The 135,363-nt window shown below is 40.1% G+C and overlaps 20 protein-coding genes, 1 non-coding gene and 1 pseudogene across 30 annotated transcripts in view; 9 read left to right on the plus strand and 13 right to left on the minus strand.

Moving 5' to 3' along the window:
- Positions 1 to 11,699: 11,699 nt before the first annotated feature.
- Positions 11,700 to 15,404, plus strand: LOC115735956. Of its 2 annotated transcripts, XM_048272749.1 has the most exons (14): positions 11,702 to 12,052; positions 12,146 to 12,293; positions 12,386 to 12,466; positions 12,618 to 12,700; positions 12,803 to 12,915; positions 13,039 to 13,149; positions 13,330 to 13,439; positions 13,648 to 13,849; positions 13,917 to 13,994; positions 14,098 to 14,151; positions 14,246 to 14,332; positions 14,474 to 14,631; positions 14,915 to 14,992; positions 15,213 to 15,404. In XM_048272749.1, exons 2-13 carry the CDS (start codon positions 12,244 to 12,246, stop codon positions 14,919 to 14,921), a joined length of 1,134 nt encoding a protein of 377 aa, XP_048128706.1. In that variant the 5' UTR covers positions 11,702 to 12,052; positions 12,146 to 12,243; the 3' UTR covers positions 14,922 to 14,992; positions 15,213 to 15,404. The 2 variants fall into 2 exon arrangements, with proteins under 2 accessions (XP_048128705.1, XP_048128706.1); XM_048272748.1 differs by lacking the exons at positions 14,915 to 14,992; positions 15,213 to 15,404 and having other exon boundaries at positions 11,700 to 12,052; positions 14,474 to 14,899.
- Positions 15,405 to 15,603: 199 nt separating this feature from the next.
- LOC115735958 (organelle RRM domain-containing protein 2, mitochondrial-like) lies at positions 15,604 to 17,313 on the minus strand. The gene is made up of 4 exons (XM_030667435.2): positions 17,042 to 17,313; positions 16,652 to 16,720; positions 16,238 to 16,344; positions 15,604 to 15,890 (listed from the first exon to the last, which is right to left on the minus strand). Exons 1-4 carry the CDS (start codon positions 17,190 to 17,192, stop codon positions 15,792 to 15,794), a joined length of 426 nt encoding a protein of 141 aa, XP_030523295.1. The 5' UTR covers positions 17,193 to 17,313; the 3' UTR covers positions 15,604 to 15,791.
- Positions 17,314 to 17,758: 445 nt separating this feature from the next.
- On the plus strand, positions 17,759 to 22,071 carry LOC115735819 (5-oxoprolinase 1). The gene is made up of 2 exons (XM_048272258.1): positions 17,759 to 17,832; positions 18,153 to 22,071. The coding sequence occupies exon 2, from the start codon at positions 18,201 to 18,203 to the stop codon at positions 22,008 to 22,010; it is 3,810 nt and encodes a 1,269-aa protein (XP_048128215.1). The 5' UTR covers positions 17,759 to 17,832; positions 18,153 to 18,200; the 3' UTR covers positions 22,011 to 22,071.
- Positions 22,072 to 22,555: 484 nt separating this feature from the next.
- On the plus strand, positions 22,556 to 22,629 carry TRNAN-GUU. Its single transcript has one exon. It is a non-coding gene; the product is annotated as a tRNA-Asn (tRNA).
- A 404-nt stretch (positions 22,630 to 23,033) lies between these two features.
- Positions 23,034 to 25,932, minus strand: LOC115735766 (annotated as a pseudogene).
- An 832-nt stretch (positions 25,933 to 26,764) lies between these two features.
- On the plus strand, positions 26,765 to 29,777 carry LOC115735764. Its single transcript, XM_030667160.2, has 4 exons — positions 26,765 to 27,711; positions 28,162 to 28,407; positions 28,529 to 28,620; positions 28,792 to 29,777. Exons 1-4 carry the CDS (start codon positions 26,977 to 26,979, stop codon positions 29,570 to 29,572), a joined length of 1,854 nt encoding a protein of 617 aa, XP_030523020.1. The 5' UTR covers positions 26,765 to 26,976; the 3' UTR covers positions 29,573 to 29,777.
- Positions 29,778 to 30,346: 569 nt separating this feature from the next.
- LOC115735763 (transcription factor bHLH84-like) lies at positions 30,347 to 32,547 on the minus strand. Its single transcript, XM_030667159.2, has 5 exons — positions 31,788 to 32,547; positions 31,412 to 31,660; positions 31,234 to 31,299; positions 31,084 to 31,149; positions 30,347 to 30,952 (listed from the first exon to the last, which is right to left on the minus strand). The coding sequence occupies exons 1-5, from the start codon at positions 32,394 to 32,396 to the stop codon at positions 30,854 to 30,856; spliced, it is 1,089 nt and encodes a 362-aa protein (XP_030523019.1). The 5' UTR covers positions 32,397 to 32,547; the 3' UTR covers positions 30,347 to 30,853.
- A 13,363-nt stretch (positions 32,548 to 45,910) lies between these two features.
- Positions 45,911 to 51,739, minus strand: LOC115735893 (zinc finger protein-like 1 homolog). Its single transcript, XM_030667327.2, has 9 exons — positions 51,442 to 51,739; positions 50,900 to 50,980; positions 49,886 to 50,006; positions 49,668 to 49,762; positions 48,790 to 48,861; positions 47,497 to 47,715; positions 47,249 to 47,357; positions 46,737 to 46,923; positions 45,911 to 46,259 (listed from the first exon to the last, which is right to left on the minus strand). The coding sequence occupies exons 1-9, from the start codon at positions 51,463 to 51,465 to the stop codon at positions 46,172 to 46,174; spliced, it is 996 nt and encodes a 331-aa protein (XP_030523187.1). The 5' UTR covers positions 51,466 to 51,739; the 3' UTR covers positions 45,911 to 46,171.
- Positions 51,740 to 53,921: 2,182 nt separating this feature from the next.
- On the plus strand, positions 53,922 to 57,832 carry LOC115735821 (mitotic checkpoint protein BUB3.2). Its single transcript, XM_030667242.2, has 9 exons — positions 53,922 to 54,184; positions 54,286 to 54,416; positions 54,618 to 54,700; positions 55,239 to 55,505; positions 55,739 to 55,814; positions 56,253 to 56,333; positions 56,878 to 56,956; positions 57,091 to 57,191; positions 57,386 to 57,832. The coding sequence occupies exons 1-9, from the start codon at positions 54,065 to 54,067 to the stop codon at positions 57,471 to 57,473; spliced, it is 1,026 nt and encodes a 341-aa protein (XP_030523102.1). The 5' UTR covers positions 53,922 to 54,064; the 3' UTR covers positions 57,474 to 57,832.
- A 391-nt stretch (positions 57,833 to 58,223) lies between these two features.
- Positions 58,224 to 61,592, minus strand: LOC115735820 (ATP-dependent Clp protease proteolytic subunit-related protein 1, chloroplastic). The gene is made up of 9 exons (XM_030667241.2): positions 61,321 to 61,592; positions 60,702 to 60,817; positions 60,311 to 60,514; positions 60,074 to 60,178; positions 59,876 to 59,938; positions 59,549 to 59,660; positions 58,954 to 59,015; positions 58,712 to 58,894; positions 58,224 to 58,624 (listed from the first exon to the last, which is right to left on the minus strand). The coding sequence occupies exons 1-9, from the start codon at positions 61,547 to 61,549 to the stop codon at positions 58,538 to 58,540; spliced, it is 1,161 nt and encodes a 386-aa protein (XP_030523101.1). The 5' UTR covers positions 61,550 to 61,592; the 3' UTR covers positions 58,224 to 58,537.
- Positions 61,593 to 62,660: 1,068 nt separating this feature from the next.
- On the minus strand, positions 62,661 to 64,892 carry LOC115735895 (probable N-acetyltransferase HLS1). Its single transcript, XM_030667330.2, has 3 exons — positions 64,577 to 64,892; positions 64,223 to 64,425; positions 62,661 to 63,745 (listed from the first exon to the last, which is right to left on the minus strand). The coding sequence occupies exons 1-3, from the start codon at positions 64,769 to 64,771 to the stop codon at positions 62,896 to 62,898; spliced, it is 1,248 nt and encodes a 415-aa protein (XP_030523190.1). The 5' UTR covers positions 64,772 to 64,892; the 3' UTR covers positions 62,661 to 62,895.
- Positions 64,893 to 75,689: 10,797 nt separating this feature from the next.
- Positions 75,690 to 81,637, minus strand: LOC115735833 (QWRF motif-containing protein 2-like). The gene is made up of 6 exons (XM_030667258.2): positions 79,846 to 81,637; positions 79,329 to 79,448; positions 78,251 to 78,367; positions 78,054 to 78,143; positions 76,355 to 76,462; positions 75,690 to 76,250 (listed from the first exon to the last, which is right to left on the minus strand). Exons 1-6 carry the CDS (start codon positions 81,295 to 81,297, stop codon positions 76,188 to 76,190), a joined length of 1,950 nt encoding a protein of 649 aa, XP_030523118.1. The 5' UTR covers positions 81,298 to 81,637; the 3' UTR covers positions 75,690 to 76,187.
- A 3,075-nt stretch (positions 81,638 to 84,712) lies between these two features.
- LOC115735834 (40S ribosomal protein S29) lies at positions 84,713 to 86,223 on the minus strand. The gene is made up of 3 exons (XM_030667260.2): positions 86,052 to 86,223; positions 84,999 to 85,098; positions 84,713 to 84,903 (listed from the first exon to the last, which is right to left on the minus strand). Exons 1-3 carry the CDS (start codon positions 86,111 to 86,113, stop codon positions 84,895 to 84,897), a joined length of 171 nt encoding a protein of 56 aa, XP_030523120.1. The 5' UTR covers positions 86,114 to 86,223; the 3' UTR covers positions 84,713 to 84,894.
- A 2,413-nt stretch (positions 86,224 to 88,636) lies between these two features.
- LOC115735716 lies at positions 88,637 to 90,317 on the plus strand. Its single transcript, XM_030667110.2, has one exon. The coding sequence runs from the start codon at positions 88,792 to 88,794 to the stop codon at positions 89,854 to 89,856; it is 1,065 nt and encodes a 354-aa protein (XP_030522970.1). The 5' UTR covers positions 88,637 to 88,791; the 3' UTR covers positions 89,857 to 90,317.
- Positions 90,318 to 90,761: 444 nt separating this feature from the next.
- On the minus strand, positions 90,762 to 93,604 carry LOC115735720 (PXMP2/4 family protein 4). Its single transcript, XM_030667115.2, has 4 exons — positions 93,126 to 93,604; positions 92,609 to 92,837; positions 91,440 to 91,564; positions 90,762 to 91,296 (listed from the first exon to the last, which is right to left on the minus strand). Exons 1-4 carry the CDS (start codon positions 93,459 to 93,461, stop codon positions 91,174 to 91,176), a joined length of 813 nt encoding a protein of 270 aa, XP_030522975.1. The 5' UTR covers positions 93,462 to 93,604; the 3' UTR covers positions 90,762 to 91,173.
- A 1,960-nt stretch (positions 93,605 to 95,564) lies between these two features.
- On the minus strand, positions 95,565 to 102,605 carry LOC115735713 (leucine-rich repeat protein 2-like). Of its 2 annotated transcripts, XM_030667105.2 has the most exons (8): positions 102,416 to 102,466; positions 97,779 to 97,893; positions 97,434 to 97,566; positions 97,250 to 97,321; positions 96,922 to 97,065; positions 96,760 to 96,831; positions 96,595 to 96,666; positions 95,565 to 95,883 (listed from the first exon to the last, which is right to left on the minus strand). In XM_030667105.2, the coding sequence occupies exons 1-8, from the start codon at positions 102,449 to 102,451 to the stop codon at positions 95,817 to 95,819; spliced, it is 711 nt and encodes a 236-aa protein (XP_030522965.1). In that variant the 5' UTR covers positions 102,452 to 102,466; the 3' UTR covers positions 95,565 to 95,816. The 2 variants fall into 2 exon arrangements, with proteins under 2 accessions (XP_030522965.1, XP_030522963.1); XM_030667103.2 differs by lacking the exons at positions 95,565 to 95,883; positions 96,595 to 96,666; positions 96,760 to 96,831; ... (2 more) ...; positions 97,434 to 97,566; positions 97,779 to 97,893 and adding exons at positions 98,843 to 98,966; positions 99,079 to 100,957; positions 101,231 to 101,403; positions 101,479 to 101,634 and having other exon boundaries at positions 102,314 to 102,605.
- A 1,622-nt stretch (positions 102,606 to 104,227) lies between these two features.
- On the plus strand, positions 104,228 to 107,756 carry LOC115735718 (probable E3 ubiquitin-protein ligase RHY1A). 2 transcript variants are annotated; one of them, XM_030667114.2, is made up of 4 exons: positions 104,228 to 104,626; positions 106,116 to 106,297; positions 107,088 to 107,563; positions 107,594 to 107,756. In XM_030667114.2, the coding sequence occupies exons 1-3, from the start codon at positions 104,411 to 104,413 to the stop codon at positions 107,530 to 107,532; spliced, it is 843 nt and encodes a 280-aa protein (XP_030522974.1). In that variant the 5' UTR covers positions 104,228 to 104,410; the 3' UTR covers positions 107,533 to 107,563; positions 107,594 to 107,756. The 2 variants fall into 2 exon arrangements, with proteins under 2 accessions (XP_030522974.1, XP_048128531.1); XM_048272574.1 differs by having other exon boundaries at positions 104,229 to 104,626; positions 107,088 to 107,756.
- A 1,463-nt stretch (positions 107,757 to 109,219) lies between these two features.
- LOC115735715 (probable protein phosphatase 2C 63) lies at positions 109,220 to 113,519 on the plus strand. The gene is made up of 4 exons (XM_030667108.2): positions 109,220 to 109,761; positions 110,431 to 110,801; positions 112,188 to 112,424; positions 112,843 to 113,519. The coding sequence occupies exons 1-4, from the start codon at positions 109,494 to 109,496 to the stop codon at positions 113,116 to 113,118; spliced, it is 1,152 nt and encodes a 383-aa protein (XP_030522968.1). The 5' UTR covers positions 109,220 to 109,493; the 3' UTR covers positions 113,119 to 113,519.
- A 1,139-nt stretch (positions 113,520 to 114,658) lies between these two features.
- Positions 114,659 to 116,200, plus strand: LOC115735721 (zinc finger SWIM domain-containing protein 7). 5 transcript variants are annotated; one of them, XM_048272011.1, is made up of 6 exons: positions 114,659 to 114,751; positions 114,882 to 114,903; positions 115,021 to 115,126; positions 115,317 to 115,424; positions 115,515 to 115,659; positions 115,850 to 116,200. In XM_048272011.1, exons 1-5 carry the CDS (start codon positions 114,691 to 114,693, stop codon positions 115,614 to 115,616), a joined length of 399 nt encoding a protein of 132 aa, XP_048127968.1. In that variant the 5' UTR covers positions 114,659 to 114,690; the 3' UTR covers positions 115,617 to 115,659; positions 115,850 to 116,200. The 5 variants fall into 5 exon arrangements, with proteins under 5 accessions (XP_048127968.1, XP_048127965.1, XP_048127966.1 ...); XM_048272008.1 differs by lacking the exon at positions 114,659 to 114,751 and having other exon boundaries at positions 114,762 to 114,903; positions 115,784 to 116,200; XM_048272009.1 differs by lacking the exon at positions 114,659 to 114,751 and having other exon boundaries at positions 114,762 to 114,903; positions 115,855 to 116,200.
- Positions 116,201 to 116,333: 133 nt separating this feature from the next.
- On the minus strand, positions 116,334 to 120,190 carry LOC115735712 (pentatricopeptide repeat-containing protein At5g02860). Of its 2 annotated transcripts, none has more exons than XM_048272004.1 (3): positions 117,609 to 120,190; positions 117,335 to 117,572; positions 116,334 to 116,542 (listed from the first exon to the last, which is right to left on the minus strand). In XM_048272004.1, exon 1 carries the CDS (start codon positions 120,088 to 120,090, stop codon positions 117,613 to 117,615), a length of 2,478 nt encoding a protein of 825 aa, XP_048127961.1. In that variant the 5' UTR covers positions 120,091 to 120,190; the 3' UTR covers positions 116,334 to 116,542; positions 117,335 to 117,572; positions 117,609 to 117,612. The 2 variants fall into 2 exon arrangements, with proteins under 2 accessions (XP_048127961.1, XP_030522960.1); XM_030667100.2 differs by having other exon boundaries at positions 117,335 to 117,496; positions 117,552 to 120,190.
- A 2,307-nt stretch (positions 120,191 to 122,497) lies between these two features.
- On the minus strand, positions 122,498 to 132,038 carry LOC115735717 (2-methoxy-6-polyprenyl-1,4-benzoquinol methylase, mitochondrial). Of its 2 annotated transcripts, XM_048272005.1 has the most exons (10): positions 131,960 to 132,038; positions 125,634 to 125,645; positions 125,491 to 125,598; positions 125,190 to 125,316; positions 125,033 to 125,094; positions 124,275 to 124,433; positions 124,036 to 124,180; positions 123,579 to 123,650; positions 123,120 to 123,228; positions 122,498 to 122,760 (listed from the first exon to the last, which is right to left on the minus strand). In XM_048272005.1, the coding sequence occupies exons 3-10, from the start codon at positions 125,582 to 125,584 to the stop codon at positions 122,659 to 122,661; spliced, it is 870 nt and encodes a 289-aa protein (XP_048127962.1). In that variant the 5' UTR covers positions 125,585 to 125,598; positions 125,634 to 125,645; positions 131,960 to 132,038; the 3' UTR covers positions 122,498 to 122,658. The 2 variants fall into 2 exon arrangements, with proteins under 2 accessions (XP_048127962.1, XP_048127963.1); XM_048272006.1 differs by lacking the exon at positions 125,634 to 125,645 and having other exon boundaries at positions 125,491 to 125,594; positions 131,963 to 132,029.
- A 2,966-nt stretch (positions 132,039 to 135,004) lies between these two features.
- The window catches only part of LOC115735714, a 2,921-nt gene continuing 2,562 nt past the window's right edge, over positions 135,005 to 135,363 (minus strand). The window contains exon 4 of the mRNA XM_030667107.2: positions 135,005 to 135,363. This exon is cut by the window's right edge and continues 899 nt beyond it. The gene's annotated coding sequence lies outside the window, so the exon portion shown is untranslated.

Here is a 135,363-nt window from a genome sequence, read left to right on the forward strand (position 1 = left end):
AAAGTGAAAGATATAGTGTCTTCGATCCCCCAGAGCCAAGCGTGGTGATAGAGGCTGACTGCCTCTCTGTAGTACGATGGGTTTTAGGCCTAGAGGAAAGCCCATGGTCTGTGAGTGTGATCATCAACGATTGTAGAGTCTTGCTGGACCAACTCGGACGGGTTTCTCTTTCCCATTGTCCTTGTTCCGCAAACCAAGCCGCCGACCGGGTGGTAAAGCCCATCGCACCGATTCCCTCAATCCAAAGTGGCTCTTAAAGCCCTCGCAATACCTCTGGTCATTGTTATATTTGGATTGTGGAGACTCAAATGTCACCATTTCTGACTATGAATGAAAGCAGTATGTTTTTTTGTCCAAAAAAAATTCCCATGCTTTCAGCTGCACAGAATTTGCACCTCATTTTGCAACCAACCTACAACATTACGAGTTAAAGGCATAGAAAACACCTCTTCGTAGAAAAATAAAAAAGATCGAAAGAAACAAAAACAACGGCAATTTTGTTGTGACAAATCTTTTAGGACTTCTTCTTCTTCTTCTTCTTCTTCTTTTTTTGGAATTAGGTCATCCATTATGTGCATAGGAAAAATCATTGATAAGAAAGAGTTTGGCAGTGGTGCGCAAAATACTTTAAAATAATCATGTTTTGATTGTGTTAGAAAGTTGTTGATGTTCAATTTTTTTTGGCAATTAATCCATAATTTGCTAAGCTACGTGGAAAAAGCTAGATTTCAAGGAAATTTTCTCATCGAGGAGACTAATTACGTACAATGGTAAATTTCATTTAGAAAAATAAAAATCTTAATATACATGAAAATAGACTGTGTTTAAAAAGGAAGACACATAATATTCGTAATCATGGCAATCAGGGAAAGTGAATCAATTTACCATCTACCACTTTAAATTTTAGTTGGATATTTAAGGGCATTTTTTTCTCTTTTCACTAAGAGCGGTGAATTTACTCGTTCAGGGAGTTGAAATAGCCCGACTGAGTAATATAACATAAGACTTATAGCTCATTGGATTAGTAATTCCTTCATTTTCAGTCAAATCATTTGCCAAATAGGAAAAAAAAAATTGACCATTTATATTGATTACGCTGTGGAAAATCCTGGTAGTGTTCATGGGATTATGCATTTGCATTCCTGATTATGTCAAGTTCTTGCCACTAATGGAAAATTCGTAGGCGGAGCTGGTTTTGGAATTGCAGGTTTTCTTGATTTAGTATAAATGAGAGCTATGCTTTCCTATTCAAAGAGCCATTGGAAATGGCAACTTCGCCTGAAAGAAAGGCATTGCTGCCGGATGGCCTATTATGTTCCAATGTTTTCTCTAACTTACTACCTTTCTTTTTGACATTGTATGTACTATATTAAGCTTATTTCTTTACTTAGGAAGGTGCATCATGGAGCGCGGTTCAACAACATTCCATTTTGTTATGTCCTGTATTTCAGCAGCCTAATAGCATGTACGGGATGATACGGGAATGTTTTTTGCCCATAATTTGCACTGTTAGGAGACATTTGAATTAAGGATGTGTAGTGAGGCCGTTTTTCAAAAGATGATTTAGACTTGAAGCTGAAGAAGTTTCACCTTCCAATGACATGCCGTTCGGTGTCCGTCGCCGACGAAATCACAATATGAAATAATCGATAGAGATGCGTGTTTTAAGCTAAATTGTGTGGTGACAATCGTTCTAAATATATGGCATGCATATGAGAACATTTTGTCACATTTAAGAATTAGAAAGATCAAATTCGAAGATCTAACAAAACATGTTCCCTCAAATTAAATTGAAGCTCGAAATGCAATCTCACTTAAACGTAGCCAGGGAATTCCCCAATAATGACGCCGAAAGCTTCACTAACAAAGGCCTCTCCAGTTAGCAACATCAGTGATAGAGAACACTCATTCCAAACATGAAAAAAATAAACACGAAAGATGTAATGTCACAAATTTTTTTTCTCTTCTTAATCATATTGGTCTTTGGAGCTTTGATGTCAGGAATACTCAACTTGTGAGACGAAACTAATTATGTTAATGTACAAATAGAAGCTGCATTTAGTCTGCGTGATTAATTCATAGTTTGCTTGAAATAATTACAAGAACCATGGAGATAAGGGAAATAGCATAAGAGAAGTGGGGCAACTCCATTAGACCATACATAATCTTTGAGTCATTGTACGAATTGAGATGTCATTTTTAATCATGTAAATTTTAATGACAACTCTCTCTTTGTTTCTTTCTTTTAATGCCTGAGTCATGTCTCATGCAACGCGAACTGTCTCACCACAGGGTATTTTTACATATTACACGCATAGTGACATATCTTGGAGAGAGTTTGTTTTGTTTACGCTTGTAGCTCAATGGTGGGCCTGATAAGATCTCTCCTCTCTGTCTCTCTCTGAGCTCGCACCTTTAAGGCAACTTAGGTGGCAGCTACAGTTACGTTCATGTCTATTGATGTTGTGCTAAATTCATATGGTTTTCTGTGGATTTTTGGGGTTATTATATGGTCAGAAAAGATCAATTTTCACATGATAATTTGATAAATAAGATTAACTATTTAGCGGTAATCTTCAAGAACTGTTCCAATCTTAAAAATCAATTTCTAAATGAATGTTGTATCCGCCAGAGTTGGGCCATCTAAAAGAAGTGTTCCAATATCAAACTGAAGTTTGCACTTCAATTGCAATTTTTGAAAGTCCAATTGTTCAAAACAGCCCCCTGTGGCAATGTAGATGGCTTCGCCCACGTCAATTGCAATTATTAAGGGAACTTAATACATTAGGCGAAACAAAACATCGCATGACTGAGCACTAGTCTGCATCAAGGAAAAGTTAAATATCTTTCTAGGATTAAAGCTGTCGTTTTTTTTTTTTTTTTATAGAATAGGTGATGAGAATTTGATGCCTAGGCCCGTATAATAGTCGCTGTATACTTTAAAGATCCTTTCCCTTAAGACCGTTTAAAATTTAACTTCAGCTCTTTACATTTGCTTCATTCAAACTTGATAGATTGGGGATATTACAACATGTCATGTCACGTTGTGATATGTAAGCATTTTAAAGAAGCACGAATAGACAAAAAAAAATCTTATGCCACTTCTGGAATTCATAATTACTCAAAAATAAAAAGAAGTTAATCCAGCATAATAATAAAAATCAATCAAAAGAGTAAATATAATGACAAATAAATAATTTTCAATATCAACTGCTAATAATAGAAATTCGACTTTTGTACTCAAGCATGACAAAAATTCACACATCTAACAAAATTTCACAACGATCCGAAGCCCAGGAAGGTCATTCGGGAATTGCAGCTAGAGCCTTGCAAGTTGCATTCTCATAGCTAAGAGTGCTTTAGCATCCTCTTTAAATTTACGATTTGATCACTCCGAGTGACAATAGGAAGCAGTGAGGCACATGGTTGAATATCGAATTGACTATTTCGGACACCGCAATGCCCCGATTCACCATATATGCACGTTAGTTGATAGAATCTCTACAGTAAAATTCTTCCAGGAATGACAATTACATATCCCAATGAACTCCAGATGACTCAAATTAGGATACTTATGGAGTATCACAACAAGGAACCTATCTTCTAATTGCATGTCATGTGTTCTTAACTTTAATTCATCGGGATCGGAGAATACTGGAAGAGAATCTAGAAGATCCGATCTCTCATATAGAAACTAAATAAGAAAATATAGAGTTAACCCACACAACCGTTAAGAGCTTTGAGATTTTTTAGACGAAAGAGCCTACGTTCATGAAACATAAAAAGACAAAACTCGGTCAGTGTTTCATAGTCAAGACACAACTGGGCAACACATATTCAAGCAATTCTCCATATAAGCTTCTCGACTCTGCGATTTATCGCGGCTGTAATCACAAAAGAGGTTAAACACTTTAAAGGGAAACTCATGGAGTGACTCCACAAAATTCATGAAATGTGTCTACTTTGGGAAATTGTATTAGTAGGCATCGAGCCTAGGATTGTTTCTAGACAAGTGCTCCCACCTTAAGAAGTGCGAAAGAAGCTCTAGGAGAGAATGCTTTGTATTGCTCAAGTGTTGAATGAATACAAATGAGGGAGATGACACATCTATTTATACTAAAAAGTCTCTCATTACAACCGTTGATCAGCTTTGGATCTAATGGCTTAAATTGTATCTCCCCATCTAACAACTACCGCCATTAAAGACAATAATTCTAGAACATGGGGATAATTACCATATCGTCCCCCCTTAAGAATACTCTAGAAGACTCAAGAAAATCCTAGAACCCAACACGCTTGTGGTTCTCTCGGGCAATGTGGTCGGGCAATTAGCTCACGAGACCTTCAGCCCATGACACATACAGCTTGCCCTTGATTTGAGTTCATGCCTTGAGCTTTTTGAAATAGAGGCCCTTGAGAATATAATGAAGGGAAAAAATCATCAAAAATCCCAAATTATACCCATTGTGACATATTTACTCAAACTTTTTATTGTGACAAAAAAAGGCAAACTAATACCCGAGTGATACATTTACTCTCCGTTAGGTTCTGTTAAAAATCACCCTTAAAAATCTAATGGGGCACTGATGTCAGTGCCCCATCGGTGCCCCATTAAAAAATTTAGAATAAAAATTAAAACAGAAAAAAAAAAAAAACCGAAAGCAGTGTTATTTGGATTGGTGTTCATTGTCTTCAAGCATTCATCTGGGGAAGGGGTTATAGGTGACCACGAATCTAAGGTCGCTGCAGTGACTATGAGCCTTATTCGATGTTCAAGAGCGAGATTTGGCTCTAGTCGCCCACATCCAAAGGTTCTCTTTTTCTTTCATTTTTCCTCAATTGTGCTCAATAAGCTCAATTTTTACTAGGGTCAAAACTTTAGCGTGACGAATTCAGAGAATAAGATCTAAACCCAAATTTGTGTTTTGTTTGGGGCCAAGCTCGCCCAGATCTGGAGTAGCCGAGTTGTCCATGTAACTCTATTTCCTTCTCTTTCTCACCAGCTTCTACACTGCTGGAGCTACTCTCCATGTCTTTAACCCATTTCTACTTACCATCAATACAGTAATTGTTGAACCTTTTCCCTCTCTCGAAGCCACGGAATTTCGCCGTTTCATGGAATATGCGCGGTGATCAGAGTACCGAAGTCTATGGATTGATTTTGCTAGAAGTTGACCGATGAAAGCACAGGAAAAATGTTTGAGCAAAAAAAAAAAAAAGAAGTAGAGGAAAACTGGAGGAGTTTACCAAGAAAGATGAACACTAAAGGAACGAGGAAGAAGATTACAACAAAAGAAAGAAGGAACGGAAAAAAAAAAAAATGAATTGTACGCAGTCGGATATCCGATCGCTCTGTGCAGCGTCGGACGAGCACTTGAAGAGGATGAACAGTGCTTCCAATGTGAACATTGCTTTGAGTTTCTTTTAGCTTTTGTTTCTATTTTAAATTTTATGATACAGCGCTCCGGCGCCACTTCATATTTTTAATGCTGATTTTTTACGGACTTTTAACGGAGGATAAATGCGTCACTCAGGTATTACCACTAAATTTTCTCGATCCAAAACGGAATGAATTTAACAGTCATTTCAACTTTTTATTTTATGCAAAGTTCTTAGAATTTATCTTTTGTACTTACTCATTGGGAAAATGTAACGGCGATTTTGTTGTGATGTATCTTTTAATATCTTTTTTATTTAATTAGTTCATCCATTATGTGCATATGAAAAATCATTAATAAGAAAGAGTTTGGCAGTGGTATGTAGCACTTAAACATAGTAATGTTTTGATTGTGTTAGAAAGCTGTTGACGTTCAATTTTTTTGGATTTTTTTGGCGGTTAATCCTAAATTTGCTCAGCTATGTAGAAAATACTATGTTTTCTAGGAAATTATCTCATCGAGGAGGCTAATTACGTACAACGGTAAATTTCATTTAGAAGAACAAATCTTCTAATATGCATGAAAATACATTGCGTTTAAAAAAAGGCATAAGATATTCTTAATTATGAATATCAGGGAAACTGAATAAATTTACCATCTACGACTTTAAATTTCACTTGAATAATTAAGGGCATTTTTGTCTCTTTTTACTAAACGCGGTGAATTTACTCGTAACGGGAGTGGAAATAGCCCGACTGATTAATATAAGATAAGAATTATAGCTCATCGGAATAGTAAGTCATTTGTTTTCAGTCAATTCAAGCAAATTGAACTCCAGTAGAAAGATATAGAGAGGAGATATCCCTCGGATAATACATTTGTAATGCCCCCAATAAAAATAAAAGGTAAAAGGTTGTTTCCTGTAATCAATTGCCAAATAAGAAAAAGAAAAATTGACCATTTATATTGAGTGCGCTATGGAAAATCGTGGTACATTTATGGGATTGTGCATTTGCATTCCTGATTATGTCAAGTTCTTGATATTAATGGAAAGTTCATAGGTGGAGCTGGTTTTGGAATTGCAGGTTTTCTTGATTTAGTATCAATTAAAGGTGTGCTTTCCTATTCAAGGAAAAGTATCCAAAATGTCCTAGATATATTACATGGCAGCCATTTTATTCATAAATATTTCAATTGTACCAACATAGTTCTAAACTTTTTAATGATTTGTCAATTTAGTCCTAAACTTTTTGACAATTTGTTAATATAGTCATTTCGACTAATTATCCAAATAGTAGGCTTAGGACCAAATTAACAAATTTTCAAAAGATTTAGGATAAAATTGACGAATCGTCAAAAAGCTCAGAGCTTTTTGGACAACTGTCTCCTTGTTCAAAGAGGCACAGAAATGGCAACTTTGCTGGAAAGAAAGGCACGAAGATGACTTTATATATAATTTGTATGCACACATTCTAAAATGCTTCGAATGTTTCTATTATAGTAAAACTGAAAATTCTTAAAACTCGCAAGATTTGACAAAAAAACAAAAAAAAAAGAGTAAGTAATTCACTTCAAACTAAAAGAAAATTACAAAAACTAGATTTTCCAGAAATTTACAATTTTTCTTTATCTGACTTGCTAACTTTCCTTTTGACACTATATGTAGAATTATGGTATTTGTTTACCATATTAGCCTGTTTCTTTACTTAGGAAGGTGCACCACGGAGCGCGGTTCAACGACATAAATTTCGTTATGTCATATATTTTAGAAGCCTAATAGGGTGTACGGGAATGTTTTGCCCATTATTTACACTGTTAGGAGAAATTTCAATTAAGGATATGAAATGAGACCGTTTTTCAAAAGAAGATTTAGAGTGAACCTACTTTGATAAGATTCTCGAGTGATAAACTTAATCTCAGATAAATCCCCTAGCACACTGGCCAACGAGCCCGTGCATCTCTCGCCCATCTCCGGTGAGATGCCTATGACAAACATGGGCACACCGGCTGGTGAAAATTTGGCCGGCCAATGAGCTCAATACCTTATTGGAAAACTATAGACACTTTAGCATCTCTTTTCGAGGCAAGGTCCAATCTTTGACTTTCTTTGGAGAAAGCGGTCCACTTTAGATTTTTATTCGAAATTTCCTCCTTATTATTAAGATGTTGAAGTTGGTAACCGGCAATGAATAAATTCTTGAATGGACATCTATCCAATTCCAAATTTGAGAGAGAGAGAGAGATCGAATTTGGAAATGAATAGCCAAAATCAATTCTCTTACGTAATACTCTTATGAAGTATATCTTTACGTAATTTATTTTCCCAAACCGGATATAAAGATGCATCAACAGAATTTTATTAGAGCAATATATTTTTATCTCCTGCATACGTGCTTTGTTCTGTGAACAATGATATGAAAAACATATAACATGAGAATAGTAAGTCCTTGGACGTCGGTTTTTTCTAATCGGAATTATACAAAAAGAAAATCTTTTGAGAAAAAAATCATAAAAGTGGTTCTTTTTTAGGGAAAAGATTATATAGAATAAGTAGGGGAACGCCAGCACCAACTTTCCTACAGCTCTGTTGGCTGCGAGTGCTCCCTCTCGGAACCCAGGTCTGGAGTTCGAAAGTTGGTATAGAAAGGGGGAAAAATACACTTAAGTGCCATAACTTTTAAAAATCGTTCATTTGAGTATCATGTGAACGATTTTGCTCTAACTTAGCATTTAAGTGAATATTGTGGCATTTAAGTAAACGTTTTGAAAGCACTTTTGTTTTGCTCAATTTTTCTTTTTCAATGTCTTCCAGTTCAAGAAAATATTTTTGTTTTCCTTTTTTCCTGTCAAGATCTTCAAGTTCAAGAAAAATATCTGCAGCAAAGAGAAGAGGAAGTTGCGATGCTGCGTGGTGAGGCTCGACCCCGTGGATCCTTGATTTGCCACGTGCCCATCATCTCTTACTAAGTAAACGTAGGGAAAATTTCAAAAAAGGGCACCAAGTATCTTTATTTTTTCAAATAAAGGCTTGAAGTGAATTTTATTTCAAAGAAGGGCTTGAAGTGCCATTATTGTCTCAAAGAAGGGTTTGAAGTAACTATGGTTATTTCAAATAAGGGCTTGACCTCATCGACCAGCCAAATTTTCCAGCCGATCAAGGGCATTTCTATAAAAATATAAATTTAACCTAATTTTTTGTTAAATTAAATTAAAAGAAAAATAGAAAGTTGAAAAAAAAGAAGAAGAGGAAAACAATCGGGAGGACTAACCTCCCACTTGTGGCCGTCGCCTCACCAATGGTGGGGTGGCAACTATGGCCTCCGGGGTCGCCGTTGACCCCGCCGACCAGCCCTCTCCAAGATCCGGGCAAGGGTCACCAGCCCTCTCTCGGGTACGGCCGAGGGCCACTACCATCTGTTGGGACCGGATCGGGGTGAGTTGCACCGTCTACCTTGGTTCGTTCCCGGCCAATGGCCGCAGCCCTCGGCCGGACCCGAGCGAGGGCCACCGACCCTCTCCCGGCTTGTCTGTCGGCGAGGTCACCGAGGCACCGACAACCCCAATGGCCATAGCCACCGCCCCACTAGTGGTGGGGCGACGGCCGATATATCTCCCGCTTTTGTTCTTTGTTTTTTTTTTTTTCAGTTTTTTTTTTAAATATCTTAAAAAACAGAAAAGGGGAAAAATAAAATAAAATAGTAAATTATCAAAATGCCCCTAGCTAAAGTAATTGAGACTAATATAATTACTTCATGGCCTTATTTGAAATAATGTGCACTTCGAACCCATTTTTGAGACAATGAGAGTAGCCTCCTCCAAATTCCCCTCGAACAACCAAAGAATTCACTCCAGAGCCCGAATTTCCACTCCATCAATCGCACCAATCTCCCAACTAAGAGCCACCGAACTTCAAGAACCCCAAAGCAGAGACCACCAACAATAACTTCCCAACCATGGCTGACATAGTCAGCGCCTCAACAGCGCAGAACCTTGACATTGAGCTGAAAACGCTGGGACCCTTTTTCAGAATCACGGCCAGGAGATTGGACACCCAAGGAGAGCTCGGGAGGGATGAAGGTCTGATCAGGGTCTGGACAGGAGGGAAGATTCTGCACCTGGATTCGATCAGGTTGAGGAGAGAGACTCCGGGGATGGAGAGATCCATATTCGGTATAGGGCTGTTCATTGGAGCTGTGGCCGTAAGGCATGGGCACGAGTGTGGTTCCAGGAGGGCTGAATTGCTGGCCGTCAATGACTCCGACCTTTACCATTCCAAGGTTCCTCTTCTTGTCTCTCTTTCTGGTTCACGTTCTTGACGAGTTAGGCTCCAAAAGTTTTGACCTTTTTCAAGGTTTATTCAGATTCGTCCCTTGGTGAATCATAGGACTGCCTTGTGAATGTCAAATGAAGTATGGATGGCTAAGAATACCCCTCCACCTCTCTCTCTCCCCGAATTGAATTTGATCACATGATCATGGTTGACTGATAATGCTCTTGCCCATTTCTTAAAAATGGTTGAATTTGATGGAAAAGTGAAGAAAGAACTCATACTGTGACCTGCATCCCAAGTTAAGTTATTTTGAGGAAGACATGGATTATTATCGAATAGGGAATTCCACCTATTTGCTGGACAACAGCCACATAATAACTATGCCGTTGTCGAAAGTCAGGAAGCATGAGCATTCTCATTCCAGTGAAAAGTTAGTCACAGCTTGCCCAATTTTTTTTACCAATAAATCAATATTACCCGAAAATTCGCAGCCATCATGATCATAGAAAATGAAAATGCCCTTCGATCAAGTCCTTTTTTGAAGCAAAGTCCAATTCAAGCTCTTATTTGAGAAAATAAGAGCATTGCGAGCTATTGTTTGAAATTTTCCCTAATTCTTGCTGAAAAATAGTGATAATAAGAGCTCAATTTTTTCGCAATCATCTTTGTAACTACTTATATATTCATGGAAAAAAAATTCATTGGTCTCATTCTCTAAATATTGTAATATTTTTGTTGTACTTATTTCGTTGGATCATCCTTTTTGCAAATTATTTAACAACTACTCACAACTGCTATGATCAATTCACAAAATAATCATTCAATTTCTCTCAAAATATTTTGATTTCTTCACTATTCATGTATAACATTATGTGTGTCTCAACACCGATATAAAATTAAAGATGTGATAGGAATTGATGAGCTCGAGAATCCTTTGATTAGTATTGAATGAAAATATATCTCATGCAATTGATTAGACGCATGGCCTTAGACGGTTAAACCGATGAAGTCACATGTTCAACTCCCAATGACCACGTCTTGGGGGATTTACCTGGTGGTATTGGCAAAAACTCCCACCACCCCGAGAAATAGTTCATTGCACGTGGGAAACCTCGGTTATCATATATATATATATATATATATATATCATGCAAATTGACTAAATTGGCATAGGCGATGAAAATTATTCTCACCAACCTTTTTTTTTACCTTACCCAAAAAAAAAAAGAGCAGTCATTTTTTTTTTTTTGGTAAGGAAAAAAAGAGCAGTCATTCCATTCTCTTTATTCCATATTAAGCAACACTGCCCTATTAGACATATTAAATAGAATGAGGTCAATAGTAAAATGCCCAATACAAAGACCTTACCTAAGTATATGTAAAAAAGGGAAAGATATTTCTCTATTTGAATTTTTCAAATGTCATTGTAGGGTAAAAAAGATTCAAATTTTAATAATGAAGCATGTGAAAGATAAGATGTAGTTACAAATTTATGTGTTTGTCCATTCATAAATATTTATTAGATAAGTCTTTAAGGATATTCGAGAATGAAAAGAATCAAGATTCTTTAATAATAGGTGTCCGCTTCTCTTTATACAAGAATATAGATAACTTATCTTTTACAAGATTGAATCGACATCATATTTACATATAAAAAAAAAAAGAAAATCAACATTGTATGGATGTATTTACAAGTGAGATTCTGGCTGTATTGACCACATTCATTTGGTTATTCTTTACTTTGGGACCAAATTGGTTAGTGAGCAAACTTATGCACCTATTAATACGAAAAAGGGGTTTGTTTCTAGAAGCCCAATTTTTCGCATATTTTGAATGGAAATTCGAGTTTCGACCGAAAAAAAAAAAAAACGGAAATTTCGAGAGAAGTGCTTAAATTGTCGCAGAAGTATAGTGCATGGACTAGAATTATAAACAATGTATAAACACCAAAAAATAAAATCCCCCTAAAAATAGAGGGCCAAATAAGGTAATTTCCCTTCTATCTTGTTTTCTCACCTCTAGGTTCAAATCAAGATAACCTAATCTGTAAAGCCCCCAAAAAATTGCTCTCGATTAGATTTCCTGTTCAGAGATTCAACCTAATCCGACAAAGATCCAATCTTTACGGGCATCATCAGACAGTGAAGCTGAAGCCCTAGTCGGACACGGATTCCGACCCGGAAGCTGCTTTCAAGTCGGGTACGAATCTAATCGAAACCGAACTAGAAGTATCTCAGAACCTCAGCCGCCTCCCTCGCCGTCGCAAAATATTTAATTTCGCATGTCGTCCAAAGGTCAGATATCGACATACCATGTTTTTTCGGGTGAAAGCTGTCAAGTTCTTGTCGACGTTCCCCTGTCTTTCCATTCGCAGAGCATTCAGTGAGCATGGCACTTCAGAAGCGTGAGTTTCTTCTTCCCTGCAGTAAGTCTGTCGAGCGAATTTGTCTGAAAATAACAAGGATGTGAAGGCAAAAGGCATCGCTGAACGGTGCAGGTTCGGGCTGAGCGAGGAAAGGCGGCGGGTTTGTGCATCGCGACTCCGCGGACGCGGACGGGGGAGAGGGCGGAGTCGTGACGAAGAGGACACCGAGAATGCCGAGGTCGACGTTGGGTTATCACTTAGAGGAGTTGTTCAAGAAGAAGTAGGCAACTTTTATGTCATGTGCTTTGTGTTTTTTTTTTTTCCTCTGTTTTTATGCGAGACAGTGAATGATTTGGTGTTTAATCATTCAAGGGGGTCGGTCAGAGAAGATGCATTGACCTCTATAATCCAGACATTCAACCAGCAGATTGAGTATGAATTCGTCGAGAATAGGTGAGTGAATCATGTGTATCTCACTTTCATGGTGCAATTCCCAAATTTTAATTACTTAGTTTAGGTGATAATTATGCGGGCATTGCTTTGTTCATCATGAGCAGACTTGTTTACCTGGTGATCTGTTTTTTTCTGTGTTTGTCCTTCGAAGCTTTGCTACTTTGCTCTACCGATTCCGGAATTGTGCGAAGAGTGGTACGTCTAAGGAGGTGGCCTTAGCGTGTCGTGCAATTGGTGAGTTATATTGTACACATTATATATACGCGCGCACGTATAAAACATATTTATTGGTAGATTCGGCTAATGACGTGTGCCTTACTTGATGTTTCTATGTAGGGTTGCTGGCGATGACAACCAAATGCAGGGACAAGGCTCACGAGCTGTACGAAGAATCTGTTTCCTTATTTTCCATGGCACTCAAACCTCATTCCAAGAAACACTATTGCGAGGTACAGTCATTGGAAGAATGGATCATGAGCTACAATAAGGTCTTCTTGGTTGAGACGGATATCGCAATTGAATTTCAGTTAATTCTGGAGGATAGAGAATTAACCTTGCGATCACATATGCAGATGGTGAATAGCTTGGTGGTGGTTACCTACTTCTGTGCAGATGTTTCGGTGGAGACTGAAAAGTCTATGCAGATTTTGTGGGATTTCATTCACCAAGAAGGTGTCACTAATGTATGCATGCACCTAAAGCTAAATTGAAACTCAGTGGTATCTTCTAATAATGATATAATTGTGAAATCATCAAAACTTTCAATTGCTTTGTATGTTTATGAGACACAATTGCAATCGATGGCATTCTTCTTAAAGAAAGCAAAGCCTGAAGCTTTAGTACTTGCTCTTTTTGTTGGTTAGAAGTCTGAGGATGCTGATGCAATATCCATTCTTGTTGCTGCAATATCTGCATGGTCTTGCTTGCTGTCAACGCTTGATGGATGGAGAGTCGATAGCAAGCGATGGAAGGGGTGAGTGAGGATATACCCAACTGTCTTCTCATGTTTATCTACTGTTCACATTTAATCCCTGCAATTACTTAGCTGATGCGTGTAGCATCGATTTTGTTTTCTCTTAACCGATGTTGAGTTACTATTCTTTTAGCTCATCTATCTAATTTATTACCGTACTCGTTGCGTTTACTTATTTATTTATTTATTTTTTGGCGATTTGATTCAGGGCTATACCTTACTTCTTGAGCCTACTAAAGACCAACTATATTGAATCCCTTCAACTGGTAGCATGTGAAGCGTTGTTTTTGATACTGGAAATTGGATCTCTCCGTAAGTTCTCTGACGAAACCGAGGCTTGCGATGACATCGCAAAGCTATTGAGGAGTACAGTCTGCAGCATAAATCCAAACTTCATCAAATATTCGGAGGTAACAATCTTACTTTACGCGGACCTGGACCTGGGGTTTGAGTTTGATTTGAAGTTGTTGATTTCAGAAGGACAAGTTCCCAAAGAAGAGTATAGCAGTTGGCAGACAAAGAGTAGTGTTATCAACATGGTCAGAGTTCATACAGGTACCACTGCTGCTTTGTAGCTCCTCTTCTTTTCATTTAATTTTTCATTGAAGAAGAGGCTGCTTATGATTCACCGACATTTTTTATTCCTATGACTTGACAGCTAAATTTCCTGAAGCTGTTTTTAGGACAAGAAGGATTCGTCACTCATATGCTTGTAAGATTCTGATTTTAGTTCCTAGAGTTGTATTTCCACTTTTTCTGCTTTGTGAACCATAATGATAGCCGACATTTTTTCTCTCTCCAAACAGGGAAACAAACTCCTCAGAGATGTGTTCGAGTTCATTAACCAAGATAGTCCTTCGGACACTCGCCTCGACGTACCAGAAAGAGAAGAGGTTCGCAGGACCGTTGATCTCTTATAATGACATAACTGCAGAATTGCTAATCTCTTATGAAGTCATAATTTACAGTTTCTAGCTCAAAAAAATCTTTAGGCATGTGGATAAGCAAAACTGACCAATATTAACAATTTGCAGGTGGTTAAGAAATACTTGCTTCCGGGTCGAAAGCCTAAAGCTAGAGATAAAGCAAGAAGCAAAGAGATCGATCTTTCTTTCTCTTCCAGCAAGGCAAAACTAATCGATCATGTACTAAACCGAGACCATGCTGACAAATACAGTCCTCGTTTCTTTCGGTTTAGAGAAGTTCCTCGTCATTTATTCAAACGAAATAACTGCTTTATCACAACTAGCAATATCCAAATCACGAATCCTAAGTACTCGTTCGCAGCCTTTGCAAAGGGGGAAAAAGAAAACTTCCACCAAATGCATTCCTAAGTACCAACCTATGAAACTGCATTTGAGGAAATTTTCTTCTTTTGCCAAATAGAAATCTAGCCATTTCACTGTTAGCTTCAGGAATTAGCCTTCTACATTGTAACGCAGACTTGTGAAATTTTATTTGCATCTCCTTCTCAGAGAATGAACAAGTCGGCGAATTCTGCTAAAAGCAAAGCAAAGACACAGCTCTTGAACAAGAACCGAACATTGTCACAGGTAGGCTCATCTGACCTCCGCTGCGATGCTACGTCTGCTGATCTTGAGCGTCACATTGGCTTAAACGACACTATCTGTTAACTTATCCTTAGAATTTGATAAGTTTTGTGGGGCTAACAAGCACAAGACCCTGCACTTCTAGTTACTTTCCCTGACTATGCACGTAAAGGCCTTAATCTTGCTGCTAATCCCTCACCACTTGTAATTGTTCTTTTTCCAGGAAAGGAACATTGGCCATTTCATTTCTGAAGATTGAAAGTCCATATACTAAGACATGCAGATTAGTCGGCTACTCACAGAGACTATCATAATTTCTGAGAAATCTCATTCTTTTTGGTCATTATTACCATTGTTATTGTAACATAATTTACTCTTGCAAGCTAACACCATGCTTTTCATCGCTTATGGCCAACCTTTCCAGAAATGAGCAATACGCCCACTTCATCAGTTCTTATCATTCTGCATCAGTAAGCAACCGTGAATCACATAACTTAGCCAAAAGACATCTTCCGAGTATTTTCAATTATTTCTGGTGCGCAACCAAAAAAAAAAAAAATCCATACCCAATTCGAAAGCAACAAACAAAAGCGACAGCTTCAGCACCCACAAGCTTGTCTTAAATACCTCTTAAACGCCAAAATAACAGTAAATAATTTAGATAAAGAAGACCTCACACTTGGATTCAAAGAATAATATAGCAAGGTCAGTGACTTAACAAGTCCAGTGCGGGTGCTTGAACAGAATACAATTCACGGCCTTAGTTCATGCTAATACAGGCCTGTATCAACACCGAAAAGTTTCAATATCCGCTCCTCGAATTGTATGTGTTCTGAGATGTCGCCTGTCTAGGGGGAGGAGGTTTTGCATATTCAGCAAATACTACCCATCCATCAATAAACTGCATCACGGTAAATGGAAGATGACATGGCATAAGTTATTGCATTCCAATTAAATTCAATGACATGGATAGCAAACTTCGCAGGACACAAGTAAATAGGACACATTTTAGTCTTTTCTTTTTTTAATATTAGCAACAAAGTTGGATTTCATGTAGGAATAAACCATTGCCAAAAGGCACGTTAAGTCACCAAGTCAGTCTAATTCTGCAGAGTTCATGGATTCAGATTGGCCTATCGCTTAGTTCATGTCTGAAGTTACATCAGGGAATGTTTAAATTGCAACCAATTCATCAGTGATCACAACAGATAGCCAGACAAAATACAAGATATGCAAGCAAGAACGAACCTTTGCATCCAGTCCTTTTATTCCTTCTGCAGCATCCTCTATCGATGAATACTTCACAAAGCCAAATCCTTTTGAGTAGCCATTATTCCGATCTGTAACCACTCTGGCTGTATAAACACAAAGCTGCTCGTGTTAATAGCTTGATTTCCAAGCACTCAATGTAATGGGAAAGGATGCGAAAACACGCACACCCTTCACCCCAGTCCGTTGGGTATTTCAAAATGGGCAAGGCGATAAACACATGGAAAGGAGACTGAAAGCTGCGAAAAAAGAGGATGAAAAACCAGCCACCTCATGAGGCGTGTTTATCACTAGCCATAGTTATACGCAGTTACGCATGTCAGTGTGTACACGCTCGAGTGTCATGTGAGACTCAGTGTGGACAATATCTTTTGGACGAATATGTAAGATTACCATAAACAACTTGGCCAAACTTTGAGAATTCCTCGCGGAGCTTCTCCGATGTTGTTCTCTTATTAAGCCCTGTAGTACAATAAAGGGCAAAATGCATGAGTTCATCGACATAGCCACGAGGCAATAAATCAAATGGTGAACTTGAAGACAATTACATCCAACGAATCTTTTGAAAAGGACTGCCCAGATATGTTCAAGACTTGTAAGGTAGGGAATAGCAACAATAAGCAGAGTTAAAATTCTACTCCTCTCCAACGGAAAAGAAGCAGACACAATCGAAGTCCGCGAAAACTACGCGCTAAAGTACAGAGACTAGAAAACACGAGAGATTTAAGCAAACACCCAGATCAAAAAATTGAACAGGCCGAGAAAAAAATCAAGACTTTTTACCTGAGACGAAGAGAGTATCGGAAGGAATAGGCGCAGGCTTGTCGCTGGCGGCGGCGGCGGCGGCGGCGGCTGTAGCCCTGGAAGCCGGGAGATGGGAGTCGAAGATCGAAGTGGAGAGAAACCTTCTCGCGATTCCGAGTCTCAGTGCCATTTCTCGACGGAAAAGATTGACAGATGCTACGCTGCGCGATGGGTGGTTCGAGAGGTCGGTAAACCCTAAAACCCTGAGAGAAATGGTTGGTTTGAGAGGTCGAACCGATGTTCACTTCGGGGGAGGTGAAGCAGTTCGTTCATTTGGGGGCTTTCATGGGCTTTTGAAGCGGAAAAAAGCCCAAAGGGAGCTTACTTCTGGCGGATGCCTCCGTGCATCTTACATATTAAAACATTAAAATTAAGACAAGTTTCAAATTATAACAAATTAACTTTTTGACCGTCAAACTTTTCATATTGATAATTTGACAGATTTTTCGACCGAAAAAGAATATTCACAAATTTGCTTTTGATTAGCTTTCGTCAAATTTTAGCGTTAAATTGATTGTGGACGTGGATGACATGTAATGATCGTGACAAGTCTAACAGAGGTATCAATTTGAGATTTTTTTTCTTTGATATTATTTATAGGATCCTTGAGAGGATGACAAGGTGTCTGTCCACTTCGACCAGTTCCGCTTATTATTATTTTTTTCATTCGACCGTCAAATCAGACAGTGGATTAGCAGGGAATCGGGTCAGTGTTGTTCACAACCTCTCCACAAAGCTTCTCTCCCCCTCTTCCCTGCTCGTCTGCAAGGCAAGGCTCCTCATGTCCTGCTCTAATTTTTGGAGTTCTTCTTTTCCACTGATCATGTCTTTGTTTTCAGTCGTCCATCAGTTGTAGATCGCTCTGTAATAAACCAATCGATGTCGCGTCGAAGAATACCAGTTATAGTGATTTCTCAATCCGTGAGTTCGCGCAATCTAGTTTCTTGAAATTTTTGACTCGGTTTAGATTTCAAGGTTGAAGACAATAATACCCTGCAATCAAGTTCTGATTTTGCTCATCAAGGCATGTTCTTTGTGCTGGGGCTTTGTTGACATCTTCTTCTTTTTTTCCAAATGGGAATCTCGCGGGACTGTTTTCTATTATTGGTAGTCTGATCTCTGAGATTTGACTGTGGATATGGGGAGGGCAGCTGTCGATAAACTGCGATTTTGCATTGATAGAGGAGGGACTTTCACGGATGTTTACGCCGAAATTCCGGGTGAACTGGACGGCCGAGTTCTGAAGCTCTTGTCGGTTGACCCGGCGAACTACGACGATGCTCCGGTGGAGGGGATTAGGAGGATTCTCGAGGATTACACCGGGAAGAAAATCCCTCGCACGTCCAAAGTGCCGACGGATAATATCGAATGGATAAGGATGGGCACGACAGTGGCAACAAATGCTCTCCTGGAGAGAAAAGGGGAAAGGATTGCTCTGTGTGTGACGCAGGGTTTCAAGGATCTGCTGCAGGTAGGTAACCAGGCTCGGCCTAAAATCTTTGACCTGACTGTGTCGAAACCCTCAAACCTTTACGAGGAAATAATAGAAGCTGACGAGAGAGTTGAGCTTGTATCCGGTAAGGAGGAAGATGCTCAACATTCGTCCTCCAGATTGGTGACGGGAGTCTCCGGTGAGCTCATCAGGATATTGAAGCCACTTGGTGAAGAGGCTTTGACTCCTTTACTAAAAGGATTGTTGGACAAAGGAATTAGCTGCTTGGCTGTAGTCTTGATGCATTCTTACACTTATCCAGATCACGAAATAGCTGTGAAGAGTTTAGCCGTAAAAATGGGCTTCAGACACGTTTCCTTATCTTCAGCTTTGACTCCGATGGTTCGAGCAGTTCCTCGAGGCCTAACAGCCACTGTGGATGCATATTTGACACCTGTCATTAAAGAGTATCTGTCGGGGTTCATCTCCCGGTTTGATGAAGGGTTGGACAAGGTGAATGTGTTGTTTATGCAATCGGATGGTGGACTAGCACCCGAAAGTAAGTTTTCGGGTCACAAAGCAATTCTATCAGGTCCAGCGGGTGGCGTGGTTGGTTATTCACAAACTCTATTTGGGCTTGAGACAGACAAGCCCCTCATTGGGTTCGACATGGGAGGCACATCTACTGATGTGAGTCGGTATGCAGGGAGCTATGAGCAAGTTTTAGAGACCCAAATTGCCGGTGCCATAATCCAGGCACCTCAGCTAGACATAAACACCGTTGCTGCAGGCGGTGGGTCAAAGTTGAAGTTTCAGTTCGGAGCTTTCCGGGTTGGCCCAGAATCAGTGGGTGCACATCCTGGTCCAGTGTGTTATAGGAAAGGAGGGGAGCTTGCAGTTACAGACGCAAACCTGATTTTAGGTTATGTTATCCCTGACTTTTTTCCATCTATCTTTGGCCCAAATGAGGATCAACCTTTAGATATCACGGCAACAACGCAAGCATTTGAGAAGCTTGCTAAAGAAATTAATTCCTATAGATTGAGCCAGGATTCATCCGTGAAGGAAATGTCTGTCGAAGAGATTGCGCTTGGATTTGTTAATGTGGCAAATGAGACGATGTGTCGTCCAATACGTCAACTGACTGAGATGAAGGGCCACGAAACGAGGAACCATGCTCTTGCTTGCTTTGGAGGAGCTGGCCCACAGCATGCCTGTGCAATTGCTCGGTCTTTGGGGATGAACGAGGTAATAATACACAGATTCTGTGGCATTCTGAGTGCATATGGAATGGGTCTGGCAGATGTTGTTGAAGAGGCACAGGAGCCGTATTCTGCTGTTTATGGTCCTGAGTCGATTGTAGAGGCTTCATGTAGAGAAGCTGCTCTGTCAAGACAAGTAAAACAAAAACTACAAGAGCAAGGTTTCAGAGAGGACAACATTGCAACAGAGACATATCTAAATCTAAGGTATGAAGGTACAGATACTGCCATCATGGTGAAGAGGCACGCTACCGAAGATGACTCCAGATTTGACTATGCTGAAGAATTTGTGAACCTCTTTCAGCAAGAATATGGATTTAAGCTGCAGAATAGGAACATCCTCATATGCGATGTGAGGATTCGGGGGATAGGGGTCACGAATATTTTGAAGCCAAGGTCCTCAGAACCTGCTTCTGGTTCTCCTGAAGTTGAAGGCCATTACAGGATCTACTTTGGGAATGGTTGGCATACAGCGCCGCTTTTCAAGCTTGAGAATCTAGGTTATGGGCACAGTTTGCATGGTCCTGCTATAATCATGAATGGGAATAGCACTGTCATAGTAGAACCAAACTGTAAAGCAACAATAACCAAGTATGGCAACATCAAGATTGACATTGAGTCAGCTATTAGTTCAATCAAGTTAGCCGAAAAGGTTGCAGATGTCGTGCAGCTGTCAATTTTCAATCACAGGTTTATGGGAATAGCCGAGCAAATGGGACGAACGCTGCAGAGAACTTCCATATCAACGAATATCAAGGAACGTTTAGACTTTTCTTGTGCTCTTTTTAGTCCTGATGGGGGACTAGTTGCTAATGCTCCTCACGTTCCTGTCCACCTAGGAGCAATGTCAAGTACAGTCCGCTGGCAGCTAGAGTACTGGGGCGACAATTTAAGTGAGGGAGATGTTCTGGTCACTAACCATCCCTGCTCCGGTGGAAGCCACCTTCCTGATATTACTGTTATTACACCCGTTTTTGATAAAGGGAAGCTGGTATTTTTTGTTGCAAGCAGGGGACATCATGCTGAGATCGGGGGCATCACTCCAGGAAGCATGCCACCCTTTTCTAAATCCATATATGAAGAGGGGGCAGCAATAAAAGCATTTAAGCTTGTCAAGAAAGGGATCTTTCAAGAGGAAGGAATTGTGAAGTTACTTTGTTTCCCCTGTTCTGATGAATCGGAGCATAACATTCCGGGCACCCGCAGGCTTCAAGACAATTTGTCCGATCTTCATGCACAAGTAGCCGCAAACCAGAGAGGAATTTTACTGATAAAAGAGCTAATTGAGCAGTATGGTCTTGATACTGTTCAAGCTTACATGATGTATGTGCAAAACAACGCGGAAGTAGCTGTGAGAGAAATGCTCAAGTCAGTTGCTGCCAAAGTTTCATCTCAATTAAACAATACTAGGAACAAGGATTCTGTCATTATCGAAGAAGAGGATTACATGGATGATGGTTCGAGAATACATCTTAAACTTACTATTGATTCTGTTAAAGGAGAAGCCGCTTTTGACTTCAGTGGGACCAGTCCAGAAGTCTATGGGAACTGGAATGCACCCGAGGCCGTGACAGCTGCTGCAGTCATATACTGCGTACGGTGTTTGGTTGACGTTGATATACCTCTTAATCAGGGATGTTTGGCTCCGGTCAAGATTCTCATTCCAAAGGGTTCGTTCCTTTCTCCAAGTGATAAAGCTGCTGTTGTAGGAGGTAATGTTCTGACTTCGCAGAGGGTTACTGATGTTATACTCACCGCGTTTCAAGCATGTGCATGCTCTCAGGGTTGCATGAATAACTTGACCTTTGGAGATGACACGTTTGGTTATTATGAAACAATTGGGGGCGGGAGCGGGGCTGGTCCAACTTGGGATGGTACCAGTGGGGTCCAGTGCCATATGACCAACACGCGCATGACCGATCCCGAGATCTTCGAGCAGAGATACCCTGTTCTTCTGCACAAGTTTGGACTCAGAGAAAATAGCGGAGGGGCTGGGATTCGTAAAGGGGGCGATGGTCTTGTAAGGGAGATAGAGTTCAAGTCCCCAGTTGTAGTTAGTGTTTTGTCGGAGAGGCGTGTTCATGCTCCTAGGGGGTTAAGAGGAGGTAAAGACGGAGCACGCGGAGCAAACTTTCTCATTACAAAGGACGGGCGGAAAATTTACCTTGGAGGCAAAAACACCGTTCAGGTGCAGCCAGGAGAAATACTTCAGATACTCACTCCTGGCGGCGGCGGATGGGGCTGTCATCAGTAATTTTGCCAGTACGGAGAAAATGTTACTTTGTTTTCTGCGCGTTAAACAATTAGGTGTATTGGCAGAGCTTCTCTCATGATACAATCATCTTCCCGCTGAGCCCCATTTCTTCTCTGTCCACAGAAACGAATTCTTCTACTAATCTGATTAGGTTCTTTGAGCATTTGTACTTTAAGTACTTCTATCCAAATGGTGTTTGAATTGAAGTTTTCAAGATTCCCCTCATGCTCCTTTGGAATGAGCTAGCTATTTGTTCTATCGTTTTGGAAACTAAATAGTTGGGTATGTTATGATGACCTCATAATATTGACTTGAGAGAAAATCTGAATGCTTGATTTGTAACGAGTGTGATATAATTTCAGATTCACACGAGGAGACAAAAGAACATCCAGAGCAGATCCTCTCCGGCTAATCTTTTCGTATTTTCTTCATAAACACTTTAACTGCGCAGTTCAAATGCTGATATATATTGCCCTGCATGTTGAAGAATCAGTTTGAGCCCTCTTTTTGATAAATAATATTTATGTCGACCAGGGATCGCAAAAGCTGGAGTAGCTCAGTTGGTTAGAGCGTGTGGCTGTTAACCACAAGGTCGAAGGTTCAAGCCCTTCCTCTAGCGCTCCCTTCCTTTTTTGTTCCTCCTCTGCTTTTAACTATCGGATTTTTCTGTGCTGAAAAAGAAAAGGGAGCGATTTGATCACAATGTAATGTCCCAGTAAATTCAGATCTCGTAGCAATATTGACTAACATGGTGACGAACTGATACATATATTCAGCCTTACCAAAAAAAAACTGATACATATATTCAGCTCTGAATCTGATAGCACCAAATTCTCTTTCCTTGAAGTCATGTCTCAAATTTCTAGTGTTGGGACTTTTTCTTGTTCTAGTACGAATGCAGATGAAAAAAATTAGCTTCTTCAGGTGCTGATATGAATACTAAATCAATTTCCCTCGAGTTCGGTTCATCTTGTCTCTTCCTACCGGATATAGAAGCGAATTTCTCGCTCGGAGAGCCAACTACTAGTGTAGTAGCGTGTGCCGCCCTGGGACCCGAAATCTATTCCCTTCCTTGTCAGCATGACTCAGCTGCTTGCACACGTCCACCCTCACCGTCACCTTCTGTGTCTTGCCAATCTTCACTTCCACTCTCTCAAAACCCACCAGTTGCTGAATCGGCACACCAGTTACTAATCCCTGCGAGCCCGGCGGCTTCCAAAACACTTGCAAGTCCATACATTTAATTGCTGTGATGTCAATAGCTTGAGCATTGGAGTTCAGGGGTATTCGGACTTTGGTGCTGGAAAAGAGAATGTTGTGCGGATCAGATGCGGATGCCAATTGGACCAGTATAGTTGACGGGGCGGATATGATGAAAATGGAATAGGAGTAGCAGCTCAGTCCGTGGCCAAACTGATAGACGGAATTTCCTGTGTAAAAACGGTAAGTTCTTCCAGGGTAGGTAGTAGAGGTGTTGGCTCTCATGTTCATGTCTGTCATCGGTAATTGATCGGCATACTCTTGTGGATACCATCAAAGGGGGACCTTCCACCTAACAAAATTGCTAGTAGATTGTCAGTCTGCACACTGACAGCCCAAACAACTACAGTGCGTGCACGCACCGGTGCTTTCATGAGGGGTCATGATCGGCAAGTTGTACCAGCATAGTTGCTTATCATGACCTCCGTGGCATCAGCAGTTGGTCCTATAACAGACATGTTTTATGTGGTACTTTTGGACAGTGGGAATGCTCCCTTGTTGGCAAGGACTATCCCTTGCTTTGCAGCATCTAGTGCCAAGTGTTGATTTTGGTCGGTACATACATCCCATGGACCACAATTTCCAAATGGGAGAGATTTAGGGTCTCCGTCAAAGAAGCCAAGTCTCATGAGGACTGCAAAGATGTATACCAAGGCCTGATCCACAACAGACTCATCCACCTTCTTCTGGCCAACCGCATTTTGTGTGTACTTGCTTAGAAAATTCCCACAGTTCATGTTTAAACCTGCATAACACAGCATAAACGTCTCCAGACATTCAACACGGGTATGATGTTATCGTGTTTCCCTCGGAGACCAGCTGTTATGATGGCATTATTTAACATTGTCAATACCTGCTTTTAGGATAAGGGCGACTGCATCCTCAGGTGTAGCAGTGTAGTGGATGCTATTATAGTAAACCTCAATTGAGTTGTAGTCGCAGACAATATAGCTGTTGGAGATACAAAAGGTTAGGCATTGACTATGATATAATCTTCATTTAGACTACTTGCACATTCTAGTTTAAATAGTTGTCTTAAGTCTCCAGTTTGCATTGTTCCTCATTTCTTACTGGACTAGACAATAAATGATGGATTCGGCAACCAGGTTTTTTTAACAGAAATTATACCGAAAAAACAAAAGCACTTAGTTTCATATGTCTGTAGTAAGTCCAGATATGATCATAAGCTATCCTATCTGATTAAGTTTCTTTTCAAATTTGCGATTTACTTTGTTTATGGAGGACTTCTGTGCTGTGCTATGCAAAAGATTTAGAGAAAAAATATGTAAGTTTCTTGTCCAGATGATTTATTGTTGGTGGAACTTCTTTTGCTGATGAACGATAAGTTGCACAATCTTCCCTTCATTGAATCAATGCAGAGGCCACTTAGTAAGTTGAAATGTTTTCTGTTTCACGTTCTGCTACTTAATCACTAGTTATTTGACTGAAAGTTGATAAGACTGTGAATTTGAGGATAGAAACACAAACCCGTCGAGACCCCATCGATCTCTGACCATTCCTTTGAGCAGGTTTGGATCGGCACTGGTAGGAACACCGTTCACCCCATTGTAAGAACACATAACACTACTAACACGTCCCTCCTCTGTGCAGATCCTAAATGGTGGCTGATATGTGTCCTGCATGTCCTGTTTTGTCACCTGCAAGGAGGAACAGTGCTCAACTTTTAGGGAAGAAATGGCACTTTATTGACAGTTTAGCCTGAGATTTTTCTTTTTTCAGTCCAAGCTAATGCAATCAGTACACTTTTCCATACCTGCACATCAAAATGCAATCGATCTACACAGTTCCAGCTATCCACATCATAAGCCGTATAATGCTTGCAGCAACTAGAAAAAACCTTGAGCCTGTTTTCGGTATAATTTCCACCCTCCACCACTTCTTGTAGTCCTCTCAGATAGTTCACCTCATATCTGGATACAACCATCTTCTCCTGGTGTTTCTTGGCCACGCCCCCATCGTGGGTCCCGGAACACATTGACATTGGGGCTCCAGTATGTGAGCCCCGCTTGACCAACATTGTGCGTGGCTCTAGCCTTGGTCGACACGACCTGGCTCGTCTTATAACAAAGTGTGGTATTAAAACTTGCAGCCAAGAGTATGACTGCAGGAAAGCTTGTGGCCTCCAGCACTGTTACATTGAAAAAGACGGCCCCGACACTTGCTACACCATGAAGCGCCTCGGACCACCAATTGTATGGTGGCACACCGACCCGGGAAATGCCGGTTGCACACAGTTCACCAATTGCTGCACCTTTTTGTGGAGGGCGAGAAGCAAGACTAGGTGTTTGGCGCAGTCTTGGTAGGATAAAGAGGTATAGCAAAAGGGAAATTGGCTGGTCTCTGGGGCACTTTTGTCACATGCATGTTGCTGAGAAGTGATTGGGACAATCAGAATGAACGAAACACAAAGAGATAAGAGACGCTGGTTCTCGAAAAGATGCGTATTTACTGCTTTGCTTGTAGTCGGGATGTCGCAAGCACTTTTTGCAGTGAATTTATAGTAGATGGAGAGACATTTTTTTCCTATGCGCTGTGCAAAAATAGAAGTTGCTCGTAGATTCAGAATAAAGAGTTTTCCCTGTCTAGGAGTGATGATGCATAAATGCATTGGAAAAACAAAAGCCTCTCTTTTCCTCCGCATTAGTCACCAAACTTACAACCCAAAGGTTAGTCTCGAGCATTCTCTGAAACTTGACTCGAAGACATAGCTAGATGAGACTTGTCATCCTAAGCCACTGTCCTAATTGCTACCAACTCTCACAGGAACTCTGCAACCAGAGATAGACATGAATCCTAGTTTTGGTATGTTCTGTTATAACTGACAAGTTGGCTTTTCAGGGAAGTCTTGCTAATTGCCAGCATGAGGAAGCTCCGAGTTCTGAGTCATAGTTATGCTATCACTAGATGATAATTCCATCCACACTTTTTGGCGATTAAGACATGTAACAAATGCATCCTGAAATGGTTGTCTGTCATATGACTCACATCCTAGTCCCCGCTTGATCAATTTTTCTGTTCTTAAGCTGATAAAACAGAGCGACACTGGTGGCTCTATTCATCTAAGCGCACCTTTTCAACATATGTTCCTTATCTTTTAGATTTAGGTGTAGGTCTACAGGAAAAAACTAATTGCTGCGGTCCTTGTGGCTTCCAGCATAGCACAACATCATCATAGTCATCACTACCTTCCATCAAATAATTAGGTTAATTCAATATTTTGACATCTTAATCCTTAAAGATGACAAAGACCAGGGCAATCCATCCAGCCGTCTCTTGTTCAAATTTGACCTTCAAAAATATAAATTTGACCAGAGTCCGCTCAAAATCCACCGACCCGTGAGTGGAAATCCAAAAGAAATGGATAAACTCTTAACTGTTTTAACGGCCTGTACCTCAATCGACACATTTCGTGCAATCCCAAGCCAACTAGGAACCACAAATTCTCGTCCATCGACACTCTTTCATCTTTCGGGTCTTTGCTGTGTCACAGGCTAGAACAGCTCGTTCTTCCGAATCCCATAGAGAACCGAAAAAACAAAAATCCATCTTTTAAGACGATGCATTCCTTGTCACAGCGCATTCTATCCCCAAAACCAAATCTTTTTCTTGACCCAAGAAGGGACAAGTCAAAAGTTCATTGTGAACCTAATTTGATTTGCGGCGTTCAATCGAATTCCGAGACAAAATGTCAATCTTGAATCCCGGGGTCCTTGTCAGGCTTCTTGAAGGCATGAAAGGGAAGGAAATGGCCTGCGAAGATCGAAAAGCTGCGCTGTTACAAATCAGAAGCATAATGCCTGTCTTGTCCGAAGGGGAGCTCTGGCCTAACGGGGGATTTTACGTGAAAGTTTCTGATGCTTCACATGCCATGAATGTTTCTTTGCCTCAAGAACAAGATGACTTGATTCTATGCAACAAATTACAGCTTGGCCAATATGTATATGCTGATAAGATGGAGCCGTCGGATCCTGTTCCGGTGCTCAAAGGTGTGAGGCCCATTCCCGGCAGAAATTTGTGCAGTGGGGCTCCTAACGATCTTGTTCCTCTGGAAAATCTGGTGGAGATTTGGGCAGCATCTGATCCTGAATCAATAAAAGAAATAATTGATTCTACAGAAGAGAAACCAAAGCAGTCTGTGAATACTTCAAGGGCCAATGTAACTAGGAAAAATTGTGGAAGAGCAGCAAATGGCGTATCAAGAAAATGTGGTGTTGGTAGGACATTGTCTGATCCGGATGGTTTGCTTGGATGGGACAAAAATAGTGATTCTGATAGCACGATATCGTCATGTTCGGAGACTTCAACCACAAAGAGAAGAAGCTGGAATGGAGTGGACAGCACGAGAACAGATATTTCGAAATCTCGGATTCTCAAGCACAAATTAAAGTCCATATCAATCAGCCATGACCGTTGTAGACGTGTGAGTCTCAGTATGTCTTTTTTTATACGTACAACTGAGTAGAAAGCTAACGAGCATGAGAGAATTAATCCGCTGTTGTGCTTGATTAACCTCTTGTCTTGTGATTAATTGCCTATTCAATTCAGTTTTATAGGTCTCTTTGTGATTGCATTGTGTATTTAGGACAGTCCATGGGATCTAACAAATTTGCTTTGAAAAATGTGCTATAAGAGTTGGATCTCATGAATTTGAAGCAGGTCAAATTGATATTTCTGCAGAAGTATAAAAGTGATTCACTAATCATCACCTGCAAAATGCAGATTCTAGAAGGAACCGATCTTTTGTGATACGAAAAATGATTCCATTATTCCAGTATACGCTAGCTTCAAGGGACTGTCAACTGATTTCCTTCAAAATTTACATGACTTCAAAAATCACTCCTTTTCTTTTCTTTTCTTTGGGTATCGACAGGTTTCTCCAGTCCAATCCCTGCATGAGGGCTCTTCTGACAGATCAAACTCCAAAGTGATAAATAAAAATATCAGTGTGGCTACAAAATCCATCAGGACATTTAAGAGTAGGAACTCAGGAACACCAAAAAAAGGTGAAGTTCCCCTGGATCCAGCAGCATTGTTTAGTGCGGTACTAAACAGAACAAGAACAGAAGACAAAATTCTATGGTCCTCTCTTCCCTCAGCTTTAATGAAGCTAGGCAAGGTACTGCGATCTTGAAACGTATGCAAAGTCATTTGGTTCATTCTCTTCAAGTGAATTTCATAAGCACAAAAAGACATGAAACGATTTTCTTAATGCACTCATTCGATTCATGTTCCCTCAGGAGGTATTAGAACAAAGAGATGCAGCTTTGCTTGCTTCTGTGGCGGCTCTTCAAGAGGCTTCTGCGGCTGAAAGATTGCTGAAATGCCTCGGGTATGTGAACATAGGTATTATAGTATTGCATTTTGCATGTAAATTCTGTTTTTTTGGCATTTTTCACTGTGGATACGAGAAACAAAAGTTCACCGGTTAGTGTAAAAATTTCCTGACTATACGAGAAACAGCAAAATCTGTCTGACGACTGTTCTTTTCTGGAAATTTCAGTGCATATTCAGAACTTCAGTCATCCAATTCAGAGGAAGAGCAGCCATCAGTTGATAAGTTTTTTAAGCTTCAAGATGACATGGCTCACAGTCGACTAGTTATTCAGTCACTGAACAATGCTACTCCAACAAGAGCAGCCGAAATCGAGCCCAATAGTGCCAATTCCACAAGGGAAGCTTTTAAGCTTGCATTAGATAGGAAAAGAAATGCAAGTTTGTGGATTAAAGCAGCTATGGCATCTGATCTAGTTCCATTATCTATGACCGCAAGATCTGGCCTTCCATCTATTGAAGCCACTAAAGCTTTCAAACGGTCTTGTGTTGGATCTGCTGACAGTGTGCCAACAAGAAAGCACAAGAACTATGAGGTAATGAGTGGGGTGACATCTGAGAATCACAAACTTGAATGGTCAAAAGGAAGTCCTTCAAGTGCAACAGCTGATTTAGCCAATGCCCTGCAAGATGAATTCAGAACATTGTTTCTGGCATATGTGGAGCGGTACTTAGACGGGCTTAAGAGCCAATTCTCCATAGAGTCTATATCAAATAGCCAGACAATCCATGTGATGCGTCAGATCAAAAGAGTGAGTGATTGGTTGGACGTCATGGCGAAAAAGGAGGCTAGTTATGCAAAGATCGGATGCAGAGGGAGTTCCGAGTTGGAGGATCCAGAATTCGAGGTCTACAGCAGGGTTAGAAACAAAATTTATAGGATTCTGTTGATGCATATCGAGAAAACTGCCCTGGCATGGGAAAGTACGAATACAGCTGCAGAAACTTGAGTGCTTCAACAAAGAAGCTGCTTTTGACTCCTGTAGCTAGATTGATGGGCTTCCATAACCGGAGATAAAACTTCATGTATCTGTTATCCCCATTGCAACTTTTGGAATGTTGGGGATTGACACCTTGTTTGTTTTTGCACATATGTAGCAGATGTAATTATCTTCTCCTGCTGACTGTATCTTCTTCCATTATGGAATCGCTCATGTTCAAATTGGTGAATTGGGTTTGGTGTATTTCTCACTCAGGATGTTACTTAGCTGTTTGATCCTTCATTTCTGCTGTAACAGTGCATCATCGTTGATATCACACCAATCTGATTTCTGAATAACCAAATTTTAGGTTACCATGAGTAAGTTTGATTAAGGGTATGTAAATACAATGAGGATTCCTTTTGAATATGGAAGAGTTGATAACATTTTCTAATCAAATCTGGGTGTATACTTCAACTAAGCACTTCACAAAGCAGGGTCCAGTCAATTATGATGACTAGTTTTATCATCAAAGTCGCAGGAAGAGTTCCCGGCCTCATTTTTTGCTGATTAAGCAATCGGTGCTGTGAAGATTTCCTTGGAGTTCTTTTCTATTCAAGAAGCAAAGAAGCGTGCAGATGCAGGTTACCCTACTCTCTTTTTAAGAATGTGGACTAAAAGATGGATGGATAAAGAGAGAAGAAAAGGCTCACAGGTTGTTTCTATTCCTTTAATTTCTGTCTTCACAGAACTATGTAGAAAAGGGCAAGCAACAGAAAGCTGATTGATCCTGGCACTGCTGAGTGCTGGTAAAGAATGATCACCAGAACATTTTATTCACATTCAAGTGTAAAGTTTCCTCATTTGCAGATGAGAATAAAGCATATCAAACATACACCAGTGGAGTATAATACATGGGTCGTCCTTCTCAACTAGCAACTTTACACGAGGCATAGAACCGGTCTCCTAGCAGGAACACCTAGCTTTTCGAGACGGATACTTGGCATTTATGGAGGAGAATGGCTGAACTGAATTTATTCAATCACCCTTGGTAATCACCTGTCTCCCAGCAGGAACCCATAGCTTTTGAGGCGTATACTTGGCATCTATGGAGGAGAGAAGGCTGAACTGAATTTATTCAATCCCCCTAGATAATCACTGCTAACGCATCATCCATCAACGAATCTCAGAACCAGTTAAGTGAGATTGGTCCTTCCACGGTTATTAAGTGATATGCCTTATAGAAGACGGACAGAGATTCCTTCTTTTCATGAGAGTTTCAGTTGCACGATAACAACCTCTTCCATTACTTTACAGTGAGCAAGATTTACTTAGCTTCAAATCAAGTCCAATGTCCATTCCGTTATACGCAATCGGTGCATACATCCACAAGTCATCAGAACTCAAGAGCTGTACAGTTTCACACACAAGAAAACAATATCAATGTACATATCTTATTTTTCGGAAGCTTCGTGGTATGAAAGGTGCTGTAGGATGATATTGTATAATATAACGTAACTTCTTTAATCTTTTGGGCTTACCTTTATTTGCAGCTGTAGAAACTGAACATATTGAACAGCTTCTTCAAGCATTGTGCTAATGTCAACCTGCGACCAGAAACAACAGTTAAACATGACACTAGATTTTACTATTAAAGACATGAATTATGATGCAGGATATTGCCCAATTACCTTAGTTCCATTTGGAACAAGGTTCTGTAAGATTCTGAGGCGCTCATTTATGCGCTCTCTTCTTTTCTATAAGATGAAAGCAATGATCTGTTACTTTATTGTTCTTGGAGATGAAAGATCTGTCAAGAAAAACATTCTGGGATTGGACAAATATATAGCTTTATTTTAAAGTACTTACTCTTGCATAGAGAGACTGCGGATCTGTCGCCGAGCCCCTGCTGGCTCTGGTTTTTCCATTAGGATGGAGAGATGCAGTTGCATTTGGACTCAAACTGGAAGTAGCTCCTCTGTTCAGCTCCAGAGAAGAGCTAGAATCATCCTCTGAGAAGCAAGTACTCGAGCTCTGCCCACCAGGACGAGTTTCAGGTATTTTGCTTGGAAAATCAAGTGTCGGGTCTTTCCTTAACCTGACACTTCTCATGTTTTTCTGGAACGTCAGAGAAATAGAATCATAAGGAACCCGAAATTATTATTAATTTACGCAGTAGATCATCGAAAAAGCAGTATCCCGGATGCAAACTAGTTATTCCTGGACATGTACAATTTTTACTCACCTCTCCTAGGCTCCGAGATCTTTTCCTAGTAATGTCATTTGAATCATCCCTATCATCCTCTTTCGCAGCTGATATCCCTGGTTGAATCTCAGACCACCATTCGAGCTGCAAAGAGTTCTCCATAAAAGCCATTTCGCGGGGGCTCCCACGAGACTCATCACCTTCACTCATTTCTCGGTTCAGTGAATCATCCCCTTCAATGAGACGAGAACCGGTTTGTCTCACATTGCTCATGGAAAGTTCATTGCACAGGGAGCTACTACTAGTGGCCAGAATCGGATTCGAGTCACTCAAATAGTAGTTGCTATGACCTGAACTAGGGAAAAGGAAGCTACTGACACTGTTATGAAATTCGTCATGTGGAGAAGAAGAATGTGAAGTGGGAAAGAGAGTATCGGAAGAACAGAATGCACTTCCGTCAACCCCTGCTAGGCTCACAGATCCATAGGTCGGTAGATATGCGGAATGCAATGCCTGAGAGCCTCCATATTGCTCGGCTGGTAACGAATACTTATCGAGCCATTGAGCCAAGAGGTCAGACTCTTCAGTGAAGTACATTCCACTGATTAAGCCCCATTCGACCTCAGAATTAGCCCGAAAAGCTTCCATTGTAATTAGTAGAAGCTTTGTGGGAGAATAAGATTGCTATTTTTCTCAGTTGTGAATGACAGGAGAAGCTTGAGCAGCTCAAAGCTTTAAGAGAAATAGGATCCACAACACATATTTATATGATACCAAGAATGTGGCAAAGGATTGACTTTCATTTTGCATTATAAAATCATAGTGATTATATTCTTTTTTCCTGCTAAGAGGAGGAACTAACTCTTCAAGCCATGGTCGGATTAGACTAATGCATACCTCTTCATTGTCATTAAACGTCCCTGAGCTTAGCTAAATAACAGCAACACGATCACTTCCAAAGTCAGATACAATCATTGAGGAGAACTGAGTAGCTGTGATCTATTAGTATCATATAAACTGATCAATTATTTGAACGGAACACGGGTACGATTCGGTAAAAGAGGAAGAGTTGAGTTATGACATCTGGCAACAGAGAACCGGCCGGTCTTCTCGAGTACAATAAGCTCAAATTAATTATGGAGAAGCAGGGCATCAAGGACGGTGCGAGATCACAGAAATTTGTGTGAGATTCTTAGAACTGCCTGGACCAGACAATAGATCATCTAACTCAGATCCTTGCCTCCTCAAAGTGCTGTCTCTGATCAAAACAATTTTTCTGCGGCTTTCGTACGTGACAACGCGATTTGCTGCTTCTTTCTCAGTTACATGCATCTATGATCACATTACTAAAGTGCATAATAGTCTTAATAGATGCACATTGTGCTGACGATTTACTATCCGGGAATGAATGAAACATCATTTTCTGTTAAATGATGTTGCTTCTTTATTGCATTATCAATTCAAACATGCCCTTGGCCTCAGTTTTAACTTTCCTAAGTTACAAATTCCAATTAAATTTATAAAAAAAAATTTACCACCCACTATCATGCATGTCATCATGCATGCATCGTATATGTTGGATTTTAACATCGATGAATTTAAACTAACCTCTATTGATGCTCGATTGCGGACTTGCTCAAGAACGTTATTGAATCACCGACACGTCCTCTAAGAATTTTCAACCCACGATGGTCCGAATATGATTACAGGGAAAGATATTCACGTTCCACAAATTGATTCTCTTTGTAACGAAAGAACGATGTTCGTTTCTGTCGTTATGTTTCGTCTAACGTCGGTTAGCCCCTAAAAGTTATCTATATTATTTATAGATAAGAAATCAGCCATTCAAAAGGTACCTCTTCGCCGGGGCCTCTCTCAATCGCACCCTATCTTGGACGTTATCTTACACTACACATGTGGGGGAAAAATGCGGGGCTACAGCTACTCATCAAAAATAGCACCTCAGCTCTCAGCAAAAGCTAGGACACCTGATAATACCCAGTCCGACACTCTATTGACGGACGTAATTAGCACAATTTACTAAACAAACACTAACAGTAAATGTGTCCTAATTTTATATGGGGGAATTAGCTAGGGACATCTATGTCATTTCCGAACTATTAATAACACATTAACCACACCATCAAGTATTTAATTAATGTATGTTAGGAACCCTAGCAGCAGGCCATCTCAGAAACCCTAGCGGCCATCCCCATAAAGCTTCCGCAAACAAAAACGGATTGAAACTCAGAGTAGAAGTTCGTCTAGATAACAAGAAAGAAAACCATTGGATTCATTTTTTCTCAGCTTTTAACTAATATCAGCTGCTACTCTGGAATTAATGAGAAGATGAACGAAACTCAAGAAAGAAACCCTAATTCTTTTCTTTTTCTTTTTCTTTAACAGATGAACTAACAAGGAGAAGAAGAAGAAGAAGAAGTCCTCCATGCACATCCTCCAAAGTCCAAACCTAAGATTCTGGCGATCATTTCGCTTCATAAAGAAAGCCCAAGGAAGCTTCAAACTCTAGAGATGAAAGCGACCCTACCAAGAAAAACTTATTTTCATGGGAGAACACATTAATAATCTTAGTTCTCAGCCGGCCATTGTTGCACGATCTCTTCTCTCGAGAGTCCATAAGTTCATTCTGTTAGAAGAACAAAAAGAAAGCAACCAAATCTTGGCCTTTGCAGTACACTTTGGAACAAAATATCTAACTCTTATCTGATCATATCATCTTTTTCGCGTGCAAATATCTTTGATGTCCCTTCATTGTTTTTATGTGTGATTATCGTTTCATGTATTTGCCGACTTGCATTGTCCCGCGAATCATTTGTTGCAATTAAAAGCCTTTGTCTACAGAAGTTGAGAGCTTGCAGATAAAACAGTAGCATTCTATCGTGCGAACTGTACCGCTTGATCTCTTATAAGCATTGATATAAAGACCAGGGTTATTTTTTTCGGTTTCTTTACAGGCTCCACACACATATAAGATGTTTCGATCGACATCGTCATGGTGATTGGTGTTGAATATTCTTCGGCCTCCTGGCATGAGACATCTCTTGATGCTTTGAACTTGGGCCACGTTATTTTTCTTCATGTTTTTCGCCCGATCAAAATGGAGGAACCAAAGGTTGTTGTTTCTTGTTTATTCATGCGAATACTTTGATCCACGGAGGTACCCATAACTCTTTGCCTGTTGTCTCACAGACAAAAGGAAAGGCCGAAGAGATATCCGAATCTCAATCTCAGATAGCCGCATCTCATCGATGCACTTTGATTCCATCTTATGTCTTTGATCATTCATTGTCAAGTATTAAATGACCAGCTATACTCTGTACTGGCCTCAGGAAGATCGAAAAAATTCCTCACAGAATTATCACTAAACAACATTTTTTGGGGTCATCTCGGTATTCATCAAGATCATTTGTTTCCTATGTTTCTCGCCCATAGTCGAGTATACCAAGAGGAATGAGAGTTCAACAGAGTGTAAAACAAAACAAAACAAAACAAAAGAATTCTTGTCTTTGAGTTTCACCCCTTTTGAAATATGTCTATATACAAATTCCTAGACAAACGCACATCAGTCTTCCTGTGACCAAATACCACTTGAAAATCAAGTGGTTAAAAAAACCAAATTTTGCGAAACATTTATAGAAATGTTCTTCCAATCTTTAGGGGAAAAAGGTACAATTTGACATCTTTTCAAGTATAAACGAAGCTTTTCATTAAAAAAAAAAAGTAGAAATGAAACTAGATAAGAAGATGTTAGAATAAGTCGCAATCTTTCAAGCACTCCATAGCTAGGAGGGAAATAGCTGGCCAAGTTTTACCAATTTCATGAAGTTGCCAGATATCAATAGCAACTTGATAAAGAGTGTCTTTCAAAGTTGTTATAATTTTTACTCAGATTTTGTGAGAAATGAAGTTAACAGAAAAAGGGGAAGAAATGCTGCACAGAGGAACCGCTTGCCCGTTTAGGGTATACAATATTCTATACAAACTTGCACTTAGAGATCATGTTCCTTTAACGTAAAGAAGCTACAAATTTTCCAACATCTTGTTGATAATTAACAGAGAAAGAGGTTAGGAACCTTAAAATAATATGTTTCATCACGGATCACACTTCGGAACCGCTTCTATATTTCGACATTGAGAGATGCGTATGTGTCATTAAGTTGTGGTCTGAGAACATGTTTTACAGGCGAATGCAATGGTTGTATGGGGCTGATATCGAGATGCTGAATTACAGTATTGCTAATGCCTAGAAGAACATGACAGGGCAATTAATTCAAGATTCATTTATAAACCCCACTTAACAGCATCAACTTCATTAAGGTGACGACCACCTCGTGGTGATTCTATCCAGAAAGATTATTAGGAAAACGTGCAATAAATGAAGAAACATGCTTGTGAAGTATTGATTCCATTTAGATTCTGTCGACAAGGATCCACGGGACAAGAGATTGAGAGTATATTTTTTACTCCTCCACGCTTATGACATGATGAGTAGCCTCACAGAAATATGATCTGTAACACGCGAGAGTGAGTAAACGTTGCTTTACCGAGTACCTAATAATAAAATTCATCTTTATGATTTAGTTAAGATTCGAATGAGCTCATGGCAATTTCTATGTACCATAGCACCTGCTTTAGTAATTTAAGTTTTATCCATCTTCTAGAGCATGTATAATGAGCCTTAGCTGCGTGTGCTCAAGGGCACGCGTTTACTTGCTGATAGAAACAATTTGCACAATTTTTTGTTACCATAAGGTATCGAACCATAGGATGACAAAAATATGACCTCGATACCATAGTAATTGAATCGTATTAATGTGATATAAACATCGATTTTTCTCTGTATTTCTGTATAATATAAAGAAGAGCATGACCGATTGAGTAAGCGCTTCTTTTAGGGGCAAGATTCATGCATGCCATTGATGAAGATTGGAATCGCATAAATATAGTATCGATTTTGTTGGTGTGTTAATGGCGAGTACTATATTTATTCTTGAATTGAACTGTACAATTGGTGGCGTGAAAAGAATTAATTCATGTTCATCTCACTACTTATTGAAATCAGAGAATCTGAAGGCACAAGCATTTATAGTGCAGATTAGATCATCAGATTTGATCATTTAAGATGCTCTCAAAAAATGATTTGTTGCTTTATGGAAAGAAGATAAGGGTTTAATTTAACAAAGATATCATGTACTTGGCGCAAGAGTGTCCTAGTATAATGCATGTACATTGAATGCAGATGGACGAACATCAAGGTGAAGTAAATATAGGAAGAAACATTCTACAATTTATGATTTAGCGAAGAAAACAGTTCAATTGCGCTTGATTTTTTAACGAAAACATATAAACATGTAATGTCAACTTCTTTGGCTTAATCACATGAGTATATTCATAATGACATATATAAGAAGAAATTCATGTGGTGTTAGGTTAGTTTGCTTTGACTAATGAAACACAAGCGAACGTGTTTACACATAATTTTGCTTATCTAGAAAAGCTAAATAAAAATCTAGAAATGATTCAGAGAAATGTCTTATGATGATAACATTTCATGCAATGGTTGAGGGAGAAAAATGCCTTATGGTAAAAATTCTGTTCTCGAGAACAATTTCTTAGTATAAATAATTTTTTCTAATTCTATTCTCGAGAACAGGGAAGCAGATTTTTTTTTTTTTTTTTTTGCTTATGGCTTTTGTTTCAAATATGCTCCTTGGCCGCTAATCTGTTCCCTAGAACAGAAAAACTAACTAACGTTATCAAATAAATTTCTGTTCTTTTTCTGTTTCTGAGAACAAAAAAAACAGAAATCGGAGGAATAGGAGTGTTACCAAACAAGCCCTCAAAGCCCGGGAAATAATTGGACAAAGGAGTAATGGAGAACCCCAGAAATTAGGATCGAATAGTACTTATTGACAACCTCAAATAGAACCCAAGGTTCTTCCTCGTGCAAGCCCATTATAAAATGTTGAAAAGGAACACTTCATTTATCGAATGCCTAACAAATACAAAGATTCAGAATAAGTTGATGATATCTGCTGCTTTTTTTCAGCTTTTTAAATGATGATGGTCATAATAATAATAATAATAATAATAATAATAATAATAATATCAAGATGTCTGATAAATCAATGTTGGTTCTTTTTCCCACTATTGTTTTTATCAATATATAAAGAAATTCTGGGAGTGATGTCACGGGATGTCATCAAACATTATTTTATCCCAATGTGCAAGGATGACAATAAAACCACGACGATTTGCCGCGTGGAAACTTATGTTTGGCTTGAGTTGACTTGGCCATGGGCATTTATAGTGTTTAGTTAATGTAGTTGACGATGCATTTGGATGGGACGAGTCCCTGAACTTTCACCATATCTCGTGGAACTCGATCCATTTGAAAAGCCAGGTTACACTACTGAGAAAAAAATCTAATTATATTCATATACATGAATATATGAGACTCACCTGATTCAAGGTTTTCGATATGTACGCACGGTTGGAGTCGAAAATATATATCTTCATCTAAATGCCTAGCTATGCAACCAATGTTATTTTCCCTTTCCAGGGCCTTTTGAAAAGGTAATGTTCATTCTCTAGCAAGAGGGTCTCCATATGCATGCATGAACTCATCAACCTTGGCCTCGGACTGATAGCATCAACTTCTTCATTCCCATATTCAAATAAATCGAGAGCACTAAATGGGATATTCCTTTTTTATGCTAAATTGAGCATAAGTTTGAAAACTTGAGCAAAGTCATAAATTTGACATTTGAGCTAATGCTTTTCCTTTTTCTTTTTTTGATCGGAGACATTTGAGGAAATGTCAAAACCTTAAAAAAAAAAAAAATTTATGGTAATGTCAAAGCCATTTGTGCTAGCTGTTTAATGCAAATGTCAAAACTTTGAATTTTTTATGAAAAGCCAAAGGCATTGTGCTAGCTGTTTGATTTTACAAACGATGATGAGTATAAGACTGATTTACTAAGAATGGTTCACCAAATTGTTGGTACTAAAGTGATGGAGAAAATATAATTGAATGGTGACTCCCTCGCAATCTACCACTTTATTTAGTTTATCAAGGAGTAGTACAAATGGTCGCTAGCATTATTTGTATTGATCGAGTCACCAAATATATGGTTTCTAGAGACGTTCAAGTCATTCTCTATGATACCTAACTTTTTAGTATTATATGATTTTCTTGACCGACGTGTGCATACACTATACAGAGATAATTTGAGATTATATTTTTAAACAATGAAAAAATTTTAATAAAGACAAATTATCAGCTAATTTTTCATGCTCAATCATTTGAATAATTGTAGCAATGAAAAAATAGTACATATTCTTAATGAACTAAGTGTCCAAAGAGCATTGTAAAGCAACCAATTAAGGAAACTTTATAGTTTTCAATGTATTGATTGCCCTCGTGTTATGCACATCGAACACCTTAAAATCAAATTATTCCACCTAAAGGATATTTAACATGTGCTGCAGAAGCACTCGAACAGGAGCGATGATATTATACCATACTGAATTAATAACTTAAGTAATGCAATTCTACATCTACATTAGTCATAAACCCTAATAGCAATGTAAAAATCTAGCTAACATGAAAAACCAGATTCCAGTGCCATAAAATAGCCAGATTCCTGCAACTCCTGATTCATTCATATGCCAAATTAGTTATTGTAATAACTTAATCTCGAGAAGATCTGAATGATCAGTCTGATCCACGAAGGCTTTGTTCCTATTGGCCGTGCTTTAAATGAACCCAGTGTTTTATTTAGCCAGTCGTGGCTTAATTTGTAACTCCCAGTTCATTCTTCTAAATCGAGCAATTGTGTTCATTTATTGCTTTGTCGACTTTGATCACTGAACTTGGGCCATCTTATGGCCGCGGTGGAGAGATGTCCACAACATGGTCCACGTACTATATTCTATTCTCTTACATTACTTTAAACAAAGACGTGTGGGAGCACTATATTTTATAAGAAAACAACAATTTAGTCCTCACAAAAGCAATCTTTTAATATCTCGAAGTTGCACGTATGGAGAGATTCTAGTCAAACCCATCTAACCCTAGTTTGATTTACTTCATTTAAGATGAGTCAAAGTGAAGTTTGATTTTGGAAGCATATGTTTCAACAGGAGGGAGAAAAAAATTATGTAAGGAGTTCCAATTTTAACTAGGGTTTGGCTTTGTATGTGGTCCATCATTTGCAGAAATTAGGGAACTGATTGTTATTTAATGGGGATTCAATTTTCTTAAACCTCTTAATCAATGCTTAGTTGGGGAGTTATTGCGATTAACAGAGAAGGCATGTTCCTAATGCAACTAATTAAAACAAGACATCCACCTGATCAGAAGATGGATGACATCAATGATGATGCACTCTGTTTCTCTCTTTTTACCTAGCTAAGTAGCTAGCTACAAAGAAATGTAAATTTCCGCCAAAGGGAAGTACATAGAAATATCAACAAAAATGAAAAGGCTTAGTGAAGCTACAAGTTGGAAATCTTCGCTTGTGATCATGATTTGCAGGATGAATACTCCACCAAAGGAAGCAAACCAACCGCAGTAGTTTGTTTGATAATCTATCAATTGCTGTATGAGTTTGCAGTTGCAGTGAACGAAACTTTGGTTGGCATATTCAGGTCACTAATAATCCATTAATGGAGCATAATTTTCGTTAGTTTAGTATCAAATTGACATAACATTAACTCCCTATTGACTTGCCTCCACAACCTTATTGGTCGAGCTTATATAACAGAATGTAAGCTATCACTATATTATTCATCTGGGGTTAAATTTGTCCTACTAATGATTAGTTACCTTTGCTGTGAGTCAAACAATTCAATAAACTTGAAATTTAAGGAGGATATACCTCATTCAATCATATGTTCAATTCATTTTAGAATTCAATCATTGTGGACACTTTGCTAATCACGATTAGTACTCGGCTCTGCGTCATCTCTAGCATCAACAAGGTTAACTATATGTCTCCCAATCTATTTGACTCATCATTCTTCAAAGTACAGCTTGCAATCGAATTCAGCAACTGTGAGGTTTTTTAAATTCAGAATAATTCCCTACTCCATCTAATTATGAATACATTGGTCAGATCGGATCTTCGTGCAAGCATCATGCCTATACCAGCTGCGAAACATGCGGAACTACCGCGAGAATTGATTACTTTCTTTGACATGTTCAATCCTATTGAAATACCTTATAGCCATGCTGATTCAGTTCAGACATTTCTTATGTTAGTCACAACTTAGCACTAATCTCTCTAGATATAGCTAAAAGTTCAACGTTGGATTAACCCCATCAACTGATTCAGAAGGGAAGATTTTGTCTTGTTTGTTTTGATCGCAAGATGGTTAATTTCCATTTATTGTGTTTTTCATCATATCTGCTCTAATAATTTAGAAAGGAGAAGCTAATGCAGGGAAATCAACTAGGGTGATGACAAATCGACAACAACACGGAAAGTAAAAGAAAAAAAAAAGCCAAGCAATCTGCATACTTCCCGATCAGTTTGATCAGTAAACGATCACAAATAAACTTACCAACTAGGGAAAGAACTCCAATCAGTGCATAAAATTAGGGTTTATAACTCATAAATGCATAATATTTGGGTGTGAGCTGAGTTCAAGTGAAGAGGTATTTGCTGTTGGGATGGAGTTCATACTCAATTGATAGAAAGGCATAGGGGCCACGCTCGGTGGGATTCTCTGTCGGACGTTTGCCTGGTTTAAAGATAAACCTTGTATCTTGATTTCTCTTTTTTCCCTTTATTCTCTATTTCGTTGTGTTTGTACATCTAATCCTAACACTTGCATTGTTTCTTTTTTTGAAGAAGAAGCATTATTACTTCCATGAGTAATTGTATAATTAGGTAAGTAATTTACTTTTTCCATGACAAATGACTACATTGAATGTCATATCAAAGAACTAGAGGCATTCAATGTACCACATGGGAGTTCCTACATGAAAGCAAGTTCTTTCCGACAGATTCAGCTATTAAAAATGAAGAAGAAAATTTCAAGCCCTTTAAATGTCAACATATATACTTATAATATTAAGGGGGGCTTTTTGAGCAACGTGGTGGGACTGAGAGAATAAATGTTGATCAACCCCCATGTCCTAATGTCAACATATATAAGTTTTCTATAGTTTAGAAACATTGAACCGTTCCCACATGTACTTGCTTGAGATCAACATCTCCAAGAAGCACCAAACCAATCATCAAGCTGGTGATCCACACAAAACCCTAATTTTTAAAAGCCAAGCACAAAATTGTTCATCAACATATCCCTCTGCCATAACACGAAAGGTCACGTGAATTTGTGGAGAAATTGTTCTTCATTTGATAGCTCTCTTTGTCATTTTAATATTTACTAAGTTGGTCGGTTATATCGACATATTCTAGTTGATAAGTAGCATATTTTTGTCCTTCGAAATATAAAAAAGACTTTTTTTTTGTGCCGGCAAATTTAAATAGATGTTTATAAGTGTCAAAAGTTATTATACAAAACAATCTAACCGATACTTTTATTTCGCTAATTTGTTGATGATTTATCAATACTTTTGATAAAATTGTCAAGCATTATACTAGCTTTCTAATTTTTATTTATGAACTCATCGACATTTTGAGTTCAGTTCTTATTAAGGAAATCTGGGATGAGAAGTGTTGCACCCCCTCGAAATGGATGCATGCACATCAAACCTCCTATGGTGGCTGCCAAAGCTCCGAGTGAACCCTAAATAGGCCATGGACTTGGATCTACCAAATGATAAAAATGCCTTTGAGATTCAATCATAAACCACTTTTACATAAACCTTCTAACCTAAAATGCCATGACATACCAAATTTTTCTCCGTTTAATTAAGTAACCAACTAGTTTTGAATTATCAACATCCATTTGATGTATTTACGGACATTTATTTGGTTTTGTCTAAACTTTACCAATTTTTCAAATGAGTTGTTAAACTTTCATTTACGTTGGTTACCTACCCCATTAATTACCATTCCTTTCTAAAAGTTACAAATCTTAATTTGAGTAACTTATTAACTATTCTCCTATTAAGTGACCAATTATTTTTTGGATACCAATTTTCATTTGAGTTTTTTTACCAATTTTTATTTGGGTTCTTTTTTCAATCACCAACCTTTTCGATTTGTTATCAACTTTGATTTTTTCTTTCTTCCCAAGGCCTTAAATTCACCAACTCTTCCATAAACCTACCAACATCATTTGAATGATTTATGAATTGTGCTCGATTAAGTTACCAACTAATTTTGAGTTATCAACTCTCATTTGAGTCCCTTATCAATGTGTATTTGTTTGTTTTTTGAATTTACCAACTTGTTTATTAAGTTACGAACTTTCATTTGCCTCACTTACCAACCACTTTGATGATTCACCAACTTTGTAAAAATTACCATCTTTTTGTGTTTTGCTAACTTTTCTACAATGTAGTTATTGACTAATTTTTAATTATCAACTTTCAATTGAGTTACTTACCAATGTTTGTTTTTTTTTTTTTGTAAATACAAACTTTCATTATGATTTACCAGCATTTATCTTTCTAACTAAAGTCTTGAATTCACTAACTCCTATATCAAATTACTCACATTAATGTATTCATTACTATTGCAATAACATCAATTCAGCTTGGTACTTTTCCCGTACAATAGGTTTAGAAATTTTTTGGTACTTTTCCCCACTTATGAGCAATATCCAAAATGTGAAACTGCACCTTCATTAAAGTAAGTTTCTTCCCATAGTGCTTTGTGATGACAATTAGTAGTTTACAAGCCACATCGAATTGGAAGATTCTTTTTAGTTAGAAGGGACAAAAAAGAATTTCAATCCACTTCTTCATTTCTTTTTACTCCCTTTGACACTAATTTATTGGTGGTCCATGGCAGTAAATGCCCGACGTGAACACGATCTTCCTTATAGAAAGAAGGAAACAAGAATATTCCCCAAGGATTTAAGAAATTGGTTTCAGCAAACATTTCCATGCCATATGTGAGAGGACAACTTTGTACCTTGGTAGTGCAATGCAATGCCTTCTGTCCGATTGATATTCTTCGTTACTTTGATTTTACTCCTTTATTATTAATATTCTTTGGGACAAAGTTAATTGGCAGTTGCTCAATTCAAACAAGCAAAATGCATCAGAGGGGTGTTAGGAACAAAAAAAATATCGAGAAAACTGAAGAGTCAATTTAGATTAACTGAAGTGGACTAAACTTTTGCGTTCATTCGAAAAAACAACAATCCAGGTTCGATCTGTGATTTCTATTTTTAACATGGTCTAGATCACCGTTGAGTTGACAAAAGAATGAATACCAACAAAAAGGAAATGACTATCAATCAGGGCAAAGAAATAGAAACGACCAGAATGATTCCTATATTTGATTCCATGCATTGAGCACAGATTGCTCGAGTTTGAGTCAACTCAACTATGTTAGTTCAAGCTTTTTGCGGAATTGGCTAGACCACATATACCCCAATGTTGCCCTCTTTGTGTGCTACATGTATGGAATTGTATCGTAGAACAAGAAGTAGCGGTGAATGTTTCTATTCTACCATTCATTGCTTGGAGAATCCCTGGATATAGGACCGGACCCAACATATAATGTACAAACCCACTCTAATGGGAGTCGATAATGATTGTCTAGCCTGAAGAATTTAGACGAAGCGCAGCCAATGATATTCAATTGAATCACATAACAAAAGCAAGAGAGAGCGTGCGGGTACATATACCTAAAGTGGATCGAGCGGTAAAAAAGGCGCATTTTAGTGCAACAGCTAGGATTCAAATTGGAGCTCCATGCATCGAGCGCATTTCAAGTGACAACCGTACCGAGATACACAACCTCCTAGTCCAATCCTTATCTCCTGAGGTTCATTATTGGCGGGGATCAGACGGATCTCCTGTTAGGCCAAAAGGGTATACAGGACTCCTACTAATATCCTTATCAGTAGCGAATCTAAAGAAAGAGTCGAGGGAGAATAGAAAGATGAAAGGAATGCATCAGTTTTTCCAATCCTCAACATCAGAAGATCTTGTCCAGTCAATTTATCGTTCGAAGTCAATAAGAGGAGGGGAACTGGAACTAGCACTAACGAACGCTAAGCTCTCTCGTCTAACCTATTGGCATCAAGATGAAACTTTATGGGCTGCGTGAGAGAGACTTCAGTCATAATCTGTGGGTGATGCACTTTACCACTTCTTTTGCCTAAAGAAAGCTTAGTTCCCGGCGTCCAACTATTATTCTGCGTTTTTGCTTCAGATGGGGCTATACCTCTCCTTCAATTAGAAAATGGTTTCGGCTTTGGGAATAATCAGGTAAAACTTTGTTCAGATGTCATATATTAAAAGTAGAAGCACCCAATTGGTCTATTGGTTTATAGCACTGCCGTTACCCAGTATACAAGCTGACACGTCACACGACCGACCTGAACAACGTAGGTAGGCAGATACAAGGTCCTAAACCTACCAATCTAGCCATCGCAGATTCCAAGCCAACAAATACTTTAATTCAGGCACACCATGCCATATAAGCTCCATGCCACTTTGGGTTCATCTTTCGAATCCATTGATGATCATCCCAAGTTGCGTAATCTTTCAGTTCCATCCTAGCAAACAATTTACTGGAAGATGGACTTGACAGTAAAGGATTATGGGCAAAAAAGGGTTCAGGCGTCCATCTGTACTCCAGTCGTTCATTCCATGTGGCCAGGCCAAGACCAGTGTTAAATTCAGCAAGCATCAGATTCATACATGATTGATGTCAAGTCCACCAGTAGTGCAGGCATAAATATCCCAAAGTAACTTCATCCCTTGATTGGGCCCATCCGTCATTACGGAGTTTGCAGCAGGTTACACCAGAATAAGCCATCAGTCCACCATGATACTTCAAGTATAACAATCTCCAGTAGGCATGCACAGTGCAGCTGTCACCAACAGTATCTTGGGCATTTCAGAGGAACGATCCACCCAAGGCCAGAAGTACTAAATGTTTTGGCAAACAAGCAGTCCGGTGACAAATGTGAAGTATCTTAATTTTGTCAAATGGGTAAAAAATTTAGCTCATCCAGGTTTAGACTAAAGAGGAGGGATCACATGATAAATACATTCCCAAATAGTTCTCTCTTGAACCAATTTCTCATTTCAGCACAAGATTAATACCATAATCAAGTGACATCAATTAAACAATTATGGTCTCATGCTACACAGATTCAGAGTGGTTCCCTTCCTACCAGAGATGACAAGAACCACATCCATTCAAAGAGACAAGCAGGGAACAACAGAACCTGTGGATACCACTAACCGGGATGTCTACAAACAAAACTTGCGCACACAATTCCATTGCCTGGATTTGCAATCACTGCTGCTCATCATTGTGCAGGTCATCTGCAAAGCCCCTCTGTGCAATTCTGTAATACAGTATGCCCATAGTTGCCAAACATGCCCTGCACAGATTTTGAAAAATTCCATCACAAGACCACTAATCGATGTTAGGAAACATAAGATTTCTTTTGAAAGATTAGATATTATGCGAAACATCACTACAGATTGAGCTCCAAGGATAGAAATAATTTGTTATGTTGTGGCTCGAGTGACAATTGTATTGAAGCCACATGGTATTAATGTATATTAGCCCATCTTTTTCCTGTAAAACGCTGTAAAAGCTGGAAACTTTTGCATGCTATCTCATATGAGTACTTCAAAGAACTCAAAAACAGTTAGTTAGAAAAAAACAACCATCTTTTCCGGCTGCCAGGTGCAAATGGCAGAAGCCGAGTAAAATAAGGTAAATCAAGGGGCAAGACAAATCCTAGCATATTTCATCCTATTCAGATCTTCCTCTACCCCCTCTCCCCCATTTTTTAAAGCGAGCACAAGTCATAAAACAAGAGAACCACAAGATAAAAAGTGGCAGATATTACATGATTGCAATAACTAATAGCATCTTCCTTGGATCCATCCTCGATTGTCTTTGATGCCGTGTGCGACCTTCGGGAGCATCATCTGCATTTGATGAATTTTTGCGTGGAGGTGCAGTCACTGGCAGAGTAGGCAATGCACTTGACCAGAAAGGAAGCAAGAGCCTAAGGAATTTATGGCGAAATGGGCCTGCAAAGCAAGATTTTAATATCAAGCTTTTCCAGGGAGGCTTGACCATTTATATTAGGAAAAATGAAAGTGCATGCATATTCTCCACTATTTTTCTGCTCTCTCACTTTAATTTCATCCTCGTGTTAAGGTGGTAATATCCAAAAGACCACATTGCATCTAACAGTTTAAAATCCATCACATTTACTGAAACATCAGGCTAGTATTCACAGTTAAAAACACTTCAAATGGTAAGCAGCTTCACTAATCCAGATAAAAACCAAACTTTGAAAGGTGAAACACAAGGAACAAAATAGTTAATTTATCTGATCCACATTTACTGCACCTCTTCGACTGTACTTCTTCCTATTCGCATCTTCATCATCAGCATAATATGACATGTCAGAACTTTGCCGATCAACATTTAGAGCACCTTTTCTTGTTGTAGCACCAGGCTGCATTGCAATATCATCAAAGCAAGATAACATATATGTCAAGCTGAATGTTCTGCAAAAACCCATCAATATCTTTCCAAAAAGATGCGCGAACCCAAGAACGAATCACATGTCCTATTGCTATTGTTTAGAACCTTACACCAACAGGACTTGAGCTTTTCATGAAATTCTCTGTTGAATTGGGAACATCTATCTCCACAATATCTGAAGAAGATCCATTTGCATACATTCCATCCGTTAACATCAAGGGTGCTGAGGATGATGATACATTGACTGAAAGATCTGAGGCATGTGAAGGTCCATAGGCCTCTGCTTTTACAACTGGATGGTTTCCAAACAAGTTCTTCTCCATACCAGTCTGAAAATGTTGAAACAGAACTTTAATCAAAACTCTAATGAACACAAGTCAAGGACTAGGAAAAAGTAACTACTATATTAGACACTTCCAATTTCCATGATCAGCATATCAGCACTTTGGCCCAATACATTTATGAATAAATTCCCAATATAGTACTTGTGTCAAACTTACACTGCTGCTAGATCTTTAACAGGGAACGAAAAGTAATATGAAGGACACCAGAGTGGCTAATGAAACCTAAACTCCAGCCTCCATGTGTCAAATTACAAAGATGGACCATCATAAGTGGTCTACCAATGACCAGATGAACGCGGAACAGAAACAGTATCTCAGAATATAGTAATTGATGACAAACCGACATCTGTTGTCGTCTATGGGACTAAAGGCAATTATTTGTACCATGAAACAAAGGAAATGGCAAAGTAAATCAAGCACACATATTAATCCAAGTACCATAATGTGGAAAAGGATCTTGTCAAGTAAAGATAAATTACCTATTATTTAATCATCTCTCTGTTAATTTAACAAGTCCAAAATGCGAGACAAGAAACCTTGAAGAAAGCAAATATGCATCTCAGAAAACTCAGATGTGGGGTCCTCGAAACTTTAGTCTAAGCTGTCTCATATAAGAGTAATAACAGTGACAAGGTAAATGAAAAGGGCCCTTCCTGAATAGAAGCATGGAGATGATAAGGTCCACTGGACCAGTGAAAAAAAGATCATTCATTTTGGCTTTACAATCCATTCTGTAAAGTGGATCCTCTCAGTAAGAAATGCCAGATGCACATTTGTAACAACAACAAATTAATCTTTGGTTTCTAGTGGACAACAACTAAAGTTACAGCACATAGAATTTGAGAAACTAAAAAGGTAGGAGACAGAAAGAACACTAAAGCGTTTAACGAGAATTGAGGTGTCAATCAATTCTGGGCATAGTTAATAACTTAATAGCACACACAATCTCTAAGAGGAGGGCAAGTGCTGTCCATCTAGCCGACCTTCGTTGGGTAAAAGCGGGTTGCTGACAACATTTGCATTTGAAGAACAAAATAGCGGTAAGCGAGAAGAGTTCACCTGCACAATAGCTTCCTTCAGCTGAGAATGAAAACGTGATCCTGAATCTTTAAAACTCTTGGGAGGCCATATCTGGAAGAAGATGCACATGAGAAAAATAATCCATGTTTCACATTATGCTGGAACTTATGTAGATGTACAAATACATGTTCTTGAGATTATGGATATATATACACATACATATTCATACTTAAAGCATGAGTAATAGAATGGCACAGACTAGTACATTTCCCAGAAAGTGGATGGTCCGATTAAAGGAGTAAAAAGCACATAAGAGAACGGACCATGTAAAAGAACATAGCGAACGCCTAATGATCGATACGATTAAAGCACACTTCAAAACGTAAAACCTTTTAAAGTGTAGAACATCAACACTAGCAACGCGACAAATGCCGATAACATCTAATTTGATGCACCACAGAGTGATAGTCAACTAGAATGTGGATAACATCTATTTGATAGATTACGACATCAACCAAGGGAATATGGTTGTGATTAACCAGAAAAAAAAAATATGTCGCACTTCTATTTCTTTATCAGCCCTTCACTTCTACAAATGAGGCCAGGGCTAGTTTGCAGAAGCATGGATAAGCTCATCCTAATCAGTCCAAGATACAATTATGGAACAATCAGCCACCAAATGGCTTATGAAAACTGTGTGCACCAAGCACAAAGTGAGAAAGCTAGCACAGCAAAACTCAGCTCAAGAAAACGTTCTTCCTGAGTCTACCAACAGAACAGTAAACAGAGAGATATGCGAAACAAGGTGAATAATAGGTAAATAGAAGTTAGCGTAATCAACAACTGAAGAATTTGGATATGATTTTCACATTGGCTGGATGAAACAATGAATGCTTCCAGCATCTAACTGGTCTTACCGGTGTGGAACACGCAGGACATACATAACCAGCGGGAGCAGTGTGAGGGGGAAAGCTTTTGATATTTGAAACCAAGCAATTTGTGTGTATGACATCTGAAGTACCCAATAAAACATAAAAGCTAGTCACATATCAAATTGCTAGGATATAAACCCTCTAGATGACTAATATTGTGCAGGTAAAATTGTAAATGACAACAGTCACGTCAAGTCACTTACGCAGGCAACCAAGTCGAGTAGTTTGAGGGCTCGTCCCCTCTTCGAGCACAACTTGACAATGGCAGCATTTAGGAGGCCAATCGTACTCGCCATCTATAACCCATTCTGAGTAAGTACGAACCTACAAAGAGAACGGTCATCACAAAATTCATCTAATCATACTATAGAACAAAGATTAAATAAAAGAGAAGAACCATATTTCATGTCCAAACAAGTATATCAACTTGCATCATTTGAAGAGCAAGAATATTTCTGTGTTTGCTATGCTTCGAGTAAATAAGATACATGCGATGGAAAATCGCTCAGACAAGCCAATGCATAGGAGTGACATAGGAGGGCTATAACTAGAAAACCTCCTACCCGAAATATTCCGGTATATATGACACTGGATCTTATACCCCCTTCGTTGCCATGTCACCATTTCAGAAATCAGAAAAAAAGAGGAACTATGACAACCTCCCAGTCAAGAGAAAGAGCAAATTTACTAACCATCTGGCCCTTGGCATTTCAGTATTCTTCACGCTGCTAAATTTTTGTTTGTCAAATTCTCGAAATGCGCAACTGATCTTATTTTATAAGATTTTATTCATCTTCAAAATTCACTAATCTCCATCCAATTAATAATTGAGATTTAATCACCCGAAAAGATTTGCTAGATATCAACCCAATGGCACCTAATCCAAGATTATCAACGTCAAACACAAAAAGAAATTAGGTAAGTGAAGTGACCAATGTTATAGGGCACTCCTTACCAAAAAAAAAAAAATGTTATAGGGCACGAAACTTTAACAAGTTAGGTCTTTCTCAGCCAAAGCATGGTGATTGCACAGGATGTTGATTTAGAATTGCATGTGTTAAGCATATGATTTTCCCTCCTCTCAGAGGTAGAGGTGGAATTCTTATTGTCCGTGCAAAAAGAAAAGTCATTGGTAGAATGAGAACCATATAACAAGATAATAACCGAGTGATCGCTAGTAACTATAATCAAAAAGGAAAGAAAAGCCATGCACTTACCACACATATTTGGTGCTCCGTAAAGCATATGCATTCTCCGCACACGGGAACCTTATGCACAAAGCAGTATAACTTCGTAGCCTGAAATGGCGATAGACAAACCATGTCAGCATCCATTAGAACCCCAAATATAAGGCAGAAAAGCAGTAGTTCGCACCACTCGCTGAACATCAAAAGGGCAAACACAACAGTAATTCAGGTCAGTTCCTAAGAGATTATCTATCTACGCAACAAACACTCCAATATCCACCGAAACATCTACATTCATCACTCCGCTACTAAATGACAGGTTCACTTTGGCATTGCCTCGGGAGGTGAGGAGCACTGTCAAACTGCCAATTCCAAGAACCGCGGTTAATCTGCCCTCTGCATCCGCTGCTAAACCAATCCAGAAAAGGAACTCAATCGGATCTAATCCCCCGACGGCGTCGCCCCCAGAAAGCCAAGACGAAAACGCAAAATCAACCAATGACTCGCTCGCACCGCAAATCACTGAATCCGAAATCTAAGGCCTGAGGAGGTGCGGGAGATCGGGACAGTACCTTGCGGCATTTGCAGACCACCATGGGGCCGAGCAGGGAGCAACCGGAGACGCGATCAGCTGGCGATCAACGACGAGACTGGATGCAACGGAATCGATAGCATGAGCGATAATGGATTAGGAGCTGAATTGGGGACGAAGAGGTTTTCTAGGGTTTTCGAGGCGAGATTGGGATCAGTAGAAAACGGCGATTTGATTTAATGCAGGAGCAGGTGGAGTGTGGAACTCGATCTGTTGCGAACTGCGAAGGAGGATATGACAGTTTCTTGCCATCTTGCAGTGCAGATCGGTCTCCGTGGTTTTTTCTTTTTCCTTCAATTAAATTAAATATCTACGAGAGAGGATTATACGGATTATTACACGTCATGCCAAGCCAAGCCACGTCACATGCATACAAAACACAAAAACATAAAGGGTGAATATCACCAAAAAATATGTCAAAATTAAATTTTTTATCAGCAAAAATCATAAACTAGTACATTTGCGATAAATTTACCATCGGTTAGTTTTCGTTACATGTTACCGTCAAATTACTGAATTAGAAGACACGTGACAATTGAAGAATGTACCGATTTAAGATTTTTGCCATTAGTTTGTTACGGGCGTACTAGTTTGAGAACCGTCAAATTATCGAGTTAGATGACATGAGACAATTGACGAGTGTACCAATTTAGGGTTTTTACCGTCAATTTGTTATGGGCATATCGGTTTGAGATTTTTCGATGTATTAACCAAATTAACAAAAGTTAGCTCGGGGTAAATTTATCACGGGTGTACTAGTTTGAATTTTTAGTGGTCAAAAAATTAAATTTGAGTAAATTTGTCGCAAATATATCATCTTAGATTTTTCGTGGTATTAACCCAAATATTAAACACAAAAAAAAAAAAAATTACTCGTCAATAACCGATTTTGCTGATTTTTTTTTAGGATGCACTTGGAAACCACTTTCAGCCCCTTGGGCAAATGCAAGTGTTGTTTGATATATGTTTTGAAGAGTTTTAGGGCAATACAATTGTATTTCCAAAATTCTCTAAAGTCAATTTCTAAAGGGCATGTCCAGAGGTATTTTGAAATCTAACCATTTTTCGAAATACCAATATATTTTCCTCTTCCAACTTTGCCATCACCAAACTTTCATTATTTTCATAAAATATCCTCACCTTGAGCTACTTCTCTAGTGAGACCGGATATGGCTATCGGCGGCCTCGCCCGAGGTCACATAATTCGAGAATCGCCGTTTAAGGTTACGCAGCACCCATCGACTGTTGACTCATTCATTGAATTTTGACGTTTAAATATAATATCAAAAGTAAGATGTGATATTTCAAAACACTATTTAAATAAATAAAAAAATCACTTCCCAATGCACTTTTAAACTGCAATTTCTTGAACAGTACTTACATCTCGAAAAAACTCCTTTAACTAATAGTCATTTACATTTTCCCAAGACTTTCCCCAAAAACCAAACCAAAACGACGCTTGGTTTGGTTTTATTCAAAAGATAATCACCCCAAGAATTTGAAAAATATAATCGTAATATTTCATTTAAAAAAATTTAATTCCTCATAAACTCCTATTAGTTCAAACGTTCCTTCTCATATTTTGACCCGATCATGAAACACGGACTTTTGTTTGAATGAAAGAATTTTTCGCGAATTAATTTTATGGACTTTCAAACGTTTGGTTTGCTAATCATCAGTCAACGAAGGATCATTTACGATCCAAAAAATATATATATAAATACATACTTAAAGTTGGAAAAATGAATTTCTTAACTTGAAAAGGAGTAAAATAGTTTTTCATACATGATTTCTCGAAAATTATTTTTCTTTTATCATGAAATAACAAGTCAACTAGAATGGCAACGAAGCAAAATAGGCAATTCTCCCATAAAATAAATTTTTGAAAAGTATTTTCTTTTTAAGCAAGATAAGACACAACTGCGTTACCACCATCATCTCATGGTCAAGGGTAAGAATAAAATGTAATTTCTCCGTCTTGCTAAATATTTTGAACTCTATCTAAATAAATTCTCAATCATCGAAATCTAGAGTGAGGTCATTATGGAAAATTTGTGATTTGCTATGGGGAGACACCGAGCAACAGTACAAAGCAAAGGATGATTTGAAAAGTAAATTCGAAACATCGTTATTCAATAGTATCTAGCTGAACTTTGGGCATCCGATTTAACATCCAACCTCACATAATCGTGACATATTAGCATGGCATCATTTCCGCCCTAAAATTAATCAATTTCGGCTCTTTAATGTATTTAACATTCAGTGTTTTTCTTGTCACAAAATTTAAATTTAGAGTTTTTTTTTTTGGTCACCTAAAATTTGGAGTATAGGCTTCGGCTTCGGCTTCGGCTTCCTTCAAAATTCGTACGTTATTTCACTCGCCAGCGTTCTATTCGCAACGGAAAGAGAGGAAAGCGGAACGGGCCCTTTTATGTTTCAAATTCAAAACTGGATTCGATTCAAATCAACTTCCTAGCCACCGGCCCCCTCGTTTTCAAATATCTCTTCCCTGTTCCCTCTCTTCGTTTTCCCGATCTCCAAAACCCTAAAATCTCTCTCTCTCTCTCTCTCTCTCACTGTCCTCACCAGCCTGTGGCCGGGAAATGACGTCCGCCGTGCCTCCGGCACCGGGACGCGAGCTCTCGAGCCCGCCGTCCGACGGGATCTCCAACCTCAGGTTCTCCAACCACAGCGATCACCTGCTCGTCTCCTCTTGGGACAAGGTAACGCGCCCCCACTGATATGAAAGTTCTTCGATTCGTCTTGATTGCGCCGACACTCGAGCTCGGGAGCTGACTATTCCTTCGTTTCCGCGGATGCTCAGACCGTGCGGTTGTACGACGCCAGCGCCAACGTCCTCAGAGGGGAGTTCTTGCACGGCGGCGCCGTGCTCGACTGCTGTTTCCACGACGATTCCTCTGGATTCAGTGCTAGCACCGATAATTCTGTTCGCCGGTTCGTCACTGTTGGCATTTCTGCTTAAATCTTCCGCTTGAATGGTTAGATTGGTTTGTGTATCTCAGAGCATAGCTTTTAGGAGTTCTTTTTTTTAAGTTGTGCATTATCGCAAGTGTACCACGCTTTGGTCGAGGTCCATTCCACATGTCCTGCTATTTCTCTATGATTGGAGCTACATTTGGGTTTTTCGTGCTTCAGGCTTGTTTTTAACGCTGGGAAGGAGGATATTTTGGGGAAACATGATGCCCCTGTACGCTGTGTTGAGTACTCTTATGCTGCAGGTTTGTCATAGCGTTGATTTAAGTCACAAAACTTCTTTTTGTGACTCCTCTCTTAACATGATTCACAGCTTTAAATTAGATGATAACTCTTATGCCTGTTGCCTCTTCACCCAGTCTCCCTAGTCTATTAACATACCCTTTCTGGCATTTTAAATTCGAATTTCCATAAATGCTAGAACCAATTGACCTCTTTCTTGACTGAATATTGCCTGCTATCATCAACACTTATTCGCAGAATGTGTTATACTCTATTGATCAGTTTCTTGTCATGACTAGCTCAACCAATTAATGGCACAGTTGACAATATAATTAGGCGTGGTAATTTTCACTAGTTCCTGAATGGGATGCAAATGCAACAAATAGGCCCAACAACTACTAACAACAAGTTACATAGAAGATGCTTGTGATTGGCATAGTGACCCTTGAATAGAATCCACCACATAAGACACATTTGTTGTTAGCTGCATTCTCTTCTTTTTATTTGATTAATTTGGTGTGGGCTACTTGTTCAAAATCCTGGGCATATCATCACTATCAGGGCAAGTCATCACTGGTAGCTGGGACAAAACATTGAAATGTTGGGATCCTCGAGGTGCAAGTGGGCAGGACCGCACTCTTGTTGGAACATATCCACAGCCTGAACGTGTCTACTCTCTCTCACTTGTTGGTAATCGACTTGTGGTAGCAACAGCTGGAAGACATGTGAACATATATGATTTGCGGAACATGTCTCAACCTGAGCAGCGTAGGGAGTCTTCTCTGAAATATCAAACCAGATGTGTGCGATGCTATCCAAATGGAACAGGTATGTTTCTCGCGTCGTCCTGTGGGTTTTTTAAACCTTTTTCACAATATTGCACTTAGTACAATCACCTTGTGCCGCTATTGGAGTCGATTAGTGAAGTTACATACAAGACACTACTTAAACCGGCAGACGTTGTTGTCAGAGGCTTGATATGTCTTTCTGAGCTTATCCATATTTTCACCATATATGTAAATTCTAGTGTTGTTTTTCTTACCTCCCTCTTTTTTATGCAGGATATGCTCTTAGTTCTGTGGAGGGAAGAGTTGCCATGGAATTTTTTGATCTTTCTGAAGCAAGTCAGGCTAAAAAGTAAGAGTTTGACCCATACTGCTGTTGAAGAGCATTTTCTGTCATTTTCAAATTTCCATGATGCAATGACATTATTGATAATTAGATTTTCTGGTGGTTTGGGGCCTTTTTGGATTAACTAATATCAAAAAAGTTTCCCAACAGAATTTAAATCATTATTCAAATTTGAAAAATTATGAAAAAAGTATTTGGGAACTTACATGTCAACATTTGCAATATGTGAACGTTTCAAGTCTTTCAGGTCAAATTGCATGAGTGGCAAGATTTTGATTGAGCAAAAAGTACGAAGTAAAAGTCAATCTAGACAGACCCTTAGTGTTTGATGTAGTTGCCATGCCTCTAATTCTCATAAGATACGATGCAAGGTTTTACGATTTTGCATATGGCATTTTCATGACCTTTCTTTCGCTTATTGTCAATTTTGTAATCTTGCTGCAGATATGCGTTTAAGTGTCACAGAAAATCAGAGGCGGGAAGGGACATTGTCTACCCAGTTAATGCAATTGCATTCCACCCAATGTGAGTATTTGACCAATCAAGTGATGTATGCGGCACATTGGTTTCAGATGGTTTGCTGAGAAGTAGATTTTGAACAAAGAGGCTTGCCCCTGTTACAATTATGTTGGCATATTTGTTGCACTTGCATTACTTGCAAAATAACTGATTTTTCTACTCCAGTCAGGAAAAGTGATGACTGACTTGTGTAGAAACAGTGCATATAATCTCTTGTTCAGTCACTGGCCTATTAAAGGGTGGTTTTGAAAGTAATCTTCCCTGGAACTTAATTGCAAAACCTAACCGACTTTCTTCCTGGGGATGAACATTGACACCTGATTTGTGGTTCCGACTAAGAAATTGCACAGAAATGAACATTCTTTGGCTGTTGGTTTGATTTTTCCGGTGAAATGCCCTGGAAATTGTTAGTTCGCTGGTCATATCTTTTATCCTGATTCTGGCTCTGGCACATTGGTAGCTTGTAATGGCGATGTTTTCTTTAATACATAATAATGGTGTATTCTGGTTTTGGTTGTTGTTCTCTAATACTCGAACTGTTATCTTGCAGCTATGGTACATTTGCAACTGGAGGTTGTGATGGTTTTGTCAATGTTTGGGATGGGAACAACAAGAAAAGGCTATATCAAGTAAGTTTATTTCCTTCAAAACAATCGATCTAACCTTTATTATGTTTCCAGTACCCATTATTATGTTTCCAGTACCCATTGCTAGTCACTCGTTAAGGGTTCTCTGATTTTCAGACCTTCGTCTCTTTTTTCAGTACTCAAAATATCCGACAAGCATTGCAGCACTCTCGTTTAGCAGAGATGGCCGTCTTTTGGCAGTGGCGTCAAGCTACACATTTGAAGAGGGAGATAAGCCGTATGTGTCTCTCTCTCTCTCTCTCTCTCTCTCTCTCTCTCTCTCTCTCTGTGCGCGTGCGGGCAGGGGGGCGTGTAGATATATGTTGTGTGCAAATGACTCTGCATCCACATGGGTGCACTTGTGTGTTTCTGACCTTACTAGTACGCTACCTTTCCAATATCTGTTAGTAATTTTGCTTGTTCTTATTGCAGTCATGAACCTGATGCCATCTTTGTGCGTAGTGTAAACGAGATAGAGGTCAAGCCAAAACCAAAAGTGTACCCTAATCCTCCTGCATAAAGTGCAGTTTGGTATACTAGCTCTCCTTACTAGTGTTGTGAATTGACATGTTATCTTTGATGTGCCCTGAGAAGCTTCATCCTTCCCGTATGAGCTAGAGCTGTTCTTTGCTCTCCTCCGCCCCTCTAGTCTGCTTACTGATCCATCGCTCCTGATGAGCTGGAGAAAAAGTTTGCACATGGAAATCCCACGATCTATAACTGTTCATCAACGAGGAGCAAGGATGGTTGCAGAACTTGTCGACCATGAGATGCTAGAAGAGTTTCATCTCGATCCTCATTTGGGATGCTCTGTGATGTCTTGTAATTCGAATTTCAGATTCTCGTGAAAATCTGCCAATCGTTGTTTCTTCTGTGTTCCATCTCTTGTATACATCTGAAGTTGGATTCAAGAAATTGCAAATGATTAAAGGCCCCAGGGCCTCACGAGCTACATATCTACAGGACCCAACATCAATCTCATCTGAGGAATCAGGTTTAAGTAGAATGAATGTTCATCAATGAGTCACAGCTTTCCAACCTCAAAACTCTATATACAAATCCGATGGCAAGTGAGGAACCTATTGAAGAGTGCTGTAAAAGCAACATTATACCTTAACATTTTATCCGGAGAATATGAGAGAAGAAGTTGGGACGTCTCGCTCTCCTTTAATTGGCACTTACATTGTACGAGTTGAGAATGAAACAAAGCATGAGCAGCATATACGAGCCTGAAGGAAACAATGAAGGATTGGGTACGCTCGGAGTTTCAAATCTCTTCGAGTTACATAACATGACATCATTATACATGAGTGAGTACATCTGATAGAGCTAGGCTAAGGTATGCTATATACGACAAAAGCCAGACTATTTAATACGAACATTCAGAAGCAAAATATCAGGTTTCGAACTTGCAATTCAAAAAGCGATAACCATTCCACTCGAAGAGCTCAGACCAACCATTGGCCGCCTTCTGTCAGAGCAATGCGTTACTAGCACCTTAAAGACCAGTCTATGTAGATCAAGCGCAAAGTAGCTTTCAAAGTTCTAGCTTTGTACATATGAGGGGAGTACACTGCTCAATGATCACCTAAATCCAGAGGGAGCAGCTTGTGGACCAACGCCAGCTCCTCTTCTCATAGCTTTCGACTGAGCAAGCATTTCATCATAATTCTGGTTGCAATGGAAATGAATATTAGAAATTTAAACTTTGCATGAAAATAGAAGCAAGGAAGGCAAAATTAAGTGATGCAATTTTACCCTCTTCTCAAAGGCGGCGTCCCTCGAGTCAATGATCTTGTCACCGATTCCATACTCTATGGCTTCTTGTGCTCGGAAATATTTAGGTCGCTGGATATCCTTTTCAATTTCTTCCTTGGGTTTACCTATCCCTTTTGCTAGTAGCTCAATATAGTACTCAGTGTTTGCATCGAGTTCTTTAGCCTGAGAAACACTCACTACTGAGAGAGAGAGAGAGAGAGAGAGAGGGGGGGGTGTTTTACCTTAATCCACATATCTATGACAGCTCCGCTGGATCTATTCACTTTTGGCAAATATAGTTTTGCTGTATTTTAAAGTAAAAGAGTGCAAATCAGACAAAAATGACCGTCAAATACTCCAAAGAAAGTTAAACGAGAATTTCAGGAAGTGATAGACATGAGTTCTTCATTTGAACAGCATATAAAATAGTCTGATGACAAGAAGAGGCACAAACTGTTATCATCATTTATTGCTTAACAGAAGAAATGCCATTGAAAATAGAAGCTAGATTCTTCTTCGTATAAAGGTCTTGGAGATGCTTAGAAACATTTGCATGAAGAACAACAACAAATAAGCATGTATCAGATGTTTGAAGCTCTACTCCGGCAACTATGAATGCATTCATAATGTGAAAACAACTTTTAAATTGGTCATGGCTGAACATCATGCCACACATCACCAGAAAATATACATGACAAAGTAGCTGTTAACATGTATATGGCAAGACGAGGGAAAAGGCAAGCATGTTCAGTCCCTAGAAGTTCCAGTTGATGCACAAGACATATGAACAAGCGATTAACTACAGTCCTCTAAACTTTAAGGGGAGAAGGACTATACTCGAGGAATTTGGCTGGAGAGCACGATAACCCTTGGTTCCAAGTGATAACAACATTGCCGCTTGACCATAAGCCATTCCACAGTTCACTGTATAAACATCTGATTTGCAGTACTTGAAATGACGAGAAACAGCAAATCAGATTGAAAAGAATCGTAGAAATAAAATCAAAAGACAGGAAACAATAATGAAGGCTCATATATATATATATATATATATATATATATATATATATATATATATATATATATATAAAAACCATGTTATAAAGAAAGAATTGATCTAATTATAACTTATTGAGTGACAATAAGGTTAAACATGATACTCACAGCCATCGTGTCAGCTATAGCATATGCTTCGGTTTCGGATCCAACAGTCTCCATCTTCTCATTCTGAATCAGAAAAGCCAACATAAGATACAATGGCACTAAAATATAAAATGGCATATCATTAATTTCATGGAGTCTGAGAAAATTCCTTTCATGACATAACCAAAGCCAGAGTGAGGCACGGCCCATTTCACTTACCTGTGTGCCTGGTGAATTAATGTATAGGTATATAGGCTTCGAAGGATTATCATAATCCAGCCACATAAACTGAGCAACTAAGAGCTCGGTCACGGCTGGGACAATCTGCAGCAGTCATTCACAGTCTATCAATAATATAGAAGCGTAATAGAGGAGAAAACACAGTAGCACTAAACACCATTTAGATGGTGTGCAAGGAAAAGAGAAGGTTCCAGTGAGATATAAAGAGGGGCTTACAGGCATTCCCAAGTAGCATATACGAGCATCTAAGAGCAATGATGGCAAATCAGGAGGAGCAGTTCTAGGTCTTCCGTATCCTCTTGCGCCTCCTCGGTACATGCTTACACTCATACTGTATTTAGAGGGACTCTTGTCATGAGCTCCGGAGAGGCTCCACATGCCTCCATTATCCAAATAATTTCTTGCTGAAGAGATACTTTCCTGTTAGGTGGGACCCGGAAGGAAAAAGCAATTAGTTGCCTGAGGAGTGCAGACCTTCGCGCCACACATAGCCAATCAACTCCATGGAGAAATGCTTAGGAGCAGTCTGAAGTAGCTCGAATGATTATAGCTTATCATCTCATTCTCAAGCGTCTAGATCTAAATAATTGCTAAGTAAATTAATAACCTCTGTAACTTTCTCTGACTGTCGACGAGCAGGATTATCTTCCGTCATGAACATATCCATCTGGGATGGCGTGAGGCCATAAAGATACTGGGGCACATTCTTGAAATTTTCAGCCACTGCAAAAGAGGATAACGATGCCAAAATTACTCAAACATAATTGTGACTCCTTTCATTCAAAACCTGAATGTAAACGGCCAAGTAGATTCATAACATGATCAAAAGGGCCAGATTTATCCAAGTATCCTTATAGAACTATTTAGCTGGAAAACTAAAATATTTACTTCCAGAGGATTTAAACTCGCCTCCAATCTCCAACCTCATTCTCTCATAGACGAATGCAGAAAAATTCTAAAGCGGATTAATTTAAGTCAGTTTGGACCTAATATCAAGCTCCAGCAATCGCACTTAACAGTAGAAAAATCCACAAAATATCTCCAATTCAGCGCCACAAGCAGTTTCAATCGCCTAAGAAACCATATCCGCAAGCAACAATCACACGAAAGAACAAGTCGTCACACAATCAACAGAGCAATCTAATATTCTCATCCACTTCCTCATCGACTATACCGAACAACAATCGACAAAAATGAAAAATAAAATCTATCAGCGAGTCACTCACATCCTTCTTTCAAGTTCTCCTGTTTGAATTGCTTCGGAATATGGTCGAGCGAAGCCTTGACGCAGCACTTCCCGCTTCCTCTCCTGCTTTTCAGCTGAGAGAGCGATGGAGGAGTCACGACAAGCTTGGCCCCGTGTAAAAAAGGCGACTTTGGGAGGTTCAGCTCTCGATTCAGAGGCGAAGAAGCAGAAGCAGCCGAAGCTATGGATGAGAGTGCGGTTGTCGCCATTGAAGAAGAAGAAAAGAAGAAGAAAGAAGAAGAATTTCCTCTCCTCCCTACCCAACAAGAGCTGAGTACGAGAAGCGAAGAGGAACGAACCAAGTAGAAGAAAGTGGAAGGGAAGGTTGTTGCGAGGCCACGATTTGGGCCTGGGCCTGGGCCTCGGACCATCTCGGACACGTTCAAGGCCCGCGGGCTTGATGGATTTGGGCGGGGCCGGGTATGACAACGGTAGATTTGTCAAACCCGTTTCGGTTCTTCCGCATGACAATAACAAAAAACAAATTTTGGCCATTTTCCTTTCCATTCAAACGATTTTCGATTTTACAATTTTTTCTGAAACCATTCACTTGACGTTGTGCCATTCGAGTAGACTAATTAGATATAAAAGACACAAATCGAACGATCATTAAAGATGGCTCGACAAAAAGAAGGTTTTAGATTTGAACCGAAAAGGAAATTAATTTTCAGCATCGATCCCCGTCATATTTATTGAAAATTGATTATGTAGCGATTTTTAGGTGACTATATGACTAACGATCTGTCTTGGAGCACAAACAATAGTAATTAGTTAAAAATTATTCGGGTGTCCAATCTTTTAAGAATTTGCGGCTCACATCCGTTATTCATACAATCACTCAAAGACTATTATGCTAGCAAAGCCAATATTTATTTGGGTTTTCTCAGCATAACGAATTTTAGGCATCTATGAGAATAACGGCATGCTCCGAGGCACAAATTCTTGAAAAGGTGGACCTCACGATAATTTCTAATTTTTTTGTTGTTTATTTTTTCTCGGCCTATAACGGGTAGTTAATCTCACAATGGATTAAGGACAGTCACATAATCATTTTTCTATTTAATATTATATCGTCAGAGTTCATATGTATCCATCGAAACCCGACATGGAAAATTTAACGCACGTTGTGCCGCATTTATCCGACATGATAAGACGATCTCATGATCTTATGATTTTGCTCTGATAACAAGGTCTAGGCATGCTTATAATGGTGATCAACTGGCCAAGCAGACTACAGACAAAGAAGCAAAGGAGTTTTTGGCAGTGATCTAAGTACAAACTATAAGCATAAAGGTTAGATTCCACGTCACATTAGAAAACATTATAGCAACAGCCAAGATTTAAAAACATGCATTAACAAACAATAGCAATGTAACCAGAAGCAAATCAAATTCCAATTTTGCAGGTCAAGCTTCTCGAGACCATACAAAACCTGTTCAATGTCCAAGATTAAACCCCAACCCTTAATTATCTAGCTAATACTTTTAACTTCTCTTTCCAAATCATGAGCTACCAAAGCAAGGAAAGCTGCAATGAGTATGATCAATAAGCTTAATTACACTTCTCTAGGGTCCACAAATATAGAGAAGCCAGGTTGGCTATAAGTCCAATCCCCGACCGGACCATCGCTGTAACCCTCCACCAGCCTCTTCATGCACCACACGTCCTCTTCGCAAGACAACCTCTTCCAATGCTGGATCGCCGGCCTCAGCGGGTCGCGGCTCGCCACCTCGGTCGCCACCACCGCACAGCCCATTTCCTTGGCCAGGTTGTGCGCGTGCGCGCAGAGCGCCTCCATCATCCTGCCTGCTCGTGGGCCTTCCCCTCCAAGGCCATACAAGAAGTGGAACCCGAACGGCTTGAACAGCTGAGGCACAGACGGTATGCCCAGAAAGGGCAGCAACCGGTCTGCCGCTCGCGTCGCCTTGGCGATCCACTGGAGGGCACGCGGCGCTCCTTTTACTTCCAACGTGAACGTCTCCTTGCAATTCCATATGCTGACGACCGCCCACGACTCAGGTGGGTCGGCCAGGAGCCGCCCGGAACCAGGCCATGACCCAGTTGGCATGGCAACGAATGTGCCAAGGTTGAGCTTGTTATTGAGGATGCAATCGATGTCACGAGGGAAGAACTCGGTGGCGGAGAACCGGGCCCGATAAAGCGACTCGGCCTCCAGGTGGTCGAGTTCGAATATAGAGACTCGATTTGGGATTTTGACCCGGTGAGCGTAAACTGGCCGGACCAACATGGAAGGGGTTCGGAATTTGGAGTAGCTGCATTTCAACAAGAAGAGATTGAGCGAGGCTTGGTTGTCTTTTTCCGTGGTTATGTAAGAGTACTCAGCACCATTGTGGATGAACCATGCCTCCATCTTCTTCACCAGAGCCAAACCAATGCCAATTCTTCTGCACATGCAAAACCCAAGATTTGTTAACGGTTTATGACATATTATTTCTAATCAGAAGTTAATTACACCACACGCAAATGAAGGGGCGCGGACGTCGTATCCTAGATTGTTATCGAGAAACCCTAGGAAGGACAAATGCGATCTTTTATCTTTTTATGGTTGATGCGTTTCAAAATTTCTTCTCACTGGCATACGCGTTGCCTAATGTCAATTAACAAATGAAGAAACTTCCAAGTATTTGTAGTCTTTTATTGAACCCTAGGGTTTTGTCCCAGGAAGAGAAAGTCATTGAATCTGTGGAAATCTGCATGCAGCAATATTTTCTCAAGGCTTATTTTCAAAGGGACGGTTTACCTAACTTTTAATTTGCTTTAAATTCGTACGTACAGACTTTGAAATCTGAACTCTCTGTGGATTCCTTATCCAATATGAGTTCTGGAAAATTAAAGGATGTGATGAAAACAAAATAAAGTACCGGTGAGATGGACAGACTCTTAGGCCAAGAATGGAGGCGACTTTGGCGTAGATAGGACTGATGATCTTAGTAGGATCATTCTCGCCATCGCCGTTCGAGCTTCCGTTTCTGAAGAGCTTTCTTCCACCGCAACTGACAGTTTTGATGCAACCCCTGACCATGCCCACGATCTTCCTCTCTCCCTCCTGTTCCATCTCAGCCACCTGTTGTTTGATCAATTCCATAAGCATACTAATTAAACTTCATCTTCCCAGATTTCGCGTGAGCCCAAAACCAAGAATTCGATCGTCAAGACCGGACCTTTATCAAGAACCCTGCTGGAAGAGAAATGCTAATGTTTACAGATGCGCATACCAGCATGAGATAAGGAGGCGAATGGCGGATTCGGCAAATAGGGTCGCCCAAAAGATTGGTGAAGAGGGACATCTTGCTGGCATGGCCGACCTCGCACCTTCTCTCTACTTCTTCGACCTCCTTCCAGTCCTTGTTCGGATCGAATTCTCGCACCATGAATGCCGTCATCCCCATCGTCGATCTCTTTTCCCCCATCCACAAAAGTGAGTCTGCGTGATGACCCGACTTATGATTCTTTCTTTTGGCTCAGTTTGTTTTGGTTCAACAGAAGCTTCCTTGCAAGTGTTACTGCTAAGAGATTATGCGCAGGGAACAATGAAAATTTCAGAATCGAAGCAAATAGAGAGAGCTCTTACTTAAAAGTGGAAGCAATCCGATACCATTGCAGTATATTATATATATGAGAGAGAGAGAGAGAGAGAAAGAGAGGGACCATTAAGCTGCTAGAGAGATGATCGGTCTTACTTTTTTTTTTTTACTTTAGACGATTACTCTTACTTAAAGAGTGAAAAGTGGACGCAATCCGACCCCATAGCAATATATTAAATATTTTAAATAAGACAAAGTCACATAGTGAGAGAGAGAGAGAGAGAGAGAGAGAGAGAGAGAGAGAGAGCGAGAGAGAGCTTTAAGAATGCTAGAGACATGATCACTCTTCCAAAGTTTTTACTTGTTGCAAGAAAATAGTTACTATGAGGAGGAAATTTTCTAAAATGTTCTGAAGTTATTGTCCGTTTAGCGCCAAAAAAAAAAAAAACTAGAGCGAACAAGAACCACACGAACCAGCCGTAACCCAATTTCTAAAAATTGAAGCTGATGAATATCGGTCCGATTCCCGATTCCAAGTATACATATATAATTCTTATTATTACAAAACTAAAAACCCTGTTACTAATTACATGCAGTTCACTCCCACTGAAAAGTGAAAATTTTAATCGTCCGTTTCTTCACTCACGCCTCTCTCTCTCTCTCTGTCTCTCTCTCTCAACACTCACCAGTTCACTCCCATTGAAAAGTGAAAATTCTAATCGTCCATTTCTTTACTCATGCCTCTCTCTCTCTCTCTCTCTGTGTCTTTCTCTCAACACTCACCAGTTCACTCCCACCGAAAAGTGAAAATTCTAATCGTCCGTTTCTTCACTCACGCCTCTCTCTCTCTCTCTCTCTCTCTCTCAACACTCACTCTCAAAGTCTCAGTCACGCCTCTCGCAACCTCATTCGGGGCACTCGTCTCTCACTTTCACTCACGCTCATTCTCAGACTCTCTTTCACCAAAACATTTGAAGGAAAGTGACGAATTTTCAGATACCATTTCGTTTCTCGCTCCTTAAAGTTTCGGCCTTCCTGAATTTTGTTTTCTGCTACGTGTATCTAAGTTTTCTTTTTTCGTTCTCCACTTTGGTTGGTTGCATCGAGCTCATTGGATCCTCGCTGTGGATTACGTTTCGGTTTTCTTTTTTTCTTTGGGTACTTTGTTGTAACTTGTTGGAGTTTCAGGTTTGCGACTGTTTTTGGTTGAATGTTTTGAACTTTTTTAGGGCTCGGAAACCTTAGTCTCTAATGAATAGTTGACATTATGAATGCTCGTTTGAATTAATGCTTCTTTGTATAACTTCTTTGGGTTTGTTTCTTTACCGTCTATTATTCACAGCTGGTTTTTGAACCTGTTGGGTCCTCGGGTGGATCCAACACTAGGCGGGCCAAATCCATAAACTAGGAACTGGCTCGTCCTAGAATATACCATCCCTATGTAAGGCGGCCAAATTAGTACTAAACTTTTTAATTGTGCCAAGTTTGTCCTAAATCTTTTGATTTTTTTGTCAACTTAGTCTTTTTGGCTAATTTTGCCCAAATATGTTTACGTGAATGCCTAGTCAATGTCGATAATCCTATATGCCGAATCGATGCTGACGTGGATGTTAGAAAACAATACGACTATGTTTTCGTTTCAATTACAAAAAGCCCCTAAGCCTTCAAAATGGTGTCACTTTCAAGCTCACTTTTGATTTTCTTGCCCCAAATCCATCGATCTCTCACTACGTGAAGGCCAAATCGATTTGATCTCAACTCAAATTGATCCCTACAGTTGCCCGACGCTCAACCGGCGCCTTTTCCTAGATTCGCTCGAAGCTCGCCCAACGTTCTGAGGTAAGTTCGTAGGATATTTGTCTCTTTAATAGTATCTAATTCTTCATCTTTTCTTGAATTCTACTGGCCATCTTATGTTGATAATCAGCCTGTGATGTCATGCAATGAATTTTTGGGTTTTTTTATTTGTGTTCTCTTAGTAATTTGATGAAGCTCATTCTTCGTTCTCTTAGGATTACTAATTTCTCCTGTACTGCGAGGTGCGTGCTGTGCTTTGCGTTAATTGAATTTCTGCTCGGAATCTCTGCTTCCACCGCTGTTAATCTGCTGATTTGACGTGGATTCATTGAAGCTTGAGTTCAAGTTTTGTCCAAATTGGTTGTTTTAGAACGTGTAGTATTCTGGATCATCTTCTACGATGTTCCTTCAGGATCATCTTCTATGACAGCGTTTCCAACACGAGAGAAAGTATTAAATCTTACAAAGCAAGTGACAACGATGATTTTCGTGATCAATATTTTCGTGACCAAAGTGAAGTCGCAGTTGCTTGCTCTTGGTACGTTTGTCGAATCCGTACTCCGGCTCACCACTCTCTTCCCAAGTCTCTCTCTCTCTCTCTCTGGGTTTCTCTGTTTGGGTGAGCTTTTGCGCCTAAGCCCGTGAATTTTGGAGGAGGATGTCAATTTCATGCGTCCGTGCTCGTGCCTGTGCTCGTAGCGTTGGTGTTTCTTCTAAACACCTCGAACATGCATTGCAAGAACATCCAGGTGATCCAAATTAAAGAGCAAAAGGATACCTCAAATATTAATATTTATGTACTGCGTTCACTTTGGTGTAATATTTTTTTTTCTGGATTACTTAAGTGTCCTTTTTTTTAAAAACGATTATTTAAGCACCAAATCTAATGAGGTCGTCGGAATTTCTTGCTGTTGTCGCTAAAATAATCAATTTTCTCATATTTGGCACTAAAATGTTCATTTTTTTTTATCACTTAAGCGCCTAATTTTTTGAAAATCGATTATTTAAATGTCAACTCTTGTAAGGTCACCAAAATTTCTCGCCATTGGCACTAAAATGATTATTATTTGTTTTCGATTTGGCACTTAAGTGATCCAAAAAAAAAATATTTGCACCAAAGTGAGGGTCATACACAAATATTAACATTTGAGGTGTCTTTTTGCCCAAATTAAAGATATAATGTGATGCAATCCGAATTTAGAGCAATATATTCTCATATTCGACGAAAGAGCAATTTGGCTTGAGCAAAATCGTTAAGATTTGAGTTGAGATTAAATTGTACCGGTGAGATCACAGTTAGGGTTCTTCGTGTTGTAAGAGCTCGATGGATTTTGGGGCAAGAGAATCAAAATAGAAGGTGAGCTTGAAAGTGACTCCGTTTTGAGGTTCAGGGGCTTCTTTTTTAATTGACACTAAAACTGCTTTTGCGGCATCCATATCAGCGCCAATCTAGTCATATAGAATGGCCAGCCCTGATTGGGTATCCACATTTTTCAAGTTAAATTAGTCGGAAGGACTAAATTGACAAAATATAAAAAAATTTAGGATAAAATTAGTGCAATCAAAAAATTTATGACTGAATTGATCGCCGTATAATAAATTTACGACTTTTTTGACATATTTTTATTAAATGCTTGAATCTGGAGGGCTATTAAATGCTTTCACCCTAGGGTTAAAGCCTTTATGCGCCTTCCCGAACACTGCAAAAGGATACAAGCCCTTTTATTTTCTTTATTCTGGAAATGCTTGAAAGGAAAATGTTCAAATTTTTGGGAATGTGGTCTTGCATAGCAACACAGACCCCATGAACAGAACTTGCGGACCAAATTACCAACAACAATTGCATAGGTTTAACAGAGACAAATAACCATGTTATGCTTATGGATATCACATACTGGTCTCGATTTTCCGAAATCGTGCTGTACATTTGTGTATGTACGTACGAGATTGCAGGAGTTGAGAACTCATCGAGGCGACGCTTTTCCCTTAACACACATGACACGTGTCCGCTTGATGAAATCCATGCAACAAAAGATAAACAAAGATCATCTCAAGGGAGGAAAAATTGTCCAAAAAGTCCTAAATTTATTGTATTTTTACCAATTCAGTTCTAAGCATCTTCATGTTTTACTAATTGAGTCTATCCGGCCAATTGTGGCCGAAAATCGCTCAGGTTGACTCCAGCTTTTTGCCGACTACGGGCGAGTATCTAGCGACCCTCGCCTAGTGGTAAGCGAGGGCTCGATGACTCTTGGCAGCCACAACAAAGAGAAAGGGAAGAAATAAAGAAATAATAAATAATAAAATTTAAATAAATAAAATATTATTAAAAAAATGTCCAAGTTAGCGCCGGCAACTAGGGGTCCATGTCAGTAATTTCCCTCCAAAAATTGATTAAATGGACTCAATTGAAAAAATATGAAAAGGTTTAGAACTCAATTAACAAAATTAAAAGATTTAAAATTGAATTGATAAAAATATAATAAATCTAGGACTTTTCTTCTCGAAGGGATGTTGATGCAAAACTCAAAACAGTGATGTCTTATGTGCTGGAGAATATTTTTCAACCTGGAAATTAATTTGTAGTTAGTTCCCCTTGGGGGAAACTAAACTCTTTCTATCTAAACATTAAACTTGCGGAAACATGCCCAATCCATCATTTGTATCACCGATCGAAATAAGTATATCACGAGGACATACCGTAATTGCCATAGACTAGATGCCTCTTTTTGATCCCGAGAGTTCCTTTGCGATTCGATGATCGTCCGAGTGAGATAGCGTCGTTTGCTGTTTTCGTTGTTGAGACAACTAACTGAATAGGGAGAGAAGAGGAGCATTTTTTTTTACGTCATTTTAAGATACGTGACTTTTCATGTTTGAAAAAACTAACAGGCGGCAGTTATCTCATGTGGGCTAGTGTGATTGCCCACATGGGCGCATACCATAAGTCCCATATGTTCCAACACCCCTATTCACAAGGGTTTGCAAGGAAGTACTGCATTACAAGCATGTTTAAGATGAGAGGGCAGAATAGATTGGACAACGACATGTCAGGCGACTATGCTCTTGCATAAGGAAGAGTTAAATAGACAGTTGCAACTTCGAGATGATGAACGTATGCAAAAATATGATCAACGCGGCAGAAAGTATTAAAAAAATTGTAAGCCTGTTCTAATTGTGAATTCAGTTCTCAAGTATTATTAACAATGTCCACGTCAGCGTCGGCCGCAATACATAGGACGGATGGCGTCCACTTCAGCAATTCCAATCAAAATATGCCGGACTGACTCAATCGACAAATTGCTAAAAGGTTTAGGACTCTTATCGACACCTAATTTTGACCCTCGGAAAAAGCAAGTCGCGATATTTCCATTGGTGTAATTGAAAAGTTTAAGATCAAGTATAACAAGTTTAAGACTTTTTTTTCTTTTTGTACTTTTTTGGATAAATACGTGACCCAATTATTCGATTAATGGAATAAAATGAGATATTGAGAAAGAATAGTTGAAGAAAGAAAAGAGAATGACTTTGAACCCCACCCATCATATTATCAACTTACATTTAACAAAGGGGGAGAGAGAATAAGTGGAAATGGCTGCGCCAAATAATTTTTTGCCATTTCCTAATAGTTGCTGGAGAAAGAGGGACAGCAATCATGGGAATTGCCATTAAAGTTTAGCAGTAATCCAAAAAAAAAAAAAAAGAAGATAGAAATTACAGCACCAGAGTTATAATATAGAAAAAGCTTCTAATGCTTCCCCCAAATTGTTTTCCCTTTATTATGATTTATTCGCGGAGTTATCGTACCGTCCACCGATAGTTGGTTAAGTCGCCGACATTGATTATGATTGATGTTCAAATATGTATTTGATATTTTTGTTAAAATATAACGACTTTGACAAGACGCCTTTTTCATTTATCACAATTAAAATCACGGGTTTCTTAGTATTTTTATGAGGAGCGTGTTTAAAGAAGAATCTCTATCAATATATTACCAAAAGGTGCAATTTACAAGTTGCTTTGGAAAAGAATCGAGTGCTATTTCTATGCTTGTCTTAATATACATTTTCTGTCAACAGAGGATTTATGTGGAATGGTACTTTTTCTGGCCCACCATTATTACTTAGGTAAACAATCATAAGGTCCTTGCACATTCTTTAGAGAAGAATTTCTATGTCGAGTATATAGGTTTATGTGTACAATTACAAGATTTGTGAACATTTTTTTTTATCCAACTCTATATTGCAAATTACAGATTTTTTCAGTCTGAGAGAACCCTAGTTGGACGATCATTCCAATCTTTATTAGTTATAATGCTTTTCGATTCATTCATTTTCATCAATTTTTTATTCTTAATGCAACTTGTAATAAATTCGATATCTTATATTTGTTTGGGCAAGCTTAGGATGGTCCTAGTACTTAAACTCAATTATTTGTCCACGAATAAAAAAAAAGTTAGGTAAAAGTAATCAACTTCATGTAAAGAAACAGGAAACTGTTTATTGTGGAAGTAAAGACAAAGAGGAAAAAGAGAAAAATAAATGTTGTTTCCTCTGAGAAAAAAGAAAGATTTTTGCATCACCTGAACTTTCTTCTGTTGGCTCTTAAGAGCTAGCTAAAGAAATGAGCAGATAAAGTATGGAAGCACATGATAAAGAAGAAGAGTGAACACCCTTTCATTTGTTTCTATTTTTTTTCTCTTCCATCACATTTTCCTTCTGGGATACCTGAAAGATGCCTTCTGCCCCTCCAAATCATGACATTCAGTTCTTGCTTTAATGCCATCATGTGTATAAGATTAAAACAGCAGATGACCATTATTACGGGTACAGAAGCTTTATAATAATAACAATTGTAGGATGTTTGGTTCAAAGCTGACGTTCCTCAGTGTGAGGTACCATGTTTTGATTCATTAAGTTATCAGGTGCAGGACCATTGTTCCTTAATGATGAACACAAGTATCATTATCACAGCATTGTATTTGTAATACCCATGTGGCCAAAGTGTACCTTTTTTTGCCATTGTAAAGTTATTACATTAAGATTAGCAAATGGCTCCTTATGCAAATTTTTTGAAAGTACCCTTTCGTATGTACTCGAATCCTTCACTATTCTAAGGGGAGAGGGCCGAGAGGCCATATAATTGCATGCTCATGGGGAAGCAAGATGCCCTAAAACCCGACAGATCCTATCATGAAGTACGACAATTTCCCAAAAGCATACTGTATGGAGAATTATGGGTGTGATCAGAATTTACATATAGAAGCCATTAAAGCTGCAGTTGTCATTTGATTCTGAACTTAAAAGTCTTATGTAACCCCACTTTATCATACATCCTATGTCGGAATCTTAATCATTGGAGACAGGTTCCAGTAATCATAACTAGCTAGAAATCAAACTTTGTTTAAACAATGTTTTAAGACTTCATTCATGGCAACTAATGTGTATGGAGAATGAAGTTTGCATTCTCTGTACGATGACTGCTTTGCTATTTGTTTGGATTCGATAGTTGCGAGTAAAGAGGACGTTTCTTCGATCCGTGCATTTGCTGCGGGCAATGCATCGCACGAATCACGCATGAACCGTGAGGTCCAGATTTTCTTGCTGCAACAAATGTACGCAGAACTAGCAATCTTCCATTCAGATCACGACCCCAAATGAAGAACAGCAATACCGTATACACAATCGACGAGTGCGTGCTTTGCCTATTTATTCACGGGATTGATTCTCGGGCGTAACCGAGCTTATCCAACTCTGTCTTTCCGAAGGAGAACAAGCAGTACTCGAGTTCCAAAAAATGGTGGCATCAATAGGATCCGGTTCATTTGAAGGAGCTGCATCAGAAGTTCGCTTATATAATGAGCCTAACAATTGTCGTTGAGCGTCGTCGCATTTTCTCGAATGAGCGAAATTTAACAATAGATCAGCTACACCTTACCAAAAAAAACAATAGATCAGCCACATATGCAGCTATCCTCTTCCTTGTGGCTTTTGTTATCGAACTGTCTGTTAATCATCTCGACTTGCCTTTTCCAACTGAGGTCATCCTGCTTTGGACCTTGTAAGGTTACATTTGTTATTCATTGAGGGAAGATATCTCATGCTTTCGAGTCATTAATCTTATCAGTAATCTTTCAGTTTCTTCAGGAAAGAAATATTAACATGGTTTTTCACAGTTGTCTTTTTCATTTGGAAACAACCCTTGAGTTTTTTTTTTTTCTTTTTTTTTTGAGTTTGTCTGCATAAGACATACTCCATCGATTAAACAATCTAAGCAAGAATGAATCTTTGGCTGCTTAAAACCAACCAAATTATCATGCACTGACGTGATATTTGATGGAAAATATGATCGAATGGGATGAGCAACAGAATCAAAGCGAGGCGTGATAATACTCTCTTTAAGAATTTTTTTTCCCTATAACATTGCTAATAGTTTTCGGCAAATATCCTCCGAGACTCTCAATGAAGAAGATGGCTATGTTTCTTTGAGAAAAACGAAATTGAAAGTTCTAAAAAATCCAAGTTCTAAAATGAACAGAATTGTTCGATATATAATAAACGAAGGAAGACGACTTTTCGTGTCTCAAAACTGTAATTCATATCCAATTATTCGTTTTCGAAGAACATTTAATTTGAACGAACCTCTTAGTGACGCACCTCTTCGTGTTCGAAAAACATTTAATTCGGACACACCTCTTTGTGATCCAAAAGAACCGTTATGTTTGAAAAGTCGCAACCATTAGATATAATTAACTAATTAAATTGGAAAATAAATTACATAAACAGTCACACTGTTTCGTTACAAATCAACAATTTATTTTTATTGTAATTTCAAAAAATAAAAAATAAACAATAAATATTTATTACTTGCGATTGCGCAAAATGCGTATTATAATCAGGCAATCACACGAGGGTATTGTGGGGTCTAAGCCCACTTGTCTATTTCTCTCTTTCTTTTTTTTTTTAGGGAAAACACCACCAAAAATCCTAAATTATGTCCACCGTGACACATTTATCCTAAGCCTTTTTTTTTTTTTTGTGATACTAAAATCCCCAAACTTACACTAGTGCGGCACATTTACCCTAAACATTTTTTCATGACACAAAAAATCTCAAACTTATATTAATGTGACACATTTACCCCAAATTATCTTTTTGTGACATAAAAAATCCCAAACTTATAAGCATGTGACACATTTACCCTGAATATTGAGGTAAATATGTCACACGGATACAAATTTAGGATTTTTAGTGTCACAAAAAAAAGCTTGGGATAAATGTATCACACTAGTATAAGTTTTAGGTAAATATGTCACACAGATCAAAGTTTGAGGTTTTTGGTGTCGCAAGAAAAAGTTTTCGGTGGCTTTTTCCCTTTTTTAAAAAAATACTATAGTAGCATTCGAATTTATAAACTGACTTGCACTCTCCTACTTCTACTATGTGGAACACAACAAAAGGCAATTCTGTTAGTATTCAACAATATCAGCTAGTTTTCCTTTTTGTCCGAATCGTGTAATAGAAATAAGTTATACGAAGCCTCTACCCTAGCCAAAAAAGAAAAATAAATAAATGAATATCCACAGCACCTTGGAAGCCAATAGACGTAACATTGACATTGTACAGCTCTAGCACAGTTTGTAACCTTCATAAAATAACCCAAATCCAATTGACATGTCCACCACATCCATGGTCGCTGATAATGACAAGAAGCAGGAATCCACACGAGGTAAAGGTAGAATTTCATGAATAGTTGTTGAAATAAGCCCGAGATGATGATTATTCCTAAGATTTTTCGATGTATAGTTTGCGCTTCTGCTTATTTCTAACGGCTTCATGGCATTTAAGGAAACCCATGCGTTCACTCCAGTAATTACCGCCCAGACCGGAAAAAAAAAAAAAGTATCGATATGAATTTGGAACTTTCGATATTCTAAAAGACGGGTAAGCATATGATCAATCAAATTCTCTTTCTATGGATTACTCAACCTCATATTTTTTAACCCGTATGTACTATGTAGCTAATGAATACCATCTCAAATGATACTTACTATCTGTAAATCTCTCTATACACACTCAGCCCAAACCTTCCCTTGGATGGTTTAGAATCTAGACATGCTCTGTGGATGCAAGAGAGTTAATCCCTTTGTCGTGTGTCGAGCTAGAAGATCTCGAGGATCATTGAAAGAAGAAATCGTGAGTTGCAGAGGATGTCGAGCTTCGAAAAGGGTTTACTGTGAGAATTGCATGCTTGGCAGATGCTTGAAATGGATAGAGACGCCCGACGCTCGTGTTCGAGGCCACGTTCTTTGGCCGTAGGCGTATCTTGTCCTCTCTTAGGAACCTGCCGGAGAACCGAACAGCGACTGAATTCAGTTTCTTCATTCTTTAACTAGATTCCATAGCATTCAAAATCGATTGTCCATATGAATTGAGAAAACGAATGATTGGATGATAAATAACTAGATGACACGATGAACTCAATCAATGGGTCGAAAACTGTACACAGGGAACTGGCATGTGTGCCAGAAGGTAGTGGAGATGGTGCCGTGCTTCCCCGCGATGCATCTTGCCCGGAGATGGACTCATCGAACGGAGTTTCCACACCCAATCACAAGAGGAATCGGAATCTCTCCTGGAGCCACCACTCAAGCAACAGAGTACAGAATATCATATGCTTAAGGTCAGTTTTGTGTACAAGGGGTTCGTGTCCGGAGGACAGCCTAGAAGTCGTTCCAGTTCAAGTGCAGGGGTTCTCACCACTTTCAGTTCAGGAACAGACTGATCCACTAGAATCGCTTTGAGGTATTCCTATAAAACACATATGCATGCTTAAAGCTCACTTTCGCAGAGTATCACCTGTATATTTCCTTAGACATACTATGGACCAGTATTGTACTGTATAAGCTTCAAATTTCATTGCCTCTAGTGAGATTTCAAAGCCTCCTACATCAGATGATTGAAATTACAGGAAATGAGGAAAACAAATAAACAAAGGGCACAGAAAAGAGAGAAACAAAATTAGAAACTTCGCGAGAGCCATCGAAATCCTTGGCTTGAACGGCCAGACCAAGCACATCAAAGAAAAGTTTCTAGCCTATTTTACATCAGTATAGACAAATCACATCCAGAGTCATTATAATCTACGAATTCCAACATATCAGCGAGGACAACGATGGTAATTCCACCAAAGATGCAAGTAAATATATGGGATGAGACCAGAATCTCCACGACCAAATGCCCATCAAATGATCCTTATATACAATGCTTCTTTTGCCTTCAAGGGAAAGGAGCATCTGGTATACACAGCTAATTAGTAAAGACGAATGCCGTCGTCAGTTACCACCTGAGACAAAAAAAGACTGAATACAACATATCGACACTAGTATACTAACATACGTTCCAAATGAGAAGCTGAACTGCCTCCACCCGTTGTAAAAGAATCGGTAGGATGTAATTGTTAGATTGGTGAGCAGTCAAAAAGAGTCAGTTCTACACACGTGTCGTCAGGCTACTGGAAACTGGTACACAGATTGGAGTATGTGTGTTCTCAAGCTACAGTCCTTTACCTGTTAAAAGAAAATATCGAGTTACAAACCAGCCATATTGATTTCAGAGTAGAATCATCTACCAAGAGAGAGAAAAGAGGAGAAATAGAGAGAACCAACATTACCTGCAGGGCTGCTAAGCTGGACAATAAATCTCGACACTGGTCGAGGGAAAACCGTTCCTTTGCTGCGGCGTCTACCATTTCAGCTACCAAGGAGTTCATTTCCTCAGCCTGCCAGATAAGACTGTTTTTAGTCATCTTGCTGCAATAAACTTGGTCAATCAAATAAATAGTAAAAGAGAATAAGATGAGCGCGCGAAAACACAACTAAGTTTAAATCACAGTCCTTTTCAGCGGAAATTAAAAGTCAAGAAAGGATAGCACTACAACCTGAAAGAATTCGATCTAAACATCGACGAGAGCAACCAGAACATATTTTTTTAACAAAATTAATAACAAGAATGCGACTATCAACTGCTGGCCATTGTCACAAGCAAATTTTACAGGGCATTATGCATGCTACCGAGATTTTGTATGATCTATGGAAGCAAACGCAATAGTAATCAGTAAGAGAGAATATTAAGACAACCGCCTCACATTATGATGAAATTAAACCGCTACATTTGCAAAAATCCAGACCGGCAAGCAGAAAGCCTCAAGTATGGAGCTGTAAATTTCCTACCAGAATTACTTTCCAAAACTATATTTGTCTGGAGGAGCTGTCAATGTCCCAGAAGGTTAGAATAACTCAAGTTATCATTTCTACAAAAACCACAAAGACCCAAAAGTGGAGGTTGATTATGTTAGAATATATAAATATTAAACCGCGCCTTCATCTACTAGCTTAAGCTATTAGAACAGTTGGCACAATTGGCAGTGGTCCCACAAAATCTCACAGATTATCTTCTTTCACCACAAACAGGCTAGCGATCAAAGAAGGCAGAAAATGGGATCCTTGAGCTACCGAACATATAGCAAAATAGTACACTCGCTAGGAAGCAATCCGGGCTGACTTTAGTGAAGCCAATCTTACAGACTAAACGGGATGCATCTCCACAATCAGATACACTGTACTAGTATCCCAGGTATACTCTTCTCAAACTGATTCTGAAATGGAACCTCTTCACATCCGCAGCAAATCCAACGAGAACCCTGAGTCAGATATACTAAATACTCCATGCCAAAAGCAGCACATGTCAAAACATCATGCTTTCTCCATTGCTCCTTAGGCTATTGACTCCACCAATAAAAGAAATTGAACAAACCCCAAGAAGTCCAAGCTCTCATCCCTTACCATACTAGAGCCCTTGTCAAAATTTTGTCACTGTGCTAAACTCCTCGACAAGTTTAGCAATGGAAGTCGACTGGACATTTTGAGTAATATCTATTCTTTAATCCTGGGAAGCATTCTATAACTCATCTGCCAGACAGCATCTTAAGGAGTCGTTGAACACCCCTGTGTCACATATGCAACAGGAATGGCCTATTTAGACTTTGGATTGCATGATACGGCAGGAAATGACACTGATGCCCCCTTGTTATATACAAGATCCGCCACAAGAACGGTGTGAGGTGAGAACTCATCAATCATTCATCCGTAGACAAGCGCTTCTTAATTTCATTGCCAGAACTGTATGCAGGCTCCTATGTTTGGTGATGAGGCTTAAGCTTTTTGACTCGAAGATGATGGTGTGTGACCTAGCTCGTGAAGAAAGGTGGTGAATGCGCAACAAGTTCATATTGTAAAGGTTAAGAGGTACTATCCAAAAGTACAAGATCACAGAAGCAACAATAGAGCAAGAAACTATGGAGATGATTTTACCTTTGACGAGAGGGAATATATTGAGGATGCCATTCCCTGCATTACAGATATAGCTGATCCCATGACATCCTTCAGGTTCTGCATATCAACCTGATGTGAAGAAAACATACAAAGTTGGGTAGGGAAGTCTTCGCAATGTGCATTTAACAAACTGCACACTCTGAAATAATACCACACGTGAAAAGTAAAATCCATACTGTTGCATTCCCAACAATTGGAAGACGGAGGGTGCTTGCTCTCAAAGCTTCAGTGGCCCCCAGCAAAGAACTTGAGTGATCTCTTTCTAGAAGAGACCATTCTTCCAAGCAGGTCATCTGCATTCATCCCCAGAAGCTCAGTTCAATGAAAGAAAATAGTTGTAGGACTATTGAAAAAGTGTCCTTGCGTAATCATCACGTAAAGGCACGCCACGAAAAATGATGCCAAAGTTCATCAACACTACTAATGCATTTTGCTTGGCCTTACTGAAAATGCAGCCATTCATAATTTTCAATGTTCTATAGTTAGGTAAATTTCTTCCCTCTCAGTCTTAGTGATGACCATGAGAAGCAGCGGTTCTCAGGAAGTGAATACAAAAAGTCGAGATTTATCATCCAAATGAGAGCAACGAGAAAACTCCGAACAAATATAATGCACAATGCCGGAAGCACCTAAAGAAGAGAATGCCCACATATTGGTAAAAGTGCTAACTGATATGCAATTGTTCACTGGTGCTTGTTAAAAATGCTAACAAATTTAAGACAATAAACAGCCAAGCCCTGACTTCAACAGGCACATGCAAACTAAAGCACCACTATATCACTGTCATGTGTTAACCTCCTCCTTTTATAATGAATTTAGAATGCAGAAGTCAAAATAATCAGCCTCATCCAAATCATATTCGGAGACATTCATTATGATGTGACTGGAATGTAAACCCCAGTGGAAGCCTCTAGTTTGGTCCTAACAAACAAGAACACCCATGTTGTACCGATCGACGAGGCAATAGTGAGTTTCTCAGTCACAAGGAGGCTTATTTACAACACACATCTGGTGATTGTGGTAAAAAACACAAACATGATACCGTAGGATGTATTGACACACAATTACTATTAGCTCTATCTTTATGCACTCCAATTTCAACTTCTTCTAATTTCTGGGCAAGAACCGAAAAGAATGATTTCTAAAGGTAAGAATAGCCAGTATCGACAAATTTGCAGAAGCTTGCTAACCAAATCCAATGACAGGCTGAGAATTTAAGAGAGACAAATGCAACCAACAAAAGATTGAACTGACCTGTCCCTTCAATATAGAAGTCAACTTGAGCCTTTGCCTTAGCAACAGCAACTTCATCCTTTTGACAGTGACAGAGTGACGTAGTTCTGATATTGTTATCCACGCACCCCAGAGGTCTTTCTGGTATGACAGAGAAATGTAAAATAAGACTCCATCAGATTAATATTACATGCATCCAGAAGAATCTTGCAAGTAACGTCAGCCAGAGCTACAGTAAAGAAAATTTTTGGGGAAACTGTAAACCGAAAAGATGAACATGAAAACAGGGCAGAATGAAGAACTTGCATTGAACGTATAGGAAGTGAAAGGAAGTTTGAGCATTCACATTCAGAGATGGACATGAGGAAGGTAATTCTCCCACACCAATATTTGCCTGACTAGAAAATATTATCGAAACAAGTAACTACCAAGCATACCCCAAGCACAACATATCTTAACCAAAAAAGGAATGGCATTAAAGACGAGGAGCGATGTTTTGTAAATATGGTTAAACACAATTTGGGAAACAGTCAGGTACCTCTGCATTTTGCCTCTGAACGATGAATGTAGCATCTGCCCTCGCATTTGCAAATCGCCATTGTAGGTAGCAGTTATGAAGAAGCCTCAACCTGTGTGCATCACCAATCCGGTCCTCCCCTATTTTCCCTCTCCGAATATCCACAGAAAAACTCAAAATCGAAGGCACACAACTACCGTTGGAGTTACTGTTTAAGCCACCAGAACCCGGTCTAGCCCGAGATGGACTTTGCATCCCCCTCAATGGAGAGGCGACTGAAGAAGCCCAAAGCTTACTTGGTGAAGCAGGACGGGCGACTCCCCGTGTGGGAGAAGCCAAGGTTCTAGGAGACACAATAGGACTCTCACTACTAAACCGTTTCGATTGAACTAATTTGCTTGGAGCAGACATTCTCGATCCTGGGCTCGGCGAAAAGGGCGACCCAGGATCTTGCAATCGCCTTAACCTGCTATTCGTCTCTTGCCAAAACTTTGCAGACACGGCAATTCCACGGGGCCCACTTTTCGGCTTCCCACATTCTTGCACACCAGAAGTACTACCAGAAGACACGCTATCTGTATCAGAAGCAGTGAATTCAGAGGGCAAAGAGGATTCGTTCACAGAACTAGCGTCTGGGTGATCATTTACCGCATTTATCAGCTCAGCATGACCCAAATCCAGGCTCAATCTACCATCAAATGAAACCCTCCTACACTCATCGACTGATGATTGCCTTAATATCTTACCTGCAAAGCCAGATCCGAACCCAGCGAACTTTTTCCCATCATCGATACTATTACTACCCCAATCCATGCTCCTAGACAACAAATTGACTTCCATACCCGGATTTGCTTGGCGGGTCCTCCCGGGCCACCTCTGCTGATCTGAGAGCTTCGGGTTCTCAACCCGATCTCTCACTGGCGTTGCCCTCCTTCTCTCTGGGGTTGCTTTTCTAGTGGGTGCAGAACCTGCATTCGCTTTTTCTTTACTTATTGGAAGGGAAAAGGCCTCACCCTGAAAAGAAACAGACAAGCTTCTGGTTGAACTCCTCGTTGAAGTGACCAGAAGCTTGGCAGCAGCCGAAAGCACGCCCGCATTGGGTTGTGGACCCGGCGTCACAGGACGACTCGGACTGGGTCGCCTGCGGTCCGCCGACTGGGACCTCTTCGGGGCTGCACAAGATAAAGGAGCGGTGTTCGTGGAGCGAGAGATGAGTGGCGAACCAAATCGCCTAGAGCTAGAAGAGGACGAAGTGGCTGTAGTCGCGGTGGTGGCCGTTGTGGTGGTGGTGGTGGTAGAGGTAGATGTTGAAGGGGAGGGAGAGAGATATCTGGAAGGGACGTGCTTTGATCTGGGTCTTCTGGCATTGCCTTTCTCAGGAGCAGAATGCAGAGGTCTCGGCGTCGTTGCTGCCGTTGATGCCTGGGTGGTCGAGGGCGGTTTGTTGATGCTCTCGGAGATGGAAGCCACCATTAGAGAATGAAAAACCTTGAAAATCTCCTCACATCGCTTTGCAGAGAGAGAGAGAGAAAGGGGTTTTCATCATCCCCCCACACAAACCCCAGCACACTTCAAAGCCGGAATCTTGAAAAAGGAAGACCCAGAAACTCGGAGAAATCAAGAAACTTGAAGCATGGGGAACATGTAAAAACCAAGAAATCTTGCAAGGAACGAGGAAATGCGCGCGGGTCTGCAGCGGATTTGGGTCAGAGAGAGGAGGTGAGAAGTAGGTGCGGAGGAGGTTCAGGGAGAGTGCAGAGGAGAGTGAGTCACACAGACACGAGAGAGAGAGAGACAGAGAGAGAGAGCGGAAGCTTTCTTGTGAACCTTGGGGGGGCACTGGAGGAGGTTGGATTACTCAATTAACTAATATAATTAAGGTTTTTTTTCTTTCCAGAATTAATATTAATCAGCTATTCATTTGACATTCGGAGGTTTTTTTTTTTTTTTTACTTCGTTTAGTGTCTGATGGAGTGGTTTTATCTGCCGTACCGGTTAGAACATGCTTGTCAATGCCAAATAAAACCACAATTCATAAATGGACTCGTGATGGACATGGCGCTTCAGAAGTTGCACAATCATTCCATAATCACTCTTGCGTTGAAAGTGGGTAATCACCCCTTCTCTTGATCGCAAAATAACGACATTCCCTGTCAAATTCAACGGTTCATTACTTACCAATGCTCCTTAATGAAGAGTAATCAGGGGATAACCAATACAAAATCGCTTTTTTTTTTCTTTTTTTGTGCTCCACCGAAAGCAAAACTATGCACAAAGACATCGTGCGCAACGTAACACATGTATGGTTTCAACTTAAAAAAAAATAAAAAGTAACACATGTGTGGCTTTATGAAATGTGATGACGAATAGCAATTGCTTTCTTCGAATCCCTTTAACAGAAACAAAGCACAAAACCTTACCGAGTTGATCTGTTGTCGCTTTAGGAGATAAGACGGAGGCAATGCATTCGTTAAGGCTTTTCCGTAGAGCTTGAACATGGAAACCGATCGATGTCAATTGCTGCTCTATGTTTACCTTGAAATAAACATTGCTCGAGCCTAAAGAAAGAGGTTAAGAGTTGAGACGTCCACTGTCTAATGAATCCTACTTTCCAACAAACCTTAAGCTTCCCTTTGATTTAAGACAATACGAAACTCTAGATTTGACGCCCAAAGAGGAAATATCTTCACAAATAGGACCATCTCTCCATGCCCTCTTGATTTAAGATCTCATGTCCCTTTCACTAATTTGTCAACTCGACACGTTGCTTGTTCCCAAAACCGTCACTCGTCAATCATTGATCTCCCCTAGGAAGAAGGATGTATCCTCATCTCGTTTTCTCCGGTTCCTTTAGGCTATTATTTCCTCTCTCTTTTTTTGTCCAGTAGAGAGGAAAAGATTTGACAATTCAATCATAAATCTTTTATTGGTGTCAATTCAATCCTATACATTTTGTATTTATGCCAATTTAGTCCTAAAATTTTTGCATTTCTATTAATTGAGTCAATCCGGCCAATTTTGATCGGAAAATGGCTAATGCCGACGTTGATATTTTTAAATGTTTTTAATAATTTTTTAAAAAATATTTTCTTCTTTTTCTTTTTCTCAATAATTAGAAAATTATTTAAATTATTTTAAAATATTAAAATAATATTCAAAATTATCCATGTCAATGCCAACAATGCCACATAAGACAGCTGACGTCCACGTCGGCGAATTTCCTACCAAAATTGGCTATATTGTCTCAATTAACATAATGTAAAAGGTTTATCTTGAATTAACATCAATGCAAAATGCATAGGACTAAATTGACATCAATAAAATGTTTATGAATAAATTAACAATAATACAAAAGATTTAAAATTGAATTAGTATTAATGTAATAGGTTTATGATTTTTTTGACACTTTTCATTTGACATGGTGACATGCACCTCAAAAGATAGCGGAGTTCGAGGCTTGGGCGCCAGACGTTCATGCGTTGTAAAAACCATCGTTCCAGAACGAGTCTAAGCTCGGAGGTGGGATCACTTCAAAGCCAAACATGGTTGACTTGACTGATTTTTAATGAGGTTCCGAGAGGAAGGTAGTGAAGAGCTGGCGAGGCTATCACGGGTGATGGCGAGGAGGCACCTTTTCTCCACTTCATAAATCAATCAATAACCGTTAGGAATCATCCGTTCCTACTCGTAAGATGGTCCCCAGTGGCAAAAGATTGCTCTACTTTTTCCCCTTTATTCCTTTGGCATGTGATGAAGCAAGTTTTGGTTCAACCAGGAAAGCCGTTTAAATAAGAAATTGCATTAACATGACTCCATCGTTTATCCATCTAATCTGCAATTTGTGAATTCCTTTACTAATTCGACTTCTTGCTTTGATTGCGAGTGTAATTCCCAAAAGCCTTTATGATCTTCCATGAGCAACGATGCACCATGAAGGGTTCGCTTAGGAATGAAGTGCAGCGAGCTAAAACAATCAAAATCAAAACAGCGGTAAACGACAAATCACAGCTAGTTAGAGCCCCTAAGTCTGCGCTGTTGCTTCACAAAAGCTTTTGCGCAGGGACAGGCTCGACGAGGATTGACAAGGGAAAAGGAAAAGGGTACACACAAAAGAGTGTTGAGCTGTGACCATCATGCGAAAGCAACATTAGGAATTTTCGAGCGGCGTGCGATCAGGTAAAAGGTCATACATTAATCAGTAAAAAAAAATCAACAAACCCACCCTCCACCATCCGATAGGTGTCTGGATAATATATATACTACGTGAGCGGGCAAGTGATTAATTTACGTGAAAGAAATTGACTTTCGCCCTGCGTTTGCTTCTCGCTTAAGCCCCCCTAAAATTATCATACAAGATGTAGTTTTTTGCTAAGAATAAGGGATCTTTAGGAACCACATTGACACTCGCAATGACGCAATCATACAAACCTGAAACCAAAGTATATATTCTAACAATGTGAGTTTTAACAAAGCATAGACTAGAATCTCTATAATGCCGCCCTTTTTCAAGTACCTCCACAATCCCTGCTCAATATGAACCTCACAATATGTTGAAAGATTCCAATGGCAAGTTCTTAGAAGCACCAAGAAGTAACATCGGGGCACTAATACAAACGCGAAACTGAGTATACAATTATAGTAACGCAAGTTTTAACAAAGCATAGAGTAAAATCTCTATAATGTCGTATGACTCTCTCACCATACGTCAGAAAGATTCCATTGGCAATTCTTAGAAGCACCACCAAGAAGTAACGTTGGGGGATAACAAATTTAAGACAAGTGACTACCGTAAAAACGCTCAACTTCCACCGCAGATATAATTGCGTAGCATCATCGTAATCAAAAAGTGCAAATAATGGGCAAGGGGGGGCTTTAAGGGGCAAGCAAATGAACAAGAAAAATTAGAGTTTTGCAAACTCAAATAGGCGATCCTTACATATTTCGAGTCCCAACGTCAGCTCCAATAACAATGACGCCAAAACAAAATCATCTTTAAAATTACGGCAAACCTAGATCTCTAAGAGAGTGCTTGCACTGGGAAATCGTCGGGGTGCAGAGAGTATTAGCTCTTCAGCGGTACTGCAAAACAGAACGCGAATAAAAACCAAGTATATACACAGGAAGTGTACACCGTTAATTAGCATTTGAAGTTGTTAATAAAGTCTTTCGTTTACCTTGATGAAGCCAATCTCCTTGGCATTGCTGCGGAAACACTGTCTGCAGCACATGAGTCCATATTTCCTGATCAAACCATGAGGATTCCCACACACGCGACTGCAAATCAAACCAAGAACAGATTTGAGTTCTTCTACTGTGAGCTGCGTAATGTCCATCGAGTAATCAACCCAATAATATTCATACTTTGATCAAAGGAATGGTAATGAAAGGCAGTTCTTTTGCCGTGTCGATTTAGCTGACAACATCTACTATCTTTAGCTGACAACATCTACTGTAGATATAAATCCTAGCACTACCCGCACATGTTAAGCATCCACTAGTTCCAACAGATGAATCCCTAGTGAACATTAGCTGATCGCGAAGGGTTGAAACAGATGAGGAAAGACCTAATACTACCATGCACACAATGACTCCAAGCAAATTATATCCCCTCATTATCTAGAGAAACTATAACATGCTGCCTACACCAACGTGCAAGGGTTGTCAATCGGTCAAAACGATAAGTGTCTGCACCAATGCGAGCCCGTGATCACAGGGCACCACGCAGCTATTCCAGGAAACTTATCAAGACATGCTTGTACTTCATTCCCATATGAAAGCCAACGCTCAATCTACTCGATATGAATGCATTCAAGTGCCGTCAGCTCCTCCCCAACCATAAACACAGCCAGAGCACAAAAGAAGAAAGACCCTTCGTTCGACAGCTTCCAGAACATTACTTAAGAAACCTCCTCTCAAGAGATCAACTTAATCATCGAACGGGCTCATAAGACAGCAGAATCTCCGAAAATGAACATCAAGACACGCCAAACATCTAAACCTACACAGTACCAAAAGAGAACGGGAAACATGAGCATAAGAGGCTGTCGATAGCAAAGTAATCTAAATCCAGACTCGGACCCTCCCGCACCAACTCATCTGAGAAAAACCAAATCGATTGCAAACCAATCGCGCCAAGACAATTATCGCCTTGAAGGAACAAGCGTGAAGCAATGGTTTTCTGATTAAGCTTTGGAAATCTAGAGAACAAAGAGGAAGATGGGGGCTACCATGCGCGAGAACCAGGGCCGTAGTTCTTGGGGTGAGAGCTCCAGACATTAGAGTGACCCATTGCCTCTTCTTCCTCTTCTTCTTCTTCGAGAACTCGAGCGATCGCCGACACCAAGAGCGCACAAGCTGAGCAGGAACCGCAGAGAAGTGAGGGGAAGGAGGCGACGCCCGTCTATATATACGGGCAACCGGTCAAAAACCCTAGTTGACTGCATTTAGCGGTGTTTTTTGGTTTAATTTTCCTTTTTATTTTTTCGACCAATTTTTTCCTTTTTCGTTTTTTTTGGGCCATCGTGCAAAGTAAAATCGAGTAACCGTGGTCTTGTGACTTTTACCTAATAAAAACTCCTTTCGTCCTCTTTCTTTTGCTACATTCCATATTGTTAGTCAAGACCTAAGTAAGGGTGAGTTTGGTTCGACATTTAGAAGTAGCATTTGGCCCCGAATGCTCATTTGAAAAATGTTGAACCGTTTGGCAAGCATTTCGAAGGAGCATTTGGCCAAATATTCCTCTTGGGAAGGTTGAAAGCCCAATGCTAGAAGCCCCAACATTAGCTTTCAGCATTTGCATTCCCCCAAAGCTCTTTCCAAATGTCGAACCAAACCCACCCTAAGTCTCTGTACTAGCTCAAGCGAGGTCTCATCCGGCCCTCGGATCCCTCGGACGTGAAGAAATTTAGAGAGTATTGCCTAACATCAAAGAATAAAAAGATATGATTAGCAACTTAAATGATGATGACGAGGAAGGTAGACCCCACGTCATCTTCGAACGGCTACTACCGAATAGGGTCATATAGTAGCGTCCCCTTTCTAGGGTGAATCATCGAAGTTGTGGCTCCTGCATCGTTGGCCTGTGCTTCGCACGATATTTATAATTGACTTGTCGGCCACGTACCCTTAATTATAGACGCGTCCTTTTCTTTTGCCGCATCCCATATTATTAGTTTGAAATTAAGGTATTTTATATGAAGCCCTCGAACTAACCTCGTATCTTAGCTTTCCATTTAATTGATTAATTTATCAAGAGATTCGTATTAAAAAGCAGTCAGCCATCCGCTTGGTTTTAGTGCTTTGTCCCACTTGAAAAGTAGTATACGATGTTTTGTTTTTTGGTCCAATAGTATACGAAGTTTAAGTAACTAGAATTGTGTGGGATTATACGAATCCAAGCTTCCAGGATACATAGGTACTAGTAAAATAATTGTAATTTATGTTTACCTTTAATTACATAGTGTTTTCACCATGCAATCTAAGTCCTTTTTTTTTTACCACTCAAAAGTTAGGTAGCCCCCCCTTTTTTTTTGGTCGGAGGTGCACCAAATTGAAATAGAAACATTTTATGGTAAAAAAATTACGAATAACTAGTATTCACCATTGTTCATGTGTGTCGAAAATATCAAGAAATTAGGAGTAACATCAAATATAAGGAGATCGTGAACACGAAAGACGTTTACTTTGCCAAATAGTCGCTGTATCGATTCGCATCACGAAACGAGCGCATATTATCTTATCTCGATATAAATAGTGACCTATAATATTCGTGAACACGATAGAAAGACAAGATAGATTTGAAGATTGAAAACAAGAACTTGATAACATTAAACATAGTATTTTTTTTTTTTCCGTATCAATAGGCCTTCTGATAGTCTTCCCATCTGCTCTCAATCAACGGAATCGGTAGAAGATACAACGAGAACGGACCAAAGTACATTTCTACTTAATCGAATTGTTGAGCTTAGAAGTAAATAAAAGTGGACTTTATTCAAGATGGAAAATCGAATCGATATCGAAATTTAAGAGCGAAAAATGAAATTCTTAATTTTTTTTATGTACAAACTAAATTTTTTAGCAATTACTTGCTGAAGAAATGATTTAGAACACTTCTTTTTCCTACACCATTGTCTTTTTTTTTTCCCGATATTAAATTCCCGAAAAGATTAACAAAAAGAAAAAGGAAATAAAAAGAGAGGGACAGCCGCCGCAGACACACACGGTCCCTCGCGACCCCTCGAAATAGCGCACGTGTGCTTTTGTTTTTGCTTTTTCCCCTAGCGAGAATTGTCCAAGACTTCGAGAGACGCACTTCCCAATCCTCGACAATCCTCGGATGATCGAATCGGTGTGTCCCAGCCACAACCCAACACCAGCACAAGCCCAAAAAGAAGGCCACAGCATCCCCATCGATCGCTCGTCGCCGTCGCATCAATTCCAATCAATCCAAGTCACGCGATTTCGCGGTCAAATCAAAATTCGTGACCTTCTCGCATCCAGGTGCGTCTCCTGATCGGAAAGGGTTTTCTTTTTCTTTGCTGGGAATGGGATTTCCTCCCGATTGGGCCTTGCTTGCTCTTTCAACGTATTTGCTGGAATCAATCATTGCCATTTGACTTCATCGGTGGGTCGGTCTTCTAATTCTTGAGTAGAGCGCAACTCCAAGTTTCCATTTTTAATGCCCAGTTTGGATTGCACTTGTTTAGCTTCTCTGTGTAATCTTTGGAGTTAGCTTATGCGATGCATGATCACTAGATTCTTGATTCGGGTTTTGCCCTCAATGTGAAAGTTTCTGATGTAAGTTCGTTGCTTCTGTTTCGGTGCTTTGTAGGGACAGAATTTTTGTCTGGGAATTAGGGTTTTGGTCGAGATTTGGGATGGCTAGTTCGAACGTAAGGATTAAGCTGGAAAAGGTCTGAATTTTGACACTTGAGCTTGTTTTGGAGATTGAGCGATTCGGGAACGCAAATGGGGCACAACAAGCAGTGCGGCCGGGTCGATACATTAGAGTTGAAGGCGATGATCGTCCGACGAATTGGGCATCAGCGAGCAGAGAAGTACTTTGATCAGCTGAAAAAGTTGTTCTCTTCCTCAATTAGCAAGTCAGAGTTTAATAGGTTGTGTATGCAGACGGTCGGGAGGGAAACAATCCCGCTACACAATCAACTCATCAGGTCAATCCTCAAGAATGCTTGCCTTGCGCAATCACCGCCCTGTGGAAATGCTAGAGCTAACCTCAGCATCGAACCCGTGAAAGGGCATCAAAAGAGTGGTCCCCAGTCGTTACATGGTTTTGCAATTCCTCCTTCGCCTCGCAAGATAAGGTCTCTAGGCAATCGCAGTTGCAAATTCAGGGATCGCCCGAGCCCTCTTGGGCCATTGGGGAAGCCTCAAATTGTTGCATCCGAGGCATTGGTTCATAAAACCCTAGAACAACAGAGTCCGACGGAGTTACAGTCTCTTGGTAGCAAACCTCCAGCAGAAATTGCATCAGTGGAAGATGGTGAAGAGGTCGAGCAGTTGGCTGGAAGTCCAGGCGTTCAAAGCAGGAGCCCGGTTACCGCTCCTCTTGGTATTTCTGTAAATTTTGGTGGAGCAGGTAAATCTATTTTCAGTCCATCTCCGTTTGGTAGGTACAATGCTGAGACCTGCTTAAACAGAAGCGAGCTACCCGATACGAGTTCCTTGAGAAGCATCATGGAGCGCAAGTTGGAGATGGAGGGCATCAAGGTCTCGGTGAACTGTGCGAACCTCTTGAATAATGCGGTAGATGCGTATTTAAAAAGGTTGATTGGGCCTTGTATGAGTCTAGCTGGGTCTAAGCATGGATATCAGCATTCTGGACGATGGGATGATCGTATTGTAAATTGTAGAAGTGGGATGGGACCTGGGAGAAGCGTGCAGAATCCAGTGAATTCTGTTTGTGCGTCGGTGTTGGATTTACGTCCTGCAATGGAGTTGAACCCTGAAATACTTGGAGAAAATTGGTCTGTCCAGCTAGAGAAAATCTCTTCACGTGCTTTCTGCGGGTGAATACAGATCCTGGTCCGATGTTTATCGTCAAAAGAGATTGGTATTTATGAGCTGAGAATTTTGTTAAAAGTGATGATGGAGCTTGTTGATTTTATTCTCCATTGGAGGTTTTGGTAGAAAGTTTTGGTCTGGCAGTGAGTTTACCGGCTTGGACAAATGCAGTAACTGATTAGTTCCAGATGCTGTGGAGATCATACTAGCTCTGGTCTACTTCCTTATCTTTTTTCTTTTTCTTTTTTTTCTTTCTTGTCGTCGTCGCCGAAAGCAGGGCATTGTCGTTAATTTTTAACCCATTAGAAAATGTAAATATTTGGGCACAATCAGGATAGTCAGGAAATTAGCAACATTGGTGTGCTTTTTATTTGTTTATGGTTCTTCCCCTTTCCTTGTACCTCAATTGATATACCAGTTGAACATTATACAGCAGAGAATCTATGTAGCTCAGACCGGCATGGTTGCAATTGGTGTAATCGATCTTTCTTCCCCTGCTAGTGAAAATTTTGTTCCTCGAGATTTGACTGTATCCTTCTTATTCTGCCCAGTTTCTGTCTCTCCGAATTGCACGAGCTGTCATTTGAACTATGCATAAGCGTCCCTATTATGATTCCTTTCCTTGGAAGGAATGACAATCTTCTGGAGAGAAAATAGATTATGGATGTTCGCAGCTCGTCGAGAGCGCAATAGTATGCTGATGAATTCAATCTATCTTGAAAAATTCCAGAATTTCCCAAGGTAATGCAGATGATGTTCATTCAAGTCGGCAGCAACGGGCCGACGCTCCTGTCGCTCAGAGGAAGACCTACATTGTATTCGGCATTGCAGCACTAGATAGCTCGTGGCATTTTCAAAAGCGATTAGAATGCGAGGCAGGAGATTCTGGTCAGTGATCATAAAAGAAAACTAACCAAATATCGAACGTAAATGTGCTCTGAAATAGCTCGATTATAGGTGGGCTAGTTTTTCCAACAATATGCACCAAAAATGAGGAACGGAACTAAACTAGGCAGAGAAATTTTCAGGAAAGAATGCCCTAACAGCTTCATTGAGTAGTGCTTTACAATAATCTGCGATGCTAAACTGCTACATCTCATGCAAGTAATTGACTAATATGATGAAAAAGTTTGCTAGACAAAGCGGTTGTTCCTTAAACTAGAAGAATAATCAGGGTGGTTCCTTTTCTCTTGAACCATATGCTCTCTGCTCCAAAGAAGATCCCATTGTTGCATCATTGAGTCCTAAAGACTGCACAGGACAAAGATTTCATGTACTGTCAGTAGCAACCTGCTGATGGCTGTAACATGAAGTAAAATCCAGAGCCTATTGTGGAGGAGAAATGGCAGCTCCTGTAGTTAGCTTAGCAGTTGAATCCACTTTGCGTAAACTAGCCATGTATGTCAGATATATGGTCCATACATATGAGAACGAGTTGCTCACAAGAGGCTGCATGAAACAAAACAGCCAATGAAGAACAGTTGCAATGGAAGATTAAAAAAAAAGAGAGAAGAGGATTCGGGAAATAGTGACCTAATCCAAATTTTGAAGTGAAAGGAGAAATATAACACAAGGCAGAAGAAATGTCATACCTGTAAATGAACAGGGGTAAATCTTAACGTGATGAAATCACATAAGGGCCAGTAGATAAATCCATTCACCAATGTTGGAATCAAGTCCCGCTTCAATCGAGCAACAATCTGTGTCCCATTCTCACCTGAGCATGGGCATCATGGAAATGTCTTAGATATCAATGCGGCACAATTATCTTAAACACAATTTGAAACTTGCAATAACTTTTTGCAGAAGAAAAGTTCTTGCTATCCACAATTAGAAGTCTAAGTATCGTTCAAGCGAAGAAGGTGCACAGGAAAGGCCATTTTTATTCCATCCAACTGAATAAAACAAATTGAACCTCTGATAAATTCAAATTTGGTAATGTCAGCGAAATCCTTTGAGAGAGCTGTCCAATACAAGTCAAGCAGAAGAAAAGAAAACCAATGCTTGGAAATTTCTACTTTTTCAAGTGCTTGCTAAGATGTTTTTAAGAACTTGCATTAAGAAACATAGCCATTCAACCCACTTTTCATTGGTTCTCTAGCTCTAAGATTTTGTACTACTTTGGAATCACTATCAATCAAGCACATTACAGTTGTACATTTTGCCATGCTATTTCCTCTTATTTCAACAATTTGTTGTCTCCTAAAGTCTCTTGGACTAGAAGCAGAGGGAAAGCAGATGTACAGTCATTTTACAGTTAACTACTCACCTGCCTACCCCTAGCCAGATTTATAGGCATTCTATTTCTCGTCCACAGTCCATGTTAACAACATTGGCAGGGCTACGACGCTTGATGCTGATAGATAAAAGCTCGAGAATGCGCATATAATGAGACGTTGCCGTGGCTCATCCAATCTCGTCAATTTACTTGCCACCTCCCCTCCTCATCTTGTTTCTTATTAACCAGGACAGAATCTTTGACAATTTCGAAAAATACAAGGCTCCACCAAAAATCACGAACTTTTTATCATCATCATAAATTGTATCTTGTTATAAATTATGTGCTCCAAAGTAGAAAATGCTGAAAAGACTTTTACCAGCAACTCAATAACACAAACGTTTTGCAAAAGAAGCGAGTTTACGATAAATTCTAAATGGCAGATATAAGTCATTAACAATACGATTACCATGAGTAACCATCTTTTGGCTGGTAAGAGACATTGAAGTACTAGATAAACATCTAGTGGAAAATGTTCAGTACCTTGTAGACCGGCATTCACGCAAAAGAAAACCACGGTCATAGCGGGTCCGTAAAGTGTCTCCCCCATGACCATTTTCTTCAATGTGGAGGCAAGATCCTGCTTTGGAAAAAGTCTCGACATGCAATTGAACCAAAAATGCAGCGATGGCCCTAAAATCAACAGACCATATCCAGCCATCCGCAATGTCCTCACAAGATCATAAGATTCTGAAGATGGCTTTGAAATCGTCTGAAGACAAGAATACTTGTTAAGTAAAAATAAGCAACAGAATGCAAGATTGGACAGGCTAGTATAAACAACTGTAACGGATGGTGTACCTTTTTTTAATTGGAGGACATCTTGCAAGCAATAAAAGTGGACTATCAAAATTAAAATAGACCACCCCGATGGACAGGCGAACAAGCAATCGAAACAAGAATTCAGCACGATACTAACATGACAGAGAAGCATAAACAGCATTTTCAAACTCCATCGAGAATCCACACAATTGCAAGGGCGTCCACGAGAATAACATACCTGAGAAGACAAATCTGCAGCTGTGTAAATAAGGCAACAACTGACGCTCTTGGTGAAAATGGGTCGGGACTTGACCATACCCAGATACCAACCCACGAACCCGACCCGAGAAGAAGCAGACGAGGAGGAGAAAGAAGCCGGAGAGGGACGAAACCCCCTCACTTTTCTCGGGAAACGATGGGGACGGAAGCAAGCGCTGGCCGACGCTGGGTTCACGGGGGAATGGCGGCCGGTTCTTGGAATCGAACACTCTGTGGTCACAAAATGCGCGATCGTTTGCTTGCGGAGGAGCAAGAAGGGGTTGATGGGGTTCTTCCGCCGGAGGAGACTGGTCATTTTTCGTTTCTGGGTTCCGATCTTTCTTGGGGATGACGACGGAACTTCACGAATACCTTCGTTGGAGGAGGCTTTGTTGGGTCAAGAAACCGCGACAGCGTTTGGGTTCTTTCGAGGGTTTCTGGTTTGGGGGGCTGAGAGAGAGAGAGAGAGAGAGAGCGAGAGAGAGGGAGGGAAAGAAGGAACGAGGAGTCGCCGCCAAATATATAGGAAGGCAAGAAACGCGAGCGCTTGAAAATTGGGCCTTCCTTTCCTTGGATTTAAAAGAGGGTGTTGGCCACTGTTCACCGTTGTGTACTCGCTCGAGTATGGAATTGGTTTTACTCTCTCTCTCTCTCTCTCTCTCTCTCTCTTATAATTTAAAAAAGTCGTGTTTCAATGGCTTATGCAAATTTCGACATCGACAAATTATGGGCAAAGGGATTATTGGAATTTTACTTTGGAACAATATAAAAAATGCCAAAATTGAAATTGAAAGAATTACTAAAAAGCATCGTATACCATGAAGGCTGATATTCGTCGTCCAAATTATCACGGCATCATTTTTGATAATTTTCTCCAATCGCAATTTTCAGATTCCTATTTTATAAGCTACTTGATTGAATATCAACGTATTTGCCTCATTTTCGTTTCTTAGATATGAACATTGGGATATAAGGCAGATGCACTTCCTAGATATTTTGATACACTCAGATTCATTATAACCTGAAACGCACAGCATATAAACCAAATAAGAATATGTTAACAACTTTAATAAAATCAGAACCTGTGACAAAAAAAAAAATCAAAACCGCAATACATTTAAAAGTTTGACCTAGACCACCCCCCCTAAATGAAGACTGCCGACCGAGGCGAGTACCCAATATTGGTACGCGCTCCAGTGGGGCCGACATGGGCCGGTCCAAGACGCAATGGAATTACGACCTTTCCGGGAGTTTAGGTGGGACATCGCTTTATCGACACGAGTTCAATGCGGCCGCTAATCCCATCGCCACGTGTCCCCAGTTCCCGACACGTTGAGCTCGGACTCTGGTGACTGATCGCTTCTTTGCAGTATTGCGCCCCACCCCCCCAATCTTTTACTAATATCGTCCACGCCCCACAACCAATTGAAATATCAAATTGCAGTCCTCCTCCTTCTCGCCATGCTCACTCTCATTGAAATACGAATATCGGTCTGTTCCGATGGAAACTTCTCCCGCGGTGACTCGTCCTTCGCTTTTTAATTAAAGGAGAACAGATCCCGTGACGACTCCGAATAGGAATAATTCGAGCAAACAGGATAATCAGCAGCTTCAATTTCGATAATATCGTACAAACACAAATCGTGTTGAAATTTAATCGACGACAAGAATTGAAAAGTATAATTATTGCAAGTGAACCAAACGTAGACAAACCTTGCTGGAATTTAATTAACAACAAAGCTCAACCCGTAATGATATTATGCCGGAATTTAATTGACGATGCGAAATCGAAAGTTACAATTACGAACGATAAAGTGCAGCACATGAAAATAAAGGTGGATGCATTTGCTTGATTTGTTTAGGGAGCCTTCCAAGATTACGACGTAGCTATTTAAAAAGCCTACAATCGATAGTTATCTACGGAGGTTATAAATGGAGGTTAAAAACGGATGTGAAAAACAGAGGTTACAAACAAAAATTGCAACTGAAAGTAAAAAAAAAAAAAAAAGGAAGCTACCTACGAAGGTTACAAACGGTCGTCGATAGTTTCTTCACTCTACTATCTTGACGGTTTCGATTTCATCGACTCTATTATCTTGACGATTGCTTTATTTCACTAATTGATGGCTACTTTTTTTATGGTTGCATTTAAGATTATCGACTCTACTTTTTATCGATTCCTTCAAATCGTCGATTCATCGCGTTGTCGATAAATTTTATTCGCAAATGACCAAATTCCGATCTCGCCGACCAAGCCTATCACGTGTCCATAATAACTAAAAAACGGTCATTCTTTGTGCAAACACAGTCGGGAGATTGTGTACGTTCAATGGAAAAGCGTATATCGACATTGTTTCTGGGAGATTTTTTCATCGACATTTAGTGCTGTTTAAATATATGATTTCATCAAAGAAAGTTGTTTGCTAAATGAAAGCATTGCTATACTTACCCAACACACTGCACAGTACATAGTGTTAGCACTCACGCAGCCTAAAAATGTCGGAATACATTACCAAGCGCTGTACTTTTATTCTGCTAACTTGCAGGTACATTCCGACTATTAACACACCAACCATAATGTTGCTGTATATGTCTCTGAGATTGACTGATCTTGACGAGTTTTGAATTGCCACCCTGACCAGCTTAAAATGCAAGCAAGCCACAGCCTTCATCAGCATCCAAAGTCGTATGGCACCAGTCCTTTTAGCTCCGGTCCGTTGAGCCGGTTGTTCTCGAAGCTGAGACAAAGACGCGAGCTCATTAGCGCATTAAATCGCTGTAACGGAGTCATATATGACAATGCTAGTACGGAAGCTAGCAACAAAGTCGAGAAGGAGCAATCCATCGCCGATGAATTTGTCATCTTGCAGCTATAATGATAGTACCCCGGCCCGTAGGGGGGATACTAAGGTGGACGATGATATCATGGGAATGCTTGAGATTTATCGCGAAAATCAAACAGCAATCCTTGTCGAGAATTCACTGGCTCGAGCTTCTCTCGGCTTGCAGTTTACTCCTTTTGTCTTCTCATTAACAAAGAAAAGACTAAACAAGCACAGCACTTGAAAAAAAAAACAGTTATGGTTACTCTCCTCCTCCTAGGAAAATAAACGGGCCTTCTTCGTGATTATCTGTGCTATAAATTAGTCACCAGGAAACTAAACTAGGCCAGCAGATCATGCATGCTGCTAAAAAGAACCACGTCACATGATCGCAACGAGCTACAAGTTCGAATGACTATGTCCGATTAATTGACGGTGAATAAGATTGTCAATTAACCAACTAATGAACTTCGTGATCCAAAGGTAAAGATGCCATTCATAAATTCACGCTAGTACTGAGCAAGATCAGAGCATGCGCGCTGCTGAAGTTCTGTTTTTTCCGCCCAGTCAGGAAATTAATTTGCCCCTACCATGCATAAGATAAATGAAAAAATTAAGTCATCAAACCTTTCCATTGGGAAACTGGCGAATGGACCATCCACGGGAATTGTTCCACAGAGATCATTATTAGAAACATCACTGCAGAAGGCAAGAGATTAGGGAGAAACTCTAAACGGACATATCATCGGAACTTCAGCACCACAATGGTAAGGTGTTGATATTTCTACTTACAGGACTTTGAGGTTAGAGAGGGTAGTGAGTTCCTTCGGTATCGGTCCCGTGAGCTTATTGTTGTCCAGACGGCTGAACCACAAACATGAACATCAAATATCAACTCGATGTTGGAATTCAAGACACATGACAGCATCAGTTAATAAAGACAAAGAAGCTCACAGGAATCTAAGCGACTTCAGCTTAGCAAAGGCCTTTGGGATTTGTCCTTCCAATTTGTTGCCATACAAATCCATGCTAACCAGTTTTTTCAAATTACCCCACTCCTTTGGAATTTTCCCCACCAGACCATTCATGTAAAGCTCCCTGCACCATATTCCCATAAAGCACACATCTTTACTGTATAAACTTGACAAAAAAGAAAACGAAAGTGCCTCCAGTTCCTTCAGAATCCATAAATTTTGCACAAGATCACTCAAGTTCATCAAACACAACACAAAACACACTGAGATGAAAGTAGAGGGAGACACTACAGAGAAGGATCACATACAAGTATCGCAGATGCTTGAGCTGGCCAAGCTCTGGCCCTAAAGTCCCAGAGACATTAGAATTACCCAAATCCCTGACAGAAATTCAGAACGATTATCGATTTGTAGAATTCACAATCAAAGCGGAGAATCACAAGACGAGAAAATACAAGATCAGCAAAGGGAAATTGAACCAGAAGGACTTACAATCTAATCACATGATTGTTGGAGTCACAAGTGACATGGAACCAAGTGCAGGGATTGACCAGAGTCGGGTCCCAGCTCTGAAGCACGTTGTTCGGATCTGAGAGCCTGGTTCTCAGAGCATGCAAAGCGTTTCCTTCAAGGAAAAAAAACAAAAGAGCAAGAAAGAAACAAACGACACCCAGAATCAGAATTCATCTGAGATTGAAATTAAGGTATGGGAGAGATCGGAAGGTGCTTCCTTTTCGAAGCAACAACAGAAAGAGAGGCGCCAAAATGACTGGGAAATTCATCAGATTGCAAAATTTGAGAGCCAAGGCATGATGGTGAGCGAGTGGGAATGAGTACCTTCCGAATTGGTTGAGAGTGCCGGGCTCAGAGACAAGAAGACGGGAAGGAGCAAACAGGAGAGAGAGAACAGACCCATCTTGCAGAGACTCGGAGAGGGAGAGGGAGAGAATCCCTAAACCTTAAAGCAAAACAAGAACGGGTGAGAGGAGGGAAGAGAGAGAGAGAGCGTCTAATATGGGGGTCAGCAAGACTCTGGAAAAGCTTGGAAATCAGAGTTTGACAGTTCAAAACTGAAGACTTCCATAATTGTTTTTTGGGGTTCTTTTGGTGGCTTAAGAAAAATGAAGACTTTCAGAGTCGAAAAGGACGGTGGCACTGGCACTGGCACTGGCAGAGGCACGCATCTGGCGTGATCTTTACTCCCCCATAAGCGTTTTCTGCGTTGACTCTGACCCGCGTTCATATACGGCGGCTCAACAAACTGCTTAGGAATGGAAAAAAAAAAAGAAAAACAAAACAAACTGCTTTGGGCTGTGTTACTTTGTGCAAAACGCACAAATGACGGATTACATGCGAATCAACGGTTGAGATTGATTGTACCGTCCTCGTAAAGAAGTATTTTCCATCCCAAAAATACCATCATTCTTTTTCTTTGTTTATGGTTTAAGTTTCCATAAATTCAACTTCTGTCTCAGCTTGCTAATCAAAATAAAATCTTGAGGAGATAATTCTGTAATTCCAGAAATTTATTATGCCGAAGCATTTAGATGATTTTCTGATGAGAGGGAGAAATTGCTGCTGCTACGCAACAAGAACAGATTAACGCCTACGTAGCCCGTAGAGAAAGCAACGGAAAGGAAGCTTCATGAAGCATGGGGGTGGGTCTAGGTGTAGGGAATTCCATGAAACCGCATCTCTCGAAACTCAATCAAGAAAAGGCAAGTTATCGATCCTTTTCACTTTGACGTTCCCCATTGTCACAATCATTGGGAAATTGGAATGGTCCTTGGAACATTAACCGTCAAACGAACTCATGGCAATAGTCTCAACTGTACATAGCTATCACACAACAACGCTTAACACGTCCCGTGGACGAGATTATGCTTGAAGTTTGAATCTTCTCCTAGCTCCGTCTTTACATTTATAGCTAGAAAAATCCCTCTGAAATGGTTGAATTTTGGACGAAGGTTATAACTCCTGCAGAGTCCTTTTTCTTTCCTCCTCTTCAGCCTTAATCCACGCTGCCTGTAGAGAGAAACGGACATTAAAGAAAGAGAGAGATCATATTTCTGGAAATTATCCATGTTCTGCTCTAGTGCAACGGGCCACGTCAAAATGAAAAAGATCAGTAACTTGCCTTTTCTCGTTCGAGTTTCGACAGATGCGGTTTCATCGAATTCCCTAAACTTAGACCTCCCCATGCTTCGTGAAGCTCCCGCTCCCTTGCTTCTCTACGGGTTACATAGTCTTTATTAATTTGTTCTTGTTGTGTAGCAGCAGCAATCTTCTCCCTCTCTAGCCTTGATTTATGTTTAACCAAGATCTGGTGCAGACCACCCTCGGCATTCACTGGCAAGTGCGCATCGCTTCTCGTTTTTACAGAGAACCCTTCTTCTGACTTTGTCCTCATCTTCTCCTTCTCCAATCTTGAGACATGTTTCACCAAAATTTCGTCCAAACTCTCACAATCATCAAGATTATGTCCATATTGTTTCTTTTGGTGCTTCTGATACTCATAATTGCTCCTTGAGGATAATGCTTGTAATTTTTCTCTCTCCAATCTGTGTAGTGGCTTGACTAGGATCTTGTCTAGACTTTCTTCTGTCTCTTCTCTTGCAATATTGCTCACATCCAGATTCTCTTTCCCAATAGTTTCACAATCTCGGACTGAATTTACATCGACTTCTTCTGATTCTTTGTCTGAACTACTCATTTCACATCCTTCAACTGAGCGATTCTTCCTCCCGTTCTTCGCTTCTTCGACTTCCCTCTCCAGCCTTGAGACATGCTTCACCAAAACCTGATCCAAGCTTGGAACTCCAGAAGCGTCTTTGGCCAGACCAAGGACCCCATTTTGACCCTTCAAAGTTGGCTCATATTCTTCTCCACAATTTCTCTTCATCTCCACAATCTCCTTCTCGAGTTTTGAAGAATGCTTGACTAGCATGCTTCCAAAGTCAGGAACAGACTCGGAAGACGGAGCATTAACACCCGCATTTCTGCAATCCTTTTCCAAAGAACGATTTTGAGTGCCAGTAATTTCCGAGCTGACCTCACCAGTTATACATGTGCTACCCACCGTCTCATTTCCAAGATTCTTTCGACTCTTGGCCTTCTCTACCTCTATTTCAAGCTTCGACTTATGCTTGACTAAGAACTTGTCCAAACTTGGCAGTTCTGGTGCTTGGTTCTTTCTCGCCTGTGCAGATAGGAAACTTTGATAATTGTAATTTTTGGCGGATCCTGCACCTGAAGAAGACATTCTCCTGGAGATAAAAACAACTGGAGTGTTGGAAAATCCAGCAGCACCACCTGAAGATGACATTCTCCTGGAGATAGAAACAGCTGAAGCATTGGAAAACCCAGCAGCAGCACCAGGATCCTTACTGTTCTCGATTTCAGCTAAGGCAACATTTAAACCACGGGTCGCAACTATAGTAGCAAGAGAAGAAAGTTCCCCTTCCTGCAAACGTTTGAGTCTCTCAACCATCATTTCCACCAGCTTTTCCATAGTGAGCTTTTCCAAGGACTGCCTCCTTTTGTTTCTCCTCTGTCTTGTTCCTTCAAGTGGCTTGCTAGCATTCAAATCCAAAGAGCTAATAGCATTCTTCTGTGATGCTGTTTCAAAATCTGACCCTGATCCCGAATCATATTCTGATGAAAATTCCTTTAACTCCTGATTAGCCTCACCTGTGTCTGGGTTCTGGCTGATCTTTTGCAGCAAGTCCCTGAATTCATCTTTACTAAACGATGGGCAATTGGCAAGCCTAATGAATGCACTTTTCACGGCTGCTGCCACTTCTCGGTCTACCTCAAATGCAGTTTCAAAAGAGGCTGTAACTGTATGAGTAGTAGAACCTCCTTCATTTACAGAAGAAGCTTGTATTTTAGTAGACTGCCGAGAGCAATTTGGTGTATCGTACATGATCACTCCCATAGCTGTTGCTGCTTCAAAAGCTTCAGCAGCATTCTTCTCTGCTGTCTGCAGCAAAGATTTCGCTTCTTTACTCTGAATCCTGTAAACAAAAAATGAAGCAACTAGTCAGTCAGTTGTCAATGAACTAAGAATAGGGTCCTGAAAGCCCTACGGGACCCAAGCCGAATATAATGTAGTAAACAAGTACTCCAAATGCGTCAAAAGCTAGTAAAATGATGTCACCTATTACTGAGAAAGTTGCACACATTAACTTGTAATCTTTTATTTCCAATTCCCAAAGCACTAGTTTTATTGATGCCCTTCTCAGTACCACATAATACAATCGAGAAACCCAAGCGTTTATACTCCTTACCTGGCTGCTTGTAGTATTCGACTCCAGGATGCTTCCACCAATGCAGCTTTTCGAGCCTCCATTGCCCGGTGTGCAGCGTCTCTTGCCGCCATCTTTTCTCTAAGTACCCTCGAGTAATGTGGATTCGCATCATCTAAAGTCTGATCGAGACTTAAGTTCATGCCATCTCTTTCCTGAATTAAACTAACTCAGTGGAAATTCCATTGAAAGGTGATGCCTACTCGGGGGAAATACAGGATGAATATTACCTGAAGCATTTTTATCTTCCTCTCTAAGTAGGAGTCCACCTTCTTGCGCGGAAACCAATTGATAGGAGACGTCTTACGGTGTGGAGGCTTCTTAATCAGTGAAGTGAATCGGTTGAGGGCTGTTATTGATTGCCTTGTTTCCTTCAAGAGTTTATTCTGCATTAAGGGTTTGATTATCATCACATAATCGAATAAAAGCAATGAAAGAAACTGAGAGAAGATCCTTATTATACGCAATCTGGGATTTGAGGATCAATCTGGGATCGGATACAACCAGACCACCTTCCACCGTGTTAAAAGAATACGAAGTGGAAAATCAAGCATTTTCTCGCAGATTTATCCCAAAGAGTCAAATGAAGCGTGAAGCTTTGAACAGGGGATTACTTAACATATCAGTCCAACAAGCAAACAAAACTCAATTAGCATAGAGGTGTCACTTCAGGGAAAAGTGGGTGGTAAAAGATACATTGCGAAGGCAGCCTCCTTCGAGATTCCAAGAGTATTGTCGTATTCTAGTCCCTCTGTTTGTCAAAAACCCATGAGATCGAAGCTTGAACTTCCAAACACGAAGAATCACACATTTCCTATAGAACAAAAACCAAATGCGGTACCCAGATCCTAAGGACATATAGCCCCTCTGTGAATTTCTGCACTACAGTACACACTCTGATATAGAACCTAAAATCACACTAAACAACCTCCTAGGTTTTGCTCGCTTAGCACATTCCTCAGACGACAGAGAAAATCAAAACTCGAAGCGGCAATTCCTAAATCCCAACCGCTTATTCTTGAAATCGCAACAAATAAACCCTGAATGCAATAGGAAAAGCCTAACCTTTCCCGGTTTCGAGGCCGATGTATTGATCTCAACTGGGAGTGGGACGCCTTCCTTCTCTTCCGAACCAAGACCACGATCGGCATTTTGCTTGTCGGAGACTGAAATGCAACCCATGTCGAAACATCCCAAGTCCATGCTTGGTTTGCCCGAATCTGGCAGAAGATTGCTAGCACAGAGAGGACGCAGAATCCGAAATGACTCGAGGAAAATGAGGGATTGAATCGGCGACTGAAAAGCAAAGAATTTTCGCAGATGTCTCCGCAGATTGAAGAAATGAACAGCGTTTCGGTTTTCATTTCTTGAAAGTAGCCGTTATAAGGGAAGGTGCTTTTGTCTCAACGGTCATTTTAGCCTAGCGGAGGTACCATACGCTACGGTCGCGTCCCATTGGTCCTGGTTTGGGCCGCATGGTTTGACCAATCAACTATTAGAATGACCCATAGCCACCCAAACCAGGGTCCATTTAAGAGTGATCGTTATAAAATATTTTTGTAAAAATGATTATTATTAGGGCTTAAAATAATAAATCAATAAAAAAAAATTCACTATTGATAGTAACTTTTATTTAAAAAATTTGGTAGAGAATAAAATATTATTTTTATTTATTTATTTTGATAGGTGATACAAAGTACAATTTTTTAAAAAATAAATTTTTCATAAAACACACGAACCACTTATATCAAATTAGAACATGACTACTACACTGCAGCGTATACGTGGGAGAAAATTTTAAATACAAGTTGCTCTCATTTTTTCAAATAAGAATTTGAAGTGGACCTTATTTCTTATAAGGGATCGACTAAGAGTATTTTGGTCATTTTATTTTTATTTTTTAATTTTCTCATTTCTTTTTTCTTCCTCTATTTCAATCGATGATGTCTTGTCAGCCGCGACGAGGCATCTCTCATGGCCGTCGAGGGCAGCCTCGCCTGGGCAAGGCAAGGTTGCCCTTGAGGCCGTGAAGAGGAGATTGGAAAGCTAGAAAATTTCAAGTAAGAAACAGAGCAAAGATACAAAGGAAAGAATCCAATCGCATAGAGCAAGCACAACATAGGACAAGAGTGAAGAAGAAGAGCGTACATGGAAAGAAGTGTCTGAAGATTGATTTGAAAGTTCAAGCCGTGAAGTCGCGGAGGATTGAAGAGGGTGTCCGATAGGAGCGATGATGGAGTTAAATCTTGTACAGCTTCGAAAACCTAGCTATCGATGTTCACTTCAAACCATGAGTTTCGTCATTGAGAGAAGAAATTATTGGCGAACTCGTGTCTAGAAGCTTTGATATGCGGAGCTCCTCGATAGAGCGAGTTCTTCAATCACTGTTAATCCTACGACGGCCACAAGGATCACCAACAGCCCTTATTCGCCTCACCCGGTGGCTAGCTAGGACGGTGACCCTCATCGGCCGAAACAAAGGAATATATATATATAATGACAAGAATGCCTTTGGTCGGACATTTCTTCTAAATATGCCGTTATTTGACACAATGTCCATTTCATATGCTTATTTGAGAAAATAAAAACACTTTAGACCCTTATTTGAAATTTTTTCCATATATGGCATAGCGTTGAAATCTATAAGTGGAAAATAAAAGCCTACATCTAATTTAGGCCTTATTTCTTTCGCTAAAATGAAATAACTCGAAAAAGATAAAAACAAATTATCATTTATATCGCTTATAAAAGTAAATGAACAAAAAATATATTCGTTTCACCATCTACAAAAATATTTTAAAATAAATTATTATTTATAATAAAAATATTTTTTATCACTTAAATATTTGAAGTGGTACAAGCATTCGATTTTCGAAAAATGAATATTATCAAACAGGCAGGTGCAGGGAAATTTTTGCAAATTCTTTTAATTCGTGGATTGGCATGTGCGTATAAATTTTTTTTTTTTTTTTATATTTCCATTCGTCTCCTTTACATCCAAATCCACTTAACCAAACCAGACGAATTTGCATTTCGCAACTCGCCATCTCTCTCTCTCTCTCTCTCTCTCCCCTGCACGGCACCACCAAATCCTCAGGTAGAGAGCCCGCGTCGGCGCCCTCTTCTGCTGGGCTTCGCGGATTCAGTACCCGCGCACTTTGCATGACGAGCGCTTCGGAGCTGTTCTACAGCAGGAGATCTCGTCTGAACCGCACTTCGGCGGCGGCAACTGCGGTGGTTGATCAGGGATTAGGGTTCGACCACCCCCCCGATCGGAACCCTCACCCTCGCCGCCACCATCACGCTCACAGGCATGACTTGGACGGCTGCGATCCTCTCCGGCGGTCCCCGCACGCGCGCCTTCGGGTCTCCCACTCTGTAAGGCTGTCGATCTTAATTGAAGGAATTTTTGGGTCTTCCCTTTGGGTTACTGAGGCTCGTGTCGATAAATATTAAAGGAAAAAGGTGCCTCAATCAGTTCTAGTTTTCGCTTTGTTAGATGTGAGGGGGATAATTGGGCGGAATACTCCTGGAAAATGCAAAGATAAAAACATGGTGGGATCTTTCCTGCTCTTTCTTCCGGTGAGGCTTGAAAAGGTAAAGATAAAGGCATTTTAATTTAACTATAATATCAATAGGCATGTTTCCAGGCGACAAAATTTAGTCAAAATTCGGACATCGCGACGACTTTCTTGAACTTTTGGTTGGTTTTAGTGTCGGTGAAGGAGTTCTGGCGAATATGAGTACAGAAGGAACAACCGAGCAGATGTAGGGCGGTTTTTTTTCTCCTTTTAAGAACTAAAGTTCCTGTTATTTTGGTGAGGATAAAGTTGAACATGGAAAGTGAACTTGTGGGTAACTTTTAAATTTCTAACCTGTTGGTTGAGGCTGAATTTTTAACTAAACAGCCAAAGGATGCGTAACATCTACCGATTAAGATGATTACGTTCTGTCTTCAGCCTGTAATTAAAGTAAAGGGGTCATATATAGTGAATTCGGATAGCACATAGATTGATGTGATCTGCTGAATCAATTTAAAGGAATCCTGAAACTGTTCTGGGCCTTCTTTGAGCTTGTGGACGACTTTGTTAATGGTGGCAGTTCTCAGGCAAAGCCTTCATTTTTTCACATTTAATTTGGACAGGTTGACGTGTCTGCACTAACTAAAATTTATTAATCACTTAAAGTTAGGATGGACAGTTCTTCAAGTCACTACTGAGCTGGAAAGCGATAGATCTATGATTACAGATGCATTTTTAATGCAAAGCTGTCGAGTGCATTATGATCCAGTGGAACCAGTAGGGGGAGAATATAGGCTTTATATTTCAACCAATAGGGAAGTCCACTGTAATATAATTGGATAGGCATGTCCATGACTGGATGCTCTTTATTAGCCGAAGACAGTTTGGACGGTAGTTTACCTACGTCAGTATATGTGAGAAGGAATGGGGTGACAAGATGAAAGGCTAGCTGAGCTTATTAATGGGAATGGTAACATGCATTTAAGCAGAGGTTTTTGACAATTAAATTCTTTGTTATTTCATGGAACAAAATAGATTCCATAGGGGTCTGAAATCTGTGCATATCTGCTAGATGTTGGCATCTCTGGTTTTCCCTTTGAGTGAACTTGAGGGTGGCTAAGAGAAAAGAAACTGATGATGGAGAGATCAGCTGCAACTGTTGTGGCATGTCTAACTATCTACCGATCCATTTGGTTATTTATGCGTTTCTACTGCTTTCTTAATTCCTCAACCTTTTAACTTCACTGCATTGTTTTTGTAATTGTGATCATCCACCTAAGCAATTATTGTGTTGCGTGTCACAAAAATAAATGTTCATCTTTCATGTTTCCTTTGGCATGGTTTAGGAACGTGTGTCGAATTGGGTAGGGCAAGGTACTTCTGCTTCTGGCAATAGCATGAATGTGCACCCTCCGAGCAGTGTAAGGAGACCTGATATTTCGACAAATGAAAGGCTTCCTGGTTCTGTGCTGCTTGCTAGGGAAAGACTTCTTGAAAGGCTCAGAGGAGTCTCTCTTTCTGGAAACAGGTAGATCTTGAAGTCGGTTTAAGTTCCTGTATTTCATGAGGCGTTTTATTGACACATCGATTTTCTTTACTTCTATACCTGCCTTTTGGGACATGGCGGTGGGGAAGAAGTCATGAATGGCTAAATTCTAACATTCTTTCTCTTTCAATTTTTTTCTGGAACTATTTTATGTGGGTCTTAACCTGTACGTGAGTTCATTTTCTGGATCTTAATTATGCATCAAGCAGGCTTAATGTTCCTTATTCAATGTCACTGAGTTAAGTCCTGCTCCAGTATTGCCTTTCATGTCTTTCCTGTCAACTAAGCTTATAACTGAATAACTAGATAGTAACTGTAGTCCTGATTAAGTTGCATGGTTGTACCAGCTAATATCTTGTGGATCGTTACATGGGGAATCTTATGTCCCCCACAAACCACAGTAAATTTTCCCTTACTCTGCCTGTGGTGCTATTAACGCTTCTTTTTCCACTGTGAAGCTAGGTACCGTTCCCTTGATAATATTTCTGAACAAGCAAGAGCTTTTGTTCTGACATTCTTGTTGCCTTTTCAGCAAATACAGAGCTAGCCACCTCCGCTGAGTTTAGCAGTCCTGTCCTATTCCATGAATTATCTCTTTTCTGTTTTTTTCTCCTTTTTCTTCATTTTTCATCTGTAATGTTGCACTTGCTATATATTGCGACTGGAATTGCTGCTCCGTTAGTCTGGCCGCACTTGGGCCATTTTGAGGACTTTTACGGCCACTGCCACTTCAAATGCTGTTGATAACATTCTCGCCTTCTGTGTTCTGTAGGCGAAGCAGCAGAGAGTCCTCCTCCACAAACCATCAAGAAAATATGTACGATGATCATTGGAGGCTGGCCGATATAAGTGATTGGGGAGTTGAAACTTCGATGCAGCCTTCAACTGTAAGTTCTCATGTTATTGGATTGTCCTTGCCACCAGAACCAATCACGACAATGAGCATGAAGAAGCCGCCTGGCCTGAGTCAGGATGCGATAGACCATTTGCAGCAGGAATTCTTTGGTTGTGCAGATAAGGGTGCACAAGGATTTGTGGACGGGGTCAAGCAAGAATGCTGTATCTGTCTCGAGAGTTTTTTGGAAGGCGATAGACTTACGTGTTTGCCCTGTGAGCACAAATTCCACTCTGCTTGCTTGGTTCCGTGGGTCCGGACTTGCGGCGACTGCCCATATTGTCGTGAAGCCATAACTGTAAGTACTAGCCAAACGGGATGAGAGGAAATAGTGTGGGTAATTAGATTTCAATTTTCTTAGCTCTTTCCTTGCTTGCCTGCCGGTTCTTCCACTTGAAAGTACGGGGAGAGTTTGACCTGTAGTTGATGATTCCGTATCATTCTGTGTTTGTGTGAAGGGATTGTATCACATAGCAACTCTCGAACACTTTGATGATGTGGACATTTTTCCCAGATTATTTATTGCTTGACCTATACGTAGGAAAAGATGTACTGTCCGTCGGTATCTGTTAGGTACACAATTACTTGGAAATTTGATGGAATCAATAGCTGAATTTCTTCCCATCTCAGTGAGGAGAAAGGGTGAAAGCAGAAAAGGGCATTTAATGAAAATTCACCACATCGATAGTTCTGTTACAGCAAGATGATTGACTTTTGAAATTACGACGATACTGTAAGGTCAAGATCCAAGAATGTTGCTAGGGGAAGTTCATTTCTGCGAACTTAGCGACCCTGACGTCGTCTTCGTTGAAATTGTTAAAACAACCGGCAGAATGAGCACAATGGATCATTTGTAGTTCACCAAATTCAGATTTTCAAAGTTAGAAGTCAAACTAAGAAGGTTAAATGCACAGTATCTTTGAATTAGGAATGTGTTGCTTATAAGTCGATTTAAAGATATTGTGCGAAGCACTCCGATGATTCATTTCAGGCGCGAGAAGTTACTATATAATCCTATCCGGCGGTAGCTATCCGAAAATGACGTGGAGTTTACCTTCCTACCATTATCCTTTAAATTGAGAGAAAATATTTTTATTCTTTTCATCGCTAGGAATACCTTGCAAATTTTACGTTTCAGAATTCAGACAAAGCAGTTTAAGAACTTTATTCGAGTCCGAAAGTTTAATTGGCGTACCGAAATAAAACAATTGAGCTACAAAAGCATTGATTCTCGAGAACACAAAATAGCGTAAAAGCTAAGAATGGCATCGGCAGCGCATCTTTAACAAGATCCATCATCCAAGAACCAGTCAAAATATCAGAACAGAGAACTGAAAAAGTGAAAAGTGAATCAAAGTCGTGATGAACCCAAAGATTAAGTTAAGAGAAATCTTTGGTATAAACAGTTGCAGCGACCTGCCTAGGAGAAGAGGTCGAGAGAATTGACAAAATCTTCCCCAAAATGTGTAGACAACTTCACTTAGGGGCGATTCTTTTTAAGTAGAACAAGAAATGGATGATGGGATTCTCCATCTTAATACTTCAAAACTGGTGTGATAAGGAAAGCTTAAAGGAGTATATATTTAAGGTCTCATAGAAAGCTGAAAGAATTTATTTAATGATGAAAACTAGAATGGGTTGACATCACGAAAAATCCTAAATTAATATACATGTGACGAATTCACGCTAATCTAATTTGGGTCATCAAAAATTCCAAATTGGTATACACTTAACATATTTATCTTTCGTTAGCTTCCATTAATTTTATCGTGAGTTCTTGAACTAAATGATACGTGGCACATGACAAGTCCATGGGAAAATTCGAGAGATTAACACGTAGACTTTCGGGCAAATCTGAAAAAGACAAAAAAAAGAAAAAATACCAAAAAACCATAAGGAATAAAAGAATTGCTTCCCGACCTTTTTTTTAACTTTAAATTGGTATTTGTGCCGATTACCACTGTATTGAATTAACGCGTACGCTCCACAGTGTACAAAAACACAAGCGAGCCAGTCTTCTCTCTCTCCTCTTAAACGCGTCTTCTTCCCCACGACTTTCCTCCGCCCCTTTCTCCACGTTCCTCCCAAGAAAGAAACCCCCCTCCTTCTCGACTCACGATCACACTCATCCTCTTTTCACAAGGAAAAACCGACCCCGACCCTCCTCACCTAGCGAATAAAAATCCGGCCTTTGTCCATTTCTACGCAGTCCCAGAACAAGAAACGGGGGGGAGAGATAGGGAGAGAGAGGCGGGTGGGTGGGTGGGGTGATTGCTGAGTACGATGATGCTGAGATCGTGTTACCGGCCATTGGAGAGGTGCTTGGGGAGGTTCGGTGGTGGTAATGGAGATGGCCTCTTGTGGCACATGGACTTGAAGCCTCATGCTTCTGGTGACTACTCCATCGCCGTGGTTCAAGCCAATTCAAACTTGGAAGACCAAGGCCAGGTTTTCGCTTCCCCTTCGGTTACCTACGTCGGGGTCTACGACGGGCATGGTGGACCTGAGGCTTCTAGATTCGTCAACAAGAATCTTTTCCCTTATATTCGCAGTAAATTCTCTTCACGCCCACGTGTACTTTTTGTCCGTTTGTTTTCTTCATTTTTGGAGATGTTTCTTTTCAGGCTTTGTGACGGTATGGGTGTGTTTTGGTTTGTTGTTAATGGGGTTTGCTATAAAAAAGGTCTTGAATTGTGAATTCCATTGTAGCGCGGAAAGAACTTTTGGCAGGAATGGATTGCCCACGAGTTATATTCGTGATCTTTTGAGCCTTATATATATATAGTAAGTGTCAAATTCTTGCTTTGTTATTGGCCGACGTGAACATTGATCGCATATTGAGTTGTCTCTTAATCTGAATGGCGGCTATTGGATAGGGCTTGGTTCTTTCTTTTTCCCCTATTGGAGGAGGCTCATAAAATCAGTTTTGTGAGAACTTTGCTCACTCCTTTGGTATTGGCAGTCCAATCTTTCTTTAGTTGCTTTAATATGATTTGATTAGTTTGAGGATTTTGATTTACTGAATTTGTTATATCACTCCAATTTGCCAGAGTTGGTTTCTTTTAAGTTAATGAGCGTAATGAAAAGAGAGAATGCATCATAAACAAGATGTTTCGTATGGTGTTTTGTGGAAACCACGTTAAATTGTTACCTTCCTCCCTCTTTTATGGCACCAAAGACGAGAGGAGTTGAACTGAGTCATATTTTCCTTTCCCTGTAGAATTCGCTAGAGAGCAAGGTGGATTATCGACAGAAGCAATAAAGAAAGCCTTTGACGCTACTGAAGAAGAGTTTTTGCATTTTGTGAAGAGGTCATTTCCTGCACGTCCACAGATCGCTTCAGTTGGATCATGCTGTTTGGTTGGGGTTATTTCGAATGATGTTCTATATGTGGCCAATCTGGGGGACTCTAGAGCTGTACTTGGCAGGAGAGTTACAGAGGGAGGGAACAAGCCAGTGGCAGAGCGATTGTCCACAGATCATAATGTCGCCGTTGAAGAGGTAAGGAAGGAGGTTGAGGCGCTTCACCCTGATGATTCACATATAGTGGTGTACACACGTGGAGTTTGGAGGATCAAGGGCATTATACAGGTACAACGTGCATAGTTTTCTTCGTTTTTCAATGGTTACTGAAGTTATCGAGACTTGTGACTTACCCATGCTGGATGCTAGTGAATGAATAAAAGCATTTTGCTGGTTTTCGGTTTTCCAATAGGATTGTTGCCTTGCTTCACTTACTCTGAATTTGATTGAATGAATCCAAGCTGCGGAGTAGGTCATTTGATCCTCTAGAGATAAGTTTCTGATGGTGTCATGAGCAAGCAGTGTTACAGCCATGAGCATTGCAGCGTTATAGCTTCAGCTTGTGTGTCTGTGTTCCCACATGTTTAGTAGACTTTCAGACCTATACCCCTGATTTTGTTTGAGCTGTTTGTCTCTGAAAGGGGATTGACTGCAGTGTTCTTTTAGTTGTTGTTATCGGCTTTTTTTATTTTATTTTAATATCATTCTCATTGTTTCATGTTGCTATCACAATTTCCTAAACATAATGTTTGATAGTTCCATCTTCCAAGTTGAACTTTGTATGGGGCAGGAAGAAGAAGGCAATCCCTGTTTCCTTCTTTGATGTCCTTTATGGGAGATAAAGGAGATCAAAACTTGTCCCCCATCGGGCCACTGCTTTTCGTTTGGAATTGGTACCACTCTTGTCCGTATAGCCCGACTGCATGTGCATGTATAGATGAATTATTCATACATTGTGCTGAATGAAAAACTTTTGTTGGATTAGGCTGGTTGTTGGTGGTGAAAATGTGAATGAACCTCCGGCAGTGTTTATGCATGATAAATGGCTCTAATTTGGATCCTAGCCTGCTAGATGAGTAATGGTAGGAATAAACATGTTCCTTGTACCTCACAAAGCTGGAGGTTTACCATACAAGCGTAAGCGAATTCCTGAGCAGAGTAATGAAGAGATTCACAGAATAGAGAAACATTGCAATGCATTTGTTTGTGTTTCTTGTTTCTTTTATGTGTGATAATTGTGTGTGCATTGGAGAAAATATATACAGCAGTACGTGCTGGAGAGGTCTTGTTCTAAGAGGGGCATTTCTTGTGAATTGTTCCAGGAATTGCATGCTGTGCCTCTATTTGAACAGTCTCATGTGCCTTGAGTCAAGGGCAAGAGGCCTTGGATGCGTTAAATGTTCATGAAAATCCCTTGAAACATACGGTGATCTTGGGGACGATATGTGCATATGTCCCCTGACAGCTTAGTAATGAAAGTAGATTGGTATTCTGGAAGTACTGGCTGTATTGCATCTTTCCCAACTCTAATTCACAGACCAATGCATGATATTTGAATCATCTGATAGTCTTCATATACCTTGCAGAAGGCAATCTTTGCTTTTCTTGGAAACTTTGTTTGGACGTTAAAAAGATCAGAAAGATTCTGAGGGCATTTTTTCTTTGAATATGCAGGTCTCAAGATCTATCGGGGACGTGTATTTGAAGAAACCAGAAATGAACAGGGACCCATTATTTCAGCAATTTGCAAGCCCTATTCCTTTGAAACGGCCAGTAATGACAGCAGAACCTTCCATCATAAAAAGGAAACTTAAATCAGAAGATTTATTCCTTATATTTGCATCAGATGGCCTCTGGGAACAGTTAAGCGATCAAGCAGTTGTGGAAATCGTCTTCAAGAGCCCTAGAGCTGTAAGTTGTTTTGTTTATTTGCCGTTCATTCTTACTGTCCATGGGCTTACATATTAAGAGAAACAAACACATACTTGCTGTCGCATGTTCTATCGCTGCTTCCGTTTTGGCCATTCCCAAGTGAATATCTGCATCGAATTAGGTAGTGAGAAAGAGAATCTCTGTCCAGACCACGTGAGAAAGCCATAACTGATTGCTTCCTGTTGGTGTTTTTGTCAAGATCATTGGGCAAAGAGGATCTCGGTGTTAAATTTGCAGTCAATTGATGTTAAAAAAAAAAAGTTGGTGGGCATTTCCTCAAGTATTGAGTAGAGATGTCTGTTTTCTTTGTGTTGCAAGCTATATAGGTTAGACGAAACCCTGAAGATGGTATTTCAAAGCTGCTTAATTTTTTTTCTTTTTTTGTCCCATTTCACAGGGGATAGCCAAGCGATTAGTGAGAGCGGCCCTTCAGGAGGCTGCGAAAAAGAGAGAGATGAGGTACGACGACATCACAAAAATCGAGAGAGGAATAAGACGGCATTTCCACGATGATATTACCGTGATTGTTGTTTATCTCGATCACCATAAAGAATTGCCTCTCAGTACATTAAAGCACAGCGTGATGAGTTGTACAAGCGCACCAGCCGACATTTTCTCCCTCAGTGCAGATGAAGCAGGAGGGGATCTCCTTCAAGCAATGTCCAAAGCATAGAGTTACCCCAGAAAAAAATGCTTCTAGTGACAACTGACTTTTTGTTTGTTCATATTTATGTCGATAAGTTTTGCGACAGAGGAAGAAAATACTGAAGCTGGAGGAACTTGGTCAATGAGAAAAATCGCAAGGAACTAGTGTAAATAGTTCTCTTTTGGTGTTTTCCTTTTACCCTTTTGAGGAGGAAAGCTGGTTTTGGTTTTTTGAGTGAAGTTCCTACCGGACTTGGGCTTGTTCTTGTTCTTGTTCAACACTATGGTTCTTTAAGATAGATTCTTTTTGGAGGGGGAGAAGTATGACGGTGACATTGGAGCATCATTTTTGTTCGCTGCTTAGCAACCTTGTTGGGGAATATGCTGTTCTGAGTGTTCTCGATTATTGAATTGGATTTGATTCGGTCACTGCATGGCCATGCTTGTTCTGCAGATCAAACTCTACTGTCCAGTCTTTCAAAAGGAGGAAACTCTTCAACACTTGCGTGAGCCCAACAATCAATCCAACCTTACAACAGAGGTAGTGGGCCTAATAAAAATGCTTTAGTTGTCATTATTTTATACAAATGCTGTCTTGTCTTAAAAGTTGTTAAGGAGAATACATATTTAGCCATGGTATATGGCGGTGAATGTCGAATGAGTGTCTTTTGAAGCTGGTAGATAAAGAAAAAAAAGTTTATAAAAGTGATCACTGGTTAAAAAATGGAGCAATTTATGATCGGGCATTTTTTTTTAAGGGACATGCCATCACGATTTTGTATACATTATCCCGATATAATTGCGACAATTTTCATTGAAAATCTATTTATGAATCCAGTCATAACAGGCCAATTTGAGCCGGCAAGATGGCAGATGTTACATAACTGGGTTATGGAGAATTATACATTGGCCCCTTCGATTTTTGATTCGTGATGAAATATCTACCTTCAACCTTGAATTTAAATTCAAAGAGAATTTGATCACAACATATCTATTAGTGCGCTGCTTCTTGGATGAATTGCGCTATATGAAATTACTCTCGATGATATGGATTTAGGGATAAGCCTCGCACAATTGGAAAATCGATTACTAGGGTGTATTTATTTTGGAAAAAACTTGCTAGGAAATCATATTTTAGGAAAATGTCTTTTTTTTTCCTTTTTTCAGGTTAGGAAATTCATTTTTCTATAACTAATTATGCATATGTTCTTTGATTGTAAATGATTTTTCGTTAGCTTGAAAGTCATTAATTCATGGAAAATTATTTTACTTAAACAAACGCGTAATTATCTCCATCATGCACACGGCACATGGCGCACAAAGTGTGGATTGTACAGTAATATAGGATAAGATAGAACCAGAGGAGAGAAAAAAAAAAAACGAACGCGTAATTATATTTGATTAAACTGTGAATAAATGGAAAATTGTCAAAATTGACAATTAGTCTGAGACATCTGCCAGTCACGTGATCCAATTCCATTTGAATTGGGACTTCAGCTTCGGAAGTCGCTAATCAGACAAAAGGAACCATTTTCATGTTCTGCGTAAACAAAACAGAGAAGCTCTGATCTTGCGTAGAGAGAGAGAGAGAGAGAGAGAGATGGGTGTGAGCATGGTGGTCGCAGATTCTGTTTGGAAGAAGATCGAGTCGGCGAAATCAGGTGCTTCTCTCTCTACATTTCGATCCTCGCTTCATGGTTTTCCTCGATCATTTACATGTCCGACGACTTGATTTTCCTGACTTTCCGTTTTCTCTTCTTCTTGTGCGCCCGATGCTCCGAACGGGGACAGTCACGGACGAGCAGCTGTCGATGTCAGTCTCTCCGACCCTCTTTTGTGTGTTCGAATTCGACCCCATCAAAGCAATTCCCTTTTTCTGTGTTTCATGATTCGAGGATTAGAACCGGTTCGTCTGTTCCGACGAATGCAGCTTGCATTTCTTGTTCGGCAAGAACTTGGAGCGAGCGACGAGGATAGTGGACCAACGAGGCGTGAAGAGGATCTCCGGCGAGCCCAGTGGGCGCTCCATCTTCCAGGTTTACTGTCGATCCTCGCCTTTCTTCCTCACCCGTTATTAGGTCTTGAAATTCGCAGGCAAACTAGGCAGTGTGGTATTAGAGTTGGTGATTGAATCGACTTGCCATACTAGGATAGCTCTCTTTGAGTAATCAAGAAAGATGCTTGTCTGTGTTTTAATGGATAATTGTGCGGTTTACGATGAAACAGGTCGTTGGAGAATCTCGGAGAAAGGAAGAGTACTTGTGTTTCCCGGAACATTATTGTGGCTGTTACTCATTCTTTTACGACATTGTCAATAGAGGCGAACAGCTCTGTGTGAGTGAGATTAGTCTCCTTTTTTGCCGGTTCCTTCTTGTGAAATTTTTCATGCTCTTCCTATGAACATCTTCATCTTTTCTTCTTCAGTGTAAACACCAACTAGCTGCTAGACTCGCTGCGTCGCTCGGAGCTTGCACTGAAGTTAGAGTATCCGATGAGCAGCTGGCCGTCTTATTTTCCAAACTCTGAGCATGCTGTTGAAGAGGTGAATGCATCCGAGTACATCAGCCAGGTATTTCCATGATGTTCCGAAAGACCGCAGGGTCAATAATGATCCTCATTGCAGGAGAGTGACATTTGGGGATTGCAATTTAGAATTAGCAACAATGCCCTGCTCACTTTTATGGTCTATGCAGCTTTTGCAGTTGTGATTTTTCAAGCTTGGATTCGATTGAGCTAATACGGGTTCTCATTTTAACTAGAGGAGAACAGGTTCTTGCGGCATGCGCGCAATAACAGCACCATCTAGCACAGGCTCTCCTTATATGCAGAATCGAGTCGTGTCAGGCTTATGGGGAGTAGCCGCAGAAGGAATTTTGCATGCCGGCGCTCTCTCAAACTTTGGACTAGTTGGAGAAGTGCAAGCTTATTTTAGCCTTCTGCAACTCCTTGGCCTCATAAGGTGTCCCAGTCAATGTATGGAGCTTTCTCTATGAATTGTTGACTGCAGGCGCTCGACAGATATAGAGGAAGTGAGCTTGTGGTCCGGCAATAAGTTGTAAAGATGGTTTAAGTTTGACAATTACATTATTCACATATAAGTTTCATACCAACTTCATGATCTGTCGTTCTAGGTATTCAAATGCCTCTATAAATGTTTACTATTTAGCAATGCTATGTCAAAATCATTTTGGCTGTGGCTGATACTACGAATGGGATCTTAAGCTGAAGGAAGCACCTGATGAGTCGAAGAACAGATGTTGAATACCCGAGCATCATTCAAGAACTATTTTCTGTACATTTATGGTCATGATACAGCAATCTCTTGGTTTTTCCCACCTAAACAAAGTTACACTACAATCGATTGTACTGTCTTCTCTGACGGATCTTCTCATCCATCCACACTGAATCTTCGTCCTTGGAGTCCCACCAATAGCTTGTCCAAGAAAGCCAAACTGCTCAGAGCAAAACTTGGTCAATATACCATCATTTATTGACAGTGATAGTGCACACATTCAAAGCACTCGGTAAAAATTACATTGTGGATTCAAAGATACAGCAATGCTCAGTACGCAAACTATGGTACGCAAACGTGCTGTGAAGATGTGGGCCAATCTTCCATACAACTTTTTTTTTTATTTTAATTAGGCCACCCCCAGAACAAAGAGAAATTATGAAAAAAGAAAAGAAAAGATGGAGTTGTTTAACATCCTGTTCAGTATAAATCAGTATCAGAGCAAGCCATGCAAGATTTCAAATTTGCAACATTGGTATCAGAGAAAACCCAAACGGTTAATTTGAGTAGCCATCCTGAACCAGTGACTGCAACCTGAATGTTCAGTAGAAAGTGCTCTAGGCCAATTGCTTCCCAATCAGAAACTTTCCTTAAATGCACTTTGAGATAAAAAAATATGAAAGTTCTATGTAATTCTTACCAGAGACATTGTTTTGCAAGGTAAATAATTCGCTGGAGCAGTTGCCATCAATAAGAGCCCAAGTTCTGCAAATGCAGGTAAAGAAACTGTGTTCGACTAACTAACCAGGTTATTTTCACTCGCTTCTTTATAGAGAAATGATTATCTTAATGTCAGAAGAAAGCTACAAAAAAATGTCATTTATCAAGCATGTATAATCTTCTTGGATTTCTAGAATGATCGTGCAAGATTAAAATAAATATGGCTACAGACATCACAAGCTAAGCAGATGGATCCAATTTCATGTCATTACTTAGAAGGGATTATGCATACCTTGAAACAGATGTGTCACTGAGCTTATCCCTCAAAGCTTGCTACCTTCATAGCATCCAAAGAGTGTCTCAACTTTAAGCATGATGCCTTAGTACATTCAAGCCGCTTTCCTTCTTTCCGGCTTCTTTCCGGGGATTATGGAGCAACACCAACTATACACAGTAGTATCTTAAATCCTTACATCTCAATTAGGAAGAAGGCATATAGCACTTCCACGAACTTATAGCTCCAAATTAGTACTGACGTTCAAGCAGCATCGGAAAAGGGGTTCATCCCTACTACGACCATTTCTTTGTAATTCGCTCCAATAACCTCTGTTCCTCATCTTTAGAGATGTGGGCATCAAGAGTATGTAGGTTAGTAATGAACATGCTGGCCTCCTCTCTCCTATTGAGCTTGCAGTATCCATCTATGATTGAGTTATACGTGTTTTGATTTGGTCGACAGTCATGCTTGATCATGTAACGAACCACATCAATAGCCTCCACGAACATTGAGTCAGCTGCATAGCTTGCAATGAAGGTGTTGTAAGTGATTACATCTGGATCAAGCCCAAAATCCTTCAACTCAGAAAATATTCGCGAAGCTTCTCTCATACGACCATTTCTACAGAAGGCAAAAATAACTGTGTTGAAGGAAATAATATCAGGCTTTATTCCCTTTGCCGAAATATCCCTTAAGAGTTCCTCTGCTTTTTCAAAATTTTGTGAGCGGCTGTACATGTACATCAAGCTATTGTAAGTAGTCAAGCTAGGGGTAAAGCCACTTTCCTCCATATAGTTCAAGATCTCATTGGTCTTTGCAACCATCTGCCTCCTGCCATATATGGAGACCATTGCATTTAGAGTAGGTATGTCTGGTGAAAACCCTCTCTTCTTAAGCTCCAAGAATGCATGTTCTGTTTCCACTGTAAGATCACATTTACTGTTAACTAATACAAGGGTCTTAAGAAGGACCGCACGAGGTTCGATTGCACCAGAGAAGATTTCTTCTGCAAGAACACACATTCGCTCAATTTGCTTTCCATTAGCATAAGCATGAAGCAAAGAACAGTAAGTTAGCTCATTGGGTTTACAACAACCGTTCTTCATCTCTTCCAAAACCCTCTCAGACTGTTCCCAGAGACCTCCTCGAGCCAATGCAGCCAAAACAGCATTATAGGTGGAAAGATCTGGATTGACACCAGCTTCAAGCATTCTCTTGTAAACAGCCATGGCTTGGTCAAACGATCCACACCGGCTGTACGAACTAATTAAGGTGTTGAAAGTGTCCCTTTCAGGTACAAATCCTGCCCTCTTCATTTCCTTAAAAACTCCAGAAACTTCAGTGTCCATCCCATTTTGCCCAAACACTGCAAGAAGTGTATTCCACGTGACAATATCTGGTTTGCATTTACATAGTTTTATCTCTTCAAAGATCTTCATCATTTGTGCAAAATTCCCCCGGTTGCCGTGCATCTTAATAAGAGCATTGAAAGTGCAAATATTTGGTTTGCATCCTGCATCTCTCATCTCATCAAAAACCCTTGTAGCAAAATCATCCTTCCCGGCTTTCTCATATCCTGACAGGAGAGTAGTGTAGGTAAAAACGTCAGGTTTTATGCCTCTCTCAACCATCTGATTCTTAAGTTCCATAGCCTCATCCAATAGACCATCTCTAGCATGAGCGCATATCAAAGAGTTATAAGTCACGATAGTAGGCAAAAAGCCATTGAGCTCCATCTCTTTTAAAACCTGCATAGCTTCTTTATGCCGTCGAGATTTCCCATAAACGTCTAGTAATGCATTGAATGTAACCTTATCAGGACTAAACCCTGCCAATTTCATCTCCTTAAAAAAGCAAGCAGCTTCTTCATACAAAGACCCGCGGCGACAACAACTGATGAGCGTGTTATAAGTATACAAATCCGGGGCCATTCCAGAACTTTTCATCCCCTCGATCAAGCCAATAATCTTGTTCCACGGCATTCCCATTTTCCCATACACATTCAGAGCCACATTGTATGTAATCAGAGTGGGCTTACAACCCTCTTCCTCCATTTTCTTAAATACCATCACTGCATCTCTGTACCTCCCGTTGCTAGCAAACGCAGTTATCAACGCGGTATAGGCATAAACATCTATATCAAATTCGTCCTTGCGAAGACCGTGCAACAAAGCATCAGCAGCAGCAACTTTGCCTTCTTTTCCAAGGATATTGACAACCACAGCAATGACGGAGCCAGTCAAAGCCAGTGCATAGCCTTTCCGACTCCTAACCCAGTCAACCACACTCAACGCCAAGTCACCTTTCTTGTTATACCCTAAACCCTTAACAATACCAAGAAGCTCCATAGACAAAAACTCAAGACTAAAGAGACCATCTTCATGATACAATTCGATCAACCGAACCAAATAGGCGTCGAGTTGAGCTGCGTCAAATGACGGGTCAATGAGTTTTTGGATAAAGGCCTGACCTTGAGGGGAGAGACTTTGGTGTGTCCACGGTTTTCCACGGTTGGCGTCATGGGACCTGCCTATCCGGGTCCGCTCTCTAAAGTTTGAAGCTGAAATTCGGTTTTGGGATTGGGACTGGGACTGAGCGAGACGGTCCAAAGAATCTGAGGAGCAAAAGTTTTGGTGGAGGACGTCTTGAAGACGTGGGGTGAGTGGTGGTGAAGGTGAAGGTTGGGGATGATAGCTGATGTGGTTAGGGAAGATGGGTTTTGGAGATGGAGGGCTTGGCAGGATAAGAGGAAGAGCTATTTTTTCAGCCATTTCATGCAGAGAGGGAGAGAGAGAGAAATCAGAATGCTGCGTCCATTCCCTGGCTTGGTTAGGGAAGACGAAGAAGATTGTTTATGCTATAGTCGACTCGTGGTTTTTCTCTGGATTTGGGCTTTTGAAATCTCGCCGAGTCAATAGTATTCCCCAAACTCTATGCTTTGAATTTCAGGAAATATCTGGGCTTTTGAGCGGGAGAAATTGTTGGGTTTCTACGAAAGAGTCTCGGGAGCCAGGATGCATGCCAGTTTTATAAGACCAGGTGGAGTGGCACAAGATCCGCCTCTTGGCTTATGCCGAGATATTGATTCCTCCACACAACAATTTGCTTATGGCATCGACGAATTAGAAGAGATAGTCAACCGGCAACATCACTGGACTGTCACTGCACAGCAAGCAAAGGATTGGGGATTCAGTGGTGTAGTAATTAAAATTTTTCAGAAAACAGCTTGAATTCTCGGCCTTCGTTTAATTTCGCAAAAAAAATTGAATAAGTAACTGGTTGATATGGAAGGCGCGCAGCAACAATTAGGATATTCTAAGCTAGGCGACCCAACCCCAGAGCATACGTAGAACAAGCAATCTTGATGAACAACCTTTACGCGAAGCGGAATCCGAGAAAGGGACAGGACAGAAAGAGGAAATAGACACTCACCGGTACAGTGGGAGCGGCCGACGAACGCCTTCAAATTTAAAGTGGAAAGCCCGCGGTGCTGCTCTTACCTTGGTCGGTTCGGTCGCGGGTATATGCAGGAACGGTCACGGCCTCATCACGGATGGTTTCGGAAAGGAGATCCGCGCCCCTTCCGCCCTTTGTCGCCCGTGAGGGAGGCACCGTCGAGGCTGAAGAGCTGAACTGAGTTGTGGTGGAAGTGTTGCGGGCGCGCGACTGTCAACAGATAATCTATCAGCGGTGGATTGCTTAAAGGGCCGAAAGGAAACTCCATGGGCCGCTCGGTCTGCCCAGGCTTACCCCATGAAACGGGCCGATTCTACTGTGTATATATATAAACAGGCTAGTTCAGAAAATGGCCGTTCTAGTCCCACTCCAATCTTTTGGAATGGGTCCACAAAATAGGTTTTATGGAACCAATTCATCCTTGAAATCGATCATTCGTACTTTTAAATTTGTTGTGTTTCTTTGTTTCCCTATTCATGAAACAATCCGCCGGATCTTACAAATATTTTTGGATCGTAACTAAAGAATCGGTTGTGGCATATGAAGGAAGACGATCGGTTCTCTGACTGTAGAATCCGAATGAGACCCGACACAAAATCACCCCATTGCTGTTGTGTGGTACATGCATGATATTTGAGGGATTTTAGGACCAATTTTGGCTTGTTTTCGTCCGAGGAGGTATCATCACTGAGATATAAATTGGGCAAGCTGAGAATAATGTATCGAACGCGTTTTCAAAAAAGTTGAAAAACTAAGGCTTCGTTTGTTCTGCTGAAAAATGAATGATTTAAAAAATATTTTCCTCAAAATGATCGCTTGTATCTCTTATAAAAATTAAAGAAGTAATGTTATTTGCGTTATTCACGAAAATATTTAGACATAAATTGTTATCAATAATGACAATTTCATTCACTAGCTAATTATTTCAAGCAGTTATTTATTTATTTTTTTGCAAAAAAAAAAACGAAGCCCGAGAATTCGAGGAGTTTTCTGACAAATTTTAATTACCAGTAGACCGAAGATATTTCCTGAAATTCAAAGCTTAGAATTTGGGGAATACAATTCACACGGCGAGATTCCAAGAGCCCAAATCCACAGGAAGCTATGAGTCGACTATGGCATAAACTAATCTTCTTCGTCTTTCCGAACCAAGCCAAGCGAATTGACACAGCATTCTGATTTCTCTCTCTCCCGCTCTGTATGAAATGGCTGAAAAAATAGCTCTTCCTCTTATCCTGCCAAACCCGTCTTCCCTAACCACATCAGCTACTATGCCTTGAGCCAAATTTTTATAATGAAATCTCACAATTGCATCTCAAAGTACTTGTTGGTCAAGTGATTACGTTGTTATTTCTTTATGTTGAAAATTATGGTTCAACTCTTGATGGATGCAAAAGTTTTTATTGCAACTTATAGAGGCTTTGGAACCGATTAAGAACCGATTCCATCAATCCGGTTGGCCAGTAAAATCGGCACATTCAACCTCAAACTTGTAAACCAAACCTCTAATCAAACTTGCAAACCGAATCTGTCCTGGACCGCTTCTAGGTTTGCAGAACTCGAAACCAGATAGGTTCTTCCTAAAACCGATCTTGAACTGGTCGGTCCAGATTGATTCGGTCTGATTCTGGGGTAGAATTGAAAGCAAAGAACAGGACTCTCTACAGGGGCCATTGAAAGCATTCAATTGAACGCTAGCACTCATCTTAGATACAGAGACAAGAAAGCACTCAGAATCATTTCATGTCATGGACATAATGTTCTGAACGATACATATAGCAAAGAAATCTTGTGGACTGTAAACCTGACCCTACAGATTAGCAAATCAATTCCTTTTCCACCGTAGCCAAAATCTTTTCCAACAAAATTTCATTTGTGTCTGACTAGAGTTTCAAGCCTGAATGGATAGCAACAACTCCCCCGACAAGATTTTCGTACTCAACCTTCTGAAAGCCAGCATCAGCAATCATTGAAGCAAATTTTTCCTGCATTTATGAACTGCTGAGGTGAGTGCTTATTTGAAGATAGACCAATAAAATCAAAAGAAGGAGCATTGTTAAAGAGAACGCTAAGCTATTTGGTCTTAACAGAACCATGCATCGATCTGTTTATTTCGTGTTTTGGCCATTCCATGTACTGATTCATTAGCTAACGATAAAGTCGTCCAATGTATGGACCGGTGCTATTTTTTCTACCTTGTGTGCCCACTATTTTCTGCAGTTGAAATGTGAATATATATATATTATAGTTTTACTTGGTCACATCTCTAAAAAGTTTGATGAGACATAAGCAGCGTTCCATTCTGCGAATGAATCTATAAGAAAACAAAAGAAAGAGACGTTACCTGTGCAGGAAACCGACGGATGCTCTCAACTAAATATTGATATGATTCACGATCACCCGCAACTAATTCTCCCATAGCAGGAATAACTGAGAACGAGTAGTAATCGTACCTGCATGGGGCAAAGTCAGAACCTCAGATTAAAAGGGACTTGCAAACGAACATGAAAATGGTTGTAAACTGTCAGCATTCAGGTTCCAGAATCCTAACCAAAGGTTCTGAATTAGTAGACAAAAATTTTCTCCTTCTTCCCAGGATCTTGAAAATATCATAAGTAGAGACTACAAAATTTCTCAACTATCAAATGCGCCTTAACACGGTGCTAAAGATGTATATTGCCTAAAAAAGCATGACAGTGCAATAACAGAGTCCTCTGTCTAATAACAAAGAGAAATGAATTGCTAGTGAGTGCCATTAAGCAAACCAATATGTGTCAGCAGTCAAGGCACTCAATAGACTCACAATTCCTTGAATATGGGAGTATCCACATGGCTCAGTTCAAGGCATAGGAATCTGCCTCCTCTTCTAAGCACCCTGTTAAAAAATAAACATGAACAAAATTTCAATGACAATAAGATTTCCCCGAACCAACAGAATCCTGAAAAGAGCAATGACATTTACAGCCTCAAAAGGGCACTGATTCCCCAGAAATTTATGTAGGGAATCCATCTTTAATCTGTCAACGACGCACACTTTTGCTTATAATTAATTACAGAAAATGTTAGGTGGCTAAAGGACTGTTGAAAGAACCAAAGAAGAGTAATGACAGAATTAATACTTTAAACATCATCAAGCCAAGCGACAGGTAACCTCTTAAACTCAAATTAGGCTTCACTTAAAGGAAACTAACTGAGAACCCTGAACTTCATTTTCATTCAGCTGATAGCAAGGTACCACATAAATGCCAGGGAACTTGTACCTATAAGCTTCAGCAAGTACTTTCTCAATGTGTGTTACATTCCTAATCCCAAACGCAATTGTGTAGCCATCCATTGAATTATCCTCGAATTTCAAGGATTCTGCATCTCCCTCCACCCATATAAGGGCCTTATTGTCCCCAAGACCTAATAATATAGTACAGTAATATTTTAGCCTCAAAAAGAGTTCACCCTTCAACGAGATAAAATACAAATTAAGGAACTTCCTTGCTCCCATTACCTCTCTCTATGGCCCTCTTTTTACCAACATTTAACATGTTTGGATTGATGTCGCAAATATATATTCGAGTCTCTTCATGTAAGAAATCCTCCTTAGCATCCTGCATCGCTCGATGTCTTGTACTGTTTATATCTTCCAGAATCCTGAAAGCAACATCACCTGTCAAAATCAACAAAAAATGAAAAGGAAAGAAAATCAACTCAAATTGAGATCACCATATTAACTCAGAACAAAAGTATAAGACGTTTGCCTTGGCATGTGCCTACACAAGGTTCCTCCCACTTCCAACACATAGTTGAGAGAACTAACAGTATTTTCAGTCTATTTAGGATGCAATGACTCCTAAGACCCTTACACTATGAATGCTTTCCTATTCAAGACATACTAATTTTGTCACCTGTATTACTATGGTAATAGCAGGAACAGGAAATAACATCCTCCGTCACTGGTTTCCCATTTGAGCAAACTCGGTGGGATTAAAACGTGAAGAGGTTTAGTAGAGTGCGTCAAAAAACAAAAAAATCGTATTCTTGGGTGATATCAAACTAAATAAGATCCCTTTGTCTGTAATGTGGTCAAGGCTAGGGCAGATATGATCAGCAAAATGGCCAATCTTGAAACTGGCCCACTCCATATGACAGAAGTGCAAAATCCTATTGTAAGATATAATCATCAGAAAGTTTCTTTGAAGGATCACATTCTATACTATCATCAATTTTATAGTATGCACGTTCAAATATTCAAATTATAATGCTGACCTGTCCCACCGGCCACATCAAGATGCTTCATTCCTGGGAAAGGGTGCAGCTTGGAAACTAGTCTGAAATATGTCAGAACACAAGGCATAGTATGAAGGCAAGACATCCTATAGCCAATCCAAAATGATCCAACATGTGAGCTACTGCACAATCTGACCTATCTTTCCACAGTCGATGGAGACCACCACTCATCAAATCATTCATGAGATCATAGGTTGAAGCAACACTCGTGAAGACATTCCCAACCATTTGACTTTTATCCTCTTCACGAACTTCTTTAAATCCTAAGAAGAGCAGGGAGGAAAACAAACAGTATTCCATAAGCCTCTAATGGCAAACAAGGGAATTACTGGGGAACTCTTCAATTATGGGAAGAGTAGCTTTGCCAGCAGCAATTTCTCGTTAAGTATGATTCTCAACAGTAGGAAAAAGAATCAGTTGACAGGAAGAAGAGATACCAAAGCTATTGGCATGTGAATGCAGCAGAGAGGCTGAAGAGAACATGGGCTGCAGTTTACTCTCGAACCTCCTAGTGATCATTCTCAACGCCATGGCAACTGCAAAAGATTGACCATAAAAACCACAATGTAAGCCCTAAAAAATTTTGGGTCCTTCATGAAGTTAGCAAAATTCATAAGCTGAAACAACACTACAACAACCCAGTGCACGACAAGAGGTAAAACCAATCAGAAAGATCAATGTATTCATGCGTGACCCAGAGCATACCAAGAGGAAACTTCCATGGGAAAGATCAACGCATCCATGAGCAGGCAACAATCATGAAGAAACTGATACCAAATTGGTGAGGAAGAAGAAGACCTAAAAATACCTTTCCCGGCGAAGATAGAAACTGACTAGACTGAGTTTCAAGCAGCTAGTTGTTGGAGAGGGACTACTACAACTACAGGTTTTCTCATTCAAAAAGACTTAGGAATTGAACCACATTGAAGGAAAAAATAAACACTACCCACGCCCCGAAAACCAGATAGCCTGTAGAAGGAAATGTTGTCAGTTTACGCAGATGGTGAGTGGACCAAGTGATTAAGAGATTAACGCCAATCAAACTTGGGCTTTCGCGATTCTACAACCATGAGGCTACACGTGGAGACATAGTCGTGACGAAAGTACTTGTCTATGAATTCAAAAACCCTCACGGTGAAGGTTCACATCGAGATCCAACATCAAGTAATTAAGCGGTTTCATAGTTACCATTATTCAGATACCCAGAAACCAATGAACTGCATGCATATGCATCTCTGTAGCTATTTCGCTATTCTTCATGCTCATAAACATTAACGGCCAGCAATTAAATAGATCCACCACATAGGTATGCACCGACCATTACATTCCAAGAAATGGCATCAAATCAAACAACCTCTCTGCAGCAATAACATTACCGCATTTCACATAAACATCAAGAACAGAGTTTGCCAACACGGAATCAACATGAATTGGGTTTCCGATGATCCACCCATGAACACCTTTTCCCAATTAAGAAAATTATGTTAACACAGTGAGATCAACAAACACATGGTATCTGATTGATCCAATTAAGAAGCACAGGACATGAAGAACACTAGTCAACCATTCATAAGACTTGATCTAATTAAGAAGCAGCAGAATCACCCAATGTCCAAAATGAACCGATGATCCAACTGCAAATACAAGCTCAATTACCTCCCAAACAACACATTCAACTGTAAATTTTTCAATGAGGTTCAAGTGCTCTTGAATCACTCCGTAATAACAAATTGATTCTCTGAACGAACAAAGACCCAGATGTTAGCCATTAGTCAAAATCAAGGAATGGGTCCTGGGTAGATGGGGTAGAAATCGTGACTCGTGAACAATTACGCGAAGTGGAATCCGAGAAAGGGGCAGGACAGAAAGAGGAAATAGACACTCACCGGTACAGTGGGAGCGGCCGACGAACGCCTTCAAATTTAAAGTGGATAGCCCGCGGTGCTGCTCCTACCTTGGTCGGTTCGGTCGCGGGTATATGCAGGAACGGTCACGGCCTCATCACGGATGGTTTCGCAAAGGAGATCCGCGCCCCTTCCGCCCTTTGTCGCCGTGAGGGAGGCACCGTCGAGGCTGAAGAGCTGAACTGAGTTGTGGTTGAAGTGTTCTGGGCGGCCGACTGTCAACAGACAATCTATCAGCGGTGGATTGCTTATCGGGCCGAAAGGAAAATCCATGGGCCGCTCGGTCTGCCCAGGCTTACCCCATGAAGCGGGCCGATTCTACTGTGTGTATATATAAACAGGCTAGTTCAGAAAATGGCCGTTCTAGTCCCACTCCAATCTTTTGGAATGGGTCCACAAAATAGGTTTATGGAACCAATTCATCCTTGAAATCGATCGTTCGTACTTTTAAATTTGTTGTGTTTCTTTGTTTCCCTATTCACGGAACAATCCGCCGGATCTTACAAATATTTTTGGATCGTAACTAAAGAATCGGTTGTGGCATATGAAGGAAGACGATCGGTTCTCTGACTGTAGAATCCGAATGAGACCCGACACAAAATCACCCCATTGTTGTTGTGTGGTACATGGATGATATTTGAGGGATTTTAGGACCAATTTTGGCTTGTTTTCGTCCGAGGAGGTATCATCACTGAGATATAAATTGGGCAAGCTGAGAATAATGTGTCGAACGCGTTTTCAAAAAAGTTGAAAAACGGAATCAACATGAATTGGGTTTCCGATGATCCACCCATGAACACCTTTTCCCAGTTAAGAAAATTATGTTAACACAGTGAGCTCAACATACACAAGGTATCTGATTGATCCAATTAAGAAGCACAGGACATGAAGAACACTAGTCAACCATTCATAAGACTTGATCTAATTAAGAAGCAGCAGAATCACCCAATGCCCAAAATGAACCAATGATCCAACTGCAAATACAAGCTCAATTACCTCCCAAACAACACATTCAACTGTAAATTTTTCAAAGAGGTTCAAGTGCTCTTGAATCACTCCGTAATAACAAATTGATTCTCTGAACGAACAAAGACCCAGATGTTAGTATGGAGTGATTCAAGTGCTTTTGAATCACTCCGTAATAACAAATTGATTCTCTGAACGAACAAAGACCCAGATGTTAGCCATTAGTCAAACTCAAGGAATGGGTCCTGGGTAGATGGGGTAGAAATCGTGACTCATGAACAATTAGGCGAGAACTTTAGAGACGGCTTCGATTCGAAACCATAGCGAACCCTACAGACGGCGTCTGCACGAACTCGCAAATAGAGTCGGTCACTCGTGTACCAAGCCTCTGCATGAATCATTGGATACCAAGCATAACTGAAGCTACCAATCCAACCCTTCAAATCGAGCCCCGCAAATTGTTTGGAAAGTACCTGCATACCTCGCGATTTCAAGACTTGTTGCTCGAGATCTTCACCGGCGACAAGAGGGTCGAGTCATCCCAGCCATACGAGGCGTCGCGTCGGGACGAGGAGGACAGTCGGGGGGCGATTGGAGTGGGTCGGTGGTTGTGCTCCGGGGTTTGCGGAACGATGGAAGAGCGCCGCGGCGTGATGTTTCAGAACCGAGCACGAGCAGTGAGCGCGAATGATGGAGATGGCGTCGGGGCGGGGGGGGCGGCTTGGGCTTTTAATTTTCGGGTCTGGATTAGGGTATTGTTGGGCCGGGTCGGGTCGGGTCGGGTGGGGGTGCGGGTGGGCCGGCGTGGACTTTTTGACACCCCTAGTAGTGGTGGCCACGATTCGGAACCAGCCTGTTTCGATTCGCGGCCACCTGTGAACCGAAACTAGAACCTTAAGAGGCGGTTACGGTTCCGATTTTGAACCGGAGGTTCCGGGCCTATTCAAGGCCCGGTTTCGGTTCAAAATCGAAATGGAACCACCGATTCGGGTTCCGATTCCGATTTTTAATTTTAATTTTTACATAATAAATTATCATATATAAATTATAATCAAGTTGTACGTTGTAATTAAATTTAGGGGGAAAAAAAGGAAGGTGAAATGGGCTTGAACTTAATGAATTATCACTAAGCGCCTACATATTTTATTGGAGATAGAAAAATCAAAACCCATGTAGTTCTTTTACCATTGATAGATGCAACTTACCTCATCGTCAATCATCGCTACCCGTTCCGATACCTGTGACGGTGGTATCTCCATCATCATCGAAGAAATCGGCTTCATTATTGCGGTCAATCTCTTGTTGTCAATGTTTAGCCTTTGTCCAATCACCGACACAAGCTTGAGCCTCCATTGAATTCGGATGTAATCTTGAACGTCGGTCTTTCAAAATATTACCTTCGGCGCCTACATATTTTATTGGAGATAGAAAAATCAAAACCCATGTAGTTCTTTTACCATTGATAGATGCAACTTACCTCATCGTCAATCATCGCTACCCGTTCCGATACCCGTGACGGTGGTATCTCCATCATCATCGAAGAAATCGGCTTCATTATTGCGATCAATCTCTTGTTGTCAATGTTTAGCCTTTGTTCAATCACCGACACAAGCTTGAGCCTCCACCGAATTCGGATGTAATCTTGAACGTCGGTCTTTCAAAATATTACCTTCAGAGCTAAATACTTGTTCAATCGCAACCGTTGAATAAGGAGGTGCTAAAACCTGTCTTGCAATGAGAGCAAGAATTGGGAATTAGGTTGAATGCATCTTCTACTACTCTAAATTTTGAAATCAGTGCTGCTTTCGAAATCACTAAACTCAAAAGAAATGGTTAAATAAATCTTTATTTCAGAAATATTACATGTTGCTCCATTTTTTTCTTTTTTTGCCTATTCATCAACATTTTGTACCCTCTATTAATGCTACCTAGGTCCCCGCTTTGTCTCATTATGTTGGGAAGATCTACCATCATCTATTAGATTATATCTACTACAAAATTCATTATACAATTCTACTATTGCGTCTTTAGCTGCTGCTTGTATAGCTCTAACATTTACCGTTGTATTCAAATGTAAACATTCATAATACATATTCATATAATCACATAAACCATCTAATCCTATACATGGATCGAAAACAAAAGCAACCAAATAAATAAGAGGAATGTCGGTATAATAATGCAACCATTTTGTTCGCATTGTTATAATAGTCAGAGCTAATTGATCATCTTTTTCATATTCTTCAAAAACACCAGCAATATTAACACACTCTATTATAAATAAATGAGTGATATGATAATAAATATCGGATAAAGTATAAGTTGCATCGTTAAAAACTTTTAAAAAATCTTTTTTTTTTGTTGCAAATATCTTACTCTCGTGGGAATAAATTAGTTTCAGAAACATAATTCGAAATAAACGTACATAATAAATTTTTAAGTGCAAAAGATTGATTAAACAACTCATATGTAGAATTTCGACGAGTTCGAACATCTTTTGAAATTTTTTTTTATTTTCTTTTATTTGCTTTACAAAATATGCCCAATTCTCTTATAATTTGGGAATGTTTTCATAAAAATTGAATTGCTCTCTTTATTAGGTTGAGAAAAACATCAAAAGTTTGTAAATCATCTTGTACACATAAATTTAAAACATGGCAAGCACATCTAATATGAAAAAATTGTCCAACAAAAGCGAGTTTACAAATCTTTTCTACATCGGGAATGGAAGCGGTATTTGCCGCGGCATTATCGAAACCAACCGAAAAAATTTTATTAATCAAATCGTATTCTTCTAAAACTTGTCTAATTACTTTATAAATATTATTGGCCGTATGCCTATCATAAAAAACTTGAAATGCAATAGCTATTTTTTGAATATTCCAATCGTCACATATTCAATGATATGTGATACCCATATAAGAATGAGTTTACAATGATCACTCCAAATGTCTCTAGCTATATGCACACGTCCATCAAAATTCATAAAAAAAATTTTCAAATCTTTTTTTCCTTTTTTATAAAGCTCAATAATTTGGCGTTTAAGCGTATTTCTTGAAACAAATTGTACTTGCGGAGAACATGCAATGTTTATAAAATAATTAAAACAAAAATTTTCACCAAAATTAAACGGTAAACGTTCAATGATGGCAAATCTAGCTAATTCTTCTTTATAAACTTTTTTATTGTAACGAAATAAATGAGAAGTGTTAGGATTGACGTATTCGGAAATTTGTTGTTGGTTGGTATCGATCTCCACTTGCGTTGCATGTTTCAACCTCGGATGTCATTTAAATGTTCCATAGCCGCCTTCACTTGTAAATTTGTATATTACCCCACAATAGTTATATTTTACCCGATACTTATTTTCGCCTAAATGTTCATTTGTGAAGTTTTCCCATATGTTGGATGTACCCTCCCGTTTCAGCTCCTTTCTTATTGAAATTTCTTCGACATTGATAGAAGGATGGAGACTTTCTTGCGTTGAGACGTGCTCGACATTGGGAATAACGTTGATATTATCATCATCGTCTATTCAATATGCAAAATCACGAGAATCATATTCATGAAGATAATTGGATTGCCCCATCCGAATCGGGCTTTTTTCCCTGTCACCAACTCTGCTTCCACTTGCCATTTTTTTTTAGAGAATTGAGCGGAAAGCGAATTTAAAAAATTGAGAGAATTGAGCCAGGATTGAGAGAATTGAAAAAATTTGAGAGAAATTGTGAGAAAAAATGAAATATAGAAAGGGGTATTTATAAAGATTTAGGATAGTTTTAATAAATTAAAAAAATAAAAAATAATAAAAGGGGAGGAGCCGCCGCTTGCAACGGTCAAAATGTCAGGAAAGAATTTAATTTTTTTTTTAGCCATTGGGCAATGAGCCGGTTCGGAACCGGCCCGAGACCGTCGGTTCCAAGTCGGTTCCAAATGTTTAGGAACCGTAACCAGCCCGCATGGGCCGGGCTGGTTCCGATTCGGAACTTGTGGGCCCGGTTAACGGGCCCAAACCGGCCTGTGGCCACCACCTAGGCCCGTCGATTGCAAAATTCCAAAAGGACGAAGTGGGAGCTTCGGAGAAGCAGGTGGAATGAAGTGAGTTTCGGCGGTCTCCGGCGTCATCGCATGCGACAGTCGGCCTGGGCCGGGACGATAGCGGAAGAAGACGATGATGAGTTCGAGCTTCATGAAGTGGGAGCTTCGGAGAAGCAGGTGGAATGAAGCGAGTTTCAGCGGTCTCCGGCGTCACTGCATGTGACGGTCGGCCTGGGCCGGGACGATAGCGGAAGAAGACGATGATGAGTTCGAGCTTCATGAAGTGCGCGAGCCCATTTCTAAATACTGGTGGGCCCAATTTGTTTGGATAAAAAAGGGCTCGGACTATATAAAGTGGGACGCACAGGGAATCGCCAAATTAAGGGCCCAACGTGAAAAGAATTATATCCTTCGACGACGGTGACACACCAAAAAAACCGACCAATAGAAATAGAGAGCTCAAAATTATGAAGGAAAAGTTAATCGAGATGGTTGACCCAAAAAACAAAAGAACGAAAAAAAAAAAAGTCAGTCGAGATGCATATTACAAGAGCAACAATATGATTGATTGATTACATCACATTAGTAGTAAACCACTATTTTTGTAGAATGATTTTTCTTTCTTGAGATGATCATAAGTTTCAAGTCGTAACGAAAGTATTTGTAATAGACCACGAATTGCAAGACCGGCCCTCTTGTCATGGTAAGTTATGCAATTGCGTTCTTGGGTGGAATCGGCGTGGTCTACTAAAACCAATGAGTTGTTTTAAGGAGAACATCACAAAGGAAAAGAGAAAATGTCGTTCCTTGTAATGTAGCTCCAAGATGAAACCAAAACAAAGTGTTTTTTTTCTAATGAATAAAAAGATTGTCTTCAACGATGTAAAATGGTGCCAGTAAATTGGTGCAATGCCCGGCACGTGTCTAAGCAGAAGAGTCTTGCCCAAATGGAAAAAAAAAAAAAGAGTGAAGCCTCACTGGGATTTCTCCAGCGTTGGGACTAGCAGAGCCTTCGTCAATGCGAAGTCATTGTCACTTCTTACAAGGATCATTAATATCCTCGACCCCAAGAAGTCGAGAAAACCTGTCTGGCCGACACTTCTTTCATTTATACTCGCGCACGGGAAGAGTCAAACAAACTTAAACTACTCATCGTGTAAGCCAGGATTAAGAACATCTCCACCTTTTCTGCAGCGATGCTGGAAGATGGAAAAACAGAGCATCAGCGAAGTGGGTGCCTACAAGTCAATGCATATAAGACTTGGAAAGCAAAAGAGTGGTGGTGGTCCGCATCGGTTTTCAGTGAGTCAAGAATGGCAAGTGCCCAGCTAAAACCCACGATCTTTAATTGCGAAGCCAGGACGCCCACGAGCGTTCTTGGAGTTAGCATCTCTGTTGTCCCTTTGAAGCTTGCCAAGGCTGAACATATTGGGGGTCGACAAAGCAGGTCAAAATCTAAACCTTGAATGGAAATATTACTCTGCAATCTCATGTTTCAAGGCACATACCGCATCTAGATCCACAAACTTTCGGCGAGTGCCGGCTAGTCCGCCTTTCGAGCCCCTACGAGTTCGGCTCCGAACAAAAGAAGCAACATTTGATAGCTTTCCAGTTCCACTGTACATGAATGCATAATTGTTTCTGTGTCAACCCAGAAAATAGGATGAAGGTGACCCTTCTGATTTGTACGTATCAAGAGATGCCATTGCCATTGCCATTTTTGTAGAAGTGTGAGTAGGTGGAGAGCTCAATGAAGGTCCCCCACGTCCACTTTTTGTCATCATTCTCGGACTATTAGCTAGCTGGCGTTTGAAGAATTTAGTTGTTTTCACGACTAATGAATCAAGCCCCAGATTTTCTTTTCCCTTCCCTTGACCAAACAAGGGAAAGAGCTAATGAATATGGAGGGCCTCCACAACCTTATTCTTCTCGACTTGTCTGCTTCATTGGATTTAATATCAAGTCAAGCGCATCACTGAGAAGGGAGTGAAATATGTGCCTGGAGGCAAGAGAAGATAACATGTGTATCGTGTCCCTTCGATCCTTTAATGCCTGGACCTTCTCATGTGAAGATGATAGCTGGGACATGGAGAAGACCTTTTTTCTTCTGCGCATCTCTAGTTGTAGCTGGGAAGCACACTATGCGTCTAGTTTAGCGAATGTTTTGCTCGATGTAATGTAGCAATTTAAATGGGCTATGAAGAGTGCTTGACAAAAAGCGTCGGTTGTGTTGGACGATACCGCAAAACCATCATTTTGAAGGACACAACATGGGTTATGACTTATTAGATGTTTTAGCCACTGGACAAGCATCTATCAAGAGCACTTGCCCATAGGTTCTGGAGTTTCTCCAGTTCACACTTCGCAAACAGGTTGATTGCATGTTAAATGACAGAACTAATAACATTACTTACTAGACATCTTTTTGTCCGTCCCCTGTTTTGCCGCTAGTTCATCACATCCTGTCCCCCGAAAAACCAATATTTGGCCTTCTCCTTCACTCAAAATCGCATCATTGGAGATAAGTTTCGAGCCAGGACGAGAGAGATAGTCCCGGGGCTATGGGGTTTTGTTGTGCAGACTCTTATGTACCCAGTGGCTTCCAATTACTGTAAGACGTCATGCACAAGAATTAGCTTGAAAAACACAAGGCTACATGCAGCCAAACCAGAGACACACACCACAGCAGCTTATCACCCCACGTTGTGGTCCAATGAGCAGAGGGACTTTCAACAAAAGTAAAGAACCTTTGACAAATGGTCGCAGGGAGCGACCCCCCCTCCCCCGTGGTCCATTGAAGACATCTCCCATCTGGGAACAGAAAAAAGAGAAAAGCTACCCCCAGCCTTCTTCACCGTGAGAGAATGGTAAAGAATATCACGCGTGTGGACATGGCTCAACTTACTGAGATTGTTCCAAAAACACTCTTCACCATAGGATAAACATCTCTGACAGGAAAAAACAAGCAAATAAATAGAACATTCACTTAAGTTTTTCTACAGATTAAGCCGACCAACAATAAAGGTGAAGACTAAAGAAGGAGTAGAGCTGGAACTCCCTATAACGAGCCATTTCATACAGTGAATTACAATGCCTTCGTTCACACCTTTCAGTTTCAACAACTGTGCTAAAAGAAAACAACAATACAATCAGAACCCTAACAATCTTACCTGGCAAGTGGGGAATTCACTTCCACCAGCCAGGCACCAGACACACAAAAATCCTTCAAAAGTCTACCACATGACAGTAAAAACCTCAAGACCCTAAAACTAACGGAACAGAATTAGTTTTGGAATCCTAGGGCGGATAGCAGTTTCCTTGTTACCACTACCGCCACTCGTCTAAGGAAAGGAATACCCCAGAACATAGTCGAAGGCCAATGGCTCCGCCACATCAAAGCAT

Source organism: Rhodamnia argentea, chromosome 11 (assembly GCF_020921035.1).
Source record: "Rhodamnia argentea isolate NSW1041297 chromosome 11, ASM2092103v1, whole genome shotgun sequence".
In the NCBI taxonomy this organism is placed as follows: Eukaryota; Viridiplantae; Streptophyta; class Magnoliopsida; order Myrtales; family Myrtaceae; genus Rhodamnia; species Rhodamnia argentea.

What these genes read in the sequence shown, in the direction of transcription:
- LOC115735715 (XM_030667108.2), top strand. Translation starts at nt 109,494, where the DNA reads ATGATGCTGAGATCGTGTTACCGGCCATTGGAGAGGTGCTTGGGGAGG. An exon ending in GGATCAAGGGCATTATACAG is followed by an intron (nt 110,802 to 112,187) that starts GTACAACGTGCA and finishes TTGAATATGCAG; the next exon opens with GTCTCAAGATCTATCGGGGA. An exon ending in TCTTCAAGAGCCCTAGAGCT is followed by an intron (nt 112,425 to 112,842) that starts GTAAGTTGTTTT and finishes CCCATTTCACAG; the next exon opens with GGGATAGCCAAGCGATTAGT.
- LOC115735717 (XM_048272005.1), bottom strand. Translation starts at nt 125,584, where the DNA reads ATGGCGTTGAGAATGATCACTAGGAGGTTCGAGAGTAAACTGCAGCCC. An exon ending in CATCGACTGTGGAAAGATAG is followed by an intron (nt 125,095 to 125,189) that starts GTCAGATTGTGC and finishes GACATATTTCAG; the next exon opens with ACTAGTTTCCAAGCTGCACC. An exon ending in ACTCCCATATTCAAGGAATT is followed by an intron (nt 123,229 to 123,578) that starts GTGAGTCTATTG and finishes TGCCCCATGCAG; the next exon opens with GTACGATTACTACTCGTTCT.
- LOC115735895 (XM_030667330.2), bottom strand. Translation starts at nt 64,771, where the DNA reads ATGGGGGAAAAGAGATCGACGATGGGGATGACGGCATTCATGGTGCGA. An exon ending in CGCCTCCTTATCTCATGCTG is followed by an intron (nt 64,426 to 64,576) that starts GTATGCGCATCT and finishes ATCAAACAACAG; the next exon opens with GTGGCTGAGATGGAACAGGA. An exon ending in AGAGTCTGTCCATCTCACCG is followed by an intron (nt 63,746 to 64,222) that starts GTACTTTATTTT and finishes TTGCATGTGCAG; the next exon opens with AAGAATTGGCATTGGTTTGG.
- LOC115735712 (XM_048272004.1), bottom strand. Translation starts at nt 120,090, where the DNA reads ATGGCTGAAAAAATAGCTCTTCCTCTTATCCTGCCAAGCCCTCCATCT.
- LOC115735713 (XM_030667103.2), bottom strand. Translation starts at nt 102,451, where the DNA reads ATGGACTTGGGATGTTTCGACATGGGTTGCATTTCAGTCTCCGACAAG. An exon ending in CGGCCTCGAAACCGGGAAAG is followed by an intron (nt 101,635 to 102,313) that starts GTTAGGCTTTTC and finishes CCCTTAATGCAG; the next exon opens with AATAAACTCTTGAAGGAAAC. An exon ending in CGAATACTACAAGCAGCCAG is followed by an intron (nt 100,958 to 101,230) that starts GTAAGGAGTATA and finishes TTTTGTTTACAG; the next exon opens with GATTCAGAGTAAAGAAGCGA.
- LOC115735819 (XM_048272258.1), top strand. Translation starts at nt 18,201, where the DNA reads ATGGGGAGGGCAGCTGTCGATAAACTGCGATTTTGCATTGATAGAGGA.
- LOC115735956 (XM_048272748.1), top strand. Translation starts at nt 12,244, where the DNA reads ATGCCGAGGTCGACGTTGGGTTATCACTTAGAGGAGTTGTTCAAGAAG. An exon ending in GAGGAGTTGTTCAAGAAGAA is followed by an intron (nt 12,294 to 12,385) that starts GTAGGCAACTTT and finishes TAATCATTCAAG; the next exon opens with GGGGTCGGTCAGAGAAGATG. An exon ending in GATTCGTCACTCATATGCTT is followed by an intron (nt 14,152 to 14,245) that starts GTAAGATTCTGA and finishes CTCTCCAAACAG; the next exon opens with GGAAACAAACTCCTCAGAGA.
- LOC115735764 (XM_030667160.2), top strand. Translation starts at nt 26,977, where the DNA reads ATGTCAATCTTGAATCCCGGGGTCCTTGTCAGGCTTCTTGAAGGCATG. An exon ending in GCCATGACCGTTGTAGACGT is followed by an intron (nt 27,712 to 28,161) that starts GTGAGTCTCAGT and finishes GGGTATCGACAG; the next exon opens with GTTTCTCCAGTCCAATCCCT. An exon ending in CTTTAATGAAGCTAGGCAAG is followed by an intron (nt 28,408 to 28,528) that starts GTACTGCGATCT and finishes ATGTTCCCTCAG; the next exon opens with GAGGTATTAGAACAAAGAGA.
- LOC115735820 (XM_030667241.2), bottom strand. Translation starts at nt 61,549, where the DNA reads ATGGCGACAACCGCACTCTCATCCATAGCTTCGGCTGCTTCTGCTTCT. An exon ending in GGAGAACTTGAAAGAAGGAT is followed by an intron (nt 60,818 to 61,320) that starts GTGAGTGACTCG and finishes CCTCTTTTGCAG; the next exon opens with TGGCTGAAAATTTCAAGAAT. An exon ending in TCTCCAGCCAAATTCCTCGA is followed by an intron (nt 59,016 to 59,548) that starts GTATAGTCCTTC and finishes TTTAAAATACAG; the next exon opens with CAAAACTATATTTGCCAAAA.
- LOC115735720 (XM_030667115.2), bottom strand. Translation starts at nt 93,461, where the DNA reads ATGACCAGTCTCCTCCGGCGGAAGAACCCCATCAACCCCTTCTTGCTC. An exon ending in CGTGAATGCCGGTCTACAAG is followed by an intron (nt 91,565 to 92,608) that starts GTACTGAACATT and finishes GCCCATGCTCAG; the next exon opens with GTGAGAATGGGACACAGATT. An exon ending in TTACCCCTGTTCATTTACAG is followed by an intron (nt 91,297 to 91,439) that starts GTATGACATTTC and finishes TGTTTCATGCAG; the next exon opens with CCTCTTGTGAGCAACTCGTT.
- LOC115735834 (XM_030667260.2), bottom strand. Translation starts at nt 86,113, where the DNA reads ATGGGTCACTCTAATGTCTGGAGCTCTCACCCCAAGAACTACGGCCCT. An exon ending in GGCCCTGGTTCTCGCGCATG is followed by an intron (nt 85,099 to 86,051) that starts GTAGCCCCCATC and finishes TTTGATTTGCAG; the next exon opens with TCGCGTGTGTGGGAATCCTC.
- LOC115735833 (XM_030667258.2), bottom strand. Translation starts at nt 81,297, where the DNA reads ATGGTGGCTTCCATCTCCGAGAGCATCAACAAACCGCCCTCGACCACC. An exon ending in CAATTGTTGGGAATGCAACA is followed by an intron (nt 78,144 to 78,250) that starts GTATGGATTTTA and finishes TCTTCACATCAG; the next exon opens with GTTGATATGCAGAACCTGAA. An exon ending in TATATTCCCTCTCGTCAAAG is followed by an intron (nt 76,463 to 78,053) that starts GTAAAATCATCT and finishes CTTATCTGGCAG; the next exon opens with GCTGAGGAAATGAACTCCTT.
- LOC115735958 (XM_030667435.2), bottom strand. Translation starts at nt 17,192, where the DNA reads ATGGCACTGAGACTCGGAATCGCGAGAAGGTTTCTCTCCACTTCGATC. An exon ending in CGATACTCTCTTCGTCTCAG is followed by an intron (nt 16,721 to 17,041) that starts GTAAAAAGTCTT and finishes ATTGTACTACAG; the next exon opens with GGCTTAATAAGAGAACAACA. An exon ending in GTTTGGCCAAGTTGTTTATG is followed by an intron (nt 16,345 to 16,651) that starts GTAATCTTACAT and finishes GTGTTTATACAG; the next exon opens with CCAGAGTGGTTACAGATCGG.
- LOC115735718 (XM_030667114.2), top strand. Translation starts at nt 104,411, where the DNA reads ATGACGAGCGCTTCGGAGCTGTTCTACAGCAGGAGATCTCGTCTGAAC. An exon ending in GCCTTCGGGTCTCCCACTCT is followed by an intron (nt 104,627 to 106,115) that starts GTAAGGCTGTCG and finishes GGCATGGTTTAG; the next exon opens with GAACGTGTGTCGAATTGGGT. An exon ending in GTCTCTCTTTCTGGAAACAG is followed by an intron (nt 106,298 to 107,087) that starts GTAGATCTTGAA and finishes TGTGTTCTGTAG; the next exon opens with GCGAAGCAGCAGAGAGTCCT.
- LOC115735821 (XM_030667242.2), top strand. Translation starts at nt 54,065, where the DNA reads ATGACGTCCGCCGTGCCTCCGGCACCGGGACGCGAGCTCTCGAGCCCG. An exon ending in TCGTCTCCTCTTGGGACAAG is followed by an intron (nt 54,185 to 54,285) that starts GTAACGCGCCCC and finishes GCGGATGCTCAG; the next exon opens with ACCGTGCGGTTGTACGACGC. An exon ending in TGAGTACTCTTATGCTGCAG is followed by an intron (nt 54,701 to 55,238) that starts GTTTGTCATAGC and finishes CATCACTATCAG; the next exon opens with GGCAAGTCATCACTGGTAGC.
- LOC115735893 (XM_030667327.2), bottom strand. Translation starts at nt 51,465, where the DNA reads ATGGTGGTCTGCAAATGCCGCAAG. An exon ending in TGGTCTGCAAATGCCGCAAG is followed by an intron (nt 50,981 to 51,441) that starts GTACTGTCCCGA and finishes TCGCCATTTCAG; the next exon opens with GCTACGAAGTTATACTGCTT. An exon ending in CGGAGCACCAAATATGTGTG is followed by an intron (nt 50,007 to 50,899) that starts GTAAGTGCATGG and finishes TTCTCTTTGTAG; the next exon opens with GTTCGTACTTACTCAGAATG.
- LOC115735721 (XM_048272008.1), top strand. Translation starts at nt 114,785, where the DNA reads ATGGTTTTCCTCGATCATTTACATGTCCGACGACTTGATTTTCCTGAC. An exon ending in GTGGGCGCTCCATCTTCCAG is followed by an intron (nt 115,127 to 115,316) that starts GTTTACTGTCGA and finishes ACGATGAAACAG; the next exon opens with GTCGTTGGAGAATCTCGGAG. An exon ending in ATAGAGGCGAACAGCTCTGT is followed by an intron (nt 115,425 to 115,514) that starts GTGAGTGAGATT and finishes TTTCTTCTTCAG; the next exon opens with TGTAAACACCAACTAGCTGC.
- LOC115735763 (XM_030667159.2), bottom strand. Translation starts at nt 32,396, where the DNA reads ATGGAAGCTTTTCGGGCTAATTCTGAGGTCGAATGGGGCTTAATCAGT. An exon ending in GATCTCGGAGCCTAGGAGAG is followed by an intron (nt 31,661 to 31,787) that starts GTGAGTAAAAAT and finishes CTGACGTTCCAG; the next exon opens with AAAAACATGAGAAGTGTCAG. An exon ending in CGCAGTCTCTCTATGCAAGA is followed by an intron (nt 31,300 to 31,411) that starts GTAAGTACTTTA and finishes TTCATCTTATAG; the next exon opens with AAAAGAAGAGAGCGCATAAA.
- LOC115735716 (XM_030667110.2), top strand. Translation starts at nt 88,792, where the DNA reads ATGGGGCACAACAAGCAGTGCGGCCGGGTCGATACATTAGAGTTGAAG.